The sequence below is a fragment of the Aptenodytes patagonicus genome, chromosome 10 (assembly GCF_965638725.1).
Source record: "Aptenodytes patagonicus chromosome 10, bAptPat1.pri.cur, whole genome shotgun sequence".
NCBI lineage: Eukaryota > Metazoa > Chordata > Aves > Sphenisciformes > Spheniscidae > Aptenodytes > Aptenodytes patagonicus.
Genome location: NC_134958.1, coordinates 15,702,069 through 15,809,684, shown reverse-complemented (window position 1 = coordinate 15,809,684; position 107,616 = coordinate 15,702,069). Strand labels below are relative to the sequence as shown.

Sequence of the window (107,616 nt, the reverse complement as noted above, 5' to 3'; positions counted from 1 at the left end):
ATGAGTGAGCTAGAAGGAATAAATGGACAGCTTATAGAAATTGCTTTCACAGTGATGTGTGAACACAGAAGTTGCAGTTTTAAGCCTTCAAATTTCAATGCAGTCATTTTGGCAATAGCAACATAGGAATGTGTTAGGTGTCAAAAGTGTTTTACTCTTTATATTCCATAGTTAGGCTTTGGAGTATTTTTTAGTTTTAAATACCTTTTGTGAAATATTAGTGCATTCTACCTTTTAAAAATTGTTTAGCCACTAGCATTATTCTGGACCGTAGAATTCAACCTACTAATTACACTTCTAACAAGTACAGTTGTTGGGATTTTGGCCTTTCAGAATTAAAGGACCTCTTTGTCTTGCTCAAGGCATATCAGAGCATAATACCATGAACAAAATGCTCACCTGACCATTGGTTCCAGAACATGATGTTGGGGCATAATATTTTTGAGGTTCATTCCAATAATAAATTACAGTTTTAATGATGGTTCTGCTAACATATGGCAAATAGAAAACACTTTTCATAGATTAAGCAACATAGCTTCCATTAAACCTCTGCAAGGCCTAAAGAACAATAAATTGTTAACCACCTAAGTGTTCATTTGTTGTACTTTCTGTTGAATTATTTAACACCTTCCTCCTTCCTGCTTTAAGGTATAATCTGCATTAGAAATACTATCACTAATCAAGTTACCAAATCTTAAACCATATATACTGCTCCTGCTATTTTAAATCTGTACACGATGTATACCTGAGAAGCAGTGAAATGAGACTATATTTCTCATAAATTAATTGATGAATATTTATATACCAGATGGTTTTTCAAGTGCTAGCCAAAACTGATGGTGTTTAAACCAGAGCAATTGACAAAGATTGAAGTAAGAAACTCATGAAAATATCTATGGAGGGGTAGTACATTTGTGACTTCTAACAGCCAAATTATTTATGGATGTGGAAGTACAGCTTGCCTACTGCTGATACCTTCTTGAGCTTCAAATTCTTGATTGTGCATCTGATCCTGTAGTTCGCCTGTGCTTTTAAGAGAATGCTTACTGCTGTACATAGCACAATATTAGCAAAGGCTGAAAGTATGATGACTCCAGTAACATGAATATCTATCTACAGTATCCCTCAGAAGTAAGAGTCTGACTCAGTGTCTCGTTTTGCTGTGCACGCTTTGAAAGGCAAAATCTTTGTTTACTGGTTAAGGATTGAAGTCTGAGACATGGGGGAAGAGGGAGCAGGGAAAAGGTGATGGTTTATTTTAAAAGGCTCATTCCAGCCTTTACTTAGTTTACGTCTATTTTATACAGTTTAAATTAGCTAAATTTCAGTACATTTGTTTTAATGTATTTGTCCAAAAAAAATCTGTCAGTTATCTAGCAGTGTTTGCTTACAGATTGAATTTTGGTGCCATCATCTGTTGACAGTGTATAATTGCAACGTGGGCAGATTGGGATCCTAAAACATCTAAGATTACACTTTTTGTATTGCTTGTTTCACATATCACTTCAATTCTTGTACTCACAGAAAGACCTAATATATGCTGCTTTAAAGAAAAAAAAATCAAACACAAAAGTCTATGCAGTGGAGCAGCCGTTGTCTGTTGGGTTGGATGTCGTATGTGAATACTAGTGCAGACAAAGCAGAAATTTTACAGGGAAATAAACTAGACAGTGTGAACTCTAGAACAGCATCTATGAAGCTGATTTTACGTAGCCACTTTATGTCAAAAACTACGGGTGCTCCTGAGATTTTGCAGCAAGAGTGTGTGTTGTAGTTGTTATTCTGTTTGGAAACTTCTGCTCTTTGTTTTGGTAAAGAGTTTGTCTGACCGGCATGAACAAATCTATTTGAAAGTAATTAACACTGACTTAATTCTGCTGCTCTAGAAACTAGAGCTAAAACTCCCATTCACTTTTTTGGGAATAAAGTATCCTGCCAGTATTCTGTGTTCTCTTTAATACTAGCATCTGCAGAAAGAATAATGATTGGTTTCTTTGCTTTACCAAAATGATGTATTTAAATTCAGTAGATCATCCAGAGACAAGAAGATTTAACATGAGTCTTACTTGCTGGTAGTAGATGCCTACACTGTAACCAGGCTTTTCTAGCTGTGAGGTGTTGTAGTAGTAAGGTTCCTTTCCACATTTGTAGCTCATTATCACTGGGGTAAAAACCTTCTCTCCATTCATAGCCTCAGTCTCAGCCTCCATTTATCAATTTCTATCAGAGTCCAGCAAAAGAAATAAGTATGAAGATGTTGGAGATGTCTGGAGTAAGAGTCACGCTTGTCAGAATGAAGAACGAGACTTGGCTACACCTCAGGGCTACATGCCTGATGTTTGTGGGTGAAAGTCATTGTCCAAACTTATCTGAGTTGATCTTTTTCCGTTAACAGCCAGTGGAGAGAGATGCTGACATGATCTCACCCTGAGGTAGACATTTATAATTGGCAGGCATACCTGCTTCTATCCGTTGGCAATAACAGGACCTCAGACTCAACTGGAGATGCTACAGTCTGAACTTTGCTAAGATGGATCCCATACAATATACCCACACTGTTACCAGATTTCTGTTGCAGAGAAAGAAACTCCGTGATGAATATCTAGAAAAGGTTGTCATCTGAAAAGGAATTACTTAGAAAATCCCAGAGCCCTGAAACCCAGAGGAACATGCTGGAAACTGGCCCAGCTTTGAGCAGGGGGTCAGACCAGGCAACTGTCAGAGTCCCGTCCACCTACAGCTTCTGAGTGTTTCTGGGTTTCAAGCAGGTACCCTCTCTCAAGGGTAAAAATCAAGGGGAAAGCTTCCTCTTGTAACGTGTGCAGGATTTCTGTGTGTTATAGGCGATCCTTAGCAACCAAACAGATATGTAACATTTATAACTCAATGACAGATCTGTGCTGCACAGTAAGCTGCCCACATGAACTCAAAACTTGTCACTGATTTTTGCGCTCTCTTAATCTTCCTGTTTATTCTGTGCTTCATTAAAGTCAATCTCTGCTGGACAGACTGTCACTCAGGCTAGGTCTGTCCCGCTGTCTGCACTCTCTGGGGAGCACCCTTCATCCTGATAAATGGTCTATTAGGAGAGCACGTGTCAGAGAGAAACCCTCTGTGAAGCTAAATAGATTAGAGTCTCTTCCCTCTGAACAGTCTCAGTGGAATGGGGTAGGCATGATCGTTAAAGCGGATTTAGAATGAGAAGACACTTTTTCCTCAGGACAGGAAATTGCTCTGAGTTTAGAAAGGTACAGATTAGTTCTAGTAAATGTATAAAGGGAAAACTCTCAGCATTAGCACTTGCCACCACAACAGATGCAGTGTTGATGGTCTGGAAGTTGCTGAACTTTCTCATGGTGCCCGCTTGGGAACTGAGTAGAGACAGCCTTTCTCTGTGGAGGTTTTGTAATGCCTTTCTGTAACTACAGCAATTGCTAGCATGGAAAAGCGGTACTAAAAAAGCATTTAATATTCTTGCAGTGCAGTTTAGCAGCTGCAGCTGTGTTAGTGGGACCAGCATAATGACCAGCAAACCTCCAGCAAAGGGAGGGAATTCCTTGTTCTTACAGACGTCCCATCCCCCTAGCTGTGGCATTGTAAGTCATTGCTGTGCTGTCCTTGACCCTCTAAACACATCATGGTAACAGCAAGGCCAAAAAATCCCTTACAAATGGAAAACCTGCCCTTGAAACCATCTGTTTACAAGTGTGACTTAGTATGAGGTATCACACGCCCAAATGCCTCTGGTTCATCATCTGGTGCTGCCCTTTCCCTGGTGCAGGTTTCCTCAGGTGCGACATGGGGAGGGGAGAGAGGAGCTTGGGTTGCTCCTGTTCACTTCTTCGTGGAGTTCTGGAAGTGCTAGGGAGAAGAGGATGAGCTTGGTTGTTTCTGAGGTTAGTGGACATTTAGCAGAGGTTGGCTCTGCTCTCCTGCAGACCCTCAGAAGCAGCTTTGAGCTCCTGAGGTTATTGCTGCTTTTTTAAAAAAAAAAACCCACTTTTTTTTTTTTTCCTTCAGTGTATTTACATCTTCTTTTTCTCTGCATTAGTGAGTGGGGATGAAGGGAAAACCGATTCAGAACTTTTCCCCACAACTATTTGTGTCCTGAGCAGCCATTTCCATTAGCAGCAAAAGTCTCCATTTCTCTGGTCTTGAGCTTATTCACCGCTCTGTGGATGTCTGAGGTGTTGCAGGGGTGCCTGTGGGAAAGGGAAGGCCTATGCGAAGGGTAGGCAGATGAGATCTTGGTGCTTCTTTTTTGTTGCTTGCAGGAACTAACATGCAAAAGCTCTGATTTTCACCCTTGTTGGAGCCAGTCCAACAGAAACATCCCGGTTCTGTTGGCACCAAAGAGGGTAGCAGGTCCTCATTGGTGGCATTTGTACCAAAATGGGGAGGGAATGCTGCCAGAAGACTCTCTTGTGTGAAGAGCGGCTATGGCCCAGGGAGAGGATAGAAAAAGATTATGCTGAGAGAAGCTAATTTTAAACGAATTAAAGGAAGATAAATTCACATTTTCTGGTAGAGTATCCTCCAGGAAAAGAAATCAAATAAAATAACATAAAAGTAATAAACAGCAAATTCAACATTAGTTTTAATGAAGGACTAAGCAAATATTGTAGACTTTTTAATAATAGTAATAAAAATCTACAAGTATCATAACAATATGCATGTTGTAAACTCATGTAATTGCATGCAGTTATTGTTCCTAAACTGCATCTTGGTTTTTGCAGCAGTAATATATTCTCTGTCTGCCTGGGAAGATTTGGTAGACAATGACTGCAATGATGGTACAAAAGTTGAAAGAGGTAACGTGGGGGAAAGGGAGTTCTGGAAGACTCTTTTCAGCTCTTTCTTTTGTTGTTTTTTATTTAAATGCAAATCTTTCAGCCAAAAAAAAAAAGTTCAAAATCTGATAAATATTCAGTAGCCTTGGTGGATTCATGAATGTGAGGCTGAAGTTAGAGAAATGGTGAGTCATACAGAAACTTGTCCAGGGAAACAGGGCACTTCTGATATTTTGAAGTTAAAGGAAGAGCAGAGTATAGCAAATTCTTAAAATAAGCCAAGGCTTATAGTGTATTTTAGTGTCTTCTAACAATGTACTTCAAAAGTAATTTTTTAAAAATAAACTATGTAGGAAAATACTCACTTTAGTCATCTTCAGGCAGACCTAAGCAGTACTGAATTCAGACAGCTATAATCAGTGCAGCCTTCTGCTTTCAGATCTGTGAATGACAAGTGCCTGTAAAGGCATGGTATGTTATTGTTAGAAAAGCAGGTTGTTACGAAGTCTGGGACCAGGTCATCATGCACAATTGTAGTCGTGAGCGTGGTATCTAGAAATGTCGTTCTGCTGTGAATGCACTGTTTCAAGTTCTGGTTTGTATCAGTGGAAGTAGCCCTCCCCAGGCTGAGATCCTCTCCCAGGGCTGGACACAGTCTGATGCAAACAGGTGCAAAAGCTCATTTTCCCTTTCTGTCCCTTGGTAAATCAGTGTTTGTACAGCGTGGCTTTTACTCCCTGGGCAAAGTGCTGCAAAAATGTGGCTGCTCCACACGACTCCTGTGAGAGCAGTACTAAACCTTCCTGCAGCACTGGGGTGCCTGGGGATACCCACTCCTCCTTTCCTCTCAGCGTCCTGAAGAGGGTATGAGAGTCAGCTCCTCCACCTGAACAACATTATGGCATGCTATAAATATGTTAATTCTTTAATTTTTTAAGGTTAAAACTTACTTGACCTATTTAAAAGATGTCACTGTTTCCAGGGCATCAACAATAAAAATAATACCTGAAAGAGACCTACAGAAAAGCTTGGATGCGTGTCATGAACGTCATGTTATTTCATGGCTTTATGTTTAAGCATCTTAATTACCGCATCTACTTACATTTAGAAGATTACCAACTAGAATGGGTTCAAAACTTTGTTTAAATGAAATCTACATAGCATAAAAAGAATTCATGGTAAACATCTTTGGAATGTAGGTAGAGATGACAAAAATGTGTGGTTTGGTATTTATTGTGTACTGGTATTGTTATTCTTGTCTTTTTTTTTTAATGTTTCTGTCATACCTCATTATGAGTTCATTACAAGGGCTTTGCCTTTACAGTATGACATGAGTAAGCTTATGTTTAGCATTATTATTGTTATATCATTTGCTTGTAAGTTCTGCCTATTTTATTGCTGAATTATAAATTTTTTAGCAATTTTATTTAGAAAATAAATGTCAACAAATGTCTAGGATTTTTTTCTGGTTTTATTCAGATCAATTTAAATTCAACTGTTCAAATCTGAGATAAAATACAGCTTAGTAAAGTCTATATATAACCTTAACAGCTATTTAGCACTGACTACGACTGGCCAGAAAATTACTATTTAGGGAGGGCTTCATACATTTTGAAATAAAAAACATCTCAATTTTTTTTTCACTCCTTCTTGAGGAAAAAGAGACAAATTCTCTATCTGATGCAGTTGAGGGCATGGAAGGTGGATCTTCTACATCTAAGACTAGTGGGTATTTAGGATTATATATTATTTAAGATATATCTCACTTTATAGTCTCGACTTCCACATCCCTCTTTGAAAGCACATTTGGAATATTGTTGTTTGTTTTCTTGCTTTCAGCTGGGGACAAGCTGCTACAAGGACTCAAGCTTGTGTCCTCAAGCTCAAGATGTCCAGAGAAGGACTTATGCAGGGGGACTCCCTTCTGTACCTCAGGTCTGGACCAGTTGGACGCCATTCTCATCCCAGGCTGTGCAGAGTAACAGGATGCTTTCCCATGACTTGCTAATCCAGCTTGGGAGCCAAGCAAGGTGGGTATTTGCTAACAAGCTGCCTGGAAGGCAAAGAGAATTGGTTTTTCAAATATTGAAACTCATAAAAAGAAAGGGCTTGCCTCTTTCTGTCCCCCCCCAACTAGACATAAAATAAAAATTTGTAGTCCTTCAGGAAACTGGCACATTACATAACAAGTAGGTAAGAATGAATTGTTCCTTTCAAGTCAGTATTTAAAAGAAGAAAATATTTAGAAAGTGAATCTTGCAGTCTAGATAACAGTCATTTTGTTTTATATAGCTGCTAGTGAAGAATCTGGTGTCAAAATGCAGTGGTACTTGTAAGTAGTAATCAATAAACATGAATTATTTAGGAGACGCAGGATAAAAATGGGCGAGTATTAAAATAGAATCAATCCACTGTATAAGCACTAAGGAATGTATGAATTCCTAGCAAATTGATAGTGACATCCATTTGGAATCTCAGTTTACGTGCATAAAAACAAAGTGTAAGTTAATATTTCATTATCTAAATGTAAATAAATTATATATAAATTTTAACTAAACTGCATGAACTAACCATTAGGGATCAAGTATCTTAAGTTAGAACGTCTACAGTATATAAAAGCAGATATGTCTGGCCAGATTGTGTGAGAACAAGAAGTGACTGCATTTCAGATAAATAACAGGCACCTAGAAATCATGTGAGGTCAGTCAGGGAGCAGAGGGATTCAACTGACCACCACATTTTAAAACAACCTGGAAGGAAGAGATGAGACAGTTTAGGAGCGACTGCTTTCCCTGTGCAACTGGTAGAGAGACCGTTTTAACACCGTTCCAAGGTGAAGAAAAAAAAAATCTATAGTAGAAATGGCAACACACAAGAGACAGACTGATTAAGGCAATTTACTCTGCTAGACATCAAATGCTTTTTTGAGGCTATAAGTGATCATTCAAAAAATTATCTCAGATCAAGCACCCATGGCCAAACAAAACCAAGCAGAGAGGAGTCTCTATGTTGGAGGGGCAATGAGAAAGTCTCATTTAACACAGACCCTGTGTTATTCACACTTTTTGCTTGTTCTGTCTGCAGAAGTCAGGTCCCAACAGAGCTCTTGGATCCTGGAGAAGCCTGATGAGAGATGTCGTTCCAAACCAACCAACAGAGAAGTCACCCCACAGAGAGGAAGAGGAGTAATAGTCCTCACATGTAAATGAAGTGAGGCAAGGCCTGAAAAATGCTGCACAACAAAAGAAAAATTGAGGCCAGAAACTAGGAGTGCCTGAAAGAGCACTTTGGAGAGCGAGCACCTGTGGGATGGTAAGAAAATGCCAAACAGGTAACAGAGACAAGAAAGAGGGTAGAGATAATCCCTCTGAAAATACTAAAATGAGCTTCTTAACCTACAGTTGTATCTCTGTAGTACATGTCTGAATAGATATGGGGACAGGAAACTGTTATTTATAAGCTAAAGCAAAAAGTAATATTGGGGGGGCGTAATTTTTTTTTTTTAAGCAGTAACTCACATGCATAAAACAGGGAGTGAGATCATGACCCTGTTTAAGCCAGTGGCAAAATCCCTTCGACTTCAAGTCACAATCAAGGCTTTTTACTCACAGTTCCTGCTCACTCCTCACCATGTCACATTAGCACTACCTCAGTGTTAGAAGTCAATACTGGGCCTTCAGTTGTGTGCAAAGTTACATACACACGTATGCGAGTGCTGTATGTTTTGTACACTGAAGTGTTCATAGCTGACCCCCATTTTGTTGTTAGAAAAACTGAGGCACAGAGAGCCCAAAATAGGACTAAGGCTCCTGACTTGCAGCATAACACTTTGTGGCTGGGAGCATGGTGCTTCCCTCTGCTCTGGGTGTCCCTGAGAGCCCAAACTGCTCTAGGGACCTCCTGGGAAAATGGGCCATCACCTGTTCCTAGAAAGCTTGTATCAGCCAGAGCAGGAGACCAGTACTGCTTTACAATTTGCAATGAGCAGAGAAGCTGATGAGAATGGCAATCACGCATCTGGGGAAGTATGAGTCCTGAGCACAGTGATAGCCTTTGATAGGTAGTGATGTACGCATTCAGATGCAGTACAGGTATAAAAATACTAATCTGTATGATGCTTCTCCTGTGTAAGTATGACAAGCATCGTTGCAGGCATGCAAAAAGGCAGTAAGATAAAATAGTTTTCTGAATGCTATGCAGCAAATTACAGACAAAGCCAGTATTCAGGCACACCTAATCCTCAGTCTGTGTCCAATCCTACTAATTGCTCAAAGTGTCTTTGTTGTTGTCGCATACAAAAGGTAATTACATATTTGAAAATGTTCCCCCGCTAGTTGCTTGGAGAGCTATTAAAGAACCCACACGTGAGGGATGAACAGAATGAGACTGTAAGTTTCTCATTGTTTAACAGAAATGCAAGACTGGCAAACTCCCCCATCATGTGCAGGACTGGTGCTCTGAATCGCAGAAGAAAGACTTCAGTAGCAGTGTTTAAAGTGGAATTGACAAATCTGAGGATTATCAGTCCACAGACTGTAAGAAAACTAATCTGAATATTGCAGTCCTTCAGTGCTTGAAACTTCCATTGCTTTCAGGGTCTGCAAGATTAGCCCCCAGTTTGCAAAGGAAAAGCCTTACCTGAAAGGCTTTTGAGGCATGTTCCTCTTTGAAGGAATAATTCAAACCACCAGTTCATTCTAGAGTATTATTACAGATCTTCATCCCTGTGCTGCAGTTATTGGTTTCCATGTGCATGGAGTGAATTAGTGGCATGTTTCAGCTGGATTTCATTATTCTATTATCCAGTCAGTAGTAAAATCCATTCATGTCAACTCTGAAATACCAACCGGTTGTGGATGCAATGTCATGTTTCATGGGAGCTGGTTACATTATGAGAGGAAAAAAAAGTTTGCCATTTAAACAAAATGGCTATTTAGCTCTTCTTTGAAACTGAACTTTTGGACAAGCAGGAGGAGGTAAAAAGGTAAAAAAATCCTGAAAAATCTCTGGATGGGTGGAAGTTTCAGCAAATTATTGATTACTTAACCATATTATTTGCCCCAAAGGCAAAAACATCCTGTGCCTTTGTTCTGCTGTTATCCTGCTGGAGTTGATCAATTTCACAAAGTTGTTCAAGCAAAGAATTAAGCCTACTTGTACGACTCTCACCACTGGGCACTGAATAATGCAGAGGCAGAGAAAGCACATTTCTGCTTCCCTTGCCTGCTTGGTTCTAACCCTGACCCACCACCACCTTGCATTTGCATGTATGTGTTTTGCTGAATAGACAAAGCATGTGCTTATTCTCTTCTTCTAGCGCCACTAAAGTTTAAATTCATAAAGTTCCTTCTCCTGATATTTCCTTAGCTTCCTCTCCTGTGACACTTATATGTCCTGCCCTATGATCAGGAGTAAAAGAAGCACATTGATATTGCTTTCAAACGTATGTATTATCTAAAAGGCAAGTCCATGTAAAATGTTTTCCGAATGAACTTGGTTAAAATTTCAAAAGTATAGATGGATGGAGAGTGGGAATTTCCAGCATATCCAACAGTAGAAGAAAAGTAGAAACTGCTTATCTTAACATATCCTATAAAATTCTGTAGATCATCAGCTCCAGGTGATGTGCCCTTATTAAAGCACCAAAAATGTTTCTAGACTCACTGCAGCAAAAGCAAAGTTGTTCGACAGCAGTGTTCATCTATTAGGACAGCAAAATGATCACCAATTCCGACATGAGTAACAGAAAGGTTAAGTTAAAGATCTTCAAAAGGAGGACTTTTTTAGCCACAAGGGACAAAAGGAGTGGAAAAAAAAAAAGGACTGAAGAAAGTTGTATACAAAGAAGCCATTTAATGCAGATTTGCCATAAGGCAAGATAATAATGCTTGAACGTTATGAACTGCAGAAACTCCATGAACACATTATATTTTAAACACTTAATCTGTTTTACAAACTATGTACATTCTTCTGCTAAATAAGATGAATTGGGATTCAAGAAGCAGCACATCCTGACAAATCTCCTCCTAAAGGCATCCATTAATATAAATCAACAGTAGCAATTTTGTTTGATCATTTATTTGCAAGAATCATTAAGGTTTATTAACATAATTATTCCCTGTGGGACTTCATGTCACATAAATGAAAAATGGCATTATCAATATTTAAAAGATAAGTGTGTAATGTTCAGAGTACTTAAACAGTACTCTGCAGGTGGTGTCCAGCTGTAGCAAATTAGATTAGGTTTAATTTCTAAATTGTAGAAATGTAATTTCAGTGCAACTGTTTATTTCAAAACTACGTTTGCTTATTGTGCAAAGCATAAACACACAACCAAACTCTATAGTTACTTGTTACAGTACGTGTGTGTACACATTGTTTTCTGATTTCAAGTAAGCAACTTGTCTGAAGATATCAAATGAGAAGCGAATGTTGCTTACTGGTGGAAGTCCTTTTATAATCTTGTCTTTTTTACTTTTTACAGTCCTATATGATGACCTGAAATTTTCTCAGTGAAATGAGACGACTTTCTCCCTCATCCTCTTATCTCCTTCCAAGCAAAATAGTAGTTATGGTGTTATTAGATCTCCTTCTCTACAGAGACACGGAGAAGGGCCCTGCTTTCCTGCAGTAGCTCTGAGACCAAAATCAGCTGGTGCCTCTGTACCAACTCTGTGATCATCTCAGTACTAAGAATGAGCTTGGCTTACATGAGCACTTTTTGAAGCAGACATGGGGACTGATGCATAGCAAAGCCGTTTGGGTAAGATTGCACCGGTCCTGCCCCTGCGCGGGCAGCTGCCTGAAGCATGGCGTGAGCCCCACACTCACAGCCTCCAGGGCAGGCACTTTCAGGTTTCTGAAGGATGCCGAGGAGGTCAGAGTTAAGAAGAGAGTATATGGGAATATAATTATGACAGTTTGAGGGAGGTCAGATGAATGAACTGCCTGCTTGTCATCTGCTTAGGGGAAACACTGTGCATCTTTGGTTCCCCTTGCTGCTGCTAGAGCAAGTGCTGAGCGGCAGGCATGAGCAAGAGCACACGCTGCTTTGGGGAAAAGTTGCCAAAGGTTCCTGCGCAGATGAGTTACCATCTGGGCACTGCTCAGAGTAAAAGCCTTTAATTGAGGGAAGGGACTAGTGAGAGTCCAGCTGCAGGGTGGCAGAGTAAACACGGCTTTTGGGGCTGGGTAAGCCCCACTTTTGGGCAGTGGATCCACGGTGCGCAGAGCAGCATGGTGCAATGCAGGGAGTGTGGCACTGAGCTGCAGCCACCCAAGAAGGCCTCTTGAGCCCTCTCCACAGCTGCTGGCAGTGCTGCGATCCCCCAGCTATGCAGTGCCCCACATCACTGTGCCCTTTCGACAGACCTGGCATGCAGGGTCCCAGCAAACGAATCGTGCTGAGAAGTGAGAGACTGGGAACGCCTCGCAGACAGAAATTTGTGGGCTTTGTCTGGTCCATAGCAATACAGAGGCAATTCACCACTTCGCTGGTGAATTTTTTTTGGAGCACAAAACTGATGTTTTATCAGCAGTGAAATGTATCATTAACCACTGTGTGCTCTTCGCCTCTCTAAAGGCTCTTGAATAAAACATCAGGGATTTTACTAAAAATAGCCCAGGACTCCTCCAGACACACATCCCCATGTGGGGCTGGGAAGCAGCGCCTTTGCCAGCCTGGGGCTCGTCACAGGGCTCTACTGAGGCTGATGGGCAGGATGAAGTGCTAATGTGAGAGATGGACACAGGCAGCAGAATTACTTTCGCATTACTTTCATGTTGCTCTCAGCCCTTTCTGGGACTGATGTTTGTTTTCTGTTATTGCCCTTCAGTTGCCCTTTCCATTGGTTGGCTTAAGCTTATGGTTACAGATTAGTTTGTTAAATACTCTGTTGTTTGCAAATGGCATCCATCATCTTAGTTTTCCACTCCTTGCTAAGCTCCCCCTTTAGAGCTCCTCAGTTTTTTTAATTATTCACAAATGTTAAATGGAACTCTTTGGAATTAATTGTGTTTGGTGGTATCTTGCAGGAATGAAAGGAGTCTGCTTTATTCTAAGCATGTTTCTTGGTGCTCTCTTTTGCACTCAAGTTAGAATATATACTAACACCTGGACTCGGTGCTTCCAAGGGAGTAGGCAGTCCTGGAAGCATATGCCATCTCATCCTTTTACTTGGTGTATACTTTTCTATGGGTGCTACTATAGGGAGAAGAGGAGTAAAGCTTAGTACTTAACAGTTTTTTCTCAATATCTCATTCAGCCTTGGAAATTACAAATCTTCCTTCCAGAAGTGTATATTCTGACAGCATTGCACACAAAATACTGAAAAGGAAACCATGACCTGGTCAAGTGCTTAAATGATGGCCAAAATCAGCTGAGGTGATTATGATGACTGGGTTGGGGGTAATGACTGGTTTCCCTCGCAGACACTCCCTTTGCCCTGTTCAGTTGGGCACTTTGGCAGATGAGCTCGTTGCATGCTGGTTACACAAATGCCTCCTCTAAACCCCACACAGGAAAGATAAGGATAGGATAGAGTAGGAAAAAATTTAAGTCTGGTATTTAATCTTTCTGCTTCCAAATTAAAAGCTACAAATGGAGCTTGTTATCTTGAGGGGCACTTTTTGACAAATAATTAAATGAGAGCTCACATGTAAAAATCTGATTAAACTAGATATAACTTTTTTGAAAAGCTTTTACAAATAGAACTTTCATACCCATAAACATTTAGATTCTCAACTAAAAATCATCACTGTTCATTTTCTAAAGAAAGAACTCAGTCCTTTTGCTTGAACTTATGATCTCTATTCTTTTTCACAGGGGACAGGAGTTTGATTATGATAGGCAAGTGGATAAAGCTCTTGCTACACAAACCAGAAGTGTCATTATAGCAGTGGTTTTACAACATTCTTTACATAGAAGAACTATATTTGCTCTGCCTAGAACATTTGCTTAAAAAAATGATTACAGGTGAAGCAGAAAGCCTGGTAATTGCAACTTGTATTCTCCACAGTGTTTGCTAGTTGGATTAAAAAGAGCATGGTGGACATGGCTCTCTAATTGTTTTTTAATCACTGAATGCTAGCAAAGTTTTGCCAAATGCACAGGAGAAATGCCCTGTTCCATAACCCGAACAGATTTACCAGCTAGGCAGACAGTTGGCAAGAAAGCTCAGACTTTGCTGTGTGCTATAAAAGCTCATTTCCCAGCTCACTGAATGGATGTTGTACAAAGCCTGGCTGATGTCGATAGTGTAATTGCTGCCTTTTTTTCAGGTTACCTATAAGAAGCAATTGAACTGCAATATAAATTAAAGTAGGGAAATAATAAGGAACTATAGAATATATAGGACACTTACAAACTACTAAACCATGTAAATAATGTTGATTGATGGGAGAGATGCAGAAAGGCACAAACTTGGTATTGGTTGGAATAATAGGAATGGGACAGAAACTGCAGAGAAACAGGAGCACCCAAAGAAAATATGAAAGAAACAGCCAGAGAGCCTAAGGCAGTCTTCCCATCTTGACCCTGAACAAATCCTGAAAGGCTGAGACTAGCTAGAGAGACTTTGAAATGAGTGATGAAATAGCGTCCTAATTCCCTACTTTTGTTTTACAGTATCAAATGAGTTTGAGCTGCATGTTTCAAGAAGCACTTATGTTTTCTGGCGTTGCTAATGTGGAAACAAAGAAATGACAAGGATTGTGTGGAGGTAAGAGATTGTGGGATGAAAAATGATTTTGTCAACATATAAGCCTGGAAGGGACTGTCTAATCCTTCTGCCTGCACAGAAGCAGAATCTAGTGTAGTTGCACTACACTACAATTTTTATTTTTAAAGATCTTCTCTACAAACTACCTAAGGAGTCTGTTTTGGTGTTATCCTGCCCTTTTAACTAGAATAACAATTACTTCACGTCCAACCAGCAAAAATAGCCTCTGTAAGAAACTGGAGTGTAATGTCACTGTGAAGTAAAATTCATCTGTAGTCTTTGGAATTTATGTATTCAGTTGTTAAAAACAGTGTGTCCCCTCAGAAAAGTGGGTGGGTGCTTTACAAACTTGAATAAATCAGTAATAAATATTAACAGGAAGTGTTAAGAACCCTGAGTTTACCCAGAAATACATGCTATACAATGCTTTGGATGTAAATTAATTCTATTAGTTTTAGTCACATCAGCCTTTAGACGCACAGCTAACAGCTTTTACTCTTGACCAGTAGAACTGAGCAGAGATGGAAGACCAAAAACAAAGCAAAGAACATGGCGCCCCTAAAAGACTAATTTCTGTTCATGACTGTTGCACAAGCATGACCCCCCCACCTGATATGGGGCGGGGGGGCAGGGCACAAACCCGACGGGGGGGGGGGGGGGGGGGAGGGTATAGTACACAGAAAACAAACGACACAGACTACCTCCTTACCTGCAGCTGTAATTCCCTAAGGGGGGCTGTAGTTGGCCGATGGAAAAACCACACTGGCATGACATGATGACTCAAAGATCCAAAATAGACACCTTACAGCTACAGAAACTGGTGCTAAAAACACAACAGATAAACAATAGAACATAACTGCCATGACTGATACTACAGCAAGCCTCATTGGACACTTAAGGAAAAGGCAAAACTGGAATAATAGAAAAAGCTTGCGTGCCCGGGACTGCGATAAAAGACAGACCCCTGCCTGGAGACTGTTACAAGCACAAATAATACACATCCTCTTCTCCAAGAAATTCCGGGAAAGACCATGACAAACCTGCACTGGAAATAAGTGTTAAATATATACATTATATATAAATATATATTATATATATAAATATATATAATATATAAAAATAGTCAATGCCTCTTAGTAACAGTGACTGTGACATCTGGATAGATGGTGAAGAGACAGATGCAAAAAATTAAGTAGGGAATGAAGTAAGTAAAAGGCACGGAGAAAGAGAGACCTTAGAGTTCTGGAGGGTATATTTTAACGTACCTAATGCTTTCCAAGATGAGACTCGTCTGACGTTCAGCCCTGCATACTGTGATGTGGAGGCCTGGATGGTTTACACTGTGTCTCTGGTGACTTTGTCATGCTTGAGAGACTAAAACAGAACAGACCTCACTGACGCCCAAATCCAACTGCAAAACCCATCTGAGAATGATGAACCCTCCTCCCTTTCCCAACCATCGCCCAGTCCTAAAACTTTAGAAACCCCCTTCTCTTCTCCTGAACCCCCTGCGTTGGCTGCTCCTCGGGAGCTGCTCTGAGCCATACCCTACGTTCTGTGGGCACCTCCTATCTTCCGTGTTGCCACAGACTCTGGGCTCTGCTACAGGCCCACAAGATAAGTGAAGTCCTGACGCTTACAATCTGTGAAGAGCCTGCCGCAAGCTGCAAAGGTTCTAGGGACAACGTGGTACTCTGTGGGCGATGGGGAAAGGCGACAAGCCATCCCATACGCTGAAAGACACTATGCCTTACGTCCCTGCTGCTTTCTTGAGAAATGCTAAAACTCCACATACAGATGCATACAGGATGCTCACCCTAACCCCTGCTAGATAATCTCACCATCAGTCCTAGTAAGAGAGATGATACCAGCAACTCATATGCTATACAGCAAAACTGGTAAAAAAGACAAAGTTCCAGCTTCAGTAAAGTCAGGGATTCCAGGAAAATGCAACACACCTAGAATTAAAGAAAAAAAAGCATACTATTAAATCATCTTGCTACCCCTGAACACTCAATACAAAGTTACTGACAAAAAAAAAAAAAAGCTGCAAACAAGTGTACTTTCCACTATATATGGTGCTTAACCTTGGCTGGTCCTGAAGCTCTTACCTGAGACGCCTCTGCTTCTCTAAATGTCGAAACACGTCTGCCCAAACACCTTAGCCAGCTCAAAAGCTGCAACCGCCCGCAGGAGCAGCCGCGCACCGGCCGCCGCGCGGCCCGGGAGCGGAGCGAGCGCCCCCGGGCGAGGCCGTGCCTCCCGGGCCCCGCCCACCGCCCACCCCATGATCCCCCGGGAAAGGGGCGGGGCGAGCCAGCAGGAGGCATCATGGCGGCCGGCGGGGGGGTGTCTCACCTGCCTCAAGTTTGCAGCACGCAGAGCACTGAACAGAGAAAGCGACCCGTACTGGAAACGACGATGCCTCCTCTTCTACGACGGCTACATCTATTGCATCAGCAGTGTGACCGGGTAGGGAATTAAACTTAATTTTTCTGGGGCGTAGATAGAAAAAGATAGATGTCATGCTAACCTATGTAGGAAAGTAGTTCGTTAAATGCAATAACAATATTATAAAAAATTGTGTGCTTTAGTTTCCTTTTAAAAACCCAAAATGCTGTGGGGTTACGCTTCATTTCTCGCAATGCCACGCAACTACCTAACTGTACCAGAACTACCTTCTGGATAGGGCTGAATGACAAAGCAGAATTAGATCCCTAAGAGTCCCTTTTCAAAAATATCTCCGGTTGCAAAGTAAATTATTTACTGTAAATCACTGACGACTCAGAGTCACCTCAGCGGCCTCTCCAGCTGACTCCCTTAACAGAACTAGATGAGTCCTAAAGGGCAGAAAACAAAAAAACCATGGAAATACAAGAAATTTATCAGAAACTGTATGAAGCAGCCTAATTAACACCTAAGTAGCTAGAACAAAAACAAATGGCAAAACACAACAAAAAGCACCCCGGGAGATGTCTCGATCAAAATAGATGAAGGCTATCGCCTTCTCTGAAAAACTCAAGATCTGAGCTGACGATAGACATCTTTGGGGTACCAGATACCAAATAGAAACATGCTATAAGACAGAAAACAAACAGACTGCTGTGAGGCACAAAGATGGCTTTGGAAGAGGTTCTGATAGAGCGAGAGGCATCATCACAGGGATTAGAGAGGGGCCGGAGAGACCAAAGAAGTCTCGGGGATGCAATGAGCTCAAAAGGGTAATTGACCAAAGTACAGATGTCCTCAGGGGACCGGGGACTGAATGGAGGCGCACCAAACGGGTGAGAGGACAGAAGGACCAACCAGGGTAACAAATGTGGGCTCAGGAAGGGTTCTGAGGGGAAAAGAGGGGTGCAAAGTGCCCTCCCCAGCTAGAACAGGGCTCTGGTGCGTAGTCACAAGAACTCGGCAAAGGGAGCAGAGGAGTCTTGAGGGGGCCTGAGAGACCAAAGAAGCCTCAGAGATAACAATGAGGAACTCTGAAGGGGATTTCAACAAAGTACAGATGTCGTCAGGGGGCCAGGGGCTGAATGAAGGCATCCTAAATGGCAAAGAGTAAGATAAGAGTGCTCTGAAGCACACAAAACCCAAAAAATCGAAAGGGAGCTAAAGTGCTACAAGAGTGCTGTGAAGTACAAGAAGGGACTCATGACATTGTTATAGAGAGTAGAAGAATTAGGAGGGGGCAGGGTGAGAAAAGAAGGATTTGAGACACAGTGAGGGCCTTGGGAGTCTCAGGAGGGCATCTACAGATGACTGAGAGAGGAACCGAATGGAGACACCCTTGATGGCAGAGAAAGATAAAGGAGCGCTGCGTAGCAAAGAAAAATGGGAGGCTCTGATGGAACAAGAAAGATGAAAGGGAGATAAACCACTACAAGGTGCTGTGGAGAACGAGGAAGGTCCTGGGAGGCAATTGTGACTGTGAGGAGAGGGGTGGTGAAGGGGGACTGACGGACAAAAGAAGGCTTGGGACAACAAGGAGGAACTCAGATGATCATCTGAGCAGAGTACAGATGGTCTCAGGTGGCTGGGGACTGAACACAGGAATCCTAGATAGTGTAGAGGAACAAATGAGTGCTCTACAGCTCAAAGTGCTACAAGATGGATGTGGAGCACGAGGAAGGTCTCGGGAGGCATCATGACTGGGAGAAAAAAATGTCTCGGTCATGTCAGAGGGACAGAAAAAGGATTGGGGACACGACGATTAAATCCAGAGGGGACCTGAACTGAGTAAACATGTCATAAGAGGGCCAGGAAATGAATAGAGGCACAGCTAGAAGGAAGAGAGGACAGAATGACTGCGCTGGGTCACAGGTACGGACTCAGGAAGTCTTCTGAGGGAACAAGAGGGGTGCAAGGTCCGCTACAAAGCTAAAAGTGTGCTAAGGGCAACCTCAAAGGCATCGATAGGCATCGTGACACCATTAGAGGGGTCCTGAATGGGCCAGAGAGACCAAAGAAGGCTCAGGGACACCAGGAGGAAGTCCGGAGGGGATTTGAACAGACTACAGATGTCCTCAGGGGACCAGGGACTGAACCCTAGAGGGTACCTCCATAGAGGACATCAGTGTTCAGGAGGTTAAAAATGGCATCAGGAAAGGTTTTCAGGGAGCAAGAAGGGTGCAAAGTGCACTACAGAGCCAAAAGAGGGCTGCGCGGCACGAGGATGGCCTCTGGAGGAGTGATGGCGGGAGAAGGGTGCTGAGAGAGAGAGACAGAAGGCGGCTCTGGGACACAATGCAAAACTCAGGGAGGTGGCCCAACAACGTACAGATGTCCTCAGAGGATGAGCGACTGAATGGAGACATCCTAGACGGCAGTGAGTAAGGTAAGAGAGCTCTGGGGCACAGAGAAAGCCCGAGGAAGGGTTATGTCTGAGTAAGAGACGCAAAGAGGGCTGCAGAGCTCGAAGGGTGCCGTGGGGCACGAGGACAGTCTCGGGAGGAGGCGTCGTGACAGGAAGGAGAGGGCTCCGGGGGGGATGCGGACATAGAGACACAAAGGGTTGCTGACACGACGAGGGGATCGGGAGGGGATCGGAACAGGGCGCAGATGTCCTCAGGGGACAGGTGTCCCCGGCACCGAGCGGCAATTACATGGGGGCGGGGCCGGGTCCCTGAGTGGCGGGGCGCCTGCGCAGGCGCAGAAGAGGGGCGGTGGCGGCCGGCACGGTCGCCGAGTTCCGTTCGGCTCCGGCCGCGGGGCGGCTGGAGCTGGGCCGGGGCAGGTGAGGGGCCGCGGGCGTTATGGGGCTGTGGGCGCGTTATGGGGCTGTGGGCGCGTTATGGGGCTGTGGGCGCGGCGGGTCTCGGATGTGGGATTCCTCCGGTCGGAGCCTCCGTGGGCGGGGCCGGGCTCTGTTCTGGGGCCGGTGGGGGCAGAAGGGGCCCCGGGCCGAGCGCTGTCCTGGGGTTCGTCGGGGGGCTTTGGGGCCGAGCCCGTGTCCGGCCGGGGGGAGCAGGGGCAGCCCCATCCGGCTCTCGGCTGCTCCTTGTCGGGCCCGGGCAGCCTCTGTCGCTCCCGGCGCGGATTGGGCAGCGGCGGCCCGGGGGGCTCCTGCGGCGCCGGGTGGGGAAGGGCTCCGGCTGCTGTCTCCGGGGGATCCTGGAGACGGGCTGGGCACTGCTCCTGGAGCGGCTGGGCCCGGCTCCCCGCGGGGGTGTTTCGGCCTGGAGGGGTTTGGGGTGCGGGCCCGGCGGTGCTGGTGATGCCGGAGAAATAAAGCCTGAAACAGCAGTAATAAAGCGATGCCCGGCCTGTGCTGGTGCTGCCCTGCAGAGGCGTGGGGCCGGGCCCTCGGCAGTTCCCAGGCGCTCCCCAAAAGTGCATGTGGGGCCCTTGGGGTGCAGGGCTGTGGGGTGGCTGCGCTCCCCCCACCCCTGAGGACAGCCTGCCCCAGGAGAACTGGGGGGAAGAGGCCAGGCTCCCCGCTCGCAGAAGTACAACTCGCCTCCCTGCTGCTCTGGGCTGGGAAGAGCTCCTTGTTGGGGTCAGCCTCAGAGTACAGATCTGGTTGATGGATGCCCTGGCTGATGGAAGCTCTGGTTCCAGGTAATTTCAGCTCCAGCCAGGAGACATTCCTGCTCATAGATGCTCCTTCCTGTTACAGCTGCAGGTAAGCTTGGCTTTGGCTAACAGAGGCTATGGGTTGCGGAAGCCCCTCCATTCAACCGTGCTGGGAGCACAGCCCCGGCTGATGGATGCCATGACTTGTTACAGCTCTAGCAAATGGAGACTCCAGCTGTAGAGCAGCTCTGGCTTCTTACAGCTCCCGCTGATGGATGCTCCAGCGTGTTACTGCCCCAGGTAATTTCAGTTCCTCCTGCTTGCAGCTCCGGCTCCTGCTGCTTGCTTCAGGTTCAGGTAACTTGAGTTCCAGCTCTTCATGGCAGTGAGATGCTCCCGCTTCTTACAGCTCCTGCTGATGGACATTCCAGTTCATTTCACTCTGGCTTGTTTCAATTTCAGCTCCAGCTTCATACAGCTCTGGCTGATGGATGCTCCAGCTTGTTAGGTTCAGGTACTTTCAGCTCCAGTTGATGGATGCTCCAGTGCGTTTCGCTCAGGCTTGTTTCAATTTCAGCTGCAGCTCTGAGATGCTCCAACTTGTTTCTGTTTCAAGTAATTTCAGCTCCACCTCCTTACAGCTCCAGATGATGGATGCTCCATCTTGTTACAGCTCAAGTTACGTGAAGCTCCAGCTCGTACACGCTTCGACTGCTGGATGCTCCCTCTTGTTACAAGCCAATTAAAGTTCCAGCTAATTGCAGCAATCTGGGCTTTTGGCAAGGTTGTAAATCAATCATCACTGTCATAACTTGTATATGAGTATGAACTGTCATACTTGTATGTTGTCTAAATATTGAATAACTATTCCGGTGGTTGTACACACCTTGAATAAAGAGTTGGACACACAAAAAGTGCCTTTCCCCCCAGAGACTATCTCAGACGTCTACTTCGGCCTGGTGCATGCCAGCCTCCCTAACTTTGGGGACCAATGTGATCAGACCCCCACCTCCGGCAGGGGTCCACGCACCCTTCCCACCCCCCTCCCTTCCCACCCAGACTCCAACACCCTCCCCCCACCCCCTTCTGTCTCCTGCCTGCCCAAAGTTTCCCCCCTGAGCCTCTGTTTTGGGGGCTGGAAACAGCTGACTGAGCCTCTGTTTCCAAGTCCCAAAAACTTTTAGTTTTTTTCTGAGTTCCAGGACTTAGCCTGCATTTTCAAGCGCTGAAAACGCATGACTGACTTAATCTTTTTCTGAGCTTCAGAAAGACAGCGCTCACCCTCTGCTTTTGAGCCCTAAAAACAGCACTTGGTGTCCATCGCCCAGCCTAAAAAACAAAGGTCTTAATTTATTTCTGAGCCCTGAAAATGCAGCACTTACAGTTAATTTTTGAAGAGCTTCAGAACCACAGCATGTAGCCTCTGGTTTAGAGCCCCCAGCCAAACCCACTGAGCTTGTTTCAAACCCAGAAAACACTGCACGCACTTACACTGTTTCTCAGGGCTCAGAAAGAGACACCTGTCAAACCCATCTCTGCATGAAGTGTTTGGTGGATGGGGGCAAAGAAGAACCACACCCCACACCCCCGCCCAACCCTGTGCCTTTGAGACCCTACAGAGAAGTGCTTGGGAACTGGGGCTAGGGGCAAGCCCCACGGGAGGCACAGCCCTGGTGCTGGGGGCAGGTCAGGGCTATCACTGCGCTCTGGCCATTCAGGCTTTATTACTCTTGTGCCAACAGTGACTTTCACCCCATGCCCCCTGTGAGCCAGGGGCAGCACATGCTTTACCCCTTCCTCCTGAAGCAGTGCCCAAAGCGTCCAGGGAACAGTGCCTGGCTCAGCAGAACAAGTTTTTAATCCTGCAGCAGCTTGCCACAACCTTGACCCATGGGATGAGGTCTGCAGATCAGTGCAGAAACTCCAGCAGGGCCGGACTCTCGCTCAGGGTTCTGGAACAAGCGGGACACCACGTCTTGCAAAGAGGGAAGAACACAGACAGTACGTGTTAACTGCACATGCCACTTACCAGAACTACACTTTGCCTTGAAGAGGAGCTTCAAAGGCCAATACCAGATTCTGACCCAAAGCCTGCAACACCTATCAATCACGCAATTCATTACCTTGAGTCTGACTAGGGAGCTATGCTCAGGACCATGGGGAGGCAGGGGGCTCCCCCTCTGCTCACCCCAGCCACAGCAAACACCCCAGTTGTGCTGGGAACAGTGCTCGCCTCAAAGACGCTGCCCTCCCCAGCCGAGCCAGGCAGCAACAGCACTGCAGTCCATTTAGGCTCAGCTCACAGCTCTGACCTTCAGGTAACGACCACAAGGGCTTAGCTTTCAAGTCATGCTCTGAGTTTTTTCCCCACCAGTTTCTTTCAGGTCTCTTGTGCTGGGGTCCACGAAAGAGCAGCATCTGGCCAAGCTGCTAGTCCCACCGCACCTGAGCATACAACCAGGCCTGTCTGGGGCAGGGTGTGGTTGTTCTTAGCAAAAGGAAGAGTCCAGCAGGTGCTGGGGTGTGATTACCTGCTATCAGCCACCTTCCACCTCCAACACACCAGTGCTGATGCCTGAGTTGATCCAGTCCACAATGGAAGCGCCTACAGCATCGGCCACAAAACCAGAGGCATCCCGTCCACCCTGAAATAAAACAGCAGGTATTTAGTCAGCACGGCACAGGTGAGGCTCCATCCCCCTCTGAGAGAACATGGGTGTCACCCCTGTGCAGCACAGCCATCACCACACAGTACTCCGTGATAGGTACCACACAGAGGCTATGACTGGCCCTGGAGCAACACCTCCTTGTTCTCTGGCTAGCGAGCAAGACTCTGCTTGGGAACTAACATCTCCACAGCTCGAAGGACAGTCCAGACCAAACCCCTGCTTCCCTGCACTGCAAGTGCACGGGCCGAGAGGGGCAGAAATGAGGAGGTCTACCCACAGACCTCTACAGCACCTGGAGTTTTGGGCACTCCGGCACCTGAGGACACCAGGCACGGCCGCGGGAAACCGGCCCGGAGCTCCCGGCAGGACCCGCGGACCCGGCCGCGGCGGGGCTCTGCCAGCCCGGAGGGGCTCCCTGGTCCCCGAGCCGACCCCTGCTCCCCGCGGGACCCAGTCCCGGCTGCTCACCCGGGCGCGGAGGCGGCCCGGGAAGCCTCGAACCGAGGCACCGGCGGAGCGGGAGGGAGCGGGAGGGAGCGGGAGGGAGCCGGGCAGCCCCACGGCGCCCGCTGCCCCGGGAGAAGGAGCCTCTGGCGCGGCGCCAGGAGGCCTCGGCTCACCTCCACCGCGCTCCCAGACGAGGAAGAGCCGCCGCCGCGGCCTGCCAGCCCCAGGCCCGGCCCGGCGGCTTTTACTGGAGGGAGGGACCGCCCCGCCCCTGGGCACCGCCCCGGCGCCGGCGCAGCACGGCGGGGTCCGGCCCGGCCCGGCCCCGCGGCCCCGCCCGCCCAGGTTTCCTGGGGCGGGGGCGGCGGCCGGGGCGCGGGCGGCGGTGGGCGGTGTTTCCTCTCCGGGCTCCGCTTCTCGCAGCCGCGTTTTGTCAGCTTCTCCCGAAACCCGCCAGCGCCACCGGGCCGCTCCGGCGTGCGGGAGCGGGGCCGGAGCCGGGGCCGTGCCCGGCGGGGACCAGGAGCAGCGGCAGAGGGACTCGCCCCGCGCCTCTCGCAGCTCCGTGTCACATCTGTCACTCGCTCCGCTCAGGTTTAGGCTCGGGGGAGGTGCCCTCCAGCCCGCTTCTGCCCAGGAAAAGGCAGCGAGCGGGGAGAGCCCGGCCCTGCCAGCGAGCGCTCGGCCCGCGGAAAAGCGGGGAGGGCAAGGGCGGCGCAGGCCGGGAGCCGGCTGAGCCGGGGCCTCTCCCTCCGGCCCCGCAAGCCGCGGAGCCCGGCCTCTTCCCCAGCGCACGCCACGCGTCGGCGCGGCAGGAGGGGTTCAGCTCTCCCTTCGGTCTTGCCGCTTAACACCACTTGTACCCGCTGGTTACAGCGAGGCGCCGGGTAACGGCGGCAGAGAAAGGCTGTGGGAGACAGGAGACGAGGTGGGAGAAAGGGGACAAGGAAGGAAAAAAGGGAAGAAAACGGCATGAAAGGGCAGGAAAGCAGTCGGGAGCAGTACTGAAGAGGCAGCAGAATGAAGTGCTTCAGTATTCGACAAAACAGCGGAAGGTCAGCCGCTGAGGCGCGGGTGCTCTTGGCGCTGCCACACGCGCACAAACCAGGAGAGCGCAGCGTGGGCCCGCGACAGGTGGCGCGGGTTCAGCACGGAGGGAAGATGGCTGAGGTGGAGCACGCTGAAAGAACCTCACACCCCCAAAAACGAAGTATAATGTCAGAACGGCGTATACAGCTGTGACCGGTACACCCAGCTCCTGACCCCTAGTAATATGGTTAGCAAAACTAACCCCACTTCGTAAGGCAAACGGCCACTCTCTGCAGCCGAGCTGGTCACATATCAGTCCCGTTCTCCTCCTCGCCAGGAGGCCGTGAAGGTCCTGCGCACCAGGCGGGTATGTCCGCTTCCCCTCCCTGTCGGATAGAGGCCCCTGGGTGCCAGGCCGACGACTCCCCTCCTCACCGGCCTTGCAGGTCCCGGGCACCAGCCAAGGGGGCTGCGACAACCCCTCGCAGGACAGGGCAGCACAGCAGCACGCAGAGCACCGTCTATAAAACCAGGCAGCTACAGGTCCTGAGCGGGACTTGGACCAGAACTGCTGCTGGATGGCAAATGATGCCCCATGATGCCCTGGTGGCCAGGGACACCTCCAGCGGCATCCGCTTCCTCCAAGGACGGAGCGAGGGACTCCTGTTCTTTTACATGTTTTTGAGTCCAGGTGATGATTGCTATATTGATACAGCAAGCCAGGAATTAAGATTTGGCATGATCCACAGAGGGTCCAGGTGATTAGAAACCATAAGCTAAGTGGTGCTATGAAATATAAAATTGTGATGCACTGATTCTGCTTGTAGAAGTCCTGTGCTACTCTGATCATAAAGTTCTATGCTATCCTAATCATAAAATTCTGTTAAAAAAAATAATAAAGCTTTAATGGTAACTACAACTTAGTGCCGTCATCATTCTGCCAAGGTCCCTGAAAGAACCTGGCTGGCCCCGTAGTATCGTGTGATATAAGTTGTCAGCTAAAATTTCCATCCAGTCGTAAGAAGACTCCTTAGGGGCAACAGTTCCTTATTACAGTATCTGTCCCCTTTCTCAAGGCGCTCTGGTTCGGAGTTACACTTCTTTCCATCTGGAAGAGAGAATCCCTATTGTTATAGGAGAGCTTTACTCCTGGTGTGCCCCGGCATTAGTCTCATTCTAGAAATTACTACAGTCCTACAATTTATATGCAAGAACTAGAGATGGTTCCCAGGAGCAGAAAATGTTTCCCTGTGTCAGCACAGTCCCCGGCAGAGCCACGACGATAGATCACTGTACAAGCTGGGCAGGCATATTCTTCGCTGGGTAAAAAACTGGCTGGACGGCCGGGCCCAGAGAGTTGTGGTGAATGGAGTTACATCCAGTTGGTGGCCGGTGACAAGTGGTGTTCCCCAGGGCTCAGTTTTGGGGCCGGTCTTGTTCAATATCTTTATCAATGATCTGGATGAGGGGATCAAGTGCACCCTCAGTAAGTTTGCAGACGACACCAAGTTGGGCGGGAGCGTTGATCTGCTCGAGGGTAGGAAGGCTCTGCAGAGGGACCTGGACAGGCTGGATCGATGGGCCGAGGCCAACTGTATGAGGTTCAACAAGGCCAAGTGCCAGGTCCTGCACTTTGGCCACAACAACCCCATGCAGCGCTACAGGCTTGGGGAAGAGGGGCTGGAAAGCTGCCTGGCGGAAAAGGACCTGGGGGTGTTGGTCGACAGCCGGCTGAACATGAGCCGGCAGTGTGCCCAGGTGGCCAAGGCGGCCAATGGCATCCTGGCCTGGATCAGAAATAGTGTGGCCAGCAGGAGGAGGGAAGTGATTGTCCCCCTGTACTCGGCACTGGTGAGGCCGCACCTCGAATACTGTGTTCAGTTTTGGGCCCCTCACTACAAGAAGGACGTTGAGGTGCTGGAGCGTGTCCAGAGAAGGGCAATGAGGCTGGTGAGGGGTCTGGAGAACAAGTCTTATGAGGAGCGGCTGAGGGAACTGGGGTTGTTTAGTCTGGAGAAAACTACCTGAGAGGAGGTTGTAGCGAGGTGGGTGTCGGTCTCTTCTCCCAGGTAACAAGCGATAGGACAAGAGGAAATGGCCTCAAGTTGCGCCAGGGGAGGTTTAGATTGGGTATTAGGAAAAATTTCTTCACCGAAAGGGCTGTCAAACATTGGAACAGGCTGCCCAGGGAAGTGGTTGAGTCCCCATCCCTGGAGGTATTTAAAAGACATGTAGATGTGGCACTTAGGGACATGGTTTAGTGGTGGACTTGGCAGTGCTAGGTTAACAGTTAGACTCGATGACCTTAAGGGTCTTTTCCAACCTAAATGATTCTATGATTCTAAGTCACGAGGGCTCATACTCATACACAAAGACTCAGAAAGAAACACTCCATAATGCAGTTTTGCTGGAAAGACAGATTTTAATTTTGTCCACAGAAGCTGGGGTGATACACGACACATTGGGGACAACCAGCTCTGCTGGCAAAGCAGAGGTCCACCCCAGGTCCTGAAAGCAGCTTGCGGAAAGCTCTCACAGGTGCCAACCCTGGGGCAGAGGCCATTTGGGTGTTGGTGTCAGCTATGGGGAAGGCAGTGAGCACTGGAGACCCCGAGACAGGGTTTAGGGTGTTTCAGGGCCCTGGGGGCAGGCTTAGGGATCTCCGAGGGCACTGAGGCAGGGTCTGGTGGCCAGAGTTTTGGGGCAGTGTTTGCTGGCTCTGGGGCAGGGTTTGGGGTAGCTGGGGGCCACAAGGACACTATAGGGCCATAGCAAATGGCAAGGAGAACCCCAGTGCAGTGCAAGGCTTGTGGGAGGCCAAGCAGGTTGCAGGAGCATCTACGAGGGCCTTGCTCTTTCCCCTAGCTGAATCAGAAGACATTTCTGTTAATTGAGAATAAGATGCCATCGAGGGCTGACTTGTGCTCATCCTACTAGGATGGGGCTAGAGCGTTCTGGGAGGGGGGGAGGCATGGGTCCCTTAGGGAGGTCCCCAGGGTGGGGGGGTGTGCAGTCACATTAGGAGGTCCACACCTCCACCCTAGCTGTGTCGTGTCATCCATTGTGTTTCCTCACACCACGGCCACCCCCACAGGCACGAGAAAGGCCAGGACCGACTCGCAGAGGAGGCAGGAGCCCTCTGGAGTCAGGGTGGTTTCCCTGGTGCTGGTGCAGCCTAACTGTGCTCACCGATGGCAGTGCCCGGGGCCCAGCCGCATGTTCGCAGCTGCTGTCTGCAGTCAGGAACTCACACGACACCCCTGGGGACAAATGACTTTACTTAGACTTGAGTTACAAAGGCAAATTTTACCAGGAAAGAAAGATGACACACTTTGTACTTGTACCTACCCCCATGGTAAATACAGTGGTGTAATGGAGTAAGCAAAGCTAAACCACCAGTAAATTAAAAAATACATATAATTAAGTGCTGAGAGTGGATCTTTTAATAGAGGCTTTTCCTTTAAAAAACCCCTCCAGTTCCATAATGTTACTCAGCTAAAATGAGCAGATGCTCTCCCATTTTTAAGATTATTTTCAAATAATTTGTTGGGTTTTTTTTTTCAATTTTTGCCAAAAACCTGTTTTTTCAATAGGTGTAAGCAACAAGGGAATTATTGTAAATCACGTAGTAAGGATGCTTTCCCCACAGGTACTACAGGCCTCTAACACCTCATTACCTTGTCCCTGAATCCCAGCTGGGTTATAGTTGAAATTTATTTGGCAGACATTGAAAAGTATTAGAAGTATTCATTAAAAAAAAAAAGAAAAAAGAAAAAGGGGGGGGATGATCAATCCCTGTGGCTCGAGAGCTTGCAGAATACAGCTGCATTTTCCTAACAATCATTTTATAATGTTCTACCATTATTCGCATCATCCCCAAATCAAAGGAATTAATTTTTTAAGTCCTTCTACGATATAGCAAATTCAGAGGCAGGAAAAAAAACCAACCAAAACAAAAAGGCCCCACCAAACAAAAACACAAGGCAAGACCTTTATCCCGTTTCAGACCTCTTCGTCAGATTTCAGTGGAAATCCAGTTCGGAGGTATCTCCGTTTCAGATGATCTCGACCATAAAGATCTTTCTTGGGTTTGATAAGTAATTCTTGTTATTGGGTTGGACCGCGCATGCACCAACACTAAAATATGTTTAAATACAGTCTAGACACCAGCAGGTTGAAATAAATATTTGCTTCCGAGAGGACTGCAGAAAAATTATCCTCAGGCATGTAGCCATTTCAAATACTACAGTGTCTTTCATGAGAAAAGATTTAAGCTGAAATAACTCGCCCAGTGTAGATCAGAGAGAAAGCAGTTCAATTAAACTCAGTAATCTGAACACACACAAGTGACCTATGAATAACTTGAAATTTGCAATTAAGAGATATGTCCCTTTTTTAAAAAATAAAAATGTTAAGAAAAAAACTGGGGGGAGAGCTGGAACAACTGATGAATTTAAAGGTCAGATTTTTTTTTTTTTTTAGAGTCTCTCCATTTTTATTGGATATAGCAGAACAGCCAGCACCACCACCATGGTGAAAAAAGAAACAAAGTAGTAAAAGAAACGGGAACTTGAGTATAGCTAGAAAAATTTAACTTTTTAAAAGCTAACCTATTTAAGATAATCTTCCTTTGACAAGTCTGCAGGTAGAGCCTAACATTTATTGCATCAGATACAGATATATAGAACATTGCTCTAAACTGGAAAAAAAGTTATTTTTACATTTCAAATGCTTTGCAAGCAACATTAAAAGTTAACACGTCTCAAGAAATTTTTTAAGTTTCCCTCCCCTTCCCCAAAAGGCTTCTTTTCATCTGTAAGCACTAGTAAATACATTCCACAGTCCCTCTATTTAAGGAGCCATCTGTAAATTATTACAGTGTGATAAACAGAAACAAATCAAGAAAAGTGAGACACTACAGCTGTTCTATGTGGCTATAGCACATAATCACGAATAATTCAGCAACCACTTATGACGCGTACTGATTCCCCAGGCTGTAGTAGTTCTATCTTGGGGATTGGCCGCCGCCACCACCGCAAGCTCACCAACAAATGGGTAACCTGGACCTTGTCCATTTTTTATTTTGGTCATTACTGTTAGAGAATAATTGGAGTCCAAATACAATCTGCAACCCTCTTTTGCTTTCAGGAAGAGGCAAACCGACCGCTGTACAGTGCCAGCTTTCTCTTCGCACGGGCAACAAGAATTCAAGCCTTGCGAAGCACGCAATTAGGCAAATAAAGCCTCCAGATGCCCTAAGTATACTCTAATATTAGTTTAATCCCCAGCGCCATGTAAAAAACACATTCTAAATTAAATGCTTTTCAGAGGACCTTCAAGGTTGAAGATAAAGATCATAAATAAACGAGAAACCAACTCCCTGCAGACTCAGTCAGGGTTGTCAATTCACAAGAGGTTCTTAGTCCTCCTTCATGATACATTTGATATATTTTAGCACAGCATGGGCATATACTGATAGATAGCTACGTCATCAAAAGTTGTATGTGCAGGTTTCTATTCGTCTCCCCTTTCACAGGCTTGCTGGCAGAGGTTGGTTACTTCCCATAAAATTTTTTATTCAGAAGAAAGATCAGAAGGTTGACATTCACTTTTGCTCTGTCAAACAACTTCATGACTGCAACGCCTTCATACTGCAGCTGCAAGAGATCCTGCCAAAGAGAACACCTTTGTAAGCAAGGAATCCTCAAGACCTTATAGGGAATATACAAGACCCTGTGGTACAGCAGGTTTTTGAGGAGTATCTGTCACAAAGTACACGGCATAAGATAGAAAAATGAGAGACTCGTTAAAGATCCGCTTGTACTGCATGAAAAATAAAGTCGCTCTAAGGCATTTAATAAACAGATTTAAAAAATTAAGATCTTAAAAAAAAAAAGACGAAAAAGGGCAGAAATAGAAGACGATTCTAAAAGCCAAATTTCAGATCTAGCCATCTCCAGGCTTTTCATTTGCACAGTAGCCATAAAATTGTTGTTGTAATGTTTAGAAAGGGTCTCCTATGTGCCTAACTATATTATGTACCCACGAAACATTACAACATTCCACAGCGTCACTTTCTAAAAATCTTAGTTGCCACAGGTCTCAGTGAGGTGGTTTAGGGCACTGCAATCTAGGGCAGAGAAAGAAACGGCATCTCTGTCAGGACTATGTACACGATGCCGATTCAGTCTCTCGGGCATTTACGCAGGCAGTATTTCTAGTTACACTTTGCTCTTGTCAGCGATGCACCCGACAGAGCAACGGGACTCCCTGCACCGATTTATCTCAGCAATGAATGTCTTTCAGCAAGCCCGCTCTTGAACAATACATATTGGAGAAGGCGTTCAGGTACTGCTACTGCAGGGGAACGCTGTGTGTGTTCCAAAATCCGCATCTGGCTCCTGCAGCTGTCCAGCCTGGGTGACACTGGAGTAAACAATCAAAGCTATTTCTGCTGCTTTCTGTAAAAATTTTGGCAATGACAATGCAAGTCTTTTTAACTGATGCCACTGTTAATGCTATACTTGGATGACCCGTGGCAGCTCCCTTGTTGCTGTCCTCTCAGAACATCTGCTTTTTCTGCAATGCAATGCTACAAAGGCATAGCAGTATAGCAACACATGCGCCTGAGGAGTGAGTGACCCTGGGTAGCCCCATGAACCAAGAAGTTCATGACCAGCTCCGATGGATTAGGACTGGAATAAACGAGGGGAGTCCTCAGAGCACATGAACAGCATGCGCGAGGCAGCTGTCCCTCCCAGCAGCCAGTTAGGCGGCATGGACTTATCGCAATGCAAGGTGCTCGGGCACACAATCTGCTTCGAGACCCCTGAGGCATCCGTGATTACCAAACCTAATGATGCCCAAGTTGGGTGCGTGGTGGGCAGGGACAGAAGTGGAAGAAGGGGACAGAGACACCAGGCGTAACAGTACCGGCGTGGGAGGAAGCACAGGGAACCGTTTTGGAAAAGGTCAGTCAGTATGCCTGTTCCCGTAGCCTGGACTAAGTAAAAGTTGAGGACTCTTAAGAACTGTATGGCTAAAGAAACCGGTAAGTGTAGGGTGGGAGAAAGAACACCAATACGTGATGACCGGCTGAAGCCACCACACCCAAGCCCAGCTGACCGCTGCCACAGACTCCCGATCTCTCTGCTGTAGCAGGAAGCTGTTGAAAATGCATGCGTTTGTTTTGTGTGTGTACGTGTAGGGGTAACTAAGAACACAGACTGACAGCAGGCTTTCATTAGTAAAGAAACAAAGTAGTCTGGATCCCCCGTTCGCGTTGCATCTGTTTTGCCTGCAACAAATGGGTTGTTTTTGAGATCATTTTTCAGACTGTTCAGGTAGAAAACATGTCATTATTATTTTGATGAAGAGTCTGGCAAGCAGAACTTATACGCCACTATTAAATAGGACAGTTCTTACCTGATAATGTAACATAAAGGTTTCCATCTGTACCCCCATGAATTTTGCTTTTACCTCGAAGTCTCCTACTTCTTCTGTTGGACTGATTTCAAATATCACGTTTTTAAACCTATGAAATTTGAGAAATGAAAAACCACAGTTCATTACTGAACATGTAATTCCTACTGGAACAGGGAGAGAATACACGAGATGAAATCTGAAGATAGATTTCTAAGAATTCTATTCTTAACTCTTTATTCTATATTCCCATTTGGGATGAAACCGTAAAAGCTGACCAGACTCAATACAACAATGAATGGAAGCCTGACAGATTCTACGTCCGGTAGATCACACCTTCACACAAGCGTAGTAGGAAATACGGTAATTTAGCCTGTGCAGTCTAAACAGTCTACTTCAGTGCTGCACATCCATGCTTCATTTAGTGCACAAAGTACAAAATGGGATTCAGGGTTGAAAAAAAAATTCTAGTAACAGGCAGCTTCTCTATATTCCACAGAAGATATACCAAGCTCTCAAGGCTAGCAAACTGCAGCTGGACAAACTCAAGCTAGCATTAAGTTGATTTTTCAGCAATGAGAGCTATTAACCATAGTAGCAATTCACCCGAGGAGGTACCCCTTCCACGACCGTGGGGGTGACAGGGAAGGGGTGGGTGGGAAGAGGATGTCATGCTTAAATCCCGTTACACTTCTCAATCAAAGACCTGTTTTGCTTCAACCAGAAAAAGAGAGAACTGAAAACTGATCACTATGCAAGGTTTCTTGGCCCTAGGGATGCAAGCCTAGATCGCCAAAACAGTTTCTTCAGCTTTAATAGCTAAGTCTACCAACAATGCTAAATTCCAAGAACAAAAACGCAAGACAATCTGTCATGATCTCAAACAAATCTCAGAGCTTCTGTTCCTCAATTGCCAGCACCTAAACTAGTTCGAAGAAAGAGACAAGAATTCAACATACCTGTTTTCCTCTGAGAAGGTTATTTAGCTCTAAAGAGTTTTAAAAAGATACTCACTGGTTACCTTGGAGGTCCTCAATCTCTAAAAGCACTCCCTTCTCATGAAGTCGAGCTGCTGTGTATTTTAGAGAAATCTTTTTACTGTTTTTGCCTTTCATCTCCCGAGGTTTCTTAGAGACTCTGAAAAAAAAAACCCAAACCAAAAAACAACCAACAAACAAGATGATCAGTCAAACGAGAAAAGAGATTTCGGACAGCAAACATTTACTCTTATTTGGATGAGGGGACAGAACCAGTATAGCTAATCAGCTGTGACTAACGCAGCTGATAGATGATGTATTTCTGTGAGTTTACCTACAAAGCACTTGTTAGCTCAGATCAGATCTTTGATTTTCTACTATTTACCAGTAACTCTTACGCTACAGGAGAAGGGAAAAAAAAAAAGCCAACAAAAACCCCCCAAAACATAACCACATGGTACTTCATAGAAAGCAGTACCATCTATCATTAGGTAAGAGAGGATCTGGTAACAATGAACATGGAGATTACTCAGTAACTTTCTTGCCTCAGTTTCCAATGGCAGTTGCTCTTCCCGCATCTCACTGGGGAGGAAGACGCTTCCCCCCCAGGAAAATCTGAATTGTCTTGCACTAGAACAACTGACTCCATTCGGGATAAAGAGAGGACAATTTGTGATCAATGCTTTCCTTGTAGGTAACTATGTTATTTTCATTCTCTGCTCCTAGAAAGGATGACAGGACAGACTGACTGAGCAGCACTTGCATTATCTGGGCAACCTGTTTCATTCCCACTGGACTCTCTACACTCCCCTCTCCCAGAGAGACCAAAATCCTTTCAAGTATGTCTTTTTGACCTCATTTGGGGCACTGCCCTCTCCCCGTATCTTCCAAACACTGCTGAGACTCTTTCCCTAGAGCTATCACTGCGGTGAAGAGCTTGGCTGAGGAGGTTTGAACAGATGGCCATTACGATTCTTCTTAGCAACAAACCTACATGTGCTTTCTGTAAGAAGCACTTCTAGGGCCATGGCATGGTTCCAAGATACTTACTTGCCCTTGCTGGCCAGGTTATCCAAGCAGGTTTTGATGTAGCTTTTGTAATAATCTACTTGTTCCCCATAAAAAGTAGCTTTGGAGTTCAAGGCACTGTACGTCTGCTGCAGCTTCACCAGCTCCGCCTTTCTTCTCTGACGGTATCTACGCTGATTTCGGATATCCTACGCCACAGAGAAAGACAGGCAGAGACTTAACAGTCATTCGAGCTCTCTGGTTGCTCAAGCCCAGAGCACAGAGTATTTGAAACACACCGTTTGACTTTGCTTAGTCTTGCTTCATGCTACAAGGTGGAGCCCTCAGTTGCACTTGCCCCAGTTTAAGCATCACCACTTCTTCTCTGCGTTGACTATTTTTAGAACTAACCAACTCTACACAGCAGTTCATTTGAACTTTTTGTTGCTTTCTCAAACTTCAGTGCTGTCCCAGTTGCAATGACTAGAGTGGGCACTGACAGTATGTAATCTAAAGGAAGGCAGTAATTTTTGCCACTGCTGGATAGGAAAGTTATCTTGCAAATCAAGCACTATAACCATAGCAGCGCACAGACTTCCTTATCCTTCTTTGTTAGTCAGCCATCTTTAAGCATATGTTACCTTCATACCTAACCAAAAAATATCACGTGTTCAAGTTGACTTCTGTTTTCAATTTTGATATATATTAACAACAGTATTATTAATTCTAATCGGATCCCTAAAGGTGATTATTTATTCACTTTACACACATAACATTTCCCAAATAGGTTTTTTTTGGTAAACGTGATATAAAATACATTGTTACTGTAGCAATGTACAACAGTATTACATCACTTTTGCAAGTTTTTCTCAGCTCCCCCCTTTACTGTTTAGGTATTCTTGAATGGGTACATTTAAATAAAAATAACGGTTAGGACGTCTTTAAGTTATGGGCAAAAGTTCCTTATGTGAGTAAGTTTGTAGAGGTGCTACTTAAATTAGTGAAAAGGAGCAGAAAAAAAGATCACACAACAGGACTTCCCCTCCAAGCTATAACGCTTTTCCTTAAAGTGCCTGAGATTCTGGCAACACAGTCATTTGAGAAAATACAAACGTCCTATAAAAATAAAGGACTTCCCAAATGCCAAGAGATGGAAATGCTGCAGCAAAAGGTAGGCTTCGTGTCTGTAAATCAGCTAGTACAAAGCTTACTCCTCCTGAAAACTTATGCCAGTTTCACAACGCTGCAAACTGTGGGAAGACTCCACTATGATTACTAGGAAACCACCGATTGGCATACCTTCGCGATGTCATTGATTAGTTCCTGGTATTTACTTTTTGCATTCACTGTCCCCAGTTCTGTCAACTTCTTCAGGCCTGTCTTGATTTTATCTTTTTTTCCTTGAAGATTTAAGTTGCCGTCTTCCTTTACAGACACAGATTTTTTCATCTTATCGGGAGTTTTAGCATCACGAATGGCCCGTTTCTGCATAGCTCTTTGATGCTCTGCTTCCTAGAAAAAGAAAACAAAAAATTACAAGTTCATAAGCAGATCCGTTTTAAGGTGACAAAGAACCAGAAACAGATTGTCCAACCTCCGGCATAACATAGGATAAAGAGTTTTGCTTGGTCATTCCCGTACTGACTCCAATGAATCCATGTTTGATGAACATATTCCACATATGGGAACCAGCAGAAGCCTACCTGCCATTTAAAACGGTCTTCTAGATAAATAGTTTCTAGCAACTACCAGAGGAGTAAGATTAACACATACTATTTATTTCCATTATATTCCCTCCTTATTATGGTTACACACTGCTCCTACCTCAGCGGAGACTTCACTGCAACACATAAATGCAGATTTGCAAGTATACCCACGTATATCTAGATAGATGACAATTTCCTAGTCTAAAAAGAACGCAAGTAAAGAACTTCGTACTTGCTCTGAGGTAGCTGGAGTTTCCAGGATTTCAGTCAGCGTCTCCCCTGGTTGGAAGCGGATTACATCAACAATTAAGCGTTTTGTGCTGCAAAGAGATCAAGGAGAATAGGAGAAAAAAAAACCTTTAAACTGAAAGACCTTCAATACTATTCTATTCTGCAGTAATGCCAAGGTTACTGATTTACCTAAAGTCAGATTATCACTGGATGAGCGCTTAGGTAGTCATAGGCTAGACCAGACCGGAACCCTGAAAAGCACTTTACTTTTTTGACAATGTGTTATCAGAAACTGGTTCCCTGAAAGGTTCATCTATGTAGTACATGGGATTTGCTTCCCAGTACCCCCTCAAACAGCAAGGACATTACCCCATATATTCTAAGGCAGCCCCAGTACTACCATGTGGACCACAGAAGCTGCAATTCCAAGGTGAAAGGTAAAGCAGGTAGCAGCAACAGCAAATTTGTGCAGCCAGAAAAAGTCTATAATATTATCCATCCATAAGTGCACTTTAGTGCTTTGTAACAGGTATCAAAAAATGCCACAGGACTATTTTCTTATGTGTACAGTAACTGAGCCAAAGCAGATCCCTGACTCCAATCTGGTGATAGACAGGGTCGCTCCTTGATCTCAACCATGATTTAATCACAGCCAGTGCCCACTCTGAAGCAATTCTGTCCTTGAGCCACACAATGAAACCAAATAGCACCTTCAGTACTTCGCAGTCAGGCTGGAATTATTTCTAGCATCACACAAAGTGCATCACACGCACACCTTCCTCATCATCCATAACTCAGATGACTACCAGCACATCTGGTAAATCTTTACTTTTGAAATCAATGTCACCTTCTGGTGGGTAGGGAAATACTGATGTATCTTTTGAGAAGTCCAATTAATTTAAAGTTATTTTTGGAGACAAGATTTTCTTCTGGGAGATCACTGGTCCATCTAGGCCAAGTGTAAGCTGACCCGAAGAATTCTCAGCTAAACTATCTAGCGCCTGAGCAGGAATGCATCAGAGCAGGTAAATACGCATCTGAATGTCAGGTAGCTGCTCTACACATCTCAGCATTTGCTTAAAACTGGCCAAGAGTCAATATTAGTACTAAGTCCTCCGGAACAGAGAGTCTGGCAATAATGAAATCCCTGACAGTCCATTGCTCTCTTTCCATTAGGCTAGTAACTCCTCTATTTCCCAAAAAGGCTATTAGTCTTCATCTATTAAGAGTCAGGTTTGGGGGACAGCAAGTGCAGAGAGAAGGGGACCGCATCATAAACCAAAAGGGAGAGCAGCAACAAAAAAATATCCTAAGGAGATATTTCCCACAGATAGGGAAAAGCTACAGGGAGAGTATCATAAGGTACCACGGTCTCCTGCTTCACTAACAGGACACAGACATAATCTGCTCAAAGGCTGTTTAAAGAAGCTAATTCTGCAGGACCTAGCAAACTTAGCAACAGAGTGTTATTCACATGTACTAGACATTTAGTTACCCTTAAAATTTCCATGTCACACGCATTCTATTGAAAACATTTGCACGGGGCATTATATAGCCAACACAAATATTGATTCATCTAAATTTTACGTTAATGGACTTCAGAGTTAAAACTCAATTGTGATGAACACTACGGACTATTTAAGATGACCTTTACAAATTATTCAAATGCAGGCAAATCCAACTGCTGCTGTCACACTCGCTCACATCTGGAGAGTTTTCTTTTCTGGTAGTTTTCCCCTCCAGAACCATCCAAGATGAATCTATCATTCTTTAAAAGTCTAAGAGTGACAAAGAACTAACAGGAACAAATTTAACAGCCACAGCATTGAAAGGACATGGCTACAAGCTCAGTGTATTTGGAGTAACAGTCCCATGTTTGTTTAAATTATACTTCAATTCTCTTATTTTCACATGCAGATTAACTGTGAAAATTCAGGTTCCTCGTTCTCTTGAGAAACATACCAGGCAGTTACCCCTCACTTACTTCAACAGAATCGTCCTCGCGTCCATCTCCGCATTCTCATCACCAGGAACATCAAATTTATTAGTGAGTGTGAGAGAAACCTCAGTCTTTGCTAGCATTTCCCTGTTGGGGTCATTAACATTGCCAGACCCTTCCCCTGCCAAGCAGAAAGAGTTTATAGATTAAATTGTATTCTTTACATTCTTGACTGCTAGAGCTTTGTAATTTCTCCCTACGCAACAGACCACAGAAAAACTACACTGTTTCCTATACTGTCAAAAGAACACTTCAGAAGCCAAAACCAGCTTTTAAAAATGTAATCTTGAGTACATTACAGACTTTTTCTTCACAAAACTGAGAATATACACTGGCCAGAAAGGCCCCACAAAATCACTAGTTCGCATGCCTTAAAGATGTATGCGTATTCCACACTGTATCTCAGCATCCCACTCTCTACTGAGAAGAGTAGCTGACCTGCCAAAAATACTTTATAAATAAAAATATGACCATGCCTCTATGTCCATGTCCTCGCCAGAATGATTTTTCCAAGCTAAAAGCAAAGTCCTTGTTGGCAACCGAGCCTGTACTCTTCTATTAAACAAAGTAAGCTATCCTGTCAAAAGGAAATTTTCTTAGTCTAATTGTCTGAACTTTCATCAGAACAGTTGTTAGGATGCTTCCCCTCCTGCCCCCCTTTTTTAAAGGGCTGCAGAAAGATTACACTCTGACATATTAACCACATCGATACAATGCACATGGGAGAAATGAAATGGGGAAGGAGGGTAAGTTCTAGTTAAACTCAAGGTCTAGGTTCGCTCAGATAACACTTATGTTCTGTTCTTTGCCAGTGCTCGGAAGAAAACGTGCTAGCAATCATTCCTTTAAAAGGTTCCAACCTTTCTCATCAAGCAGCTTCAAGATAAGCATTTTGCTGACAAAGCATCCTCTCCAAAAACTGTGTCCGTTTGCCCCCCCGCCGCCACTAGATTTCACACTTCAAATAGCTGCAACAGAGAAACCAAGGAAGGAGAGAGGCTTGTGCAACTTTCCAGTGTTTGTTATATCCTGAAGCAGTGAACCGTGGCTCAGGTTTTTACTAATCTGTGAAAGTTTTCTAAGGTCAGTTCTTTCCTCCCCCAGCCAGAAGAAAGAGGATAAAATTCTTAACGTACAGAAAAAACTCTAAAGGAGGGAAAAAAGTTTTTTTGTCCATATGCCAAAGATCCCTATAGGGACACACATCATTTAATACACTTACTACTGCACTCTGAAAGGAATGCATACAGATCTCCAGAACGGAGGACAGATCTTTGCAAACAAGCTGGGATGGGGACACACACACAGAGAAATGGCTCCAGCGTAATGGAACAAAGAAAACATGTCAAAATTTCAGTGTGTCTTCTAGAAATTTCTGCAGTGGGATGAGGTGAGCGGGGTGGGGAGAAGAGAAAGAACCCCTGGTTTTTTCAGGGTAACAAATTCTGTAGTCAGAGAGAATAAACCGGAACAAATCTGCTGCTGTTTTTTAGAGCGCATCCTCCCAAATGACCTGCGATGATTCCTGAGATAGTTTCTTTACGGCACTTCAAGTCATTTAAGGTAATATCACATATTTCTTAAGTACAATAAAATAGACCACCTATTAAGGACTCAATTGTAGGAACCTCTCCAAGATCGTCCAGCAGCTCGTGAATTGGATCATTGTGCTCGGGAGCAATTGCATCTTGGTGGTCTAAGAGCAACTAGATGAACAGAAAGAACATTTATGTTGTTAATCACACATCCTTTTCTAGACAGTAAAATTAACATTACTTCGAGCTGGTATCTTTTAGAAAAAGATCTTATTTCACTGAACTCCAAAGCAGCAATATCAACATTCAAAGCTGTGCCATTATCACATACTCAAATACTTTCAAAAGAAACTTAGAGAAGCCACAAGCAAACTACTTAATTCTATAAGCTGATAAGCTCTTGCACACTACAATCAAAAGACAACTTTCAGCCTTGTATTTGGTAACTTTGCGTTTCAGCCAGAAGCAGCATTTTCTTTGCAAGCACTACTTATAAGGAGCAACTGTGACTGATGTATACTTACAGTGTGTGTATTGATGATTTCACCAATAGAAATATAAATAACTGGCTTAGTGAGAGTCACCAAGTCAGAATATTCATCAATATTAAATTTATCCTGCAATTCAGGAACCTCACAGGCAGCCTGAAAAAAACGTCTTCAGAAAAAAGGAGGAGAAAAGAAGAATCAGTATGACTGAGAGTAATGTGATGTATCAAGAGCATTAACTTCACATGACAATCCCTAGCATAGTCTCTCTTCTTTCAACTGTGGTACATTACAGCACACTACAGTTTGTCAGCTTTAGTTTAACACATCAGAAGTAACCTAGTAAATTCTATTATTGATATTGGCCATGTTGACATTGGCTCATTTTCAGCATTCACAGGACTGGCCTATGGCTCCAGTGACTTTGGTCACACACCCTCCTGCCTCCACTGCAGTAACACCCCTTCCTCCCAGCAATCTCTGGTTTTCGTTCTTCCAAAGCACGAGAGGTATAAGATGACGATTCTTGAACAAAAGCTTACTTCAACTATATGAAGAGCTAAATGCCAACCTGCTTTATTCCTGAGCACCACTGGGTTTTCATGTGGAGCCAGGGCTCATATGGGACAGAAGAATGTATGTCCATTCTAGTTGTCCGCGTCCAAAGTATCACAATGAACATGTGCAAGAGCAACCTTTATTCTTGACTTCGCAATCTCATTAACATACAATGTATCATTCATAAATTCCAGGTACACATTTTATTTGCCATTGTCACTGATGCTTATGGCAGTCTGGAGTGCAATCTCCTATTTTCAACAGACCGCATATTTGACAGAGACAAATTTAAAATATGATAAATCCTATTATTATTCCTTTTTACTTGCAGTGTTACCTCTGCCAAACTTCCCAACTTAATTAGCTAAGGTCTTCTACCTGAATTTCTGGTATGACTGCGATAGGTATTCATTAATGATGCTTAGGTGCGCATTGTCTCCCATGAACATCTTATTGGATGCAGCATGCTGCAACATCTTTGCAATGGAACCGAGGTTTCTGCGTTGATCTGTGGTCAGCTGACCTCCAGCTGAAAGATCAATGATGTCAAACGCATCTGGTGCGACAATGGCTGGATTCATGTAGCGATAATAGAGTAAGTTGCCAACAATCTAGGAAAAGTTGAGTAGAGAAGAAATGCATCAAGAAACAATGGTATAGGACCCAACTGAATTTTATTGAAACTACTCTGACTGTGCTTTGATAAATTATTTTCTTGTAAGCCAGAGGCCCCTTCCAAGATAAAGGTTCTGCTGTGCTGCTGTATATAATCATATACTATCCCAAAGAATCTACAGTGTAAAAAAAAAACCCTAAAAAAAATCATTAAGACGCAATAGGATGGTCAACACAAAGAGGGAAGAGTAAGCACTACTAGCCACAGGACAATACAGCAGCAAATATTCCTACGCATAAAGATTTGAAACTTTAACTTATAAAAATATACGGACAGGAGATATTACAAGTTACCAACGGACTACTCATATGAGCATGAGACAATTATCAGGAGAATTAAACATAATTAAGTTAGTCTAACAGAGGGCAGAATGATCATGGTATAGAGGAACCCGGTAATGCAGTTTCAATATGGAACAAGAGCTAATTCTTAGAGAAGCATGCAGAATTGGCTGCCATCTCCAACAAAGCAAAAATGGTGAGGAAGCACGGCACACCAAGGAGCTAAACTGAGGAAACTACTTTCCATTCCTTCTCCAAAGGCCTTATTCTCTTTCAGAATAATTCTTCGATAAGCCAGCAACATTTTCAGGCATAGACCCCCAGTTAGAAGTTAGCGAGAGTAACTGAGAAACCATTTAATCCAGAGGTAAGAAAATCAGAAGTACAGAAGATGAATGGCATTTGATGCTTCAAAATCCAATTTACCTAGTCAAGTGTGAGCAGCAATAAACTTCAAGGAACCAAAAATAAAGACGTCACATTATCCATATGCTCACAAATATACTTCTAACCTGTATTTGATATTTTGCCAAAAGTAATTCCAGCAATGAAAAGGAATTAACTCAACATGCTGATGTAAAGCGATAGTTCTCACACCGCATGCTCTAGGTATTTTCTGGTGGTTCACAGAAATTTGCAGAGGGCCAGGTCACTGAATCTTGGCTTCGCCTGCTTGCAATGTGACTTAAATGCACGGAAGAGATCGGGGTCTGAACAAATAGCTGAAAACAGAGAGAAAAAATCTAGCCATTGCTGAGCAGCCCCAGAAATTAACTGCTTTCAGTGAGGTCATGTTTTTGACAATTGCTTCATGCAAGCCCCTGCTGTACTCTCACAGATTATGTCATGGGATGACAACAGTCAAAGCTGTTTACTACCAGTAAATGAGAAAACACATCTGTGAAAGAAACTGTATTAATAACTTTCAAACTTGCGGACGGAGAAGAACAGTAAATTATATGGGTAGCTTTGGTTGCTAAAAAAAAATAAAAATCTACGAGTAGTCATTGCACACAACTGCAGTTTTGACTTTCATGTGGACAGTTACATTGTTTCCACGAGGATTAATGAAAACCGCAGTTTTCCACCTAAATTTACAGATGGAAGAAATTAATTCACCTGCATAGAAAGAATCGATGTCTCAGAATGGGAAAGCACAGAACTAGAAGAGAGAAGAAAACAGCATTCAGATTGGTAATTATTTTGTAATGAAGCAGAGGCAGAGAAGTTTAAAGAGACGTTGTCAAGTATTCTAAGATCCAAACTTTGTTTTATTAACAAGCAAAGCATTCATGGACATAAAGGCCTTCACAATTACCAAAAGCCATAAAACCAAAGAAATTTCAATGAAAACCCCAAAGCTATACTCATCTGAGAGTGCCTACAATTAGGATCTTTTTAGTTCTCCAAACCTACTGAAATGCAACAATACAAAACTGACTAGACATTATGGAAAGTGACTCTCTACATGTTGCTGTCAAAATATCCTAGAGTGTTACAGATAGGGGAATTAGGAATATCAGAATTTTGCATACAGTCTTTTTAACTTGACATTGTCTCTTTAAGAAAGGAGCAGCTGGCTGTGATCATACGAGCAAACCCAAGGTTTACTTTATAGGAGCAAGAGTACCCCAAGTCAAGAAACCTAAAGGACCAAATGTCCAAGATATTAAAAGCAAAGCAGAAGCAACAGGATACCTCCTTCTGAACAATGTATTACATCTCAGATGATGTATATGAAGCTAACAATCAAAAGCCCAATGTGAAACATTTTCTACCTGTAGAAGTAAATAAATAAGCTTTATATAGGTTTACATGCACTCCTCTCCACACATACACCCAGAGGAGAAGAATGAGATGTGCTTGCCACAGCCAATTTGGCTGACAATTATTCACAAAGGTGTTCAGATCCTCACCTTCAGAAGCTCATCCTCACCAGCATCAGGAAACTTCTCATGCAGGGAGTCTTTTAGTACCTTGGCAATGAAACGCATTCCATAACTTCGAGAGAAAGAAAAGGGCAAATAAGACTGCTGCAAGCATGAACCCAACAACTTCTCAGGGATAATACTGTGGTATACCAGACTCACGGGATTTTGTCCACTGAACTAACAATGGCAGACAGGAACTTGTCTGTCACTGTCCTCATGTTTCTGATTGAGGCATCCAGGCGCGTCCTCACCTCTTCGTGATTTAGAGCTTGTTCAGGCGTAACATCATACGGAAGTTTGCTATTTGAAAAAGTCAAACATGTGAAGGTGAGTATTCCTCAGGCTAGCATATTTCAAGAATTTCTAGCTCGACACGGAAACAAGCTTACATTCACTTGGCTGCCAAGAGCTGTGCGTTGCCTGCAATTAACCTTTTAGGCACTGGAAGAGCTGAAGACCTCTTGCTTTTACTTCCTCTACTCTCCCTTGCAACGGCCACTGTGAGAAAAGGCCCAGCTAACTCAAAACTGTATCTTTTTTGCCTAGTGTGCATGCTGTAAAAAAGTGCCATCTGTGATGCATAGTGGTACTTCAGGCTGCAAATAAATTGGTGAAAAAGCAAGCTACACATTTGAACATTAAGATGATAAGAGCTTGGACACAAGCCAGAAACTAGAACAGTATCCATAAAAATCGATAGAACATGCTATTGGCAGGAAGCAGTGCCAAATGAGTAGTTACGTTTTCTCCATCAGCTGAAATTACTGCATAGTATTCCAGCAAAGACAGACAGATGAAGCAGATAATTTGTAAAAACGTCTCCTAAAACTCATGTAAAGAGAAGGACCTGAACACACATCTTCACCTGCATTTTTAACATATCTGGAATTTTGAACCAGGCGTACAGCAAGATATATGACTGCAGATTGCTTTGGACGGGGAAGCTCACTCATCTGTATGGCTCCCCCCCCCCCTTTTTTTTTTTCCTAAAAAGTATGTTAAAAAAACCCCAACACAATAGAACACAATAGAAACCTCAAGTTCTAGCACATCATATGCACTGGAAGAAAAAGAAACCAGAATGACACAAAACCATCTGGCACAATCCAATTGTCATCAGTGGCTGATATTAATTAGAAAGATGTTAGGACTAAAAGAACTGCAGTGTCATGCTTCTCCTCCAGCAAAAGGTTTTGTTGGCTTGCAAATAGTACCTAAGTTTGCACAGGCTATATATGACATGAACAGAGACTGACACGGAACCGATTCCCAAATACTTTTTCTTACCACCACACCAATTCCTTTATGTTAGAGGGCATCTCATAGTAATTATCAAGTCAACATAGGCAAACACCAAAGAGCTTTTCTTCTTCCACCTCTTAATGAGATTCCCTTTCAATACCCTCAGTACCATTGCCAGAACATGATCTTTAGAACTCTCGGATGAAAGCCATCTTGAGGAGATGGAAAAGCCGGTATCAGTTGGACAGATGCATGCAGTGAAGCTAAGGATGGTTTGGAATGATTAACTGAGCAGTGCAAAGCAGCCGAGCAATGTTTAGAAAAACACAGTAGTAACAGTTCCCATACCTGGCCTCGCCAGTTTGAGACTCCATCTGGTTAACCCAAGACTTGTAAATATCCACTGGATCAGTTTTGATATTGAGTGATTTGTCATCGATGATTTCCTTCACAACCGGTGCCAGGATCTGCCTCAGGGCATTCTGACCACGGGCACCACGGTTGAAACTCACCACCATTTTAATAACAGTAGGATTCCCAGTCACAATTTCATGTATTTGGTCTACTTTTGATCTGAAGAAGAAAGAACCTATATGAAATACGAGGTATGCGTAATTCTGTCAGCTTTAGATACATTCTCTGCATAAACCAAACTGTTAAAGAGCATCACCCTCACGAAACAGATGATGGATTTGTACTAAAACCTCGATACAGCAATAAACTACAACACTGTGTAAGAACAATACTGGAACATTTCTCAAGACAGATGAGGCAAGAAACTTATGACCTCTGTTTGGGAATTCCAGTACAACTTGCCAGTAGTCATCTTGATGACAATTAACGCAAATCCAACTGTACATTCTATTTGAGAGCACAATTCAAAAATACAAAGGAAACAAAGCATGTTTTATGTAGAGAAGAAAAAGAACAGTAGGTTTCTTCCAGTATTTAAAATAAGAAAACAAGCAAATCGACAACAAAAGCCACTCCTAGTATACCGCTATGTGAAATACAGCGGCAGAGAACGAAGTGTCCTCATTTCCCTGGACTACTATTCCAAGCATGAATTTAAGGGGAAAAAAATCTCTTTTAGAAGTTGTTATTTGTTTCAGGGCATATACCATCTTCATGCTTAAAAAGCGTTCCAAAGAATGCTTAAAGAGTAGTTCCTCAAAAATTTTATTGCACATTCTTCTTCACAGCAAGTTGTGCAGCTCTGCATTGTACAGAACTGAAGTCATGTGACACCGAGCTCCTAAGGCCCAACCGATCAAACAAAACATGCCTGAGGACAGCCAGAGTCCCTAACACTGACAGTAAATAGAAATGCCAAACAATAAAACCTCTCTGTTTCAGCCTCCTCATCAGCTTTTGGAAATCCAGAGACCTTAGTGTTAGCTCTCTCCCTGGCTTGTAAAGCCTGAGTTTGCAGTTTGTTGGAAGTGTTTATAACCAGACACTGGAGAACTGAGATTAGACTGAATTTTAGGATGACTTTGCGTCAGATTAAAAGTAGCTGCTGTGTTGAGCAGTGAAATCTTGACGGAAGTAAAAAGCCCTCATCTTCAGTGGAGACACTCGGCTCTTCCTTTATAGACTACGTTAAGAACAGATATGAAATGGGAAGAGGACAATGAAGGGGACAGTTTAGCATTATCTGCATATTAGCCTGAGACATAACGTGAAAACTGCCTCAATTCGAGAAATTGCCAAAACCGATTCAACAGCAAGAATGTGCTGTATGCTGCCACGTACTTGATCTCTTCCTGCAATGCTGTTTGGAAAAGCCGCAACAACAGGTATTCCTCTCTTTGATTGGATGCATAGTTATACAGCGTGAAGATGACAGAATCCATGAACTTTGTGGATTTGTTTTGAGGCATCTGAAAAATCAGCTTGGCCAAGTAGGTTGGGTTAGTCTACAACAACAAGAAAAATTATTTAGTGTGCATGTCCACACAGGCCAGTGTTGCTAAGAAATACGGTGGCTCAAAACTACAGTGCATAAGCAAAGACTGTGCCAAGACATATAAGCCTCTATGACAGGAGGTTACCAAGCAGCGTTAGAAGCTGCTTACCTGAAGTAAGTAGAACAGATGCTGATAGGCTTCCAGCTTTTCTCTCTTCTCTTTGCTCAAAGCTTTCAAACCTCCCCGTTGTTTGTTCAGCATCATCATGTCAGAGAGCTGTTCCTTGTTCTTCTTAGTAAGTTTTTTGCTATGAGAAACAACATCCTGGAAAGAAAGAATAGGGACAGATTCCACTCTAAACTCTAAGTATTTTATAACAGGCAGCATTGGAAAACAGTTCCATCCGAGAGCCCACTTCTCTTGTACGTGGAAAGGCAGGGTCCTTCACTATTAAATTGAAGCATTGTTTGCTATGGCAGTAATTTCTCTGACTGGAAGTACATATTCTGCTTTGTCCCTGACTTCCTGAATTTGTCCGAAACCCTGGAAGGGTTAGTCGCTCTTGGCAGCAATTATTATCAGAGCTGGTACCATCCTGAAGATGCCTGAAAATGTTTTCCTTTTTAAATTTGGCTTAAAACCTAAAAATCCTGTTTCATACTCAGCTAGCTAGCTACCTCTACATACTTGGACAGCAATGGCCCAAAAGCTGCAGCCTCCTTCCGAGATCAATTTTACTACCCCAATTGAGATTTTACACTGGGAGGAGCCTAGTGTCATGCCATCCAGGACCAAATGAAAAGCTGACCAGAACTTCAGCTTGAAGAACAGGCAATGCTGTATCAGCAAGAGCTTTTTTTTTTGTGAAGTTAATCACGTCAGCCAAGTGATAGAGGGGGCCTCCTTTAACCAACAAACACCAAGTGGCACGAGCATGTCTCCTGCCTCCGAAATCACCCCCCTCGCTGCACGCCTGTGGTGTGTCACTTGTTTAACCACAAAGGAGCAATGAAACAGAATTCTCAAAGCCTTCAAACACACAATCTGTTGCATTCATTAGGTCAAGATAGTCTGGTGATTGTCTTTTTTAGCTTCAGGTCTTGTTTCTTCTCCTCCTACAGTTTTCTTTCTAGGGATACATACTAGATTAGTGGAATGGAGTAAGAACACACCGGGAGTAAAATCTGCAAGTCTGGGGCAATGTTTTCCACTGGGCCTGAGCAACTGACATCCAAGGCCAGGAGCTCTCCATGTTAACTACCACTGGGCTCAGTTAACTGTAGTTGGTCTCCCATCAGCACGTTTCCTACCTGCAATGTAATTTTGTTTTTCACTAGCAGCCCAATTTTGATGTCCATGAGATTGAGGTCATTTTCCAGTTGCTGATTGGATCGGATCAAGGTTACAACTTCCTCACGCAGCTTCATTAGCTCAAGCTCCTCCTGAAAATCTTGGTCACTCTGATCGAGCAAGTGGACAAATTTCCGAACCACAGCCATAGGTGGGTTTTCAGCATTAACTAAAAATAGGCAAGAAAACATCAGGGAACAGGAAACAGAAGTAAATATATGCCTTATCTATGTTTAAACAGCACATCAAGGAGCAGCCAGAATAAAATTAGCATCACCATGTCTAAACAGCTTCTGACATTTTGAATTTCTTGTTTTGAGTAAGTCATGAGAGAAGCAAACAGTAAAGAACAAAGTCAATATCAGCCTAGGGTAGTGCACACCGCCAAAGTTAACTGCAAAGCTACAGTTCTATTTTTCCCTGCAGCAAAAGCAACAGCTGGAATCAAGTTTTCCTTCAGCCTCAAGAACTACCTACTCTCCGCACTGCCCTATCAACTTCATCCCAATTGTTCTTCAAAACTGTCTCGATGTTATAGATCCCACTAGTAACATCCCTTGCAAATAGAGATTCAAAGCACATCAGTTTTATCCTCATAGCAATACTTACTGAGGGTTTTGTAGTCTTCTCGCGCTTTGTTTGCTCGGATAAAGGCTTGAATTTTTATAACATCATTTATCTAGGATTAAAAAGATAATAAGCACTTGACCTCATTCTGGAAAGAGTACAAAAGTCAGGTACTGAATTCATTTAACAAGATAGCCTCTTACGTGGTTTCTGAAATACTGCAGACGATCTCTGTAACGTCTTCTGGCTTGATACATCCTGGTCATTGACTGAATCTATAGAAGGGTAATCAAAACGCTCAGATAAAAACCTTTCCCATGAAGTTCACTACCCAAAAGGTTTACCAAAAAAGTCAGCAGGGAGCTTTCACTACCTTCACTACTTGGTCCTTTTGTGCTCGCAGGTAATCCAAACGGATTTGATATGCCTTCCTCTGCTTGTAGCCACGCCACTGGGACTGAAAACAGAAAACAGGCACGCTGACCTTACTTTCCTAATTAAAGAGAAGTAATTACAAATCCGAGCTTCTTTCTGCTCCTCAGCTTCTGCCTTCCCTTTTGGCTAAGTAAAATGTGAGGGAGACGTGCTTACCTTATCAAGAGATAATACAGTGTGAAGCATTAACTATTTCACCAACTGTAATCATGAAAGACTTGAAATTACCCCATGAAGAGCCTGGGCCTTCTGAAGCACAGTTAGAGATCAAAGATATAGCTAAACAGTCAAGATGACAGAAACTGTTTTACATGAGGATCACGTTAGATGCTGCTGCTAGCGAGAACAGTGATGTAACATTATAAGCCTTCAGAGCAGACTCAGTCCTACTGATACTTGCAACAGAAGTTAGGCAAGGGGTTGGACTACACTTAAACAGAGAGAGTGTTATTTTATTGAGCTGGGAGTGGTTTTGGGGGTGTTTTGTTTTGTTTTTTTTTTCAAATACACACGCAGAGCACGTGCTACTTAGGCAGAAACAACCACACATACACTACTCAAATAATAAAGTGGTAATAGGGTGCAAAGCAGCTATTTCATCTGCACACATTTCAGTTACAACACCAGAGAAAAGATTTTTTTCATTGTTCTCCTGTAAATGCACCCAACCTCATGCTGAATTATCACACCATCTCTTTCAGGCCCTCAATCTTCTACATCCCTGGACAAAGTTGAAGAGAAGAAGAATCTTACTCAGTAATACTGAAAACCACGTGTTTCTCTTCAATTCATGAGGAATCACAGTAGTAATTCATCACACGGCATTATCGCCATAAAGACATATGACACACTTCATATTGCCCTATTCCCAAAACACTGAATCTGATAATAAAATGATAGGTAAAGCTTCCTCAAATAAGTTTTTCCCTCTCCAATTCTGCCTGAGAAGACTTTATTGATTATATATGACATGGAAAAGTAAATAATATACTAAAACTCTTTGGGAGAAGGAAATGCCTTTAGATAATTTGCAAAATGAGGTGAAGACAATTGTGTGCTCTAACTGTTTGAATTGAACAAAAACTGTCAATAAGCTTGCAAACAACTGCAGAGTACAAGTTTCAAATATAATTAAAAGATATCATTACCTGAATGCAAGTGATTGCTGGGACTTGTTTCTTCAAAAAATTCATTCTTGAGTTGAATTCCTGGCGAACAAGATATCCTCGACAGCAAGCCTGAAGTTTTGTAATCAGGTTCTCATTGGCCAGCCACAACTGCTCTCGGTTGTATGCCGCAGTGACTCCAGATATGGTGCTCTGGATTAACGTTATGGTAGGAAGAAGAGCCAGAAAAAGAGAATGGAGATACAAGAAACAGGATGTTACATCAGCTTTCCGTATTGTGCTTATGAGAAACTTCCAAGTTGCCTTTCAATAAACAGCAACACCATGGTCCTGTACCCTTCTACCAATAGGATGAATTTTTCTGAAATGGGACAAGGAGTTTTGACACACACAATCTGATGATGCCCAGTGAAATATATGAGTTACTAAGCTTGTTAACATGACTATGGTGTTGAAGCTCTAAGAGAGCTGCATTAAGGACGGGAATGATAGGAACATCAACTTTTCAGAGAAAGAGCATGTGTTATCTACCCTACCTGTATCTCCTCCCGTGACAGCTGTGTGTCATTTTGCACAAATTCCGTTGGTTCATCCCATCCTCCCTCTTTGGTCCGCAGGTTATGATAATAATGATAGCCTCCTCTCACCCAGTGTTTCACCCATTCACTGCCATTGCTCCCTGTGAGCAGAAACTGCAGTGTAAGTCTCAAAAACAGGCAAGTATCTTATCTTTCCCGCATACAAATGTTACAACTAGGAAATCCACGTATACAGATGCTCCTTCCCCCAAGAAAGAGAAGGAATGTTTCTGAGTCCCTAATGACCTCATACGAGAACTACCTAAACACAACATATTCTACAAGTGGAGAGCATTCTATTATTCACTTTTTTAAACAAAAACAAAAAAACCCAAAAAAACAACCTGAGTTCACAAAGAATCCACAATTGCCACCTGTAACACAAGACTTCTCCCCAGAGGCTTTTTTACCTCTGGTCCCGATTCCACATGCAATAATCTTGAATTTATTTCACTAACAGTTAGCTACTTGAGGTTCACCTGCTGCCATTTTTCTTCTCTTGACTTCTGACAGCTCTCGCTGGTATGTCTCAGCACACTCTGGAGTGACTCCGTATAGCCCAACATCTGGCGAACGCAAGGCACTCAGGGTCTGGCTAACATCGCCACGGTCTACTGCTTCATTAATGGCCAGAATTCCTAAAGAGACTTTGGAACACAAGGAAGCAGGTTATCTTGGCATTCGGGGGCTCAGTGACTCAAAGCAAACTCAGAACAACAGACTGGAGCAAGGCAACATGAACACACACTTACAGTTGGTGTGTGTGCATATACACACAAATATTTAAGTGTATATAAATACAAAGTATAAATAAAAACAATCAGACAACTTGCAATATAGAGGCCTCTTCAGTACGGAGTGTCCAACCATAGGTGGTACTGCACATAATTTGTGTGCCCTGAGTCCCAGTATGGTGCTGATTTACCACCAATATTTCTCAACAACACACAATGTTTTAGCTCTACTCTGACATCTGTTTTAGTTAAGGCAGTTTCTTCTGGCAGAGGCAGTCATAACTCAAAAAGGGCCTTTTCAACTAGTACCATCCATCCATGGCTGTCTCGAATCACCTCCCTGTCCTCCGTGTGCCTTAGCATAGCTTCCAGGAGGATCTGTTCCATGATCTTCCCAGGCACAGAGGTGAGACTGACTGGCCTGTAGTTCCCTGGGTCCTCCTTTTTTCCCCTTCTTAAAAATGGGGGTTATGTTTCCCCTTTTCCAGTCAGTGGGAACTTCAGACTGCCACGACTTCTCAAATACGATGGATAGTGGCTTAGCAACTTCATCCGCCAGTTCCTTCAGGACCCGCGAATGGATCTCATCGGGTCCCATGGACTTGTGCACCTTCAGGTGCCTTAGATGGTCTCGAACCTGATGTTCTCCCACAGTGGGCGGCTCTTCATTCTCCCAGTCCCCACCTTTGCCTTCTGCAGCATGGGTGGTGAGGCTCGAGCACTTGCCAGTGAAGACAGAGGCAAAAAAGTCATTGAGTACCTCCGCCTTCTCCGTGTCCCAGGTAACCAGGTCTCCTGTTTCGTTCTGGAGAGGGCCCATATTTTCCCTTGTCTTCCTTTTATCCCCAATGTACCTACAGAATCTTTTCTTGTTGCCCTTGACGTCCCTGGCCAGATTTAATTCTATCAGGGCTTTAGCTTTCCTAACCTGATCCCTGGCTGCTCGGACAATTTCTTAATAGAACCGAGACAAGACAACAGTATGCCACACAAACAAAAGGTAATACGCACTGGAAAACACCATTTAAATTGTGCACGTGAACACTCTCATACATAATTATCCACCCACAGACACACAATTAGTTGCAAATTAAACAGTTTGATAGAGATTTGCCCAATGAGGTAACATGGTCACATGCAAAACTGGAAAAATGGCATATCCCCCAAAAAGATAAGAAATTTAATATTTGAAGAATCTGACATTCAATCTTCAAAGAAAAATTACTACACCAGAAGCACATAAGTGCATTTGATTTCCTTTGCCATGTTTACATGAGATTTCTAGCTCCCAACCTTTCCTTAAGTAACCAGTATTTGGTTGATAATGGGAATTAATCACAATATTGTGCGACAATACTTACATCTCTCAGACTCCTCTGTGTCCTTGTTAGCCCTATGAATCCCATCCTGAATTTCATCTAGCCAAAGTACAGCTGTTTCATCCTTTGTGTCCTGAAGAGAATACAATAAGAAAAATATACACAGCGTGAAGAAGAAAGCATCACTGTTTTTGCAAAGTAAAATAACCCATACTCAACAATAGCCAGTATAGTAGTTTTCCATATCAGAAGGAATAAGAAGCATTTCAGTCTTTCTAATTGACTCCAACATGAGGACATCATGTGCATTTGTGACTAGCAGAGACTACTATGGCATTACCAGACTCAATACCTCCTCCCAGTCAAAAACTCTTTTCAGGAAACAGAACAAAGAAGAAATTCTGTCAATGGGAATCACACTGATAAGCAAAGAGAACACAAGGCCAGGGACTCGGTACCAGTTAGTCCTAAAGCCGTACTTGCTAAGAGGACATTACTTTCCAGGAACACAAGTTAGTTCCTCGACAGAACATGGCTACAAAGAGTTCTTAGAACAAAAAGCTGCTGATGCACGTCTGTGTGCAGAAGCTAAAAACTCTTGGGTAACTAATGCCACATCAGGCTGTTCTTGTCCCTGTCCACAAAAGTTCACAAGCCTGTACAAACTAGCAACCCAAAAAGCATTGTACATATTGTGGCTGGGTGTACACGCACAACAGTCAAAGCCATGTTTTAAGTCTTTGTTTTAACAGATTGCTCGTCAAGGAGCAGTGATCACACAGTATCCTGTATTTTGGCTGGGATTTGAAGAAATCTAATCAACTAGTGTCACATGCAGAAATTTGAGAAGAGGAAAGAGACAAGTGTTTAGCAAGTCCCAAAATATACATAAAGAACAATGCTCCAGCAGTTGCCAAGCACAGCTTCTCCCCACCCACTGTTGCTTCCTGTAGGTAACTACTGAAAGAAATACTGAGACGCAACTGCCACCCCTCTGACAGCTCTCGTCATACAAACAGAACACAGGAAACATTTACTTCTGGTATGGAATAATAATCATACTGCACAAAAGAGCCACTATTTACAAGAGCTTTAGGGCCAGGCTGAAAATGAACATTTCCTTACATGCCCTCCACATTTTTCCCACTGTTTTGGCGGGTCTGAAACTGACATGCTTAATGATATTTCATTCAAGAGACTAACATGTCTTTCACAGGCAGATTTCATCTGAAAGCCCAGATAGTCCCACAAGAGTACCAGCAACAGCGAAATTCCTGTCCAGGCAGTGGGGAAGAATAATCAAAGAAACAACTTCCTCTACTGTAGTCTCTACCAGCAGAAGTCAACCCAAAGACTACCAAAACCATCCCGTGCTTTTCTATGGATTTACTGTTGCAGGCTTTCCAGAAGGTGCACACAGTGTAACATACTACAGCATCTACTGTTTTTCTCTCTCTACTCATCACATGCAAAATATGCATCACACGGCACTCCCCATTCACATAAGCAACTGAACAACATCTTGGGGTGAACTACAATCCCTCTCAGCCCCAAGGTACAGAAATCACTAGTTGGTAAGTAACAGTTGACTTCAGATAGTGACTATTTTCCCCACAATGTTACTTTATGATATAGTCTTTCAATTTCTGAAATTACTGTCATGCTGCTGGGAGGAGCCTTAAACTGAACATATGCCTAAATAAGGTAATTTCACGCCAACTGAAGTTACCAGCACAGCCTGGCACAAGCTTAAGTACACACTAAAAAGAGTTCATTATTTCATTCTGACTCAGCGGGAGGAAATGCTTCAGCACAAAATGGGTTCCCGAGGAACATTAACCCTTTCAGGGCCCTTGGGGAAGCTGCTCAATGATTTTCATCAGAAATGCGTACAGTTTTCAGCTATTGCCATCACGTGGGTTTACCTTTAGTCAAAAAAAACCCCAAACACCCCCCCCCCCCCCCCCCCCCGCAGTGTTCAACACAATCTAGATCTTAGTCTCTATGCAAAATTCTGCATTGGTATTAGAGTGATGAGCTCCACAGCAGAAAAAAACCCCAGACAAACCACTTCCAAGCCAGTGAAAGCAGACATCTGCTACTTCTTTGTGAATAGATGAGGAAAAAAATAAATCAGTATCCCATCCACACTACTCAAAAATCAGCCGCGTACAGACACATGCACTCTCATCCTCTTTCCTAAACCCGTAAGTGAGACTTGCTCTTCCTCTCCCCATCTTCACCTTCACATTTAGTCAGTTAGTGAAAGCTGCAACTATGTACAAGTAGGTAGAATTCCTTGGCTAATAAGACAGACAACTACCACTCAAAAAATCATTAGCAATAAAAGTGTCACCAGGTGAACAACAGGCATCGGTATATATTTTGCTAGTAGCATGTATTTTGCTTAATTTCTTTTTTCTAATTTATCACTTAACAGATTTTTCCACTTTCAGAAACTTTCTTTTTGCCATATATAACTATGCCTATGACTACATTTAACAAAGAACACTAAAAAAAAAAACAAAAACCCTTAAGCTTGCAGGAAACTTACATTCAGAAGTTCAGAACTTCTAGAATGAACATGGTCTCCTTGTGAAAACAGATGAGGCATACTATTTCTCCACAAACAAGATATATATCTCATTCTGGACCCGGGATTAGCTGTAGCAAGCCATCTCATGCAGTTACTAGCCTTGTACCCATCTCTGTAGTTCATGAAGATTCATATGGTCTGGCTCCAAATCTCTTCAGTATAGAAGGATCCAAACTGACTGGGTAAGATCAGTTGATGGTATGCAGAATGCCCAGAGCTCCACTTCCAGTTTTGATTCCTGGCTTTTAGGACCAGTAATAAGCCCACTACATAGGTGTAAAAGTTTGAGAGGTGCATTTAATTGCACTCACCTGTGCTTTCTCTCTCTTGGCTCGAAGTAGTGTATCCTGGTAATGCTGTGCTACCTTTGGGGCTACACCCTCCAATTTTGCTGCAGGAATCTGTAAGGCTTGAATAGTCTTTTTGGTGTCCCCTTCATCCAGAGCTTCATTGATAAGACCAATTGCCAAAATCCCTAGGAAGGAAGGCGTAGGGGGAGAAATACAAAGTTCCATTTTTGGTCAACAATAATCATAAACATTGCTTCAGAAGAAATTGCAGTTAGTCCTTCCTAAACCAGGTATCGGCTGAGAACTGCAATAATTTTAACAGAAAACATTATTTACTAGTAAAGAAAGCAAGACTGTTTCTCCACCTTAAAGCAGTCATAATGCCTGGGAACTGCAATTAAAAAAAAAAAAAAAATCACTCAGGGAGACCACATGCTGCGACAGAATTGAGTCCTCAGACGTCCAAGCTCAGAACACTAGAAGAGAATTATCAAAGCCCAAATGGCCAGAGTTCATAGGTTACAGTTTTCCAAGATTCTGGCTTCTCTAGAAAGAAATCTTCACATGAAGCTAAAGATTTGCATAGAATACCATTTAAAAATACAGTAACTTCATATTTTAGAAAACTCTTCTATTAAACCTATGTAGTCTTAGCTGTATTATCAGAGGTGTGGGATACTATTCAAGTACAGTAAAATTTACCATTCCGCTAAATAAAAATAAACAAAAATAAGTATCTTATAGTTAGCTAAATGTGAACAGAGTCTACATCATACATGCCCTACCTACAGCAACCATCTCCTGCGAATCACAAAATAACTTAAGTTGAGATGGACCCTAGAGGTCATCTGATTCAATTCCCTGCTTAACGCAGGATCAATTCAAATCATGGTTTGATCACTGCAGAACAAAGAGATCTTTCAGACAAAAGAAAATAAGGAACTCAGTGCGGGGATTTCCAACTCTGGTTAATGTATCCAAAGATTGTGACTTTTTCTTCTACGCAGGAAAGAGAATCACAAACCAAAAGTTTGTATGAAAAACAGAACATCTTAGGGAAGAGGTGGTATTTGGATGGAGTAGAGATTAGGGAAAAATATATGTTGAGGACACTGCAAGAACCAGGATCACTAAAATGATGGCATGGTTTCTGTCAAAGAGCAGATATTATAACTGCTGAAGTCATTATTTGACTTAGGAAAGGGCACAGAATGTAAGTAGTAATTCTCTCTGATTAGTTTGCTAATATGGGCATGACAAGACTACTCCATGGAACAGCAATATGTTACAGCTCCTCACTAGAAAGCATTTTTTAATTTGAAACTATTTACAAGGATAGTGGAAATGAAAAATACATGCTTGTTCGCCTTGAGCACCTTCTCAGACTAATTTAACTTATTCATAGACAGGAGATAAAAAGTGTCCTTGCATAAAGGCATATATGAAGCAGACCAAAGAATTAAGAAATTCCCCGTGAGAACAGCTTATTCATCACAGGATTTTCTGCACCTTTTTTTACAGGATAAGGAGTGTTACAGGAAACAGGGTGTTGGAACTTTTAGCCTTTTGCTGTGACCTCTTACATAGAAAAGATACTATGAAACTAGCATCTTGGTGGGTTCACTGCACCGGTGTGGGTCTGTGTTTGTGTGGTTTCAACAGATCTGCTCAGGTGACCCAAACAGGAAACCCTGTGTCTATTTGGAGATCCAGGAAACAAGTCAATCAAGATAGCAGGCTCTTAAATTAAAATTCAACCCTCTCTAGAGTATAAAGTCTTTTCAAGGTGAAACACAACTCATCAACCACGCAACAAGAAGCGGCAGAAGACACCTGTTTGTCTCAGTGTACAATAAAAACTTTATCATCACCTCCACATTTGTGACAAATCTCTCCCCTCCTACAATGTAAGGCTTTGAGCTAAATACTACAAAGATGGCTTGAAAGTAAATGTCATGCTACTAGCATATACAGGAGGTTTTCAGTACTGGTCATAACCAAAAATTATGGTCCCTTAATGAAACTGAAAAAAAATTAATAGAAAATTAATCCACCTGATACAGAACCTCACAAGGATCTACCTAAGAATAAGTTTGCTTAATTGTGCTATTTTCAAGGAGTCCTCTATCTCCACTCTGGATTTTAAGTCAACTAATACTGTCTTAAAGAAAGGAGAATTACTCCTATTTTCTGTTTTGCTGAAGTTTTCATCATTATGCTCAATCCCAGTCTTTTATCACTGCTAAAAGACACTTATTAACATAAACACTACTAAAAAAGAGAAATTAAAAAAATGCAGAACTAGAAGCAGCATAGAAGTTAGGTTAACACCCATTCACATTTCTCAGCTTGCATCAGGAATTTTTTCCTTCACGAGTATTCAAGTTTTGGTACTCGCAGTTGCTGCATACACTTACAACTTCTATGGGGTTTTTTGCATATTTTCCAATCGGGGATTTTTTTTGCACTTTACCAATTTTTCGTATTAAAAGGCAGCAGCTGTGCAGGCAAATTCTTCTTCTACTGGTCAGAAGGTCGGTTATCAGTCATTTCAGCTTTTATAGATAGTGGTTTTAACAACTAGTGGTCATACACAGTGTCAAAACAGAAAATAAAAGCTTCTAATTTCCTGATGGAACTAACTGTAAACAAAGCAATTAACCTCTTGAAAGATCAGCACTTTCCGTATCAACTCTAATTTGAGATTTGGGTCCCAATATCTGGAACTGAGAATGTGAATGGCATCAAACTGATGAGATAATTAAATGTTCTTTGAAAAAAGAAAAATCTGTATCAAATATTTTAAGTAAAAACATTTGAATATGTAACTGTTGAACAGACAGCATTTCAGAATAAACTTTTTTGGGCATCTCTGTTGATTTATCACTGAATCAAAGTAACTGCAAAATCCTATTTCTTTGATGCAGTATTTGCACTACTGATCTTCAAAGCAGCTGTAATTTGGAATTAGTGTTAATATGGCCAGGAGTTAAAGGGCTGAGAATAAGACATGGAAATAAACTCATCTCTCTGTTGTTCATTCAAGCTCCTCATCCACTGTAGAAATGCTGACAGATCATTACATCTGAGTGTCATCAACACAAAGATGGGTAGCTTATCTTGCATTTGCAGGTCAGATTACCCACAGATAAAGAGTAGAGGGGGACCCTGGACAGAGTCGGTGGAACTTCCACTAAATACTGGAAAGGTAAAAAGGCCAAAGCACATTCAAAAGAAGGACTAAACGGGAGAAGAGGAAAACCTGATCAGGGCAGAGATTGCAGCCAAAGAGAGAACGAGACTTCAAGAAAAGTAATTTCTACTGAACGCAGCAAATTAGGAAGGAGGATGGAGTACTCCAAGACTGGGCTACAATTAACTCAGACATTTTGGTAATAATAGTTTTTGTTAAATTTGAGGGTTTGAAGCAAAATTAGAAAAGATTCTAGACTAATCCTAGACACTGATGGCAGACAATGCATTTTGTTATCCAAAAAGGGTTCAAATTTGCATTGGAAGGATTAATGAACTGTTTGGAGATACTGATTTCAATACCACAAACACTCCTGACTGCCTGATCTCTCCATCAACAGTCCTGCTATCAAGCCTTTTATATTGCAGACCACCAAGTCTTGCTCACAACTAAGATCCTCCTAGATATCTAATGTATGACACAACAAGTCAATCAATAACTTTTTGTATTGACATGCACCTAATTTTAGCACTCTTTATGAGCTAGGATCAGTCTAGCATGAATCAAGCAGAAAAACTTACTTTCATGTTCTTCATGCACAACTACGTTCACACGATCGACACATGACTGGATATCATTCCATGTGATAAATTCATTTCCTTCTGCACGTGTTTGAGCTTTCAGCTTCATCAAATCATCAACATATCTGTCAAAGAACAAAACCCAGAACCAACAAACATCACATCACAAGAAGCTGGCCAGGGAACACACAACACAGCATGAGAATTGTACATAAAGTGGAAGAGGTAACATGAGGGTTGAAACTGGAACGAATATGAGAAGGGGGAAGAAGAGAAAGAGGTAAGGTTGCGTGCAGAATGGTCAGCCCAAACATGAAATAATTGACAAAAGCATTAAAACACCGAATGAGGGTCCAGGGCAAAGAACACAGCGGGTGAGCTGGCGTAGTATTAGTGACAACCTAATGGTACCACAACACAGCTTTAACGTGAAATCCGCAAGAAAGTGTTGAGAGACAGCACAGAAATCAGACCACTAAGAAAGAGTAATCACAAAAACAAGATGCAAGAGCCAACGGAGATGAAATCAATGCGGTAATAAATAACGTAGAAAGAACGTAAAGTATAAGAGGGGGAAAAAAAGATTCAAAAAGTCACAGAATATAAGCAACATCAAGGGCAGACATGATTCCTTGAAATATCCACCTCTGAGAGTTCTCATCCTCAATGTTTGTAAGCCCTGTGACAGGACTGCTCAGTTGTTTCCACACTGTATTCACATCCCCTGAATCCAAAGCCCTATTAATCAGGGCCACAGAAGACAGCATCTCTACAGCAACAGATAATTCTGGATGGGTGAGGTTACCCTGCGTACAAAGAGGACAACAAATTAATTCTACTCACTCTTCACAAACTATTGCTGCACATAGAACACAGAATAGAATATATGTCTGTCAGAACAGACATGTAACAAAGCAAAGGGACAACCTTTATGACATAGAAGTAGAAAGATGAGTATCATAAACAAAGCTAGATCACTAAGTAAGAGATTAAAGCAGAATCTTACAGGGCCAAGTAGCTCAAGATTCAGGGATTAAACTTCACATCAGAACAGACTGAACACCAAAGCAGTTCTATGAAGACTCAAGACAGGTTTGTTCCAGAGAACACATTTAACAAAACAGACAAGGTAGACCCGGTGATCCATACCAACTTCCAGAAATAAGAGAGAACGTGGTACTTACTTCAGGGCTCTGTTGCTGCAAGGTGGCCAGCTCTCTTTGGTAAAGATCTGCAGCAAATACGTAAACCTCTGGTAACTGGGCCTCTGGATTCATCATTTCTGCCACAGTCTTCTCAGCATCGCCCATTCGAATTGCAGAATTAATTTTGGCTACTGCTGCCAGCCCTAGAAGTTCAAAGGGGTAGCATGAAGAATGAGGAAGGCAGACAGTTGAGTCCCCAGTAATAAGAGCACTTTTATTCTACTCAGTAATCAGATACCTAACAAGAAAAAGAGTAATTCCCTTAGCTACAGGAAATGAGTGAAGCTTCCTGATCCATACTTCCCCAGTTAGTCTTCCATTATTGCAGACAACTAAAATACATAATGCCTTCTTTAAAATAAAGCTCATGTTTAAAACCAGTTCACCTTTTCACCTGGTTATCAAAGGACTGTTTCAGCATTTCAGTCTTCCGATAGTAAGAAGCCTCATAATTGCAAATTTTTGGATGGATGAGTAGTAACAACTTTTTCTTCTGTCTACATCTATCCTACATCTATCCTGCTCAAGGCAGTAACAGGCACTCTATAGTTGGCTAACTTTAAAATAGCGCAAGTAGGTAAACAAATGCCAAGCTCCATGCTGAACAAGTAAGGTACTTCGAAGGTAGCCTCCTAGTTATTAGGCATTCACTATTTTCCTCTTGTATTCTAAACCCTCTCTCCCCACATCTCTAGTAGTCTCCTTTCTACCTATTACAAATTGAACTAATTGCTCCTGCACAGCCAGAACTGAACATTCTTGAGCTCTGCATGGTGTCAGAAGCATCAATCAAAAAACAAGCAGCCATCGTGATCTGCATTTTATTTGCTACCTGAAAATTAGAAACAGTTAAAGGTTCTGTAGCTCAAACCAAGCAAGATTTATGTCAATGGTCAGCAGGTAATCAGCTTTCACACCTCACGGAGCAATCCAGATTTCCTTCACAGATCCATAGCACAAAAACTCATACAAGCATTCTAGAAAAAGAGGTTATTTAAGGTGGACACAAAAGTTCCATGTTTCTTAATATTTCAAATTATATGCTGTTATCTCCAGCAGTATTGTAAGAGCTGGATAAAAGACACTACAAATAATCACGGCAACCATCTCTCTTTAATGTTCTTAGCAGCCGTGAAGTAGTTAAAGAACATTTATAACAGTTTGAGAGAGACCTCATGTATCCCCACATAGACCCAAATATTGTCCTGTCTTGTCCTTTTGATCACATCCATGGTCACTTTGCTGCAATAATTTCTGCTGATCCTTACTTTGCTGATATTGTTGTGCTGCCCTGTTAGCAGCATCCACTCCCAACTGCAACTCTTCTTTCTGCAGAGGACCTGTAAGGCCAGCCTGAGGAAAAAAAAAAGAAACCAGGAGGGTGAAACAATGTCTTCATTATTCACTTCAAATAGCTCAATAAAAATTAAAAAACTCAGCTTTTCCTTAAAACACTGTAATGCCGCATAGCTTCTGCAAATAAAGAATGCCACATACGCGAGGAAGACAGGAATTACTCACGAGATTCTCAGTATATACGCTGAAAGACCAAATGTGTACAACCTGATCCTTTTTACAGTATTAGAAGTATAGTTCCATGAACACAGCAATTAAAGGCAAGACCCAGCTCCCAAAGTTATAACACTTTTAAGACAAAGGGGACAATTTTATGGGAAAAGACTACCTGTACACGAGCTGCGTGCTGGAGTGAAATTAGTACTTGTGTAGTTTGCCATGAAGCGACATATACTAATTAATGCTCCATTTTACCTCTGAGCAACGGAAGAGTTAGTAGAACAACAAAAATGGACAACATGCAGTTTTGGCTTTTATGTACATGCTTCTTGGACTATATGGTACCACATGAATATAAATAGAAAATAAGACTGAGTGACTGTGGAGCAGGAGGGCTTGAATAACTTGGGTAGTAGCCATACAGGTCATGACCTTTCGTATAGTTCACACAGTAAAGATGATAATTCTCCAAAAGCACCAACAGACCACATTTATGTAACAAGACCTTTCAATTACATTCTGGAAGAACGTGCAATATGACTTTGCAGTTTAGGAAACAGCTGAACTTGTTTTTTTGTGGCTACTAAAAAACATGGTAAAAATCTTTCCAGTTCTATTTCATCCCTAGAGACACCTTTGGACAACTATAGAGAGTTTCTGCCACACCAAAGCTTGGTAGGACTTTTTAAAAAGCCCCCACTTTTCCTATTTTATCTTAATTGTAGGTCCCAAGAAACATAGCTTATGAAGATCTTTCTTCAGAGATAAGCAACAAATCTTCTAAATAGCAACAGCTGCGGGGCTAAGTCTGTGCTGAGAAGTCCTCATACCCTGACAGAAGGGTGTACAGCAATACACACATCCTTCAGCTCCATCATTCATGCAGAATCCCAGGTAAGGAACAGTCACAAAGTATAGCACTACACTGGCTGATGGAAAGAGTATCCCAAAACAGCACATTCACTGTAAGGAATTATTCTCTAAGGACCATTGTTTAGCTATTGACCAAACAAATCTTGCATCACACACAAAGAGAAAACAAACACCACCACCCCCAACAACAAAACAATCAAGAGTGGCTCTGAATTACTGCTGTATGCCTTTCAGATTGAGGGATCCTTCTGAACACAGAAAAGCAGCACTCCAGCAGAAAAAGCTGTAACAGTCTACAAAAGAAAGATATTATATACCTATCTCTCTCTCCCCCCCTCCCTCAACATATATTGATGCAGATGGATTTTGAGGGGGTTCAGGGAAGAGGACATATTAAGTTAGTAGAAATGTAGGTCCTAATGAGCTCTACGCAGAGGCTGTCCAAAGTGGGAGAATATATCAGGTCCCATGAGACAGGTACAGTCACACAGCCAGGCAGCTCCCACTGCAACTGCATTCAGTCCTGCTCCATAATAAATTATATAGCAATTGAGGAGTTGAATGAGCTGTGCTGAAGCCTGACAAGAAAAGGATAAGAACCCTGTTTGAAAGCTGCTTCATAGTTAGGTACTACAACTGAGTCCCAGAAACTTTAAGGCAGAGAGTTTCTTCAGCCCTAGAAAGGCTTAAGTTCTAAGCGAGACTGCTTAAAATCACAGAATCACAGAATAGTCGATGGTAGAAGGAATCTCTGGAAATAGTCTAGTCCAGACCCCTGCTCTAGAGCAGGTTGCCCAGGACCTCTACAGAAAAGGACCTGAGGGTCATGGTGGACACCAAGTTGAACATGAGCGAGCAAAGTGCCCTGGCAGCAAAGAGGGCTAATGGTAGCATAGGCTGCATTAGGAGGAGCATTGCCAGCAGGTCGAGGGAGGTGATCCTTCCCCCCTATTCAGCACCGGTGAGGCCACACCTGCAGTACTGTGTCCAGTTCTGGGCTCCCCAGCACGAGAGAGACACAGACATACTGCAGAGAGTTGAAGGAAGGGTCACCGAGATCATTAATGGACTAGAGCACCTCTCCTATGAAGAAAGGCTGAGAGAGCTGGGACTGTTCAGCCTAGAGAAGAGAAGGCTCCAGGGGAACCTCAGCAATGTGTGTAACTATCTGAAGGGAGAGTGCAAAGAAGATGAAGCCAGGCTCCTTTCAGTGGTGCCCCACGACAGGACAAGAGGCAACTGGCACAAACTGAACCACAGGAGGGTCCCTCTGAACATCAGGAAACACTTTATTTACTGTGAGGGTGACTGAGGAGTGGCACAAGTTGCCCAGAGAGGTTGTGGAGTCAAAAGCCATCTGGACATGATCCTGGGCAACCAGCTGTAAGGGGCCCCGTTGTGGGGCCCTGCGTGTTGGACAAGACAAGCTAACCCGAGAGATCCCTTCTAGGCTCAACCATTCTGTGATTCTAACTGTGTTCAGTTGAGCTTTGAGTATATCCAAGGATAGAGACTCCACAAGCTCTCTGGTCAACTTGTTCCAATGTTTGATCACCCTCGGTAAAAAAAGTTTTTTCTTATGCTTAAATAGAATTTCCTGAATTTCAGCTTGTGCCCATTGCATTTTATACTGTCACTGTGCACCACTGAAAAGCATCTGGCTCATTCTTCTTTATTCCCTTCCCATCAGTTATTTGAGAGCCTTCTTTTCCCAAGGCTCAGTAATCCCAGCTTTCTCAGCCTCTCCTAACATGTCAGATGCCCTTAATCGGTTTCTCAGCGCTCACTAGACTTGCTGCAATATGTCCACGTCTCTTGTCCTGCAGAGCCTCAGAACTGGGTACAGTACTCCAGCTGTGGTCTTCACCAGCATCAAGTAGAGGGGGAAGGATCACCTCCTTCAGCCTGCTGACAATGTTCTTCCTAATGCATCCCAGGACACTGCTGGCTTTCTCTGCCACAAGGGTATAATCCTGGCTCTTGGTCAAGTCATTGTCCACCGGGACCCCATATCCTTCTTTGCAAAGCTGCCTTCTGGCCAATCCATCCCCAGTCTGTAGTTGTGCATGAAGTTAGTCCTCCCCCAGGTACAGGGCTTAGCATTTGTCTTTGTTGAATTTCATGAGGTTCTTAATGGCCTATTTCTCCAGCCCGTTGAGGTCCCTCTGAACAGCAGCACAACCATCTGGTGTATTGACTGCTCCTCCCTGTTTTGTATCATCTGCAAATTTACAAAGAGTACAGTTTGTCCCATTTTATAGGTCATTAGTGAGGATGTTAAATAGTATTGGCCCCAGTACCAGTACTTGGGGTACACCACTAGTGACTGGCCTCCAGCTGGACATCATGCTGCTGATCACAACCCTTTGAGCCTGGCAGTTCAGCTAGTTTTCAGTCTACCTTGCTGTCCACTTACTTAGCCCATGCCTCAGCAGTTTGTCTGAGGATATTATGGGATACAGTGTCAAAAGCCTTGCTGAAGTCAAGATAAACATCCATTGCTTTCTTCTCATCCACCAAGCCAGTCATCTCATTGTAGAAGGCTGTTAGATTGGTCAAGCATGATTTCCCCTTCAAAAATCAACACTGACCGCTCCTAGCCACTTTCCTGTCCTTCATATATTTGGTAATTGTTTCCAGGATTATTTGCTCCATCATCCTCCCAGAGACTGAGGTGAGACTGACAGACCTATAATTCCCTATATCTCCTTCTTGCCCTTCTTCAAGATAGGAGTGACATTCACTCTCTAGTCCTCAGGAACCTCCCCCGACCTCCCTCAACTTTTAGAGACTGCCTAGAGTAGCCTCACAATCACACAGGCCAGCTCCCTCAGCACTTGCGAATGCAGCCCACCAGCTCCCTTGTCCAAGTTGTTTAAATGGTCGCTAACTTGATCCTCCTCTACTGAGGGGTAAGTCTTCCTTGTTCCGTACTTTCCCACTGGTCTCAGAGGCCTGAGATTCCCAAGGGAAAAATCTTACCAGTAAAGTAAGAGGCAAAGAAGGTATTCAGTACCACAGCCTTTGTGTTCCCTGTCATCTGCTCCCCTGCCCCATTCAACAGCAGCCGCAAATTTTCCCTAGCCTTCCTTTTGCTGCTGATATATCTATGTAGAAGTCATTCTCATCGCCCTTCAGGTTCACTGTCAGATTCAGGTCCAGTTGGGCTTAGGCTTTCTTAACCCCACCCTACATGCTCAGAGAGCATCTCTATATTCCTCCCGAGTCACCTGACCCTGCTTCCATCCACCTCTTGTATGCTTCCTTTTTCTGTCTGAGCTTTGTGGGAAGTTCTTCAGTTCATCCATGAAGGCCTCCTGCCACTTTTGCCTGACTTCTGCTCATCAGGATAGGCCATTCTCAAGCTTGGAGGAGGTGATCCTTGGAAAGTCAATGAGCTCTCCTGGACCTCTCTTCCAGGACCGTAGTCCACGGGATTCTTCCAAACAGCTCCACAAACAGATCTTCAGGCTCTCCTGAAGGCCAGGGCTGTGATCCCACTTTTTACCTAGTTCTCTCCTCTCAAGATCCTCAACTCTATCATCACACTGTCTCATGGTCACTGCACCCAAGGCTGCCCCTGACCTTCCCATCTCCAACCACTTCTTCCTTGTCTGTATTAGGTCCAGGAAAGGACCTTCCCTCATCAACTCCTCAGTTACATATGCCAAGAAGTTATCACCAGCATACTCCAGAAATGTCCTGGAATGCTTGTGCCCTGCTGTGTTGCCCTTACAGCAGATTAGGTAGTTCAAGTCACCCAGGAGGACTGAGGCCCGTGAACACAAGGCATCTTCCACTTGTCTGAAGAAGGCCTCATCTACTTCTTCTGCCTGATCAGGCAGTCTGCAGCAGATACCCACCACAATGTCTTACACATTGGTCTGCCTGCTAATCCTGACCCATAAGCTCTCAACTTGTTTATCATACAGCTCAAGGCAGAGCACCATGCATTCCAGCTGCTCTCTCACACAAATGACTACTTCCCCTCATTGCCACCCTGGCCAGTCCTTCCTAACAGACCTGTATCCAACTCATGGCAGCACTCCAGTTCTGGTAGCTATCCCACCACATCCCTGTGATCCCAGTGACATCACAGCTCTGCCACTACACACAGACCTCTAATGCCCCCTGTTCATTCCCCACCCTGCACGCATTAGTGTACAGGCACTTCGGAGAGGCACCCGGTCACGTTGACTTCCCAGGAAAAGGGTAAGAGATTCCCTTATAACACTGCTCTCGTCACTTCTGTACATGTGCTAGAGGTAGGTCCCCTTCAGCCTTGTCTCTCATCCACGTCGCTCTACACCCTTTGCTTGCCAACCCAGCCGACCACTTCCTCACTTGGAGACATGATCACCCTGCCCTGTTGATTCCTGTGAAAGATTAGACCAGATACCTCCAACAATTTGGGAACAAACATGGTATGGGGTTTGATTACCACCTTCATTCTGTAGCGTACTGCATAAGAAAGGTCAGCCCAGAAGCTTGGCGTTTGCTGACTTAACAGAAAACTAAAAGGGCAGTTTTGTGAGCAAAGCGGTGTGAATGGCATTCTGAGGCTCGCTTCAGGTTTGTCAGCACTGAGAACACACTCTGATTTGTCCTCATGCCTTTAACTGCTGTCATTAAATATGCTGAACGATGCAATATTCAGCTAAGCAGTGGCTTACAACAGTGAATTACGTATGATTACTTGGTGCCTGACAGTGAGTGTTTCCCACCTGCCAGCTTTGGCGATTTAAGACATACTATCAATGAGGTCTGCTCCAGTACCTGATGATTTAACAGTGGTAAGATTTAAAAGCCTTATGATAATGCATAGCTACCCTCTCCAAAAATAAACAGAAACGCAAACCTGACATTTATTCAGGACCTCAATTTAAACTGCCAGGCCTTACTACAGATTCAGCTCTCTGACTTCTTGTCATATACTACTTCTACACCAAACTGTGGTTCAAAGGCCCTAAGAACAAATATGTTTCTTCAGCTTCTTACTGTAATTATGCAGTCTGAACTTTTCTAGGTCTTTCTACACTCCCTACAGTGCAAAAGCCATCTCATCTCCTCCTCCTTGACAGGTCTTCCAGCAGGTGCTGTTGGGTCATGTCATTGCATTTTCTACCTATGACATACAAGCACCTATGCATCCACCAAGGTCTAGTTTGTTGTAACTGTGTAACTGACTTGTCTGCATTTTTTCTGGATCCAAATGCATGCAGTATCTTACTCGTCTACCTTGCTGCAGCTTTTAAAAAAATCATTCATTGAAGAGATGCAATAGTAACCACCATCTTTGTATCAGCATATTTTTTCCCTATTAACATATATGACATTGTGATAATTGAGACAATGCTGGTTTTAAAAACTATTCTGTGTATTTTATGAGCAGCATACATAAGCAGCCTGCAAATAAAATCCACTGAAGAGTTGGCTTGAAATGAGAAACTGAGGTTAACCTTAGTTATAGAATCATAGAATCGTTTAGGTTGGAAAAGACCTTTAAGATAATCGAGTCCAACCATAAACCTAATGCTGCCAAGTCCACCACTAAACCATGTCCCTAAGCACCACATCTACAAATGGTGTATGGTGGGATTCTCCACAGTGAAAGTAGCATATGCTTATCTGATCAGTATTTATAAAACACAAATATCCACATTATTTGGGCACTAACAATAGTAAAATGAGAGGGAAGATGCATCTATATTATAATAGTTCTGTACACACACGAGTTAGTATTTTAGGGTTTGGTGAAAGTATTTTAATTATATATACATACATACAAGCATTATATTGGCCTTTCATATGCAGAGACGAATACTAAACGATAGCTATGCTTACTGTATGCTTCTGTCTCTTAGCATTAACTTTTTCAAACCAACACTAAACTGTAATGCAGGTATATAGCAAGTGATTAGTATACAGTGGTATGGTGAAAGGCGGGGGCGGGGGGAAAACCTCATGAATCAGGGTAATCTAGACTTTTCCATACCTCTTGTTTCTGTTGTCTATCACTCAAAAACTGCTTGAAATACCAGTCACAATTTTCTCGTAGCAATCCTCGGAGTCCCAGGGATGGTGTTGCCAAAGCTTCATACAGTGCTAATGCGTCTCCTCGTTCCAAAGCTAGGCCAATCTTTGATATGGCTGCATGTGCTAGCAACAGTAAAGCAGAGTTTTGAGAGAAACATTAAACGAGGAAGTCCCATGGTTTATATAACCCACTGCTCAGAAATAAATACTTTTAGACCTGATGGATAGCAAGTTAGGTATGTAATCTGAATAGAAGACTTCCAAAGTCAATTGCAAAGTATTACTTGAAAAAGGGGCTGAAGGTTGGAAATAGCATGCGTTACTCAAGATGAAGAATTGGGAGGGGGGCAGGGCGGGCAGCAACACAGACAATCCATTTCCTAAAGGAAGGGCAACAGAAGTCAAAATGAATTCAGCTTACAACTACGTACTAAAAATGAGTAAAAAACCCCAAAAACCCACAACCCCAAAAAGCACCACCAAAAAACCCCACAAAAACAGGGGAGCTGCCTTCCACTTTTGTCAACATTACAGAAAGCGAGGAGGAACACAGGTATCGTTTTTAAGTACTCTTTTAATTAAGACTATTACTTTAGCATGATACCTACTGTTCACTTTATTGATGTTTCCCTGAATCTCAGCTTGAGTCAGAAGTTCTTCATACACATCTCTCTCTCTCTCTGAATTTTCTGAGGCAATCTGAAGATGAAATAAAAATTAATCAGTGTTTCTACAGCTTCCTTTGCCCTCATAGATCTTCTAATTGAAAAGGTCAGGGAGGATAACTGTGTATCTATATAGAGCTGTGATAGATCACAGATAGGCTACCTCTACACATGCTAAAAGCAGCCCTAGAAGTAAATACATATAAAGTAAGTATACTCACACTCTGATACAAACAGCCTAGAAACACCTTATTTCAGTGTAATGTCTCTATATGACCACACAATAGAGCTCCACAACATAGAAAGCAGTACACATAGCTAGGCATTTGACATACAGCATTCTAAAACAACATTGACTCCTTCTGAGAGGATCGGTTTTGCTCATCATTTCATTGTTAGGAAAACATATCTATATTGTATGAAAATAGAGGCATAGCATTCCCAACATACAAAGGCTGACATGAATTCTGTATCTATGCGGCCCGTATTTCAGACAGCTAAGCAGAGTAACACAGCTAACTGCTGCCTGTCTTCTACAATAAGACGACAGGTTACTGGGGAACATACTAGAATACCACCAGGAGTAAATCCACCTAACACTCTACATACAGGACTGTAACACACATTCTGTGAATTCCCCACAGTTTACACTGCAATACAAAATTGCAATGCATGCAAATAGATGGTTTGAAAGAAGAATTGATCTACCCTATTTTTAGCATTCTCCATCTTGTCTTGCTTTGCTCTGTAGAGTGTGTCTTGGTAAGTGGATTCCAGTTGATCATCAAGATTTATTAGCATGGCATTAGGGTTCTTCATTGCCATAAGAGTGTCAGCTGGAACCTGATGGTCGATTGCTTCATTAATGGCAATGACAGCAGCATGTACTGAAAAACAAGTCACAGTCTGCCAGTTAGTCCCAAACACAACAGCTCTGTTAAAAATTGAAAACTTAACTGGAAAGAGCAGAATTATCTGGAAATTAACTGGAAAGCAAAAGAATTATCAAAGTACCTCTCATTCCATCATGGCTTTGTGTTCTTGACAAAAAATAGCAGCCTACTTCCCTAGTACGATACTCTAGCTAGTCAAATCATCATGTTCCAGAAAGAAAAGAAAAAAAAATACACAAGGGAAAGAAAACCCTCTCCCCAGTCTTTCAAAAGGCTTATCAAAAGGACTGTACCGTCTTACAACAGGGGGCATTAAAACCAACACTTAAAAAAAAAGTCTAATCTGCTGATTTGAATAATCATATAAAACGAAACTCCATTTTTCCTTACATGCTGCTTCATCCACAGAAAGTTCATTTGCAAGAATTCCTCCAATCTTGCTGAAGGCAGGCATCTGAATACCATACTTCTCCAGTTCAAGCCTCATATTACTGATTTCCTCCTCTGAAACATACATAAAAACAGTGTTACGCAGGCTTAAACACATTAGGAATCAGCACTGCTATACCAACTGCTGCTACAAAAAAATTTAGGATAACTACACTAAATTACAACTACTGTTTAAATAATACTTTGAATATAACTCAGTAAGTGAAACAAAATAAATGAAAACTGATAGATATTTTACATGCTTTCCTAAAATCTACATTTCTCCCAGACACTCATATGGGAATATTCTGTAGTCTTTCTCACTAGAAAACAACACATGACTTTCATGAGGAGCTGGAAACAGACTCCATCATTCTGAGGTGCCTCAACTACTGCTGCCAACAGGTCAGGAAAATGCACAGGCAGTATTTTAGCATTCTTTTTTCCCCACAGAGAGACTGTGGTGAGAAGAGTGAATGGAGGATATTGAGAGAGGCTGTTGCTAAATACCATACAACTCAAAGAGAGTTGATAGTTTATCATTTTATAGGTACAATCAACAACTGTTTTGCAGGAAAATAAAGTTTATACACCTTTTAAATCAGATGTGCGCCCTCAGGCAGGAACCTCACTAATGCAAAACACAGAATTTGACACTTTTGCAAAAATCAAGGAACTGAAACCTTGAGGAGGCATGTGGACATGAGACTTGGTGCTGGAATCTCCTGCAGCAGATCAGCTGGAAAACTCTTCTTCAGCTGATGGCACCTCTACTTTAAACTGTCAAGGGAGGTCAGAGCTGTTTAACAAGTTCCAAACTGAAACCTCTCCCAAGGGGATGGAGGCAAGGTTTAAGGATCTTACAACAGTGGCAAAAAAGTTAAGGGGCTGTTATTTGCGAAAGTAATGATTAGCGAACTGATGGCTATTTAACAGCCTGGCTCAGAAGCACCCAAATCAAACTTTTTTCTTAAATTACTGGAACTCCTCACAGCCATTAATTTTGAATTTAATTTGCATTTAAGATATCAACAATAACAATCCTTTAATTGATCTATACAATGTCTAGTAGAGTATGAGATAAAGGCAGCTCACATATCAGCACTTTTAGCACCTTTTTTTTTTTTTTTTTTTTTTTAAATACCTGTGAAGTCCACCTTCCCATATAAATCCTGAATCTGGGGGGCAAGACCCAGTTTGAACAGGTACAGGCTAGAAAAGAAAATAAGCAAATAATTAGAACTAGTAATTTTTCCTTGTGGTTCTGACAATGACACAGATAAATTTAGGAGATATAGATTCAAGGAGCCACTCAAGTAAGCCAACGTAACAGCTCATAATCACCAAGAGGGTGAGCTGACTCCTCTCTTCCCCCCTCAGCAGCACATAACTGGTCCACCACTCTGAAGTCTTCACAGAATTACAGAATGGTTGAGGCTAGAAGGGCGCTCTCAAGTTCATCTTGCTCAAGCTCCCTCCTCAAACAAGGTCACATAGGACCAGGTTCCCCAGGATCATGTCCAGATGGCTTCTGAATATCTCCAAGGGTGGAGACTCCACAACTTCTCTGGGCAACTTGTGCCACTCCTCAGTCACCCTCACAGTAAATAAAGTGTTTCCTGATGTTCAGAGGGACCCTCCTGTGGTTCAGTTTGTGCCAGTTGCCTCTTGTCCTGTCATGGGGCACCACTTGAAAAGAGCCTGGCTTCATCTTCTTTGCACCCTCCCTTCAGATAGCTACACACATTGCTGAGATTCCCCCGGAGCCTTCTCTTCTCAAGGCTCTCTCAGCCTTTCTTCATAGGAAAGGTGCTCTAGTCCATTAATGATCTCGGTGACCCTTCCTTCAACTCTCTGCAGTATGTCCGTGTCTCTCTCGTGCTGGGGAGCCCAGAACTGGACACAGTACTGCAGGTGTGGCCCCACCGGTGCTGAGTAGGGGGGAAATATTCACTAAGCTGATTTGGCTTACTAAAATGGTGTTAACGTATTCACTTGGAGCCTGATGAGAAATGGAACTGCTGCAAAGGAGGGATTAATCCATACATCTAGGGACAAATGGGACTGGGGAAAGAGAAGCAACTCCTCTCCTTTTTGCCTGTTGTACCAGCTCAGCACAGATCATGGAAATGTTACTCTCTATTAAAATACCTGATTATACAGGAACATTAAAAATAAACTATTAATAAAGTAAATATCCATTCCTCCGGTAAACTCAGTTTTAACGTGATTGGAAAATAGAAAGTAAGCAATACCACCTTTTCACATGACCTCAACGTGTCAAATGTAAATCTCCAATCTTTATAAATCTAAGCAGATTTTTTTTACAAAAGAAAACACAAACACCAGGCAGGAACATTTCTGACCTATGGACTGTCAACAAAACTGCATTCTAGATCTTTATTTCTGAACAGGAATATATTTCGGCACTAAGCCTGAAAAAAGAACAAGTGTTTATAAAAACATCCTTTTCCATATTTATATTTACATGTCAGAATTACTCTTCTTTCCTTGATAAGTAAAATTATTTAAATGATAAAATCTTGAGGAGGCTGCCTTTGCAGAGGAATTGGCTACAGAACATTTCAGCCAAAAAGTTTAACAACTGAAAAAACTAAGTAGTATGGAAAAGGTATTATTAGATGAAAGATTATAACTTCTACAGACTTAACTACTGGGATTGTTTGCATCTATTAATTTTGCTCCCTGAATTAATTTTCTTCTCCTAATATATGATCTAGAAAGAGTACAGCAACAACGAACTTAATTTTCTTGGGGGGGGGGGGGGGGCCAGAATGGCCAGGATATAACAAAGAACATGTAACAAGAATATATGCCAGCCAACTCCTGGCATAAAGTAGCTACAGTAGCAATCACAAAGCTGCCAGCAAGGGAGGAACTTTGCCATAACCTAAACAAAAAGGAGCATTGGCAGTGTACCCCACCACAGGTCTACTCCTCACTGCTCTATAAACTCCAAATGACTTATTCTACAGAGATAACTCATTGTAGATCTAAAGTTAGGATCAAGCTCACTTCTATAAATAATAATTTCATCTACAGCAATCTGAAATATCAGATAACATTCAGATAAATGCAATCCATCTCCATGGATTTCACACTGGCAACAGATCAGAGAGCAGAACAAGCCATTCTTGAGAACTGAAACTGAGCAAGCAACAGATGAAGACCCAAATGTATACAATCCAGCATTCAATCACCTAGTAAATTCTACAAAAGGAATCCTTTTTAAATAACTCAACATGTTCCAAAAACCACACTTGCATTCAAACCAGCTAGCCAGGGGAAAAAAAAAAAAACAACAAAAAACCAACAAAGCCCCCCAAAATAAAAAAAAACCACATGCAATGTGCCATCCTGTCAAATTGAAGAGTAAAGCATCAACAAACGAATCCTCCCAGTTTTCTCAAGAGCTGGGATTATCCTACTCAGTCTATGTGAGATTTTAAAATTTAAAAGACCTTTCAATAACAGTTCCTGCTTGATCACTTACTGTGGTCATCAAGATACACATACTCCAGTACAATACTGTGACCACACTGACTGATCCCTAGATAAACTAATATTTTCCTTTCTCATAAACACCTTTTAGAGCTTCAGGCTTTCCTTTAAGCCCCAAAATGTTTAGTTCTGCCTCAGACAGTAGAGAGGGAGGGTGAGAACTGGGATGGGAAGGTAGTAATCACAACATACTGACATTCTTTTTCCTTCAGCATGTGATTTGGCCACTGCACAAGGCAAAATACTGGCTTCATGGATCTTTGCTCTGACCTGGTAATATTTTTCTGCTAGAAAATTTGTCCTCATCCAGCTTTCAGTTCAGCTCTCTCCCCTCTCACCTTTCAGCTTTGCAGAAAGATTTCAGAAGCAATTAGATTTCTGCCTAGCATGCCTTACCTGAGTGCATGAATACAATAGATACAGCGTGGCATGTTCTTGCGATCATAGATATCTGTAGTTTCTGGGTAGAATATCTAAAGATAAAACAAAGTTAACAGTCTGAATTATACTCACTCTATATAGCCAAATTGCATAGATAAACCCAATTCTTCTGCAGTACACTAATGAAACAGCCCACAGAACAAAACTCTTCAAGCTTCTCTGCCCTGACCCAACATTACTCCTACTTGAAGCACCAATCCTTCCTTTTGTTTCTACCACCCAAACCAGGGCTCCCCTTTTCCTGCCCACGTTCTACACACACAGATGAGTACACCCTTTCTTTTGTGTGCCCACCAAGATACTGGGTCATGAGGTATTAACGAGGACTTTGGTGAAAGCCAAGAGATGAAAAAAATACTTACAACAGAAGAGAGAAGAGAGGATTTTGTTTGGACTAAATAGGGTTGAGAAGCGAGGGAAGAGACAGTGACAAAGGGAAACTGAGACCAACACTGAGGTGCCCTACATACTACATTTTCAGTTAGCTGGACCCAAAAGCTTTAAGACAGTCTCAAATGCAAAGCTCTTCAAAGTTTAACACAAGGGGCTAATACTGCAAGTGTCAACTCATTCAGAAGTGCTGACAATGTACGTTACTTTCTAGTTATTGGAAGGTTCCTTGCTGTTCCCTATGAGCACAAAATAGCATTGCTCTTTCTGTAAAGGCAAGAGCAACTGAAGGACCCTCACAATTCCACAGCATCACTTCCCTGGCTCTTCTGCATGGGAAAATACTTAAAGCACCAATATCTCTTTGTCAATGTACTGGACCAGTTTCTTTAACATCTCCTCACACATTTATTTCCCCCCAAAACCCACTTACATCTGAAAATCTTGCCTCATACCTGGCACTTAACTTCTCTCCGTCTAGCTCCCTCCTCATTTATTTTCACCTAACAACCTTAACAGCATATTTCAGTATTTCCTAATCCCAAATTTCTTCCTGTAAGATCATCATAAATCCCAGCAAGGCTCAACTAGTAAATCTCAACAAGTTATTTGAAAAACTTTGCCAAAAATAAAGTGTTCAATTTGCAAGCAGGTATGCAAACAAAACTTACATCAGATTAAACTACGCAAGGCTAGTTTTGGCAAGACTAAGCATAACATGGCTTACAAAAAACAACAACAACAAAAAAAACCACGTTAAAAAAAATTTACTTACTATCCATGTACGCAACTTGACTATCAGCACAACACTACCACAGTTCCATACATATTCATGCAACAGTGTTTATTAACTTAGAGGAGTTTATCTGGCCGTTCCCCTAGTGAAGCCAGTAATTTATATTTGATTAAGCTACACCAGGAACATTTCAACTTGATGTGAAAATTTCGTAGGGAAATCCGAAGAAATGGAGAACATAGTAATTTCTGTTGTGCTGCTTCTTTTAGCATAGATTTCTAAAAAAGCTTCCACAATCAAACTGTAGCTCAGATATTGCTCAAAAGAATGCATGGCAAGAACAATGTAATGCAGATGTTATGCAAGATTAGTGATATTAAGGTTATGGTACAGAAAGTGGAACTATTTTGCTCCTAGCCATTCGCACACATAGCAGTATGAAATCTTTCAGCAAGTTTTAGGAGAGAATTTCTACAGGGACGCAAATCTAGAAAATGAAGAATTAACTAGATGAAGTCTGCTGACTTTTGTACAACAGCAAATGCTTCCATGGAATGTAAAGCTTTTCTGAGACTATTTATCTGCACGTACAACATAGAAATTACCTTGGGGAGACCGATCTCAGCCATGGCATTCAGCCACTGGATTACATTATCTGTGTGCCGGAAGTGGAGGCCAGTTGCCTGAAATAAAAATAGGCAGGAACAAGGGGGAGGGCAGTAAGAAACAAAATATCACAGCTGCCAAGAACAGCAGGGAGGTTCATTAAGACGGACAGTGAAACAGTACTCTTACAGAAAAGGAGTCAGAAGTCTTCTATATACGATTATATTGACTGTTTATGACAAGTTCTTTCACATGAGTGCAAGCTCAGATATAAAGCTAAGAGTCTACTCCCCCCAACTTAACCAATATTCTAGACTGAAGGTGGAGTTTCTCAGGTAATACTAATAGAAACTAACTTTCTGCTTATTTGCTCACAGTACCTCCGTGTGCACATTTTCCTATTTTAGATGTCTACTTAAAGCAGTATCTATGGCCAACAGCTCTCACCTTATATCTAGTCTGTTCCCTATCATAGATTTTCTTCACAGAAACCACTTTAGGGGAGAAGAAGTTTCCAAGTTTGGCCAGGTAGACCCCATTTCTCAATCCTTCTTCCAGCTCTGTTGTGGGAGGCAGCTCCTCATTCAGACAGGCCTCCATCCATCTGGAAGTGCAAGAAGAACAAAGTTCGTCACATGAGCATATTTACAATTTGTGAACACAACCCCATGCTAAACAAGTTTCATGCTGCTACTGCTGTCATACTCTAGCATACTGTTTACTTAGCATTAGCGGTTGAAAGTGGGTATAGCACTACCACACAATCTGTGTCATTAAAATGCTAGTCAGTAACGCTTCAGACAAAATATTAAGGAGAAGTACGGAGTCCAGTAGCCAGAGTTTCACAAGTAATTAAGATACCATCTCACCACCATGTTTCTTCTTCAGCCCATGATTTAGCTGGTACTAGTCTAGACATAGTGGCCAACCTGTCCTTTAGCTAACTGAAATCTTCCTCTTGAGTACAGGCTTATCTCACAAGCATTTCTTTACTCTCATTAAGTATCTGCTAGTTATTTCATGACTTTGTACCACTTATTCTAGCTCTTTTAGCTGATCTCAGGGCCTCAGAAAGGCCCTACAATGTTGTCATCAAGTCTACCTTCCTGACCTATATATTTTCTCCCACCCTACTATACATTTCAAAAACAGGGGAAAAAACCTGGAACAGGCATTCCTCTCCTCATAACAACTGATTTTCTCTTATCTTGTTTCCTTCCATCTCATTTAATGGTGTCACGGATCCTCATGACAAAAACAAAGATTACAACAGCAAACAACTTGAAAAGTCATTGTTCTCAAAACAGAGGTGCACCTTGATAATTATTCTGTACAGAGCTACCAGAGGCTGTATACTGCAAGCTCAGGTATGCAGTTTCTTCCAAAGACGATGTGCTCCCTGGCTGTTCTGCTCTCTGAAAAAGGGAGCTGCGCAGCCATGGACCACTTTCTAAAGCGTTTTCCTTAGATCATGCCTCACTTGCAGCTAAACTCTGAAGTGCTTGGATCAATAAAGATCACAGAAAAGCGGCTTTCAAGACAATAGCGGCCCAGAATAGCAGTAGCTCATATTATAAAAGAGCTGACAGTGTTAATAATAAGGTTAATAATGTGGCCCACGGGGATTATAAGTCCACATTACTGGGACTGATCTTAAAGACAGGCAAGTAGAGGACTCTGCTTGAACCCAATGAACAGAATTTTAACATTCTAAATACTGTTTCACATGCACACGTAACTGTAAACTATTTAGCTCCATATTAATCCAGGCAAAATAACAGGAAAACACCATACTGGATGCAAGTGGTAACAGATTAAATGAGTAACTGTAGTAAATTAACACAATTTCACAGAAATCAGTCCTGTAAAGCACGCCTGGGAGAACTACGTAGCTCTGTTGACCAACTAAACCTGCAGACATTTCACATCTGCGAAGCGTGAGGCTTCATGCCTCGTAATATTCCGATTAAAATCAAGCACTGTACATACATACAAAAAATAGCTTATATATACACTAAGAACTAACAGACATCTCCAAGCAATGTTTTCATGGGGGTTCATTGAATGGTGCTGTTTCTAATGCATTTTGGCATAGATGTGTGCTATGCCCCCCTCTTTCAGTTCTCCAGGAAGTAAACACAAAAATTGAGGATGACAAAGTTAGGGAATTAGAGGATAACACCAATATTAGCATAACTGTAACCTATAATTAGCACACAGGTGGTCACAGCTTGAATAAGAACAGGACTGTTCAAATAACCTAGGCTTTAGACATGGTTAAATATTAGGTCATTGATCTAGCTTATCTACAGACTGGGGATTGTATCCTAAAAGACAACTGTGACACTGAAAAATGTGTAATGAGTTCAGCAGACGAAATGAATTCAAAGTTTAAAGCTGTAAGACCTAATGTTATTGTGGGGTGTATACAAAGGGGAACAGCAAAGTCAGGCACTACTATTCTTTTGTATATGATACTGATGAGACTAACCTTGTCACTGTGGTCTGCATTTTTTTGAACTGGAGAGCAGGAATAAGAGAGGAAAGAAGTTTTTGATTAGCTAAGATAATACTTCACAGTAAGAAGCCTGAACAATGCAGTGCATTCAGTTTGTTGAACTAAAGTCTGAGGAGCAGCTTGATGCTCTGACAGTCCTTTGGTAGCAGACTCAAATCAGATGACTGAAATTGTAGTCACTGACATCAGCCTGCTCCACCTTTTCTGATAAACAGCACCAAATCTAATGCAGGAGCATATGAACTGCACATGAATCAGCTTCTGAACCACCAATTTTCAGCCCAGCATGCAAGGCTCAATGGAAAGAGCTAAAAATTACTTAACCTGCAATATCTGAGATGACAACAGAATAATTGACTGTTCTTTCTAACCTTAACGAGAAAATAATACATGATGATTTCTTTACAGTAATTTAGAAAAGAAGTATTATAAAATTTAATTTGCATTTGGGGGATATTTTTGCACAGTTTACTCTTGATCTCAAATACAGAACACTGTAGCAGTACACGACAGAGACGAGATGCATTCAAATTCATCATGGCCAGTTTTTCATCTCTCCTGAGAGGGCAGTAAACTGCATTTCTAATTATAGAAGACAGGTAGTTGTTAGTGAAAATGAAAAATCTCACAGGCTGCAATATTTTAATGGTCAAAGGAAAGACAACTTTGACTAGTGCAGACGTGCAGTCTTAGACAATCTTCTTAACTGTCTTGCCTGTATTCAGTTTCAACTATCTCTAAGGTTTACTTTTTTTAACCTACCACAGAGCTAGTCTGTTACTCTACCACAGCTCCCCCATTTTCATGTCTGTTAGCATAAACAGAATGCTTGCTAAAACATACATTACAGATGAATGTACATCTTCACTACTCAAACTCAAGCAGAACGCCAGTCAAGTTCTCATGTCTGAATCTATTATTTCTCCATCTCTCTCTACTTGAAATGTTAGTATACAATGCGGTCTCATGGTACATAAAGCGGCCATCTGCCTTTTAAGATAAACAAGCCAGTGTTCTTAAGACAACAAAAAAGGCATAACGCTAGTGCTTTGTTCTTTGCTCTAACTCTGTATTTGCATAAGTAAAGGTACAATTCAAACACATCTATTTAGCTCAGCTGCCACTAATCCTCAGATGGCCTTTTCTATTAACACAAGTTAAAATCAGCCATAGCCATTCCGATGCCTACACCCAAGAGCATCTAAAAACTGACTGTAGAGCAAATACAGCATAAAGTCCTCAAATTTTTAATTCATCCCTCTTGCACTTCTGTTTGAGGTTTTTTTTAAAGATCTAATCCCTGATGCTGTTTTCCTATTTGTGGATTCTGCAGCAGACAGTTGTGTGTACAGCCTTGTTGTTGAAAGAATACTCATGATTCAATAAAGGATTTACAAACAGCTTGATTTCACTGCTGTTTCTTTGGTTATTCAGATTGTTTTCAGTATCTGCATTCTTCTCTGGATAACATAGAAAAATGCGAAGTTATTTCAAAAGAAAAAACTCACTAACATTCCATAGCTGCTCATCATGAAGTACCTACAACCAGCCACCATTACAGTCCCCAAATCTCAGTTCTACTGATTCTTCCATCTGAATGCAAACAACTACTCAATTTTAAGACCCATCCCCTTTGCCCAGGAAAGACTTTTCCTCACACTTGGCTTCTCTACAGCTCCAAGCAACAGAGGTGACACCTTTGAAAAGCTAACACAAGCAAGAAAAAGGTGCCACAAAGCTTTCCAATGAGGTTGCCACGGTAACTAATCACAGAAAGAGGTCAGCAACCAGATGTCTCCAACAGGCACAGGGGGAGATTTCAGGAGAGCCTGGAAGGAAGGGGAAGAGAAAAAAAGGGAAACTACACATTTCTCAGGAACTAGTGCTCACAAAAATCAACAGCAAGAAACAGTTTTATGTTCCTGCTGACAGCCCTCCCACAACACGGAGTGGTTTTCTGCAGGAAACAGGCAACACACCAGATTTTTCCAACTTCTGCTGGCTTCTCATTCTCCAGCCATCTCACTCACTTCTAGTCTTTCCCAACTCCCAAAACTAGAATAAATTTCCTAATTAAGGTCTCACAAAACTCTTCATAAAACGTACAACATGACAATTGTAGCCTCTGCTCTGAATGTCCAGATTACAAAGGCTCTGTGGGCAGAAACTTTCTATCAGCAAAGGAGTAGCTGGTTGGAATGCCTGAGACAAACTTCACACAAAAATGACTGGGCCCTAGCACTACTGAAGAAAGTGTTACTTGAAATGGGACACTGCAACACTACATGGGGGGGTTGCAGAAGGAGAAGAACTACTGCCCCCCTCAAAAAGAGTGGATACTCTGCAGAAATCAAGAAGTATCCTTTCATATTCCAGAGAAGCACCTAAAACACTATTTGGAAAGGTATATAAAAATGACATTTCCAAGCCTCAAGTCTCACACACACTTTGTGGGTTCTACTCACTTTCCTAAAAAGCTGCAAGAAGTCAGAGGACTGATTTATGTGCCCTTTGATAGCACCTGACTAACTGGAAATGATAATTAGTCTCACTGCCTGGTTTATTCACAGAATCACAGAACAGCCCAAGTTGGAAGGGACCTCGAAAGATCATCTGGTCCAACCTCCTGTGGTAAAGGGAGCCTATATGATATTATCTAGCACCCTGTCCAGTTGCGTCTTGAAAACCTCCAGTGATGGGGACTCCACCACATCCCTGGGGAGGTTGTTACAGTGGTTGATTGTTCTCACTGCAAAAAATTTATTTCTTGTATCAAGATGAAACCTCTCCCAGTGTAACTTGCACCCATTGCCCCTTGTCCTCTCCATGTGGCTCCTTGTGAAGAGAGAGCCTCTGTCCTCTTTGTAGCCGCCCTTTAAGTACTGGAAAACTGTGATGAGGTCCCCCCCCCCGAGCCTTCTCTTCGCCAAGGTGAAAAGACCTAACTCCCTCAGTGTTTCTTTATAGGGCAGGTTCTCCAGCAGTTTCATCATCTTTGTGGCCCTCCTTTGGACCCTCTATTCACATATGAGAACGTCACCAGTTAGCCACCAAACACCAGGTGATAAGCAGCCATGTTCTCTCCCATCTTGTCTTTGAGCTCCTTGCCATCTAACTTGGGAAAACAATAGGAAGACTGTTTATGCAAAGCCTGTAAGGTACAGAAAACAAATACAACCCGAAGGACATGTTAAGGGAGTAAGGAACTGAGTCAAAGTACAAGTTACAGAAAGCAAACCAGTTCAACAAGTTTTGACAGGAGTTCAGTATTCAATGTGAACAGCTTACAAGTTTTATGCAGTAAAGGGATGGGAGTGCAGAAGGCATCAACTCAGGACACGTACAAGTCGTAGATGGTGGGGGCTACATGTCAGAAGAGTTCCAAATAAGATATAAATCAAAATACCCTGTATTAGAGAAGCTTCCACAAGGCAAAAGATGCTCAGTCCCTCTAGTCCAACTGCAAACAGTATTGATAGCCTCAGAAAGTCTCATGGACCTTACATTTAGTACTTCAGGTACAGTGCACTTAAACAGTAAGTTAACAATTTTGAAGTAGAAAAAGCATATATAGGAAGTTGCTAATTTAAGCCTAGTTTAGCCTGGAAAGCATTAGCTTTCCTGCAAGCTTCTCAACAGTCTCCTATAGTAAGAGACTTAGTACCACACCTTCTTTTCTAATGTGACATAAATACAGTGTTTTGTGACTTAGACTGTAATATTTCCTCAGGTTAATTTTATAAATAGGAATGCAAACGTTCTTCTAAAAGGATTAAAAATCAAGCTCATTGCCACAGCTTCTTGAACAGAATGTTCTCAAAGAAGCCTCTACTGCAAATGAAGAATTGTGGATCATAGACAGTTAAACTGGGAGAGCACTTTCAATCCCAAATGAGACACCATTGCACTGTGGAGTGCAGCCTGAGCCCAAAAAAAGGGAGGCTTGCAACCCAAAGCAGGACAGGGAGCCTGGAAAAGCAACAAGGAGTAGTGTTTACCAGTAAGAAAAGGTTTCTGGGAACACCTGGCCAACTTCCGTACATGAGCTACAAAAAGAAACTCATTCTTCTGCAAACTATTTTCCTGGGTTTTGGTGCTTTTCTCTCAAAAAACCCCTTAGTTCTTCTTGAACTTTAAGTTCTAGAAAAATGCAGATAGCAAGTGAATGAGCGATAGAGAAAACATTACACAAGTTTAAAAATTCTGGACCATTATCCAAAAGATACTGTAAAGCAAGTCAAACACTATCATTCAGATCATGCTCTTCCCCTATCCCACATGGCTGCATTTCCTGTGCTGCTTCAACCCAACCTTCATAGAATCTCTGAGGCTGGAAGGGACCTCTTGAGGTCTAGTCCAACTCCTCCCTGCCCCCATGAGCAACCCTTTCCCCCACTCCTTCTGAGTGGGGCAAAAGCTTTCTGTAACGTCACTTTTGTGCCTTAGATCATTACAACCAAAGACTCCTGAGACACAGAGCTACTCAAACCCTGGAAGAGTCCAAATGCTAGCAATAGGGTTCATAATACGCCAATAAGGTTCTTGGGAGGGTAACAAAAAAACCACCCACTCTGTTTAACCTAGGAAGGCCTAAAATGAAAGTAGAAGGGACATGTGACCAAATCATTTAATGCCTTACGGAAGGACATAGAGGCAGCGAGTTCTGTTTAAGCATCTCCATAAAGTAAGATAAATAGCCCATAATTAGAACATAAGCTGTCTCAATGTACTCATACCTGTTTCAACAGGTTCCTAAGTGGGTGTTAATATAACTACAAAACTAGGGCAATTTACATACAATAACTCTCCCTCTTGGTGCGGCATTGCTTAACCATTTGCTAGGCCAGAGGACAAAACGATGTTTTCAGAAAGCATTACGCAGTACCTTTTACATTTAAAAGCTCACATAGTAATATTAAAATTAACACCTGTCATCCTTAAAAGGCAGAAATAAATGCAGAATTTCCAGATGAACAAGAGGAAACCATTTCTCAAGTCTCACGGGGCCGGGGCATGGGAGAACCTGGTTGATGGGCAGCAACCACTACTCCCTTTAGACATTTGGCATTAGAACAATATGCCACCAATAAGCTTTCTGCAGAAACTTTGAATTCTTTTTTGCTACTTTGGCAGTTTCCACTACTCCCCCTCCCTCTCACCAGCACAGAAAAGGTAATTTTTAACCCAGTATTAATTCTTCAATCAAATTTCATCACATGACTGCATAGGTAATGTTGGACTCTCCAATTTTACTGAAGCTAGCTCAAGTTAAAGTAGTAATTGCACCTTTCTAATCAGTCAGTCCTACTGCTATGAAATGCAGATCCCCCTCTTAGAAAAAGATCCTTGAATATCTACACGCAGCTACTACCATCAGCTGCAATTTAGAGCCAGGCCTTCCTTGAGAAGACATGACAGTGTAAACGTAACATCAGGTATTGTCAGACAGCCAGTCTCTCAAGTAATGCTGTCTTCAAACTTTTAAAGGAAACACTGCTCCATTAGCAAGGACTGGAAAAAATTAACATCAGTCATCTCAACTACCAGCTTCTTTACTTTCCCCCAATGCAGCATTATCAAGGATTGTGACAAGTTACACAGAGGTGTCATATTTTCAACAGTATCACAGGCCAATTTTAACCAGAACTAGAGTTGAGACACAGCAGAAACTTAACATTGATCACATGGGAGATATTTTGCTCTTATGCTTGTGAAAACATCAAAAGTCTGGCTAATCCTGAGACAATGGAAAAAATGTGGAAAAAAGAAAAAGTCACTCTTTTCCTCTCAGACTGATTATAGATAAGCCTGAGGAAGAAGAACTAGCAACCCATCTCTCCAGAAATTGTTGCAAGAATACCCGATTTAATAAACAAAAATAGTACAGCAGACAATTAAAAAAAATGGACAAAACCCGTAAGGAACACTGCTCATTTCATGGCAGGACTACCATGCAGTATGTTCCAGCACAGAAAGAAAACAGAACATGGCATAGAAAACACAGAAGGCATTGACAGTCAAAAAAAGAGATCTTTATCAACCAGTGAGGAAAGCTCACTTCTTGGTCATCACTAAAGTAGTAGTAATTTCAAGGTAAAATTAATTATTTGCAGAGGCCAGAAGTTACTTTTTCTAACCTTCAGCTGGCCTAGAACTTCAAGACAATGGCTTTTCCTTTTGTACACAGACATAGACAGTGACATTTTTCAACTCTGAGACCAGACTGCAGCCCAACACACCGTCTGGGTCTGCACCTGGTGGTCGCTTCCACTGTGTTGGCCTCAAGAGCAATGCTTCAGTACTTCTAGCCATTAAGAACTCTACGAAGATAAAGTATGTAACAGTAACACATCATGCTAAAGGATAACCAGTACCACTCGTATCAGAATCTGGTACCAATGCTAAGTGTTGGTTGAAGCTCAGTTGTCCGCAGGATCACATCACATTCTGGTTATTGCACACCTCACCAATTTCATTAGCGGGAAAGCTGCAAACAGAACCTCAATGCAAACTTCTGAGCCTCTTGTTTGGGAGCACTGGCCAGAGTTCTTGATCATGGGTCAGAATCACGGGAGTCTTCTCTTTGTAAGCATGTCCATGCCACAGCACTCCTTGCTTGCTTCTAGTGGTCCCCCCTACCAGCTACATTTCAGAAGGGTGTTATCTTGTTCTTCAAGAAGGCTGAATATGCTTTATTTCCTCCTGAAGGAGGTCTAGAGGTGGACTGGAGTGGCATTGAGCTTGATTCTCTTTCCAGGCGCATATGACACCCTCCAGTCTTTGTAACACTGTCTGTATACTACACCAACATATTTTAATGAGCAAAATAAGCCTGCCTAAACCTGTGCTCTACTAACACAGCCTGTCTTACACATAGTTAGACTGTCTTGCACATCTCCTTCTCCTAACCGTGAAATAGGCAAGCTATTTGCCCAAAATCAAGTTCTTCAAACACATCTTCAAGATGTGATCTCCATGTGCATGCTTACACTATGGGTACAAATTCTTGAAACGAGGTGATCTTTTTGCGCTTTCAAAGTAATCCTATGGGTATTCACCTGTTGCTATATCCATATACAGACAAAAAGTGCATCTTACACTCTTAGTTTCTTCAAATCTCACAATACCCAAAATTAAATGGAAAAGAGAAGGCGCAATTTGAATGGATGTACTGAAAATGCCATGAAGAACTTAAAGAGTTATTTCCAGTTGCTTCCTCTTCCGAGCGTTCACCCCCTAACATTTAAAATGTAGGCAATTCCAAGTAACACTGTTCAGCCTGCACAGGGGTCTGGAGAGGTACCTAGATACTGTTAAAAGAGCGACTGAAGAGCCGCTCAACCATTAACTATGGTTGGAACTTGGAAGCTGTGCAAAAGCTACATATAGTGTTTAGCAAAACTAACAAAGCTTCAGAGATCTTTCTCAAAAACACCGAAGACATTTGTACTCTTGGAAGGTATTCACAGCACAATGAATACTGGCACTCTTGTAGAAGGTTCTTCAGAGTCCAATACTGAGTGCAACAAACACCTGTCAACATAAACAGCACAGGTGCCCTCTGCTATGAAAACAAAGAGGCAAGAGATCACACTGCAGTCCTTCAGCCTGTTGAAGATAAAGCATTCATAGTGTCCAAGACTATGAACTTATTTATAAATCCTGAATGCATATAGTTCAAGAAAGAGTGATCAACAGTATTTCATGCTAAAAAACACAGCTCAGAAAAAAAAAAATTCTAAGTGGTGACAGCTTTACAACTCATTCCACTGTTGAAGTGACACCCTGTTGACCTCAGAGAGGCTCTTACTCCAAATTTGCCCAGCACTCAGTCAGCTTAGGGACTGCCAACATATTCCCTAAGGAAATAACCACCTTGATTTTAAGTAGAGGCAAGCTGCTAGGAAGGGCATGGAATTGTGATACACAACCACCAGGATCCTTCCACTTAATGCTGCACATCAGGCTGGGATTCTACATGAGCTCTTGCGAGAGCAGGCCTTCAAGTAATGGTTAAAAAAGCTAATCCCAGAACATCAATGCTGAGATCACTGGGGATATTGTTACCTCACAGGGAACTAACACAGTTCTTTAAACACAATCATCTAGAGAAAGACTGGGAAGTCTATCCCTCAAACTATTACAGTACACCATGTCTTAAAATAAACCCCTGTAATTCCAAGCTCTACAGTGGACCTACAGCACTGCATTCTCCCACTTCATTTATTAGAGTAAGAAATCTTTTTGCTTACTGCTCTTGAAGGAAAAGGTTCCTGCAAGAGTTTATTGCTTACATCTCCAAACCAGCTAGAAAAGATTACCAAAGTTTAACTTCATCCAAACAGTACAGCTAACACCGTGTAACAAACAGGCTTCACTGTCGGCTCTCTGCTCTTCTCTCGCACTGAAATACAGCAGACAGGCAGCCAAAACTAGCAAGGCAGTCAGGTGGCATACCCAAGCACTTACTACAACTTAACATTTTCCTGCCCGTGGAGAATTTCGGGGGTGGTGGGGTGGGGCTGGGGGTGGTGGTGGAATATCTCCTTAGGATTTCCCCCCCGCAGTCACACCACTTTCCCAAATGCACAACAGAAGTTAAAAAATAAAGGTGAAAGCATATCAACCAAATGCCAGAAAGGGGCGGGGACAAATACCTTTAGAAAATTCAAGCCTCACAAATTGCTGTAGGATCATCTGTGTTTCCCCTAGGCAACCGCTCTATGCTTAGCCTGTTCTCTTTGTATTTTTTGATAGCGTCTGCCTGCACTTTATGACTATCCAGTCTAGCAATCCGGTGAGCACAGTTGCTGATAATGCCTTCCAGCTACCTCAACCATATTTAATTCAGGAAGCTATCACTAAGGAAGGCACAGATGACAACAGCAGCCCCTATGCCTGTTCATGGTGTCAGACCAAAAGTTCCCACCCCGCGTAGCCCAATACCCTGTCTCTGACAAAGGCCAGTAAGAGAGATGCAAACAAACATAGCCTTTTATTAAACTAGGTAATTGACTGCTCAATTAAATATGCTGTATCTATTCATACTTACCTAAATTATTGTACATAGCACATGTTTAATTGATGAAACTTTTCTTTTCGACAGAAGTTTATGAATGTCACATACTCTTCTTTTCGACAGAAGTTTATGAATGTCACATTTGCGAGTTGATCTAATGTGCAAAAATGTATTTGGGAATCACAGAACTATTAAAATACATATGAATGGCCTTTAGATTTGCTTTCACTAGTTGTATCACACAGAGAAAGTACATAGGACTTAACAAATACATTTTGCTTTAATACTCAGGCAAAAGTAGTATTAACTATAATTAACAAACGGATTGGTTTTAGTCACCCTAAATCAGACTTTTAACTGTATTCACATAACCAGAGGTATCTATAGATACCTAGCAAAACCTTCAGAAGTACTTACGTACACCAATTTCTACCTCCTGCAGTAATCAATGAAGATCAGCTGTTAACCTGCAAGAATATTTCTTAAATAACATTAGACTTTTTTAGATCTTTGAAACTGTTGCTCTACATCAGCTTTTTTTTTTTTTTTTTAAACTGAAAAATCCTCATTCTTCTCCTGGACTTAACTAAAATAAGCTTTCTTGTGTTTCTTCCCCTCATCTCTCTACCATTTACGTGACTCTGAACAAAACATTCCAAACCAAGATAGTATTCTATATACTGCAATAAATTACAAAACAGAAGGTAATTTTAAAAAGGTCTTTTAAAAGAAGTCTTCTGTAAACTAACATACTCATTTCTTTCTTTCAACCATTAGCCACATAGTCTTAGACCTCACCCAGAAACTGACAGCCAGCACAGAGGATGCAAAGTACGCTGCAATAATTCAGAAGAGGAACGGCAGAGTTCCTTCATTGCTCCAGACACAGACAACACAACAAACAGAATCCAACTTTGTTCCTCCATTTTGCCTTTAGCACTCTATACCAAGGCAAGATAACCCCTGCGTATCCAAGCAGGGCAACACTGCATAAGCACACCACTTATCAAGGATACCTGCAAACAATTTGTTTAGCTTTCAGAGAGATTCTCTTAATCAGTACAGGTGGGCCTAGTACAAGCCTTAATCTCCCCTCCAGCTAGGAAGAACCTAAGTATTCTCACATGACATGCTTATGTCTACACAGGTGGATTGGGTTTGCGTGGCAAGGTTTTGGTAGCAGGGGGGCTACAGGGGTGGCTTCTGTGAGAAGCTGCTAGAAGCTTCCTGTATGTCCGATAGAGCCAGTGCCAGCCGGCTCCAAGACCGACCCGCCGCTGGCCAAGGCTGAGCCCATCAGCGATGGTGGTAGCGCCTCTGTGATAACGTATTTGAGAAGGGGAAAAAACTGCTGTGCAACAGCAGCTGGGAGAGAGGAGTAAGAATATGTGAGAGAAATAACTCTGCAGACACCAAGGTCAATGAAGAAGGAGGGGGAGGAGGTGCTCCAGGCACCAGAGCAGCCCATGGTGAAGACCATGGTGAGGCAGGTTGGTCCCCTGCAGCCCATGGAGGTTAACGGTGGAGCACATATCCACCTGCAGCCCATGAAGGACCCCACACCAGAGCAGGTGGATGTGCCTGAAAGAAGCTGTGACCCTGTGGAGAGCCCATGCTGGAGCAGGCTCCTGGCAGGACCTGTAGCCTCATGGAGAGAAGCCCACACTGGAGCAGGTTTTCTGGCAGGACCTGTGGCTCCACAGGGGACCCACGCTGGAGCAGTCCACTCCTGAAGGACTGTACCCCACGGAAAGAACCCATGCTGGAGCAGTTCGTGAAGAACTGCAGCCCGTGGGAAGGACCCACATTGGAGAAGTTTGTGAAGAACTGTCTCCTGTGGGAGGGACCCCATGCTGGAGCAGAACAAGAGCATGAGGAGCAAGGAGCGGCAGAGACAACACATAATGAACTGACCGCAACCCCCATTCCCCATCCTCCTGCACTCTCAGGGGAAGGAGATAGAGAAGTCAGGAGTGAAGTTGAGCCCGGGGAAGAAGGGAAGAATGAGGGGAAGGTGATTTAAGATTTGTTCTTTCTCATTATCCTACTCCGATTTGATGGGGAATAAATTAATTTTCCCAAGTCTGTTTTGCCTGTGACAGTAATTGCTGAGTGACTTCTCCCTGTCCTTATCTTGACCCATGAGTCTTTTGTCTTATTGTCTCTCCCCCTGTCCAGTTCAGGAGAGGGAGTGAGCGAGCAGCTTGGTGGGCAACCTGGCAGCCAGCCAAGGTCAACCCACCACAACAGGAAAAGAATCTCTTCTCTGAAACCTCTCCCATCCACTAGACATATAAAGTGGTCCTCCAGAGCAGCCAGAGAAGGAAATTATTATTTACTGTGGTACACAGCAACCCCAATTATGCACAAGCCATTCATTGTGCTTCAGCGTGTTATTGTCCAAGCCATCCCTTGCCCCAGACAGCCCACAACATGCCATAAAACGTGCAACACAACAAAAAAACCAAAGGTGAGCGCTGGACAAAGAAAGCATACTCTAAAAAGCAAAAAAAAAAAAAAAAACAACATACCTTGGCACTCTTAAATCCAGTGAAGGATAGTAGACACTGCTGCAGAAGGCATTAAATAGAGGAAAAGGCAGAAGCTTTACACCAGCTGGGGGTAAAAGAAATCATCTCCAGGAGGGACCTTATTTGAAGAAGATATGGAACAGGAATTGATCAAAGCTACTGTCCTTGGCCAAGTGAAAGTAGTGATCAGCAAGTGGAAAAATTACTACTTATGACAAAGCTAAATAACATGCGTTGAAAACAAAAACAAGCTTGAATTTGATGTACTGGAAAAAGGAGACTAGAGAGGGGTAACCAAACAGACAGCCACATGACCAGAGTAATAAACTAGCAGGAAGCAAGAATAAGTACAACTGTCTAGGCACAGATGATAAATTTAAAACTGCACAGAGAAAAAAGTGGCAATATCAGGGCACACCTACAAAAGATAAATCTCCTCCTCTGACTGCAGCAACAGACTCCAGCTGCTTCCCTTACATTCTGGAGGCCCATGTGTCTCAGCAAGCAGATTCAGCCCAGTCGCCTGACAGAGAATGTCCCCACCCTCCATGCCAAGGAAAAGAACAGATGATTTTTGCCAGGTCAGCAAACTGGCTAGTAGAGAATATTTAATCAGCTTTAACCAGTACCAATATAAATAGAGTATTTGCAAAAGCAGGAGTCTAAGCTAGACAAAGACAATAAGAAACAACAGCTAGAAGCTGAAGCAGAAAAAACTCTTATTGGAAAACACACATAAATTTTAATCCATTGGAACGATCCACCTAGATATTGGCTGACCTCTCACTACCTGAAGCCTCAAAAAAAATCAACATTGGATACCTTTATGGTCTAACTCCGTCAAACGTCGTAACGCTGATGGCACAAGTCACATAAAGCAAAGTTGTCTAGTCTGGGTTAAAAAAAAAAAAAAAAGCAGATGTCTCAGCATGTATTGGTGATGTACTGGCTTTTTTAATACTCTAAAGGAGTGCCTGGGGAAAGACTGAAAAAGTTTCTCTCTCCTTTCAGTAGTTTGGAGGGCAAGTGAAAAGTAAAGTAACAGTTTTGTCCACAAGAAAACAAATGGAAAATTTGCACCTGATCTACCAAAGCCGAAATGAAAAACAAACTGCAGCAGCAAAGACCGAAAAACGTTCGTATGCTTCAGTTTTTGGCAGTTAATTAGCTAGTTTCACAATTCCTGGATATCTACAATTTAAAAAACAAGGACCTGTAACATAACGTACCTGTCCCTGTGTTGAAAAGGACTTTTATTTTAGTGGAGAGTAGTTTGTTTCAAAGGATTTCTGACATGCAGTAAATGATATCATCTTCCTCAAGCAACAGAGGTTGCAATAACATCTTATTCATGCGGCTGCTGTAACAGGAAGATTTGGCAAGAATCTGGTAGATGGAGAAGAGGGCAGAACCCTCTGTCAAACTGAGTTTCAGTGATCACAGTGTAACCACCAATCAGAAGCTGGAAACGAGCTAGTGAACACTGCTAACCAGCCATTCCATTCACACTACAAAAATGACAAATTACATCACACAAAGACTTTCAGAATACCAAGCATTCCACTCAGAACAACAAAACCTCAAGAAAGAAAAACCATCTCCCTTTCCCTAACTCCCCACCAGGTTTGCTCACCCTCAGGGTCAATATGTGCATAACTTATCATTGGCTTTTCCCCATCTTGTCTAGCATCCTGCACCAACACACAGAATTTCAAACATTACCATCTTCTGCCTAACAACTCATCCTACAGAAACAAGGCTCACAAAAGCGGACTGAGGGACACCAGCACATTCCAGACAGCAGGTGTCCAAGCTAAAGGAAGGCACCAACAATACTTATTTAGAATTCCACTCTTCAAAGAACATATTCAAATCCACAGGGGGGGGGGGGGGGGAAGGAGGCAAGTTGGCTTCTGCAGTGGTGTAACAATCGACATACTGGGAAACAAGATCATCATCAAGGGAAACAGTGTTCAAGATCAGCCCCTTAAAGTCCTCCAAAGCAGGTAAATCTGAAATCACACCTGTAAACACACAGGGCTTTGCTCAAATCAGTGTGACATATTAAGTCACATACCTTTACAACTATTAAAATTACACCAGTAATTACCACAAAACAATCAGAATTGTAATTTGAAATTTTCTATCGAGCAAGATCTGTTTCCTAAAGCACATTTTGACTGTCCATTGGTTTACAATTCTCTTCTCTAGTTCTCTGTCAAAAGCAGCATTCTTAATTTCAATTTCAACTGAAATAGTTTTGAGAAATCTAACAAGCTGAAATAGACATGTAAATCTTTTTCTTTTCTGGGGCAGGTGACAAAGCTCTTGCATTCAACTTAGGTCTAAAGCCAGTGTCTATTGAACCTGTAAGGTGGCAGACAAGTAGAAAATGCAGTTAACACCCTTGTACCAACAACGTAGCAAAATACACTAGACCTTACAGAAGGGGGAAGCTGATTGTATTTGACATAAAAACTGAAAACAAAACAGGTTTCACTCAATCTCATACTCACAAGCACCAGAAAGCATTTGGTGCCCAAGAAGTCTGTCCAGCAATCCAGCAACCAGAAGAAGGATGTTCAAGCTGTCCACCCAGCAGTGGGCCATTACACCTGGCCCAACAAGTATTAGGATGTCCAGGATCTGTTGCCCTGACATGGGGGGGCGAGGGACGCCAGTTGTCAAGTTCTCCTCACATCTCCTGGGCTCTTCCTCAGTTGGCAACCACATGCAGATTTTACAGGTTACAGATAGACCTTTTCATACCCTTTTGTAGCTGACAGTGATGACTGTCTCTGTCCTGTGCCACCTCCATGACTCATCAGGATTTGTCCACTGTGCTCCAACTCCAAAGGGTATCTCAGGAAACTGAACGCAAACATGCTGGGGTCTTGATGACCAGCTGCTAATCCGGGCATTTTTAAACACAGGTCATTCCAACAGCCCTTTCCCTGTTGCATGTGGTGCCTCCACATCTAGATGCTTCCATTCACATCCATTTAGCCCTTCTATTGCAATTCCCTACAGGTGTGCCAAGGAAAACATGCGTGGCCACAGCAGCATCACAGCAGAGGAAAAAGTGGCCAGAGTGAAAGGGCAACACGTTTTTTTTTTTTTCCCCCCAACAGTGTCTGCACAAGCCATCTGAAAGAACGTACAAAGCTACGGCTTAAAGGCTTTTGCACTGCTCAGTATTGCCAACACCACAGGTATGGCATTTTTTGGAGAAATCATACTCATTGAAAGAAGAGGGCTCTCATACTCCAGCAGATCGTTGCCTTTACATATGCATCTCAAACATTGTTAGTTCAGTTACAATCGCAGACTTGGCACACATTCTCACAGGATCAGAAGAGAAAACTTGCAGACAGCCTCAGCTCTTCGTCCAGTTCACCTGAGTAAGGGCATTAGACAGCCATGCAAAAATCCCGAACAAAACCTTCTCTCTAAAATAACTCATTTTACCAATTCTGAATAAATCAAGGAATCGCCCAAGAAGATGAAAGATCTCTCAGGGAGGTAACAACAACAAAGTAAAATAAATTTATCACATCAGGAGCGTTCTCTTCTAGAGAAGTAAGTGGAAATTTAAATGCGTTTCAGCACAGTTTGTGCAGGAAAAGACACGGCCTCTCAAATGAAGAGCTAGGAAAACAAATGCTGCCCACAGCTAAAAGGTCCCAGAACATTCTCATTATCCACAGAGACATTTTCAGTTCAAAGATACCAAAAAGCAAAGCATTAGCGAGTAACATATGCCAGATTTTTCCCAATGATTGATGTACCCTCCCCGGCAACATGCAGCTGAACCGAAGATCACATTAATATTCTGGCATTGAAATCCTTCCCCCTCCCCACCCCGTAAAAGTAAATATGGGGTTCCTCTTTGCTCCATTGCAAACACTGCCAACAACTGGTAAAAATGAGCTTAGCTGCTCTTGCTGATGGGGATCCTATCACATTTGACATGTTTGCCGAAAAGATTAGTCCTGAAGAGCTTTCAGAGGAGTACCAAGCGCATAGTCTGAGGAACTTAATTATCACATATGCAAAAATCTTTTTCAAGGCGCATTCAACCATTCTGTTGCCAAAGCTAATTGCCTTGATCACTTACCATTAGAAACTAAATAGGCTTAAATGCTGGGAAGGTATAGCATCACTAAAGTTATCATACCTCAAAACTAAGTTGATTTCTTACAAATAAGGGTTATAAAAAGCACTCCACAATACCTGATAGTCAAGAACTGTTATGAGACAGTTACTCGCTTTGGTTATTTTGGGCTGCTCTCTTCTTGCATTACATACAATAGTCCTTCACAAACCACCGTCCAAACAGCAAAACCCTGGTCTCTGAATTGAATTCTGTGCAAACAGCTGTTTCTCTCCTCCTGGCCTGCCTTTCATTACTATTTCCAGTGAGTCATAAAAAAAGTATTCAGAGTGAGGCAAAGATGGTGGTACTCCACCACTGTCCTCCCCCCACCTCTCTCCACCCACTTCTCAGAAAAATAGTTCTGAATGTGCATTCCAAGACACTTCCAGTCCAGACAGCCACTCCCTGCCAGCTGCATGAGGTCATCAACGAAACAGTACAGGAACTGCAGAGAAATATCTTCTCAAGTCCAAACAGGAGCTGATAGGAAGCCCCAGATGAAGTGGTGAGAGCTAAACAGCAGCTACTTCAACTTACCACTGTTGATAATAAAATATTATCTATGAATACTCATGGCTTACAATCTAACATGGGACTTGCATCATATCCGACAGAAGCAGAAAACAAGAAAACCCCCAAAGCCACACACACACACACACAAACCCCAAAAACCAACAACCAACCCAAAAACCAGTACCTGACCCAATTTACAAGTGAGAATAAAATGGAAATACAAGGAAGTAAAAAAAAAAAAAAAAAAAAAAGACTTGATTAGCCTGGAATAAAAAGAGGAGAACCCTGTTTATGCCACAGACAAGTGAGTTCTGCTATTTCAATTAGTGACCTCCTGACCCACTCAACTGATCTAGAGGGGTCCCTTTTGGTGAGAATCATGAAATTAATTTTTGGCCAAATGCCAGCTCCTGTAATTTTGTGACTTGGATTATACATGAAGGTATCAGGACTCCTCACACGCAAATTTATCTACAAATACATCAATTTATGAATGAGCTTATTTCTCTCTTGACTCTGCAACTGTAAAAATCCAATCATACTTCAATATTACAAATGGTTTAAAAAAAAAAAAGAAAAAAAAAGGCCTCATTCTAAAGTTAGAAAATAAAAACAAAAGATCTCCAAAAAGGAGTTATACATTTGAAATAAAACACGGGCAAGCCAGACAGACATCGTTCAGAAGCCTCAGATTGCCTCCCTAAGTCTGAAGACCTCATCAATAAGAGGAACACTTTCTTAAGTTCTACATTACAGGCTACTGACTAAATTACTGCAGATGTTTTCTAACCATAACTCATTCCATCTTTAGACCTTTTCCAGCATGCAATACTGACCAGCAATTATTAAAGAGGGGACCGTTATGATCTGATGGATTAAATATAGATGCAGGCTGACCCGCATAAGGCAAAATAGCTTTCACATATCATAACTACAGAATATGTTTCATATCTAGTCTGTGAAACGTTTAAGATCCACTGCATTATCTTATCTTTTTCTGTTATTTGCAAAGTTGCAATAATTTCCTATGCTTCTGAGGTAATACAATTAATTGCTCATAAATCACTGAAGGACACTAAACTGTAGCTGGGCTGCATACACTCTGGACATTAAAATATGAATGCAAATAGAAATATCTTTAAAAGGTAAAAGAAAACCCATCCCACAAAGTCAGGTTTGCCTAAGTTGGGGGGGGGGGGGGGGGGGGGGGGAGAAAAAAAGAAAGAAAAAAGAATAAGCTCAGAGATAAACCCAAAACAATCCTCACCTTTCTTTTTATTTGAGGGACTCCAGAGTGACATTACGATTCTCGCTGTCCTGAGATTTACAATAAAACAAAGCAAAAAAAAATAGAAATTCTTCAACTGCAGCTCTGGTTCACACCACCAGGACTGTGGCACTCTAGGCTGTACTCCAGAGACTGCTATTACCACTTCATCCTCAGAATCCTCCAAGAGGTAGTGCGCTAACTCTACAGCTTCAAAACCCATGGGAAACTTGCCTGTATCTAATTTGCAGATTAATTTAAGCAGGATTTAAATACGATACTCTGCACACGACTTGCTTATCTGAGGCACACTGAGAACTGTACAAAAGTAAGTGAGAAAGCCTAATCCTGCTTTTCTCAAACTACCTTACTGGTACCTAGCTCTGTATTGCAGCCCTGTTCTTTAGCAAAAGCTCATAAAACACATTTTAACTAAACTACCTCAATTTTTCCAAGTTCAGGTTAGTAAGAGAATGGAACCAAGTTTTTCACCTTTCTGAAAAATCTCCGATTTGCAATGAAGAAGCCTCTTGAGACTAATTCCGTGTAAAAGAGCAACTATCACATTTCCTTCACAAGCAGATTTAAGCTGTAGCGTACTATTTTAAATATTTTATCTTCAAACAAGAGCTCCTTCAACAACTGATATCTACACCTTTACAGACACTGATGAACCAGCTGTACAAAGTTACTCACAGAATAAGCTTTATAGAGCTTCCCATCTAGCACTAATTCTAGATGTGTTCAATCTGTCCAGAAAGTGGTATCCTCTATAATTCTTCCTCTTGATTCTTCTGGGCACCCTACACCTCTGAAGAAACCTGTCGAAGCAGATCTTGAATGACTATGCCAAATTCCAGGAGACAATTATATCTGTCCAAACACTTTCAAACTAAAAGTGAGAAACCCAAAAAGGTGAAGACCAGATTTTTTCTTTAAACATTAGATTTCTTCTAGGAAAAATTTAACTGGGTCACCTGGCAAATAATTTAGATTTATTTTTTGCTTAAAGACACAGACAAGTCATCCCAGTCAAAAAAAACTGCTCCCCGCTTTAAAGAGAGAGAGCATGCATGAGGGAGAGGGGAAAGTAATTCTCACAGAAAAGCATTCAATGGGAAAGACCCTTCAGACTTTACCACACAGGCACAAAGTATTAATTTCTCTCAGTGGTATTATCAGTTTACACTAAGCCGTCTTCCAATCTGTCAGAAAGAAGGGGATTACCACAAGATCACAGACAGTACACTTCAATCCTGAACAGATTAAATCAGCAATAAAGACCAAGCAGCATCCTTTTCTTGCTCAATAGGGAACATCTTCTACAAGAAACCTCGAGAAAAAAAAAACCAAACCACCACATGGTCAGATTCCATCCTGATGCATGCAAGAAGAAACACACTGCTCAGGCACGATGGAAGTTATACAGTTATTGGAAGCCACATAATCTGGGCACCAAAATGCTTACACCATGCATATACAACCCAGAATGAAAATATTTCCTACTATGCCAGGAGAAAAGCATGGTACCATCACCCAGCAAGCCACGTAAGGAAACAAGAGAGCCAACGACATTCTAGTTTCCAACTTGGAGAACTGAATATTCCACAGTGAAAGACAAAGCTTGATAAAGCCTTTGCCAAATTGGTAAGTGCTAATTTCATCATGAAAATGCCACAATACCCCAACAAGTAACCCACATAGGAAAAAAGGCTATCACACAACACACATGAAGAATATTACAGTGCACCAGCCTGACTTCTAGATGAGGACCACAAAAAGAAGTTCTCTCAGGTTGCTTCTATTACAGATAAGTATACCCTTACCCTTCTGTGAGCACAAGCTGCCATGTCACAACAGAACAGAACACTTCTTACAGTTTTATCTGCACCGCCACAGCTTTTCTGTATTTGTACTGTGATTTGGAGACAGAAAAACAAAACAAAACACCCCCCAACCAAAACACAAAACACCAGATTTGAAGTATTAAACAAAACTTATTCATAAAGCCATTTTTATTCAAGAAAGAGTTATCTGGTCCAAGCATAGTACAGGAATCCCTCTGTTCAGTCTTCATTTTAGCTCCAATTTTCATTTAAACGTCTTTCACGATCTTAAGCAATTTAGTCGCACGCTCTGCCTCCTTTCCTCCAACTAGCAAGAATAATGCCCGTTTCACAAGACTGTTGCACATTAGTAGCTGAAGTCAAAAACCGCTAAACAACAACAGAACAACAGTGACAGCTCAAGAAAAAACAAAACAGGCTGCAATACTGTTAAACAAGTGCAAGTTATTGATATTCCTCTGATAATGCCTCTGATGTATGCTCCTTAGCAGACAGGTGCTCCAGACAACTTCATGAACTACTCAAAGCTACTGCACATGTGCTGTTACATCAGACAGTTCAGAAATCCAGACTTTTCTGGATTTTTCATTTCAGTATGAAATTAGGTGCTAGCCAATTTTCATCTTACCCTCTTTGTTTAACATTAAAAAAAAAATCACTTCCGCTTCTGGATTCCATATTTGTTGCTTGGTTAAAGGGACAGCAAGCCACTGACAAGGCTGATGCAATGCAAATCAGCATGATATTATTCACATCATTTTAGGTGCTTTTAAGTTACAGAAAAACTGAATACAAACTACAGTGTCTGAATGTGCTATTATAATGTAATATGATAATATGATTACGGGGGAAGGAGGGGGACCGCTAAGAATTGTTCTTCACCCTGCCTCAGCCACCATCAACTTTACAACGTTCACCTTTTCAGCTTCTGAGAGTGTGACACAGGGCACACCAGATACCTTCCTCTGCTATTAGGTCCTCCTCTTCTCCTTACAGATGTAACTTCCAATCTGAAAATCTCTCACTATGAAGAAAGATTATAAACCCTCCTATCCATACCCATAGCTCTGAGGCACTGTAATCAGTAGCACAAGCAAAATGCTACAGTATCTAATTCACACGTTATGTCTCAGTTACACTACTGGCAAAGAAGTCAAATACAGAAAATCTCAGACCAAGGACATTAATTTCAAACGTAATGATCTCTTACAGTTCTGGTTTAGTTGTTTTTGTTAAATAAACTCCTTTCCAACAACACAGCCAAGAGCCCTCTTTTAGGCTGTACTAGTAGTAATAAAAAAAAATCAAAGGACAATTTACAAAAAGACTGCTCAGTGAGGAAAAAAAAATTCTTGGGAGTAGACCATGAACTCAAGTCTTTCTGCTCTCACTTGTGTATCTTAATTATTAAACTAAGGAGTCTGCTCCCCTCCTGGTCATTTAATCTTTAACTCTTATGCAAAGTGGTATGGCTTCAGCTATAGGAGTCAGGAATTCCCACTCACATATGCATGAACAGCCTGTAGGCCACTAAGCAAACATGGTTTGAGGGTTGGAAAAAGGTATTTGAAGCTCTGCAAGCAGACCTTCCGCTTAACAAGTAAGTGCTCTGACTGCCAAGGTGGATACGAGGAAGGCTGTAACACCACTACTTGCATTTTGAGCAACACAGCTGTTCCTTCATTCTTCACAAATCATCCTTGCAACCAGCAGGCATTATTTGAAAGATCTGAAGGCTCGTCCTGAGACAAAACAGTGAAAACATCTTGTGTCTGACAAGGTGCGGCAAAATCAAATGCCCAGCTGCTCAGCCTCATCAACACCAAGGCAATACTCAGAAGCAGAGATAAGATGGCCAAGAAACTTCAAAAATGATTTATCTAAAGTGTAAGTCCCCATGATTAAGCAAGAGCTTAATGAAAATATTAACACTTGCTGTGTTAGGTATTTTTGCCTGAATTTTTTTGCAAATCTGGACGTGGAATTGAACGGAGAACAAGCACCTCGGAAAGCGTTTACTCTGAGGCCAATGACAGAAAGAGTCCACAAGTGATGGATCTGGGGCTCCTTCAAGCACGGGCAATGACTAGAGCGCAACTCATCTCTCCCTGTCACCCAGCATTTGATCCTAAAGATTTTGGATTCAAAGGGAAGGAGTTATTTTGACATATAGTCAGATCTTTCTCACTACTTCAAACCTCATCCAAATCTGTACGGACACAAAATTATTATCTGCTAGTAACTAAGTAGCCTCTGTGAATCTATAGTAGTGACAATTGTTATGAAGCACCTAAAAGACTATAGCATAAATTGAGTGCTCCCTGCCCCTTCAAAAATATACTATACATTCTTGGTAAGGCAGCGTAAACTATTAAAATCCTGGAACGAAGTTCTTCTTTATACTTTGCCAGCAGCGAACTTGCACAAACTCAGCATTTCCTCCCCAATAAAATCACCACAGCGGAACATGTCTGTCTTGCTAGGGAAGACTTACACAGATTTATCCAAAATTCATCACCCAGCCAGTGGAAGAGACAGTTTTCTGGCTCTTAATCCATATCATCTTTTGAAGGACAAAGGCAGACTGAAGTATTCAGTGAGCCATGACAAAACATGCTGTTGACTATTTAGAACATGTTTTTATGCATGCTCCGTACTTCTCTACTGCTCCAGAAGTTATTTTCTGTGGCACATACATTGGCTAGTTTGCCTAGATCTTTGTGGGAACACGGAAAGTCTAAGCTCACAATCCATTTCCTGACTAATTACAAAATGCTCACAATCCATTTCCTGACTAATTACAAAATGCAGACTGAAACACTAGCCTTGCTTTCAAAAGTGTTGGGGGCAGGGGGAGTCACCAATACAAACATTACCTCACCTCTTTTTCTTTAATCTTGTTCTTGAAAACCTGTCTTTGGTCTCAATCTCAGCTTAAAAAAAAAAATTTTAAATTTCAAGTAAAAAATTCAATTTATACAAAGGCATTAGAAGACCCGACTGCCATGAAGGGAAGCAGTAGACAAACTGGTCTGTCTCATTCCTATTCTCCACGTACAATGTATAGGATTGAATGTTTGCAAAAAGATTTAAAAAATACCAACAGTAAGACTTCATGCATTCATTTTTAATATTGGTTCTTTTTCCTTTAATAGCAGATATATAGCATCTACTGCGTTCGGATCATACTTTCATTAACTGTCTGAATGAAGAAATACAGCATGCTTACATGCTTATTAAACATGGAGATGACACAAAAGCTACACATATGCTGGAGGACAGGAATAAGATCAAAACTATTTCAACATATTAAACAAAGATCAAGAAAAATCAAATTTGGCAGGATCAAGTGAAAGGTAACACACTCAGGGAAACATGATAGACGGTACAAACACAGGATGAGGAACAAATTTCAGCAGCACACCTTCAAGGAAGAGGGTGGGAACTCAGCAAAACTCTACTACATCATACCATGCCATAATGTACAATACTAGCATATCTGTCAGGGTACACAAAATAATCCTTGTGCTCTTGTAAGGATGCATGTTAACGCCCCTGTTGGAAAACTTTTCTCTGTTTTGGCAGTGCACTTCCAGAAAGACCTGGAGTGAGTGGAGAGAAGTCAGAACAATCCGGGAAAAAGTACTACATATCTATTAAATAGGACCCACAGAGAAATATGCAAGAATTGGGTTTTCAGTCCAACAGAAGATAAGTGCAAGGGAAATACACTGTTACAATTTAAATTTGTAAAAGGTCGCAGTCAAGAGGAAGAGAATAACCTGTTCTTCATGTCCATTGATAAGTAGCGAGGTAATATTGCACCAAGACATATACAAGTTAGATAACATCCAGTGCTAGGAATACTGGAGCACTAGAGCTACGGAGTCCTTGTCACAAGAAGTCTTTACGAACATGTTAGATAAGCACACAAGGGGTCAGTTGTTTTTTGGTTTTTTTTTTAATTTGTTTTTTGTTTGTTTCTTTTTTAAAATGAATCTATATAGCCACTAAGAAACAGACAAGAGGTAAGCTGCATCCAAATTATTCCCCGTACCAAATATCACAACTTCTTTTAAAGCACCAGCCGTTTCAAAACCACTTATTCTTACCTCTTTGCTTCCTCCAGATGACAAAGGTATTCATAGGCTACATTCTGGCGTCGTCTTTCATCCATTTCCTCTGCTGTTAATCTCTCATTATCCAAGACAGCTGCAAATAGTCAAAAACACATTCTCAGGTGGCTGAAGACTGAATGTAACTGAACAGGCACACCAAAAATCAGATTCAACCTTTTCCACAGAAACTCATCACAGGTTTTATCTGGTTCAGAAAAATGAAGAACCAAATATATCTGTTATTTACAAGCAACAGAAGAGACCCTGTTTCCTTATCCTTCCTTCCTGGTCACATAAACTTGCCATCTTCCCCCTTTCTGATTTCTCAATTTGACTGTGATCCAACTTTTTCCATCTTCCAATTTCCTAGAAACAGTCCTTCATTTTCCTATTTTCTTCTAGCATTGCCTTTCACTTCATCAAAGGCACATCAGCATCCCTCCATCTATCCTCCCATTTTGGTAGTCAAAGATTAAGGAAGGACAACAATATATATTCACATCATATGATCCCTTCTGTATCTTTAGAGTCCATCTCTAAAAAAGATGGAAATGCTACTCACAACCCTTATCTAGAAGGGAATCGTTCAGATCCACAACCTGCGTGTCATCTTCGGATCAAGCTGAGGACTTACATAGGAGTATGTGCCTAAATCTTCCTGATTCTCTGTGTTTAAAGCCTCAGTGATAAAGCCTGCTCTTTCCACTCTTACAGCTAAATACCTCACCCATGCTCTCATGTCAAAAAAAAAACAACCCACAACTGTTTAGGTTTTATAGGAAACATCTCATACCATTATTAATCAAAGGTTAGCTTACACCTAAAATGCCCTCAACAAATACATGCAAGCGATGAGGTATCAACTACAGCACTTGGGATCAAACGAGATCTTGGTTCAAACTGCAAAGGGTCTCCAGAAACCAGTTTGCAGTACCGCAAAAGCATCTTTCCGATTACTCCAACCCCACCCAAAGTTACAAGAGCTGAAAACTGTCCCAAACCACAGGGTAACGCCTACCAGTAAGGAAAGATTCCTTCCCCTCCCGACTCCCCAACTCAACCCTTCCGTCTTGCTCTAAACCGAGTGTCGAGCACACAACCCTTCCTCCAGCACTCCACCTGCTGCCGCCCCCCTGCCCGCCCCGGCCCTGCGCCGCCGGCCTCGGGCGGCACCGCACGGCCTGACCGACGGTCGCTTACGACATCTCCCATACGCAGCACCGCGTTTTTCCCCGGCTTCGCTCACTTTTGACGTGGTACCGTAGCACAACCGAGCACGTATCTCGGACACCCTGAACTCGAGCCTCCCTCTCCACAGCAAGCGTATGACAAGGAGGTGGAGGTGTCCGATCGGGACGCGCGTTTCGCCCGGTAAGTCAGGTGTCGTCGCCGAAATAGGCGGGAAAGAAGAAGGCAGGGACCGCCGCGGCGGCGGCCCGCGGCCCCGCGCCCCTCTCCTGCCGGGGCGCCCCCTCCCACCACGGGCGCCCCCGCCCCGCGGCCCCCCCCCCCCCCCGCCCGCGGCGGACATCTTGGGCGAGGCACGGAGCCCGCCCGCGGGAGGCGACGGCGGCAGAGCCGGAGGACGCTCCTGCGCTGCCCATCCACCGCCTTCTCCCAGCGCTCTTCTCTAACGCCCGGGGAGGGACGTCGAGCTTGGACGAGCTCCCGCGCCCCACGGCGCCCGCCCCGCGGGAGGCACGGCGGGCCGCGCCCCGGGGCCCGCGCGGAGAGCCGGCGGGGCCCACCGCGCCCGCGGGCCAGTCCCCGAGCCAAGGCCCCGCGGCTCCCCCCGCGCCCTGCGGCGCCCCAGCCTCCGCTCCCAGCACCGGGCGCTGGAAGGGACGGACAGCGTGGGCCGGGCAGGGCGTCGCCGGGGAGGTCGTTGCTTGGCGGCCGCGCGGATCCCCGGGCCCCCGAGTACTCACAGCCATAGTGGGGCCGGGACATAGCCAGCCCGTCCACCTCCTCCGCCGCCATGGCGCTGCGCTGGGCCGGGGCCGGCCGGGAGCTGGGCGCGGGCGCGGCTGTTCCTCTTCCTGCCGCACCGGGTGTGGCGGGGGAGGAGCCGCCGCTCCGCGCTCGCTCCCTCTCCCCGCCCCGGCCGCACCCTGGCCGCCTCCGCCACCTTCGCCCGCCGCCGAAGCGGGGTGACAACTTGCCCTGCCGCGGCGGCGCCGGCCGGACTCGGCGCCCGGCCTAGCTCGGCCCCGTCCCGCAACCCTTGGCCCCGACGGGCCCCCGGCCTGCCCGCCCTGCCCCACGCGGGTCCCTGTGTCCCGCCCCGGGGTCCCCCTCACAGGGCCCCCGCCCTGGCCCCGTCCCACCCGTAGCCCTGAGCTTTCCTGTCAGCCCCACTCGCAACACCCAGCTACGCTCTGACCAGCCCTGCTACATGGGACGCAGCCCGGGTCAGCCCAGCCGCGACCCTACAGCGGCCCGCTCAACCCTTCCGGCCCCTCCCGCACCCAGCCCCGCCGCGCCAGCCCGCCCTGCGTACAGCGCGGCCAGCTCAGCCCGGCCCCTTCCCCACCGCCTGCCGAGGCGTGTGGCGACGGAGCGAAAGCTGGTCTTGTTGATTACAAGGGTTACATGCCACAGTTCAACAGCTACAGAAATAACTACGGAGGTGAACGCCAGACAGAAATTACAAAAGGTTTTATAGCAAACAGTTATAGTTCTAATTATAACTAATTATTAACATTTATTTGCATTACTTCAAATGTGGCCACTTTGCAGTTATACAATGAGAAGTCATTTAAAATAATGTTTATATGCAGATTGTGGAGTGCAGAACTGGTTTTGTTCCACCTAAAAATCCCGTAATATTTTTTGCACAGTCCCACAATCCTCCCTCAAAAAAAAAAAATTCTCATAAACTTACCCATTCCTGTAAGACCCATTCTGATAAGAAAAATAAAACACGGTTATCACACATCATCAGAGAATCTGGCTGAACCTCTTCAAGGTTATATTTCAGTGGTTCCTGTAATAGCTCCCCCGATTTAAGATTTCTGGTCTTTGTTACTGTCTCTGCTAACTGTTGTTTGTTAGGGTTTGTGTATCTAGGTGTTTAATTTATCGCCTCTCCTGTTTCTTGTCTTTTTTTTTTTTTTAAATGTTGAACAGGCACTAGTCAGATAGCCTTTCAAATAGCATTACAGGAGTACCTATTTTTCTCTAGTTTCAAAATTTGAGCGATCAATTCTGTAAAAAAAAAATTCTCTAAGTACTTGGCCTTAATGCCTAATCACTAGGCTTCCTAGGGGAAACAAGAGCTCCAAAATTCAGTCCTTTATTTAAACCACTGTTATCTGTTCTTTTGCAGGTATTTATTGGCCAATTCCTTTATGAGAAATATTATTTCTGTGAATGGTGCTGAAAAAAAAAACATGTTTAGAACACCTGAAGACTCTGAAGCTGTGATTCTATAGCCACTTAAAGATAACCTAGCTGCAGGCTACCACTGAAACATAAGGAATCTCTAACCTCTTCAATTCCTCCTCCAACCGGGACAGTAGATACAGTTATCACACCTGCCTTTCCAAAGAATTAGTCTTTCAGTCCAAAAAAGATTGGGAAATAGCATGTTCAACCAACCTTGCACTGAATAATTGTTCACACGTATCCATTTCTGGCAAAACAAAGCCTGAAGATGGAGTAGGATCTGCTCTAGGTCCCATTTAGCACTAAAAATTCCAAGCCATCACTTATTCTCTCTATAGCACAGATGAAACTCTCAGACAGCTGGAATAACATACGTCTATTGCCACTCTACATCTTAGCATCCTTCATTCTGATGATCCATCTCATCCTTATTAATCATTTTCTTAATACTATTTTTTGTACTTCAATCATGGACAGCCAATCATGACCTTTCCCTTCAGACCCCATTTATCCTGGGTAAGTTTAACTCTTATCCTCTGTGTCTGAAATAAGGTTTAGGTCCCTATTAATTTTCACTGTCTTCTCTAATTACCCTACGTGTTCTGTGCCCACAGGGTCAGAACGCCCTGTAGGAATCCAGATGGAGCCGTCTCAATTGAGTTAAGTATATATACAAAAATATATGTGTGTGTATTTATATATAAAAGACTCCTACCCCTCATATACTTGATGATACTCTTCTGTGTATGGTTGCATGTTAGGCCACGGATTGCCAACAGCAAAAGTTGCCTTTTGGCTCCCAGCATCAGATCAAAATCATAGTGGTCAAATGAGACAAGTTACTGACCTGGTCTTAAAAGAAACACACAGGCATAGACACAGACATCCCCACACACAGGCATAGACACAGACATCCCCACACACAGGCATAGACACAGACATCCCCACGCCCCCCCCAGCGCTAGTTCACAACTGCACTCTCAGGGCTAGCCCAGATCACTCCCACAGCCCAGATCCACCCAGGTTTGCAGCGGGGAACTTCGCATGAAGCTCTGGAGAAACTGCGAGGGAAGCAGCTGCACAACTGGGGCAAGAAAATGCAGGCCACCCCATCCCACATGCTTGCACTGCACCGGACAAGCCAGGCAGGAAAAAGGGAAGTCCGGCTTTCGAAATGGGTTTCCTCAATCCCCTTTGCTTCCAGACTCTGCTTTTGCATCCTGACCTCGCTTCAGATGGCCCAGCAGCCGCCTGGGATACAGCCCTGCATGCACACCATCTGCAGGACTCCCATGGAAGACTGAGGGCAAGCGACAGAAAAGCATGGAGCCCAAATCCTGCCCAGTTCTGCTCATAGTCATGACATGATACTAGGGGACAGCAACGGGCTGCTGGAATAGCAGAGGAGTCCTTACTCTTTGGAGGCAAGTTAGCAATCTCCCCACTCAGACTGCCCATGATAAAATCCTCTCCTTCCCCCCTCATGACAGTGCAACACGGGCAAGCTCTGTACTGGCAAAAAGGCTTCTTGAACTGGAAAACTGCACAC

The 107,616-nt window shown here is 42.9% G+C and overlaps 1 protein-coding gene and 3 long non-coding RNA genes across 10 annotated transcripts; 1 reads left to right on the top strand and 3 right to left on the bottom strand.

The window, feature by feature from the left end:
* Nucleotides 1-4,007: 4,007 nt before the first annotated feature.
* LOC143165034 (uncharacterized) lies at nt 4,008-16,919 on the bottom strand. Of its 2 annotated transcripts, none has more exons than XR_012996187.1 (7): nt 16,868-16,919; nt 16,351-16,467; nt 15,775-15,883; nt 15,219-15,332; nt 6,721-6,843; nt 5,156-5,248; nt 4,008-4,437 (listed from the first exon to the last, which is right to left on the bottom strand). It is a non-coding gene; the product is annotated as an uncharacterized LOC143165034 (long non-coding RNA). The 2 variants fall into 2 exon arrangements; XR_012996186.1 differs by lacking the exon at nt 16,868-16,919 and adding an exon at nt 16,621-16,707.
* On the top strand, nt 16,851-21,452 carry LOC143165032 (uncharacterized). 4 transcript variants are annotated; one of them, XR_012996184.1, is made up of 4 exons: nt 19,680-19,742; nt 20,567-20,630; nt 20,735-20,878; nt 20,984-21,452. It is a non-coding gene; the product is annotated as an uncharacterized LOC143165032 (long non-coding RNA). The 4 variants fall into 4 exon arrangements; XR_012996183.1 differs by lacking the exon at nt 19,680-19,742 and adding an exon at nt 16,851-16,981 and having other exon boundaries at nt 20,625-20,878; XR_012996185.1 differs by having other exon boundaries at nt 20,625-20,878.
* Nucleotides 21,453-22,162: 710 nt separating this feature from the next.
* On the bottom strand, nt 22,163-23,878 carry LOC143165263 (uncharacterized). Its single transcript, XR_012996227.1, has 3 exons — nt 23,811-23,878; nt 23,053-23,166; nt 22,163-22,496 (listed from the first exon to the last, which is right to left on the bottom strand). It is a non-coding gene; the product is annotated as an uncharacterized LOC143165263 (long non-coding RNA).
* Nucleotides 23,879-28,285: 4,407 nt separating this feature from the next.
* On the bottom strand, nt 28,286-104,702 carry IQGAP1 (IQ motif containing GTPase activating protein 1). Of its 3 annotated transcripts, XM_076348249.1 has the most exons (38): nt 104,609-104,702; nt 102,675-102,774; nt 77,159-77,315; nt 76,711-76,788; nt 74,935-75,011; nt 72,161-72,228; nt 70,978-71,091; nt 70,403-70,581; nt 69,638-69,728; nt 68,989-69,152; nt 61,874-61,958; nt 60,585-60,748; nt 60,046-60,206; nt 59,401-59,525; nt 55,648-55,811; nt 52,783-52,873; nt 51,167-51,334; nt 50,646-50,788; nt 50,131-50,301; nt 48,921-49,004; nt 48,751-48,822; nt 48,590-48,659; nt 47,941-48,149; nt 46,799-46,954; nt 46,476-46,639; nt 45,069-45,293; nt 43,638-43,778; nt 43,464-43,548; nt 40,969-41,201; nt 40,069-40,201; nt 39,613-39,715; nt 37,995-38,130; nt 36,012-36,099; nt 35,373-35,585; nt 34,116-34,282; nt 33,103-33,225; nt 32,092-32,200; nt 28,286-30,335 (listed from the first exon to the last, which is right to left on the bottom strand). In XM_076348249.1, exons 1-38 carry the CDS (start codon nt 104,658-104,660, stop codon nt 30,222-30,224), a joined length of 4,977 nt encoding a protein of 1,658 aa, XP_076204364.1. In that variant the 5' UTR covers nt 104,661-104,702; the 3' UTR covers nt 28,286-30,221. The 3 variants fall into 3 exon arrangements, with proteins under 3 accessions (XP_076204364.1, XP_076204366.1, XP_076204365.1); XM_076348251.1 differs by lacking the exons at nt 102,675-102,774; nt 104,609-104,702 and adding an exon at nt 90,780-90,835; XM_076348250.1 differs by lacking the exons at nt 102,675-102,774; nt 104,609-104,702 and adding an exon at nt 79,203-79,227.
* Nucleotides 104,703-107,616: the final 2,914 nt, after the last annotated feature.

Excerpts from the sequence above, each read along its gene's own strand:
- IQGAP1 (XM_076348249.1), bottom strand. The coding sequence starts at position 104,660 with ATGGCGGCGGAGGAGGTGGACGGGCTGGCTATGTCCCGGCCCCACTAT. Across the intron at positions 102,775-104,608 it reads GTCCCGGCCCCACTATGGCT|CTGTCTTGGATAATGAGAGA; the intron begins GTGAGTACTCGG and ends GACTATTTGCAG. Across the intron at positions 33,226-34,115 it reads AACCTGGCCAGCAAGGGCAA|AGTCTCTAAGAAACCTCGGG; the intron begins GTAAGTATCTTG and ends TTTTTTTTTCAG.